At 39.1% G+C, this 137,862-nt stretch overlaps 9 protein-coding genes and 1 long non-coding RNA gene across 11 annotated transcripts; 7 read left to right on the forward strand and 3 right to left on the reverse strand.

Moving 5' to 3' along the window:
* The first annotated feature begins 5,727 nt into the window (after window positions 1-5,727).
* Window positions 5,728-9,636, forward strand: LOC145895175 (uncharacterized). Its single transcript, XR_014401602.1, has 4 exons — window positions 5,728-5,861; window positions 5,997-6,061; window positions 6,880-6,958; window positions 8,787-9,636. It is a non-coding gene; the product is annotated as an uncharacterized LOC145895175 (long non-coding RNA).
* A 469-nt stretch (window positions 9,637-10,105) lies between these two features.
* LOC145894905 (uncharacterized) lies at window positions 10,106-14,019 on the forward strand. The gene is made up of 12 exons (XM_082983573.1): window positions 10,106-10,271; window positions 10,740-10,853; window positions 11,042-11,239; window positions 11,530-11,628; window positions 11,872-11,937; window positions 12,012-12,066; window positions 12,170-12,214; window positions 12,280-12,411; window positions 12,689-12,762; window positions 12,878-12,986; window positions 13,216-13,258; window positions 13,344-14,019. Exons 1-12 carry the CDS (start codon window positions 10,242-10,244, stop codon window positions 13,516-13,518), a joined length of 1,140 nt encoding a protein of 379 aa, XP_082839699.1. The 5' UTR covers window positions 10,106-10,241; the 3' UTR covers window positions 13,519-14,019.
* Window positions 14,020-15,587: 1,568 nt separating this feature from the next.
* On the forward strand, window positions 15,588-20,193 carry LOC145894358 (histone-lysine N-methyltransferase Smyd1-like). The gene is made up of 11 exons (XM_082982918.1): window positions 15,588-15,623; window positions 15,814-16,021; window positions 16,373-16,594; window positions 16,680-16,837; window positions 16,961-17,078; window positions 17,142-17,280; window positions 17,484-17,602; window positions 17,961-18,060; window positions 18,204-18,334; window positions 18,627-18,704; window positions 18,949-20,193. Exons 2-11 carry the CDS (start codon window positions 15,842-15,844, stop codon window positions 19,096-19,098), a joined length of 1,395 nt encoding a protein of 464 aa, XP_082839044.1. The 5' UTR covers window positions 15,588-15,623; window positions 15,814-15,841; the 3' UTR covers window positions 19,099-20,193.
* A 3,831-nt stretch (window positions 20,194-24,024) lies between these two features.
* LOC145895072 (ras-related protein Rap1-like) lies at window positions 24,025-27,273 on the forward strand. The gene is made up of 8 exons (XM_082983822.1): window positions 24,025-24,478; window positions 24,888-24,950; window positions 25,226-25,418; window positions 25,658-25,731; window positions 25,793-25,889; window positions 26,021-26,158; window positions 26,330-26,567; window positions 26,919-27,273. The coding sequence occupies exons 1-8, from the start codon at window positions 24,410-24,412 to the stop codon at window positions 27,073-27,075; spliced, it is 1,029 nt and encodes a 342-aa protein (XP_082839948.1). The 5' UTR covers window positions 24,025-24,409; the 3' UTR covers window positions 27,076-27,273.
* A 1,354-nt stretch (window positions 27,274-28,627) lies between these two features.
* LOC145894854 (atrial natriuretic peptide receptor 3-like) lies at window positions 28,628-32,649 on the forward strand. The gene is made up of 11 exons (XM_082983516.1): window positions 28,628-28,897; window positions 29,711-30,082; window positions 30,249-30,388; window positions 30,471-30,617; window positions 30,676-30,824; window positions 31,207-31,342; window positions 31,397-31,491; window positions 31,716-31,839; window positions 32,019-32,063; window positions 32,122-32,221; window positions 32,501-32,649. The coding sequence occupies exons 1-11, from the start codon at window positions 28,668-28,670 to the stop codon at window positions 32,643-32,645; spliced, it is 1,683 nt and encodes a 560-aa protein (XP_082839642.1). The 5' UTR covers window positions 28,628-28,667; the 3' UTR covers window positions 32,646-32,649.
* Window positions 32,650-32,938: 289 nt separating this feature from the next.
* Window positions 32,939-40,679, reverse strand: LOC145894161 (uncharacterized). 2 transcript variants are annotated; one of them, XM_082982637.1, is made up of 18 exons: window positions 40,517-40,679; window positions 39,704-39,885; window positions 39,486-39,557; window positions 39,187-39,333; window positions 38,377-38,493; window positions 38,014-38,140; window positions 37,755-37,862; window positions 37,582-37,670; window positions 37,378-37,516; window positions 37,144-37,185; window positions 36,904-37,004; window positions 36,025-36,246; window positions 35,878-35,971; window positions 35,415-35,609; window positions 34,790-34,909; window positions 34,462-34,554; window positions 34,029-34,258; window positions 32,939-33,844 (listed from the first exon to the last, which is right to left on the reverse strand). In XM_082982637.1, exons 1-18 carry the CDS (start codon window positions 40,620-40,622, stop codon window positions 33,704-33,706), a joined length of 2,325 nt encoding a protein of 774 aa, XP_082838763.1. In that variant the 5' UTR covers window positions 40,623-40,679; the 3' UTR covers window positions 32,939-33,703. The 2 variants fall into 2 exon arrangements, with proteins under 2 accessions (XP_082838763.1, XP_082838762.1); XM_082982636.1 differs by having other exon boundaries at window positions 35,403-35,609.
* A 142-nt stretch (window positions 40,680-40,821) lies between these two features.
* LOC145895393 (dynein axonemal heavy chain 5-like) lies at window positions 40,822-87,091 on the reverse strand. Its single transcript, XM_082984198.1, has 105 exons — window positions 86,952-87,091; window positions 86,498-86,666; window positions 86,080-86,226; window positions 85,730-85,870; window positions 85,320-85,474; window positions 84,652-84,825; window positions 84,172-84,376; window positions 83,571-83,761; window positions 83,043-83,236; window positions 82,366-82,506; window positions 82,203-82,298; window positions 81,990-82,054; window positions 81,654-81,720; window positions 81,336-81,455; window positions 80,809-80,947; window positions 80,548-80,673; window positions 80,369-80,471; window positions 80,191-80,301; window positions 79,957-80,109; window positions 79,373-79,570; window positions 78,828-78,964; window positions 78,231-78,384; window positions 77,761-77,884; window positions 77,210-77,350; window positions 76,782-76,923; window positions 76,188-76,304; window positions 75,766-75,860; window positions 75,544-75,651; window positions 75,029-75,159; window positions 74,684-74,824; window positions 74,216-74,296; window positions 73,984-74,139; window positions 73,468-73,697; window positions 72,659-72,872; window positions 71,816-71,947; window positions 71,580-71,606; window positions 71,355-71,464; window positions 70,766-70,992; window positions 70,158-70,303; window positions 69,944-70,037; window positions 69,620-69,806; window positions 68,816-68,987; window positions 68,359-68,478; window positions 67,998-68,131; window positions 67,503-67,637; window positions 66,648-66,799; window positions 66,216-66,409; window positions 65,902-66,039; window positions 65,721-65,843; window positions 65,453-65,577; window positions 65,049-65,271; window positions 64,643-64,728; window positions 64,209-64,344; window positions 63,863-64,060; window positions 63,608-63,788; window positions 63,289-63,440; window positions 62,703-62,897; window positions 62,021-62,172; window positions 61,453-61,659; window positions 60,840-60,966; window positions 60,175-60,313; window positions 59,860-59,996; window positions 59,642-59,785; window positions 59,150-59,382; window positions 58,527-58,801; window positions 57,994-58,097; window positions 57,375-57,499; window positions 56,740-56,931; window positions 56,415-56,517; window positions 55,721-55,891; window positions 55,230-55,366; window positions 54,811-54,993; window positions 54,344-54,536; window positions 53,860-53,997; window positions 53,185-53,354; window positions 52,830-52,941; window positions 52,366-52,615; window positions 51,926-52,031; window positions 51,447-51,595; window positions 50,993-51,177; window positions 50,290-50,426; window positions 49,966-50,058; window positions 49,485-49,697; window positions 49,132-49,333; window positions 48,903-49,058; window positions 48,598-48,752; window positions 48,188-48,388; window positions 47,867-48,019; window positions 47,465-47,625; window positions 47,174-47,325; window positions 46,920-47,098; window positions 46,695-46,846; window positions 46,037-46,173; window positions 45,619-45,807; window positions 44,935-45,138; window positions 44,591-44,691; window positions 44,223-44,350; window positions 43,981-44,146; window positions 43,602-43,739; window positions 43,342-43,450; window positions 43,029-43,135; window positions 42,605-42,827; window positions 42,148-42,309; window positions 41,518-41,705; window positions 40,822-41,224 (listed from the first exon to the last, which is right to left on the reverse strand). The coding sequence occupies exons 1-105, from the start codon at window positions 87,017-87,019 to the stop codon at window positions 41,080-41,082; spliced, it is 15,804 nt and encodes a 5,267-aa protein (XP_082840324.1). The 5' UTR covers window positions 87,020-87,091; the 3' UTR covers window positions 40,822-41,079.
* A 1,016-nt stretch (window positions 87,092-88,107) lies between these two features.
* On the forward strand, window positions 88,108-91,455 carry LOC145894316 (general transcription factor IIE subunit 1-like). Its single transcript, XM_082982862.1, has 10 exons — window positions 88,108-88,206; window positions 88,524-88,614; window positions 88,757-88,852; window positions 88,926-89,000; window positions 89,069-89,198; window positions 89,710-89,792; window positions 89,947-90,065; window positions 90,195-90,333; window positions 90,723-90,842; window positions 90,946-91,455. The coding sequence occupies exons 1-10, from the start codon at window positions 88,148-88,150 to the stop codon at window positions 91,216-91,218; spliced, it is 1,185 nt and encodes a 394-aa protein (XP_082838988.1). The 5' UTR covers window positions 88,108-88,147; the 3' UTR covers window positions 91,219-91,455.
* A 4,992-nt stretch (window positions 91,456-96,447) lies between these two features.
* On the reverse strand, window positions 96,448-97,852 carry LOC145894830 (uncharacterized). The gene is made up of 3 exons (XM_082983480.1): window positions 97,327-97,852; window positions 96,914-97,232; window positions 96,448-96,721 (listed from the first exon to the last, which is right to left on the reverse strand). Exons 1-3 carry the CDS (start codon window positions 97,828-97,830, stop codon window positions 96,453-96,455), a joined length of 1,092 nt encoding a protein of 363 aa, XP_082839606.1. The 5' UTR covers window positions 97,831-97,852; the 3' UTR covers window positions 96,448-96,452.
* A 25,282-nt stretch (window positions 97,853-123,134) lies between these two features.
* On the forward strand, window positions 123,135-125,097 carry LOC145895062 (uncharacterized). Its single transcript, XM_082983810.1, has 2 exons — window positions 123,135-124,200; window positions 124,327-125,097. Exons 1-2 carry the CDS (start codon window positions 123,356-123,358, stop codon window positions 124,409-124,411), a joined length of 930 nt encoding a protein of 309 aa, XP_082839936.1. The 5' UTR covers window positions 123,135-123,355; the 3' UTR covers window positions 124,412-125,097.
* The last annotated feature ends 12,765 nt before the right edge of the window (window positions 125,098-137,862 follow it).

A 137,862-nucleotide genomic window follows, 5' to 3' on the forward strand; every position in this document is an offset into this window, starting at 1 on the left:
TTTTTTTGTATACTAAAAAAAAATTTAAAATTTGACTGGAATTGAATAAAACAAAGCACAATTGTTTTTCCAGTTCGATTTTGAGCAGTAAACCAGTATGCCAGACGCAGCTGCAATTTCAAGAAATAGCCAGACCTTAACGACCTGGCAACCGGCTTTTAGAATACCATGCTGAATCATATCCCGTCGCAATGAACTTTCTCAGTCGCTTCGTAAGAACGAGCATTGAGTTTCTCTCAAAATTTTTCATGGTTTGTCATCTGATGCTAATGTTTTCGATTGAACAAACACAGTGCTGACGTACTCCGACAAACTGTGACTTCTATTACACAACATCAAAAACACGAAAGGTCTAAGTTCGTTCCAGCTCCAAACACCAGAACTCGAAGTAGAAACCCTCCACCTCTCCGTTTGGTGCGATTTTTTTTTACTCAAGACTACGTGTAGTTTTCATGAAACAACACAATTGATTTACAAGCAACACACATGACTTTCCGGGTGGTGTGCGATTCGTTCAAGCTGTAGCCTACATGTCGCCCAACAATCGCGCCCCCATATACCCAATTCATCCCTCTGTCTGCGGGATGTTTTTCGATGAGCTTTTGGCGAGAATTACGATCTTCATGATCACGCAGAACCATCGCAACATTTCCCATGACTTTAACTGCAAAAATACAAAAAATTAGAACAAATGTACCCAACATATCGACGTTGACCGGACAGGTACCACAAAGTGGAATCTAGTGTGCCTGCTATAGTGTAAAAGCTAGCACAGTGCCACTGTAACAGCTGCACTGATGAGACCTCACAGGTCGAAACAGTGCGTGTACACACCCTGTCTGCAGCTTACCAATAGAACAAATGTATTTGGCAAGGATTTGTTTTTCACTTTAATTGGCGTAAGTACCCAAATATTTATATCCCATATTGTTTCTCAAACCTATAACTATGCAAGTGTGTATAAGGACGGTTCTTGCGCTAAGACAAATACTAGTCCTTCAGTTTGCCTTGTTTTGACAGACTTAAAGAGCGCAGGCAATGTCTGCACGTGGGTTTTTGGTGGTTTTAAAAGTATTGCCCGCAGCAAGGGCAACCTTTTGTTCGCCGGAAACTCCAAACGCATACCGCCTCATATTGGAATCAGATGGTAAAACCTCATCTGGGCAGAGCATGGATTTTAATCAACTGATTCTTGGTGTTCGACAATTACGGTAAATAGTGTTTGCATTTACGTGTGGGATATGCATACGTGTGTGTTGCTACTTGTGAATTAACTAACAGAACACAATGCCTCTGTGCCCCAACGGAAAAAACACACCATCACTTTACTCGTAATGTCCGGGAAGAGATGTGACTGACAACCCAGTTTGCATTCGATGAGCGGAAAACGGTGTATGGTATGCAAATACGGATATGCGCTCCCGCAATAGGATGTGACAGCCCGCAAGTGTATCTGTATAAAGGGAAGTGTCCACATAATCTATAGTGACTATAAAGTGTACGCTCAGAGTTATACGCGCTCATGCTTTTTCAGATGTTCGTGTTTGTCTACGTTATATAAGCTGTGACCGTTAAATGTGTTTTGTTGGTCAAAAGAGAAATAGCTGAAATTTTGTCCGAGCCATTACGATAGTTTAATTTATTGGTATATAGGATGGTCGCGGTATCAACTAGACGAGCACGCCACAGCGCACACGTGCCAAATTTGTCAAATCTTAAATTTGTAAAGGGACTTGTTTAAAAACGTCTTAAAAATTTCTATACAAATTGCAAGTGCGTTGCGTGCATCGCTATCTCGACATCGCTCCGCTTTCCCATCTTTGAATGATGGCTACACAATTACTGTGGCACGGGACTGGATAGTATGTAACTACTACATGGCACACATAACTGTTTGAGTTGTGCGCCCCTGGACTATACTCTAAGTAAGACATTATATTGTACAGAATGAAGATTGTGTAAGATTTCAGGAGAAGGTTCTTATGTGTATTGTGTTACTGCAGCCCTTCATTAGATCATGCTTTACATAACGTCTATAGATCGTGATATCAAGGTAATTTGGGAAACGATAATGCCGCCGGCATTCCCAAGTCGTGCAAGGTCGATATGAACCGGGTTTAGATATGATTGCCCAAAACATATCAACGCTCCCGTCGGTATTTTGTCTGTTATCGGAAAAAAATGTCACCTTCCCTTCGCAAAAAAAAACAATTCAAAAAAGGGTTGTCTTTAATTTAAATTCTTTCATCATGCTAGCGTGCTTTTGTATGGCGCATTGCTATCTCGTCAATAGCGTTTTTTCGTAAGTTCAGGGTTTCTAAAGGCACAAAAAATTCAATGCCGCATAATGAGTCACATTGGATTGGAATTTAACGGTCGAGTGCAGTTCGGGCTCCTGAGCCCCTTCTGTGCCAAAACAAACGTTACAAATTCCTTTCAAAACTATACCAAAGTGTTGTCACAAATATTTGCTGCACGAATGACGCATAAAAAAAATCCGTTGTTTGGTTTCCGCTTTTTACCTTACTTTACAATACTCCAACTGGCACGCGACTGTTACGCGCTCGTGGCCAGAAACATGTAGTTGTCCGGCGCATCAAAGGCCTTAAAGTAGCCCTCTGGAAAGTAGCAACTTCCTGACATTTTGAGCCACTTTTGCCGCTTTATGAGCCCTCTGATTTTGGTTTAAACCCCACAATTTCAAAAGCGAATGATAATTGGGAAAACGTATTTGCAAAACCTATGGCATCCTTTTAGGCTATCTGGTCATAAATTTTTCAAAACGTTTCCAAACTTATATTGATGCTGATCGAATTTTGTTAAGTTAAAGGGCTAATGACTTGGTTGAATCGAAAGGAAAAAGACACAAGCAAATCTTTTCTGAAACAAATCAAATCAATAAAACCTTGTTAGCTGCGAAAAAAACATTTATCCGAAATTTTAAAAAGTTTTTTACAACAGCTCTTTCAACGCCTCTTGCATCGTTTATATTAAGCATCTGGATTGTACACTTCGCAAGTGATGAAAGTTTAAATTGAGCTTGCACGACCTAGGTTGCTTTCATGTTTACCCATGTGCAGTCATGCGAAGCCGTGCGAATACATTCCTTCAACATAGGAATGTCAGGTTAGGTGGCACGCTACAAATTAAAACGTTCGGTGGTTGTACACTTCCAGTGACAAACAATGGTGCTGATTGTGCGAAAATAATCAAATTTCTGCATCTAAGTAGCAGCTTGCGGTTGCATATCTTATCCAACATACCCGTAATGGGACAGTTTGACAGGGTATTTCCTATACGTGTTGCCAACGCCTTGTGCTATTAAAGGCAGCAAAACTGCATGTTTTTGCGGCGAAGGGCGATTAAAACGACATTATATCGCTTCCGCAACGATTTTGGAAGTTATCAAAGTGAAACACGATAAATTTTCTTTAAAATTTTGCGTTAAATCACCAACGAAACAACTATTCAGGGAGACCTTCTTTTGCTGTTTTGAATTCTCATTCTTAAAGGCAAACGTTTTGTGGAACAATCGAATATACGATATCCATACTCCCCACACAAAACATACTTCAGTTCAGTAAGCGTCAAACGTGTTATCTGGTTAACTGCCTGTCTCAGCAGACGGGAATTTTGTGCTGGCATCCGTGTGGGCGTAAGTAATCACAGATGCCGAGAGGCGAGGCACTACAGGGAGTGGACTTGCGTAGGCCTGCGGGAAGATCGCGATTGGAATTATCTTCCAATGATTTGTTGAGTGGGAACTTTGAAATCCACCCAATAGTGGAGCATTGCAAGTCGTTTTGGTTAACTCTTTAAAAAACGAGAGATTGAAGATAACAAATTCAGACATTTCAACACTTGTTTAACTCTGTTTATGTTTTTATGTCGCACCAAACGTTGGATAAGTTTGTCGACAGATTGCGGTTGTATTGGGACCATAACAGGATCGGGGTTCAACGATTTGAATATAACGCAAAATAAAAGTTTAACGCAACATGTCGTGATCGAATCTCAACGTAACCTCAAGAAATATTTTCCGAACTCTATTTTAGTTTAGCCGGTTCGTGTTCAAAAATTTACGATGCGGTTTTTACCGCCACAAAAATACTTCAGTCTTGTCGCCGCTCGTGATAGTGATTGACTCGCGACAAGCGATGGCAAAAACCGGACGTGGGATTTTTCGTCAAACGCCTCTGATCGCACGTAATCAGGTGGTAATCCGGAATATTGTATTCAAGTTCTACAGAAAATTTTCCTTTGACGGGGTTCCAATTAGAAAAATTAATTCGTGGCCTTTAAAAGACTAAACTAACATTGAACTTTTCGGCCAAGTCGGTCAAATGTTCCTGAAACCGGTCCTGGCAAACTATGGAGAATTTATCAAAATACGAAAGTTTCATCCAAAGGAGATTAATCAAACACTAAGTTCTTACATAACGTAACGCGTTTATATTTATCACAAGCAGAGGGTCTTTCATCGCCATAGCCAGGCAAAAAACACCACTTCTTTCTCCTTGTCCGTTTGAAACTTAAGCTTGCAGTTATTTTCGTGAATGTGTCGTACGAGGCGTGACAAAGTGCGGAGCTGATTACAACCAGACACCACTTGTGGGTTTCTGGAACTTCACATCATCAATCAGTTTATATGTCAAGTTTTGCGTGTTGTTGGCCAGGTATCAGGCAAACGGGAGTGTTTGGTACGAAGCGAATAATGGAGAATTTTGTCGTTTTAATGTACGTTTTTATTGTCTTTTTGAAAACCGAAGATGTTGTAACAGACAATGCCGGAGGGGTCTTTATAGGGAAAGTCGCTTGAAGAGTTGTCTTCGTAAACAAGACTTCTTTTGGTTGCACGCGCGTGTATGTTTTTTATTTCAGGCCTATTTCTATTTGCTAAGTAGAAAATGTTAAGTGAAGATCGCGATGAGTCTGGTGACACTCCCCCGTCAGTGTTTACAAAAATTGGCGGTTCAACCTAAGGAAGCAAACTGCTAGTTTGCTCGAAACTGTCGCACGTGCAACTTAGATTGAAGTAATTTATGCGCTTCCGTAGCCAATATCGTGCCAAAGGCACCACTTATCGTATCGTTGCAATCCGCGTACGTAGGAGGCTCGCAACGCAACACATTGCAATTCCAAACCACCGTCGCGAGTATTATCTGCAATTATGGTCTTTGCTATATGTGTATAAGACGTATCTTGTGCCCACGTCTTTTGGGGAAAATTCTTGAAACGATTTTAATGGGATGAAGAAAGTTATCGAAAAATTTGAAGTTAGTCTCGAACCTGTCCTTTTTCTGTCGGGCTTCGCACGCCTTTATATAAGCTTCGTCATTCGATTTTTTTTCTCGGGCACAAATGCCCGGCAAGTGATGCCGGGCTTCATTTTTTGCCGCCCTTTGGCAGCACATTTGTGCAAAACGATAAGAAAATGGAATAAACAGAACGAGCGTAATAAAGTAAGGTTGGGATTTCGATAATCGACCGAGCACAAATTATAGCATTATGTGGTGGGTCGGATACCTTAACTGCGAGATATTTTCGTGTAGACTACTCCAGTATGAAAAGTTTCAAAGCAGCAGAGACGATGGAGTTTAGTTGAGGTTAACGCACACCTTAAAACATAAGTCGATTAAAAAAAAACGCAGTCGTCTGATTTAAATCAACAACGCTTCAACGATGCGATTTATAAAAAGGTTTTTCCAAACGCTATTTTTTGTGTTTAGGTTGTTTAATATCAAACTGTTTTTGTCGATAAGCTTACAGGCAAGAAAGAAAGTTAGAAATGATGAAGTATCAAATATTGTTCCTTGTTTTGGCTCTTGTCGTGGCAGCAGCAACTGCATCAAGGAGAAGGCGTAAGTTATTTAAACTGTAATTGTTTCAACTGAATACAATGGCGTCCAATCTTTAAATCGTCCTCTCAATGCAAATACGCCGATATTTAGTAGCAATGTATGTAATAACACGTTTCTAATTTTTTTGCTGTATAGATCAGGTGACAAACATATGTCAGAGACTCACTCAAATCACAAGAAAGTCCCAAATATTCCACCTGGTGAGTTTTGATTGACAAAATGGGTTCACGAATGTGGTAGCAGCGTATGGGCAATGTTGGTCCTCATGATTTTGGGTTTCAGACGATACCATAACGGTCCGTCATAGTACATTTTATTCAAAGAATTTAGTTTGACATCAAAACAAACCAGTCCAAATCGGTGTTATGCATATCGCTACATAGCTGACGCGTGCCCTTAGGCTGAAAAAAAATGAAAGTATTGTTGGATTTTCGGGAACATTTAAATATCGTGAGCGATTGTGTCGAGGCCTAAATACCACACAACATTGTTATGATACATTACGTGAACCTTATCTTAAAACCACAAATATGTTATCCGAAAACCCGCGGCTCTCGGTTTGTTTGAAGACACAGGAAAAATAGTATCGCATAATTTATTGGCTGTAAATTTTTAACCCTGCTTTGCTTTTTCTCCGCCTGAGTTTTTACCAATGGAAGAAAAAACATGACGATATTAACAATCGTATTCGTGTGTGTCGGTTCCAAACAAACCCACATATTAATTAGCGACGCAACATGTACACGTGGCGTGGTCGTCGACGCAGCATCGATCATTACCGGCAATTGCCCTAAATTACGTTGACCAACACTTCAATAATTTCACGTTTTGCAAAGGAATTTCCTCAATCAGAAAACCTGATTAAAACTGAGCTGTCATATAGGGCAACTTGAGTAACAGGTTTGTGGAATAATTATCGGCTTTTGGAAAGCATTAACCTCCTATACCGGCAACTCAGACATTAGGTCTTATACTATATATTGCCTTGCTTAACGTCTAGTTTTTCGTGTATTATCAGGGTTGCTCCTGTCATTGCCACGCAAAGCATCACGGCTACGCCTACAAATGCGGAGATGTGAAGTTACCATTCAATCAAAGTAAGGAATCTCTATAATTGGATTAACCGTGCTTAACTACATATGGCTTAATTACCAGCGAACTTTTTTAACAAATTGCCATTTAGCATTTAATTAATGTTGGTTCTGTTCTGAACAACGATTTATTCTCTTATTCACTTGAGTCCATGGATGAATTCCTGTTGTGAAGTTTTGTTTCTCTATGAGTCAGTGCCCTTTCTTTTGCTTGAGCCGCATGCGAGGATAGTGGTCTTTAGTTTTTTTACTTTCTCTTCGCAAATTCGGCCTCTTTTGTATTGTTGTGTGACGCTTCGTCTATAAAACTTTGAACTACTTGGCGAGGTTTTTCATGGTCACCAGAATAAGAGGTATTTCGCCGCGGCGGAACGAAGCACCTTCCCAATATCCTGTTGAGCGATCTCTTCGAGCGAATATGTTCTTTCGTCAAGCGATGGATATTTCGGTCGTCCATTTCGATTATGGTGCAAAGCAGGTCGCATCACAACTAGGGATGCGCCAAAACAGAAAAGATTCGACCAACATGAAGATTTATGACGTCATTGAATATTCGGATTCGGTCCCTATTCGGCCGAATCTTGACCAAATTCGTATATTTAATGACGTCACAAATATCCATATTGGTCGTAAAAAATCACACGCGTCGTTTATATTTTCGGTATGGCAACATAATTTCATTATAATGTCCTTATTTATGCGTTAAACATGCCAGTGTCATCACAAGTTTTTGTCGAAACGTCTTATTTAAACATGACAGTGTTATTAACAATTTGGGCCAGTCTCTTTATACTCAGAATTATGAGAAAATCCGTGAGTTGTGTTCCTATGTCAGTGTTTGTTTCCTATAATCCCATGTTCGTGTATAAATCCCAACGACAACGCGCGATTCGAAATATCGTTGCTTAAATTTGAGTCAAACACAATAAACGTAGGATTCGAAGTCAATATTCGGATTCGTTTGGACACTGAAAAACACCCGCTATTCGGCCAAATCCGAATATTCGGGATTCGGTTCGGCACAGCCTTATATCAAACCATAAGGTCTCAAAACGTGGTCTAAGCTTTCCTTCCCATTTCTGCATTCGTCGCCACAAATTGTGAATTATCTCAAAACTAAGAATTGAAGAAAATTACAAGGTAATTTTCGCTCTTCAACGTCTGGGCCACATAATTGATGCATCAAACATACGTGAAAATATTTGCACGCTTGCTGAGCAACGAATGGCCGTGAAGGTCCTTATAAGGTACAGAGCGCTTTTCGTATATAAACCGCTTGATAGGTTAATGTGAACCTTATACTATAATTAAGGGGCCTTGCAATAAAGGGCCTTTGTGCTCTTTAACGTTTAAGTTCAGATACTGTGTTGATTGGGACATTCCGCGTAAGGTTCAGACACGGACAACTAAACAATTCTATTCTGGTTGTCTAATCGTCGAACTGACGAATAGCAAACCATTTAAAAATAAAAAAGTTGTAGTAGTTGTTTTTGTGTGGCCTGTAGAAGCGCTGCTGCGTGCTGGTAGAGGTTTTTGACCATTCGCTTATAACATGTGCTCTATTTTATGCTGTGATGTGAGCGGAAAAATTGAGCTATATGTGTTGCCTATAAATAAATACCCCTTAATGTAAGCCTACCATTGGACGCAAACAATATTAACTCGACAGAACAACGGAAATTACAACGTTAAAAACAATTAAATTTTGTGTTTATTTATTTATCTTTAATCGGGCTTTATCAAACATTTTGGACGCCTGTAAGTTTTGCTTCACTAGACACATAACTTACAGTTGCCGAGAAACTATATTTAACAATTTACAAATGTTTTTCAGTGATTTGCAAGTTTTGCCGCTACAAGCTCAAGTGCATCGGAGTCAAAACCTTCCTGGGATGAGTTTATTGCAATACCCAATCTTGTAAAATGTTGTATTTTTGTATTTTTGACTTGATGGCTGGATTTTTTGTACACTTTATACTTGTCAAAGTTCATGATTTCGCAAAGTTCCATGATCAAAGCAAGAAGATTATTTAATATGGCTATTGAAGTTTACATTCCCGTACCTTTAGTAAGCAAACACCGTTTTATTAAATAAAGCTTGTGCTTTTATTTAACGTCCAGCCGAATGTGTACCTCAATTTGGAACAGCTCATGAATTAACCCACTAATTTCTCTCTAATGCAAAGAAAAACTTTCGGAGATGCGTGTAGATAAAACCTCATTTAACTATAATCCCTTGCCACTTTTATGTTTTCGTCTTGCTGTAGCCTATATTCCCCGAAATTCCCGTTTTTGCCGAGACATTAATCCGCCTTGAAATAGTCACCATAGGTGGGTTTTTGTAATTTTACCAGTTCAATACAGATGAAGCCATAATATAGAATTACCATATTCAATAAATAACGATTCTTGACCGTTTATGTCAGTTAATTACCTTGTTCAATAATTGGGCACTTTTTGTTTTCATGTGAGGAAATATCTCAACGTTTATATGGTAAACCTGGCGTTATCGGCTGCATAACTCCAAATGTTATATGGATATCAACTGACCAAACACTGTTACTTTTTGTTGAATCTCATATACGAGTATACCAATGGCAAACAGTTTACAAAAGTTCCAGTAAGTTGTGTGTGAAAAAAGTATTGTCAAGTGTTTATTGTGACGCATCTGATTTGTTTAATAAACCGTTGTGAAAAGGTTTTGCGTCAATCTTTCATACTTCAAAGGTTCTCTCAAAGCAACGCTAAAATAATTAAAATAAAGAAATGCAATTCCACATGCTATCGCAGGCCAAGCCTACATGTCACGACAACCAAGCTGGATCAACGCAGCTTTACAATTTTTTACTATGTTCGAAAAAGGTCGCTTCGATGTGCCACCGTAGTTTAAACAAAAAAAAACAACCAACTTCTCAATAGAAAAAAAATACATAAGCCCATAGAAGTCTGGAAGTGTTTTTTCAGTGGGGTGTTTTTTATTTTAATTTTTAATTTTTTTTCCTAATTTGGTTTATAGCTGCTTTCAATTGTTAAAATAAATGTAAAAGCATGCGTATTTATATTTTGGTGACCGAAAGATGTGAAATAACCAGAAAGTCCAATCCAACAAACATTTTTATTGAATAGTTGTGAATATGTTAGTGTGGCATTGTGGGAACATTTCATGGAAGAAAATCCGAGATAAGAAACAGAATATCAATGTTTTTTTATTTTGCTGCTAAACTTATGCCAACAATGAATTAAAAATTCATTGGATAATTTAGCGACATACCAGCGGCCAACGCCCGCCATGTCAAAAATAATCGGGCAATCAACATCGGTAAGTGCTGGTTACGTAGCTTCCATTTCCGTTTCCGATTAAATGCATTTCGAATTCCCCTGCTTCGTTCCCGCTAATCTTGCTAATTAACCTCAATCTTTATTTGTTTTTGTCCGCCTGATATGTATTTTTATGCGTCACCAAACATCGCGAAGTGCTTCTAAATGGAAATTAGGCTAAATGTGTAAATTGCAGACGATTGTTAAACGATTAATTTACATTTTACATGGAACAATATTAATACTGAAAGAGCACCTAAATTTATGCAGATGCATGTTGTTATCAACATACACTCTGTACAACTGTTGCATTTTGATTTATATTAAATATACAAGGAAAATAAACTTCTGCATTAAAGTGTAAATGACAAGGTGTAGCATGCTTTATTTAGTATCTGGAACTTTAATACATGCTGTTTCATCTCAGACCATATTTTGCTTGTAATTATTAAATCAAATACCATTGCAGCAACAAAGTGTTTTGTCGACACTTGGCAAGCATCTGTTAAAAGCTGCTGAGGATGGAGATGACAAGCAAGTGCAATCATTGCTATTGCAAGGAGCCTCTTTTACTGCCAACTGGGTAAAAAAAAAACTTTAATGTTATATTTAAATGTTTTGTCTAAAATTATTTGCTTGATTATTACCCAAAATGTAATGCAACATTTGCTTTTGGTTGTACAGAACACAGTTCTGAAGTTGGCAATATGAAAAGAACATGTTTTATATTTTTATTTAATATGCATAAAATTTGTTTAAAATGTTTTTTAGCTTGGCATGTCCCCATTGCACTATGCATGTATGAATGGCCACCTCGAATGTGCAAGGCTTTTGACTCGTGCTGGGGTATCCTGGGATGGCAGAACTAAAGTTGACAAAACTCCAATGCATTTTGCTGCACAGTTTGGACATCGGGACATAGTTGCAATGCTAATAGATTTTGGTGCAGATGTAAATGCTCGTGACATGGTAAGTCATTTGGTTGTAAGTTCAGTAACGAAATTTGAACAATTAAAATTCCTTAATATCTTCAATAAAGTGTATGCCCCTAGTTTACCTTTCAGAAACTTTGTTTAAGTGGTGTTTAGCTCGTATTATTAAGTACAGAAAATGTGATGTTAAATGCATAGTTCAATCTGTTTAGACAGGATTCTATAAAAGCAGCTGGCCGCCAAAGCTGATTAAATTTATATACAGATCACAAGTTTATAAAGGTTTAGAACCACTGCTCTGTAAAACTAGGTATTTTTGTGCGACAGCTGGATATGACTCCATTACATTGGGCAGTGGTGGAACAAAATCTTGACATGGCAAAACTTCTGATTGACAACAATGCTGAAAGTAGGAGCAAAAATAAGGTGAATCTTACCACCTAAACATTGTTGTTTGAATCGGTGAAAGTAAATAAACGTACAGTTGTGATAACCACTCTTACTTGTCACTGGTTAAATAACTTTATTTACAAACTATAATATTGACCAATGTAAAATGAAAGGACGGTTTGTGTGAAAAAATGTAACTGTACAATGAGGCCAAGTATGTCTTATGGTTCAGCCAACATACTCCTGAACCGTTATATATATATGCTTGTTTATTTCTAGTTTGACAAAAGTCCAATGGAGAGTGCTGAGGATGTTTGCGATTACAGAATGATTGAGTATTTAAAAGTAAGTACATGGCACTGTTACAAAATGGATTTTCATAGAATAAATGTACATTTTAACAAAAAACTGTCGTTTAGGGTTATACAAGCACTGAAGATATTTACAGGGAAAGTGCACCCACCACATCGCAAGGTAAAGTCAGCACAAGAAATTGTAACATTCAAATGCAAATATTATTTTTTTTTTCAACACTAATTGGTTGTCAATGAACAACTAACTATTGCAACATTTTCAGAATCCTCCAGTGAAAATCCTTCATTTCAAACAGCAAACCTAACAGGTAAAACTTATTTTCCTTGAAATTTACGCCCAGTTAGAACATTTGATGGGTACAATATTGTGTAGATCAGCTTACCTGGCTGCAGCAAGAGCTGGCCAACAGTGTACAAGGTGGTACCCCGGTTTTACTAGAAGGAGCTAACACCATCACTTTGTCTGAGGGAGGCAAGCTTGCCTGGGCACAAGTTTTTGAGCAAGGTAAAATGTTGTCAATGTAGGTAAATATAAGCAATAGGGTTACTGTTTTGATCTAATAGGTGTCTGTTGCCATTTATGTTTTGTTGCTATTAATCAGTGGTTTCCAATTGCCTCCCACTGCCCTGGTGCTTTGTTTTCAAGGGTGTGATTTAACAATTGTAACATGACTGCATTGAGCGACATTGCCAATGAAATAAAGTCACACAATATTTTGTCATTTCAAATGTGTGACGCACGTGGAAAAGTTGCCTGTCATACAGTGTGTGTCTTTTTGTAGATCGCTCATCCAAAGAAAATGAAAAGAATTTGGAAATAGTCCTTCCATCTTCTGCACAAGATAATGGGCAAAAGGTATTATTTACAGTGAGGTGTACCAGTGTTTTCTTGGAATAAATCTACCTACTACTTCTGTGTAACGTCAAAGTGCAATTAAATATCAATTGAAGGCAATGTTTTTTTGTAAAAGATTGTATCCCTAAAATTACCTCCCAATGCTTTGACGCCGGCCGCAACCAACATCGGTCTCAATGAACAGGCATTTACGATTCTTTTATCCCCTGGAAAGACCAAACAAAGTAAGTGTTATTTGGCCACTTTTTCTTATTCTTGCAATGGAGCCAATAATCTTCGCTCGGCTGTTTATCTGGATCATTAATAGTGACCAATTTGCCATGATAGGATCCAATAGGTCAAAACGCATGTCACATATATTATTTTTTTTGTGAAAGTCCCACATATTGATGAGGTGTATTGGTAATGTTACCTGTTATTTGTATGTGCTTTCTAACAAAAACATTTTTTCAGTGCGGAAATCGCCACTGACAAAACGACGGAAAACCACTTTAGAGTATGTACACCCATGTGCAATACCGTAGAAAACTTAGTGCAGGAATGTATCAGAACACTTGATTAACAGAACTTCCCCAATCTAGATCACGTGGCCACATCACACCTAACTTGGACGTCACCAAGGAGGACGCCCTTCAGCGCCAACTGGCGGCTGCTCAAACTGAGGTTGAAATCTACCGCCAAAAGCTGCTCCGCAAAGAGCAGGAGGCCAAATTGTGGAAACAGCAGCTTGAACAGCTGCAGCAAGCCAGAAGGTGACGCGCGCAATCAACAAATTACGTCACAAATTTTTGTCCATTGCTCCTTTTGCTTTTATCAGATCCGTATTTTTAATTCCACTTTACCTTGAACTTTTAAACGCTTTATTTTGTTTCTGCTCCTGGTGCTTTAGGGGTGCATATTTGTTACGTTATACATTTTCGTTGTTGTGCCATAGCTACAATATTGTTGTTGACGCTGTTGCTGCAAACCGCGTTTCCGTGTTGCCGAAATCATGATATAGTTGCAAACTTGGTGCTTTATAAGACACCAACAATCTTGTATGATCGTGATGTGTTGTCGTGACTTTCTGTCATCAAAGCAAGCAGGACGAGCGAAGCAAACTCTAGTATTTGTGAACAGGTTTTATTTCTTTATGGACTGCACCAGTGCTGCATGGAAAATTTCTTTGCTATCACGCCTTTATCATAATTAACCGGTACAGATATATTTCGCTCACCAAAAATATGGATGTAAACAATTCGAAGCGAAGAGAACGTTGCCGACGTTTGTGAGAAATAAGCACTTAGTGAGAGCAACCGCTGCCCCACATAGCACTGAAAATACATTCCTATTATATGTGTGGAACAAACCTATTTTCACGAAATTCACTTCTCTTAGAGCAGTTTCTAATGTAATTCTGACGTAATAAACTTACCAAAATTAGGGATTATGGCAGATCTGGCCAAAGCATTTCTATGTTCTGCCAACATTAAAAAAATAATTTGGGTGAGCAGAAATTAGGCGATTTGCTACAAAGTTGTCTGAGTCCCGTTATGTCGAACGTAACTCCATATTGGATGAAGGGTGTTTGTGTTTCAGTAAGTTTTGGTGCGATTCACCCTAACTCAGGTGAAGGACTTGACAAAAGCTGTACCTAGGAAATTTATATCTTCTGTTCAGGAAGTGCCACTGCAGAAAATTATTGAATCCGAATATTTATAATTGTTGCAATCTGTTTACTAAAAGCGTAAAATAAAATTTGATGTAACAAGATGGCTGGTTTCAGGAAATACCTATTTTATTGGTTTAGCAAGTAAATTTTTTGGCGAAAGATATATTGATGTATTGACGAATCAGGATCAGGAAAACACCATGGTAGCCGATGTTAAATGGGTAACAAACAGGGCTCGCATTTTGTAGATTCCATCTGATAACAAAGTTAAACGTCATGTGCAGCGAAACAAACATATTTTTTATTCTCTCCAACAAATTCACCCTCGGTCTGTTTCATTAACCCAGTTAAAAATGTAATCACAGTGGGTTCCTTCAATCGTTCCGGTGAGAATTTTTTACAGTCACCACTGGTTCATGCATATGAAACAATGCACTGATAATAAACCAGTAAACACCCCACATATAATAAAAGTGCTTTTCAAATCACAGACAAAGGTTCACGGTTTGCATTTATGACAAATACGAACAAGTCACCAGAAAATTTATCTAACGTATACAACTCTCCATAGAACCATGTCCCGCATCGTTAGTGTCAGCGTTGCCAGATGCTTAAAACACTTTATTGGCCACCAATTTTTTTCTGTTACGGCCAAACCACGTTTCAATACTGTATGGTCAAAATTCGATCTAACCAACTTACGTTTTTCAGTATAAAACAACCATCTAACCGAAAACGAAAGTGGAAAAATTAGCGTCACGACTTGGACGGAGTGTGTTTTCAAACAAATGATCCCGCTGCACCGATAACATTTCTTTGCACAAAAGCTGTAAATTACCACAAAAATGTGGTGAATTTAGTGCATATAGCAAAAAAATTCTGTTTCGTTTTACTGCCAAACGGTTTCTTTTTACTGCCAAACGGATTTTTCGCGGCCAAACCAATCCCCAAACGGCCAAATTTCTGAAATCTAGCCGTGAAAACGGCCAAATGACAACCCTGGTAAGTGTGCGAATTTCTTCAACCGAAAGTGCAAACCAGTTTGCTATTTTCCACACATCTCCACTCACACAAGGCGAAAGTTCCAGATGCAGCTGTTATCTCTAAGTGTGACGTCACACAGCGCTGGCGTATAAATAGAATGAATGATTCTCAGAAGAGCTGTGCACTCTACCACTATATCTTGGATTGTAATTTGGAAGCAGCAAAGGTAAGTGAGTAATAATCTTTGGTCTCTTCTTTGCGGAAATTGTTCAAATTATAATGTATACGCAGGAGCGATTTGTGATATAGCAACTGCATTTTGATAGTTGTCGCGTTTTTAAGTTGAACTGTGGAGTTTTGGTCCAATTTATAAAGAGTTCGTTATATTCCAAACTTTTGACTATTTTGTGACATAGGCCTACAATCAGCAAAGCAATACTTGCAATGGAGCCATACAATGCCGGCGTGGAAATTATTGAAACGACATGCAAAGGGCGAGGTTTAATCGCTGGCAAGAAATTTGAAACCGGACAGCTGATCATGCGCCAGTTGCCCTATGCATACGTCATCATGGGCGCACATGCGGAAACTGTTTGCCACTTCTGCCTTGCTTGCCCTGGACAGGTGAGAAGCAACCCTTTGGGAATTTGGCATCTGTCATTTTGGACAGGGAGATAAATATTGGTTCTGCGTAAAGTGCCTTAGTTACGGTGGTGCGAATGTGCGAGACTGCCAAAGAAATTTATTTCCTCGTCTAAAACGTTCGAGCATTTGCCCCTTTCAGATATTTGTGGAACATGTTTTGAGTAAAATATATCCGTATGATTCTGGAACAAGGGTATATGGCTATATGTTTTACCAGTATTTTAATTTATTAGTAGAAAGTTACTTGTGTCAGTTGTCGTCAGAAGTGCAGATGCAATGTCTTCTTGATAGGGTCACTCTGTCTAAACTCCGTTTATTATCGCTTTTCAGCCAGACAAACCTGCTATCAAGCAGCTGCTAAAGTGTAGCGGATGCAAGTTTGCTCGATATTGCAACAAGGAATGCCAGAAAAAAGCGTGGAAAGACCACAAACCCGAATGCGCTGCAATCAAGCGGGTTTTTCCGGGGCAGCCGGTCGACCAAACGAGGATGGTTGCTAGGATACTGTGGAAACGCAACCAAACTGCGGATAAGGAAGAATTCAAAGTCGAGGTAAATACGGCTGTTGCTACACGTAAGCAAAATTTCAAAAATTGTGTCGTTTAAAAAAATAATTTCAATGTTGCGTAATAATCAGGAGCTTGTCGACCATCTGAGTAAAAGAACAAAGGAGGAACGCGGAGACCTCGATGAAAAAGTTTACAGCTTCGGTGATTACTTCACGTACGACGCAATGCCTGAGAATGATGACGACATGCTTCATCTGTTTGCAATTATCGACTGTAACGCCGTAGGGTAGGTTGCATTCCTTTATGACCAACATAGAGCTTACGGTTTGGTATGAAATACGTGTTTTGCGACAAAGGGTTACAAGTATTGTCAATTCCTGCATATCTCATTTTCAAATGCTAATTTCAGACTAAACGACCACAAGGGCCTTCAAAGTATCGGAGTGGGGATTTACCCATTGGCGTCGTTGCTCAACCATGACTGCAACCCAAACTGCGTCGCCACGAATAACGGCATAAACCTGGAGGTGAGACAAATTGAATACACACATTATTGGACAACTGGACTAACGTGGCGGTGTCAAACACAGCTGAGAGCAATGCGACCCATAGAAGAGAATGAAGAGTTGTGTATCAGCTACGTGGATTGCATGGAAAAGACGGAGGAGCGCAAGGAAAAACTGGCCTCCCAGTATTACTTTGATTGCCAATGCAATCTATGCTTTAACGGTAACTTGTAATTCTTGTTTAATTCAACAATAGTTTTCCAGAAGTATCCTAACTACAGTGTTACCGTGGACATTGGAATAGGGCATGTAAATACACGATAAAACACTAAAATCATAATCCACTGTTTATGTTGTACGAGTCTGTTTTCAATTTGGATGTTTTAAAAAAATGCAATACTGGTGATAACACGACTGTATCTAAAGGTGGGGAAAGCGAGGATTTGAAACAAGCTCTGGTTTCTGAGGACATTAAAGAGGAAAGTGTTAAGTACATCAACCAGTTCTCTAAGGACATGCTGAAGCGAATCAATAAAAGCAAGGAGGTAACTGAAACCTGAATCATACGCTTTTTTACTAACATGCAAAAAAAATATGTCGCGTGTAGTTGAATCGTTGGTAAAAAACGCTTTGGGTGTAGGATTAGTTTTCGTATGGGCGATGGTCAAATAAACGCTATTGTATTATATTGTACTGTATAGTTTTGAAATAATAACCTTGTTATTATTTGATACTGGATCGAAACTCAAATTTCACCGTATCTTTTTTGACCTTCAAATTTAATTCTGATTAAAATATCAAAGTGCACATCTATCCACTCATTTATCCACCTGGATGAGCTGTTTCAGTTTACAGAACGGTAGGATTCAAATCTTGTAATAAAACTTATCTTCGCTAATGCAGAGACACAACTGGGAACGAATGAGCAACCAAGTTTTGGGAACCCTCGCACAACAGGATTGCGTCATCGCGGACACCAACGTTTTCAAGCTCTCAATTTTAAGTAAGCAAAAATTCATTATTTCAAGCCCAGTCAAGTTCACGTGTGGATATTTTTTATAGCAAATATCTATCGTAAAGTTCTTAAATCGTGTAAAACGGTAGCTAACCAGAGGTGCATCCAGCTTGAATACATATCTTTGACAGATTTGGCTGTGGAAGTGCAGTCCTACCTCAGAAGGCAAGACTCGGCATTGCAATATGCCGAACGGGTTGCCGCCGCTTACGAAAAACTCCTCCCGAAAATCCATCCCACACTTGGCATGTATCTCATGAGGGTAAGTACCTGGGAGAACACCTGTCTAGTATAACAACTGGTTCATAAACCGATCACGTGTGATGGCTAAACCGCCCACACCAAAATTTGCACTGAATAATGTTTTGTAAAGAGTGTACGGAAAATTTCTCAAATCGAATCGTGCGTATTTTGCGTAAAAAAAACAACTACGCAGAATAACAACACATAAATGAAGTAGAATGGCACGAGCACGTTTCAAACCGTAAAGGTTATATAACTTAATACCGGTTTGTTGTTGGTAACGAAACGTTACAGGAAGATCTATCTTGTAGGTGGGAATACTTCAGTGGCAACTGCAGCAGAACGAGACAGCACACCAAACTCTCGGAAGAGCTGCTTCCATCATTTCGGTTAGACTTACGGTTTCTATTTTGACGTCAACGTTTTTTTTTTCGCTTTGGGAAAAAATCCCAAAAATATCTGCGCACTATAGCTTCCAACACACACGCATAATTTTTGCAGTTTGTAAAGGATTCTTATGTGTTTTTTTTTAATTTGTAAAAGTGGGAATTTTTCACGGTAACCAACAACGCTACAACACAACAAAACTGGACGATAAAACAATTAATCAACCAGACGCATTGTTTTGAATAGAAAACATTCGGCGAGGACCACACTATGTTCAAAGAACTACTCGGCCTGATACATCAATGCCGCATGGAGTCGCACATGAGCAAAAATTCTCAGCGCGAAATGAGGATGGCAAAGAAGAGAGCTGGATTGAGACTTCCAGAGGCATTTTGAATGTATGTGACCGTTAAGATGACAAAGGAAGTTAAAAACAATGACCTAATGGGTGATTATGGCGTACAATGTGTGTCTGACTGTGGTGTACATTTTTTACGGTATTGGACTTGGCGATGGTAATCCGTTCACTACGTTTTAGACGCCAGGTATTTTCAACTTATTTAATGTTATGTTGTCGAATTGCGATATAATTGTTGTGTTCTTACTTTTATCTGAAATTTCGTGAATTTTTTTTGGCTAAAACCCGGCTTCTACTCTGTATTTCTTTTCTATCCAACTTCTCTTTTTCTTCTTCTTCTTTTCCTTCTCTTCACTGTTTTTAGGCCTCAATTTCACTTCTTGAATTTACTTTCTATTCCTTTTTCTTCACCTTTTCTTGTTTCTCTTCTGCTCTATGCGTCTTCATTAGAACACTTTCAAAAACTTTTTCTTCAAACAACGTTCTAGCCTTTTCCTATTTTGGATCTCCTTTCCTTTAAATTTCCTTTATTGTTTTTTCTATAAAGCTGCCTTCTTCTATTTTTCTTCCTCTTCTCTCTCTTCTATTTATCGCACTACTTTAAATCACTTTTCATTAAATATCTCTTAAAATTCGATAATATGGTTTTCCCTTTTCTTCTTTTTCTAAAATTTTTCTTATTTCTTTTATCCTTTAAATCTACTTTCTTATTAAAATACCCTAATAAATTGGCACAATTTACGGGATTATTTTGATTTTACCCTTATTTCTGCTCAGTTTAAAATTTTCTCTTTATATTTCGATTTAAAGGTGATTCCCCATTCGGTGCTTCGGCCTCAATTTATTTCTTTTCTCTTTCACTGCAACCAGCTATTTTTCTTTCACACTCTTTCACTTTCTACACGGCGCATTTCTCAGTACTTTTTTTCTCTTTAGTTCTTTTACTTTTTTTTCGTTTCCGTCTCCTCTCGCTTTTTCTTACTTTCCTTCTTATAAACTCTTCTCTTTATTTTCAGATCTTCTCTTTGTGCTGTTGCGCTACTTTTTTTAACTAAACTAAACTTATATTCTCAAAAATATATTTTTACGTGAAAATAACTGGCCTGAAAGGACTTTAATTTCAAATTTTGTTGTGTGGAATTTAAATCCATCATCAACTTGTCATCTTAACTTGCACTTCTCTTTTCAAACTTTTAACTGAAATAATTTTACTGATGCAACACATTTGATGATTATTGAGCTTCAACTTCCCAATTAAATATCATTCTTTATCCTGCATTATTTACCCCTCTCTCTCTTTCATCATGTCTCTCACTCTCTTTCTTTCTTACTCTCTCTTTCATCATGTTTCTCTCACTCTCTTTCTTTCTTTCTCTCTCTTTCATCATGTCTCACTCACTCTCTTTCTTTCTTTCTCTCTCTTTCATCGTGTCTCTCTCACTCTCTTTCTTTCTTTCTCTCTCTTTCATCATGTCTCTCTCTATTTCTTTCGCTTCTTCTTAGCTTTCTTCCCTTTTTCAAATTTACTCAAGTCTTAACTCACTTGCTATCTTTCTTTATTGGATTTTCCTTTCTTATTTTCCAAATTTTCCCTTTAATTCACTCCCGCCTTAATCTTTACAACTTTCTTCTCTTTTTCCATTTTCACCTGTTTTAAAATATACAAGTCTTAAACCACTTTGTTGTTTTTAATAGGAAAACAGCATTCGCTTGAACATTTTCTGTTATGCCAAACTATTTTGTGACTGTGCTGTTTCTTTTTTCAATTGTATTCGGACACTTTGGTGTACTTCATGTTACCGAGAAATCTCCTTGAAATAAAATGTTTTCATAAAAACAAATCAAATTAAATTTCCCTTTATTTTGCAATCTACCACGAGAAACTTCTTTATTTTTTGTGACGTGTTTGGCGTCTAATCACTCCTTCTATCTACTTTGCTGTTTCTTTTCTTCAACTTTTTGTGAACTATTCACATGTGTCGTCTTATATCGTAACGTTACAAGTATTACAAACACTCTGCAATTTCCTAATTTGTTGCTGAATAAACCATCTCCAATTTTACCCAAACTTGCATTTGTCTCAGTAATTAGATTCCAAACTAACCAATAATATGCAGGTTTATCTACCATAAAGAGTCAGAAAACAGGTTTTACTCCAACCACCATGATAGTTATTTTGCAACGATACGCAAGGAAAAGTAAAAAGAGTCCATTTGTTGAATCCCCACTTCTTCAGTAGATAAGACTATAGCTCTTCAATTCCAACAAAAACTGTCTTTGATCTTCAGTAAAAGTAAATGTTTTGGGCCACGTCCAGAACTGGGTTCGTTGCCAGCTTCACATGATACACAGGGTCTCGTATCTTTACCAATTTGCGCATAAAATGATTCGCACACGAGGACGAATGCTGCTAAATATCGGCCAATAATATCATATCCACCAGGTGTCACTGGAGTACGTAAATGTTGTACAAGTCTAAAATTTGTTAAATTACAGCAATAAGCTGCCAACTGTTTCTGCTCCGTTCACAAAATTCCGAACATGTTTGGCAAAATTCTGACGTCTGGCAACCTTAACATAAGTTTGTGTGACTATAAGACGACTTTGCTGACCAAACGGCCACAATTCATATTATTGGCTCCACATTGCTCAACATAAGATTGCTATACCTTACTCATTTTCACGAGCCGGGTCCTGACAAAATAGAAGTGTGCATATTTCTGTAAAAAGGTGACGATGTTGGACTTTCGTGCATCTAAACGTGCATTTTGTTTATTTAATACAGATTATGAGTGTTATGGCTCGGTGGTGGACGATTTTGGTCGGATCAGTGTGGCTAATAGGGAGGGGGTATTGATATAACGCAGCTCTTGAACAGCTTAAAAAAAAACCACAAGGCCGGGAAAAATTTGCTTCCAGAAATGTTTAGTGCAGCTTTTTAAACTAAATTGAATAAATACAGGTTTTTCATGTGGTACTGAATGTTTTATTTCTTGCAAAAAAACACTTTTTGAGTATTAGAAAAACATAATTTGCCAAACGTTGGCACGGGAATATGTTATAAGATAAAAATTAGCACGCCAGCGTGTTTGAGTTGAACAGTTTTAACAGAAACCATTAATTTTCTATAAATTTTCGCATAAGGTCATGGCGCGTTAAATTTCAAAAGGTAAACAACAAATTGGCTTCAAGAACGAAGACTATCCAATTACTTATGCGCTAATGATAATCGAAATGCGATAATTGCTGTCAAACGTTCCCTTCACTGCCGGCGTTGACGTAATGACGTAATTATATTGCAGCAGTTTTGCAACCCTTTGTTTTTAGCTTATTGTATTTGTCTTCTTTTTATCTATGTTTATTGATTGTGACGTTCCAGCCCACCCACCAAGTGCGACTGGCTGCGATTCCATAGGATATACGACAGACGGAGATTCCCTGGGAGAAAATCACCTTCACATGAGCTACTGTTAAAAAAACCTCATGGTTTTGTCGTTGCCCACATGCCATTTTATATATCACGTCTATGCTATTCATGTGCGCAGTAACTTGTGTGCAAAAAGTGCAAAAGTGATTTGATTATACCTTGCGTGGAAATGTCGGCTGCGCCTGAAGGTAATGTAGTACCAGGAAGTGGGACATTCGTGTGTCCTGTCCGAAAAGTTAACAGGGAGACATAATAGAGAATTACTCGCGTCTGGGGTGCTAAACTGAGAGCAAGACCATAGTGGCACCGATGTTTTCCACACATTTTCCAAGCTTGACTTTCCTGGTTATAGCGAAACTTGCCTGTAGCATAATGAGGCGATTGAATTTGCCTGTTAAGGCCAATGTTATTGTGGTAAAAAGGTTTTTTAAACTGGACGTAATAACGATGGAGAAATGGTTGAACCGAACAAGGTACCTCATAACAAATGTATTGATGGTGACAATAACCGGAACAGACAAGTACTTAACTCGGATGAAATCACGACGACACAGGGGAATATTCATCAACAGACTTTACTCCAGCTTGGTGCTAATGGCGCCAACCTCCACGACGTCTGACCGAGAGGTGTTGGGAGAAAAGATCACTAGATCTCTAAGGACCGGCTAAGTGTGGATAGGAATAGACTGTGATCCACATATTGCAGATGTTGGCGTCGTGCGCTCATGTGCTTTTGCTCGTAATGTCTGATATCAGAGCTGATAATAAGATATTGCAACCACTGGGTTTTTCTTTTATGTCACGCTACACTTTAATTGCTCCTATATGACAGATGGCGCGGCACAGAATTTTCTGCAACCATAATACGACAAAGCATTTTACGTATTGAGGTACGAATTGGGGCGGTGTTATAGAACAGTGCAAAAAACTACGTTGCTACGCGTTAATGCTGAACCCTTCTTATCCCTCCACTGGAAATGATCAATGGAGGAACATTATTTTCCCCTTAAAATTTGTTTTTGCACTGATTCATGCCACAGCGTCATTAACTCGGTTTGTTGAGGAAACCGCAAAAGCCAGCAATCCGATACATGCGTTATATTAAGATCGACAGATCACTAAGATATTGTGAACAAAACGGGGCATGTTGTGGAGGGGGTTTGTCTGACAAACAGATAGTTGGGAGAATAGGCTGAGATGTGTGCAGTTGCGTGTCTAATCCTCAATGGCCCTAGGGATAGGGACACCCTTATAAAAAGGAAAGAAGCTACTCTTCAAATCAGTTCAGACAAAAGTCGGCTAGGTTTTGATCTAACTGAACAAATCTTTTACCCAAAAGCCATTGGTTGGAAAAAGTAGCCCTGGCTATCGAAGACGTACGCCAGTTTTTTTGCTCTTGTAGCTTAAACCTGGTTTTCCAAGGACGGGCCTTTCCGTTGTGACTTCGATGTTTATTTAATTCGGCGTTGCACATGGGTCATCGACCGCTTCTATATGCAAAGGCCTTAGCTTATCAAATGTTAATGGGAAACTAGCAGATCGATACTTAATGAGCCTAAAATTCCACTGGGCCCTCGTGTTTCGGAAAACTGATCCATATTTGTCAAAATTCTGTGCGTTTATATTAAAAACGACCCGGCTTCAAACCGTTATCAGCAAAATCTCGTGTAACCGTTTAATCTGAAGTGAAATTTTCTTGCGTTTTTGCAAAAGAAGCATCAGGTTGCATGTCAAGGAATTATAATTGTTGAGACATCCTTGCCCGCCTTCATACACAGGGCGTCCTTTTGTCGTGCTCTGGTCCACGTCATGTCATTGATTTCTATATTTTAATAGAATTGAATACAGTTCTTCATTACTGCTAAAGACTTGAGAATCGACTTTGTGTGTACTTTTCTTGAAGAATCGAAGCTCTGTGGAAAATGTCGCCAGTAATTAATTCACCATCGGGATTTCCGTCGACGCAAGCCTGCATTGATAAGTTTTACCGGGTAAGTCGGGTCTGCGTATTGTCGATCGCGATATTTATGTTTTGACGGGTACAAGTGTGGGCGTGCTGGGAGGCTGTCACCTATTTATGATAAGGGCTGTCATAAGTTGCAGTAGAACTGCCATAAGGCTGTTATGAATGAACGACAGTTAATTAGGTTCGTGGAAGGCGTTGCTCACTAATTAGTTGTTTACTGTACGTGAGATGTGGAGCGTTCGTATATTTGTGCTGGTTTCCATTTGCGTGTAGCAGATACCTAAATGAAAGGCCGATAAACGTTTACGGAAACGGCAAAAGGGCTATTTTGTTAGCAAGAATCACACTAAGAAAGTAAAAAACATTTGATAGCTCCTGAAATTAGTAAATACATTTTTGTGACAAATGTAAAACTCTTTCGATCCAAACCACAGGAGGAAAAAAAGCCGCATCGACAACAAATCCCGGATTTCCGAAGATTTTCCAGCAATTCAGACGTAAGACAGACTTTTTACTACCGTGAACAATAAAGCCTTTATTCCGTTGTTTGTAAAAGCAGCCACCGAATTTTTGAAATGTGCACAAATAAAATTGTCTTTTTTGGTTGCATAGTCTGTATAAAATCAGCGGAACCTGAGGCTTTTTCGATATATTCCATTAGATTTCACTCAAACGGCAAAGAACAATTTTAACACTTTCCCCCAAAAAATTTATATGAGATTTGACCAGTCCCCGTATTATACAACCGTATTAACTAATTTTTTGTGTTTAGTTTTTCCCTTTGACATCGAATATGCTCGCAAGAACCTTCTCTGTCGTGATACTGGGTGAATTCAGCGTTGGAAAGTCAGCTTTGTGCAAAAGTTTTTTTCACTACGGTGCGTCCGACTCCAATGACTGCGTTTACGATGACCAACTATCCTGCGGTGATTATTTTGGGAATGGCAACGGACAAACATTAAACCGTAAGTGGAGATATATAAGAAAGCTTAAAACTTTGAATGGGGGAACAAAACCTAATATAAAGTGTCGGGAATCTTGACGTAATGTTTGGCTAACTGCAACAAATAACTTTTAGTTTTCATCAAAGGCAGAATTGTACTTGTAAACCCAATATATATTGTAGCTGATAAATGTGTATTACCGCGTGGTAATATTCCACTAGTTGAAGGTGTTCCCTAATACACTCGTTTTTTACTCACAGATCACGTATACGAACGTTCTGTGTTGGCGAAAGGAGAGCCATGTAATCTAAGAATTCTAGACGTCAACACAGAGGTAAGGAAAAATTAATTGTGACGTCACAATCAGACAGTAACCAATGCCTTACTCGCCGCAGAAACACCTTGTGGACAGCGGTGAGGACAACGTCGCCTCAAGTTTGCATAATTTTATGGTCAACGGGGAAGCTTGTATCGTGGCATACGCGATAACAGGTAAATTACTAACTTACATGCATAACGTTAGACCACAATCCTGATCTACGCTGATACCGGATCTGACTTGGTGTGAAACTATTTTGACGAAGTTTTACAACTGAAGAAAACGAATTCTTGTTGTCACACAGACAAAGGAACTTACACCACTGCAAAGGAAATCTTAAGCTTTCTCTTAAGCGACGGTGAAGCGATCATGCACGACAAACCAATCATACTCGTCGGCAACAAGTGCGACCTCGTGCGGAAGCGACAGGTCACAACAAATGGTAAACCACCATACTTATTGTTGGATGATTTAATAAGTGGTAATGTTGAAAATAATTGTGTAAAATCTTAAAATTTAATATTTGTGGTAAAAGCACCAGACTGCATTTTATTGACTCTGTTGCAAGCAAGGGAATTCGTGACGTCATTTTACAACGTAACTAATCGTGCAGAGGGACTGAAACTCGCTAAACTCCACAACGTAAAGTTTGTTGAAACGTCGGCGACACTCAACCAGAACGTGGAGGAGCTTTTTTGCGGGGTCATCAGCCAAATTCGCTTGAGAGATTCAGCGGAAAAACGACGAATGACAATAGCAGATCTGCAACAGACTCCGAAGTTGCCTGGCAAGCGACCGCCTTTGATAAAACGCGTGAGCTCCACGCTCCTCAGTCCATTCAACAACGCCAGGTAATTGCTTGGGTCTCCAAATAGTTTGTATGGTTTTCAAAGCGTTTTATTGCGTTATAAGAATAAGATATCAACACTAAGGGATGTTCCAATACAGAAAAAATTCGAATTTGTTAGTTAAAATAACACTCATTTGTTATTTTTTTTTGTAGTGGCGTTATTCTATATTACTATCGTTGCGAGATCACAAAATTCCGAAATCCCTATTAACACCAATCATATATATTCATACAGTCCCCTTTTCCAAAATTTGCAGACCATATAGCCTTAGTTCGGAAGTCAAGAAAGCCTTAAAAGACAAAACAAAATATTTCATGACAAGTTTCTGTGATCAAAAATTTGTTGCTGCAGAAATCGTAGGGTTGCCGACCAGCAGGAAAATGGCGTAAAATGGGAGGTAACTGATGGATCAAAAGTTAAAGGAAAGAGGAGACTTTTAAAAACAAGGCGAAGCAGAACAGCGGAAATTCACTCGAATAATGAATGCCAGAATCTTTCAATAATTTGACCATGTCAGGTCTAAGGTCCTATTGGTTGTTTGTGACATCACCATTGAACATTGTGAGATATTAATTTTTTGTTGTCGCTGTTGTAAATTATTATTTGCGCCACTTTCTGTTTATTGCGAAAAATATGAAGTTTTTAATCGTTTTGCGAAAAGTGTTTTCTGTCACTGCTTGTTTGTGCATTTGTTCTACAAAATAGAAGGGCTGACGTTTTTCAATAAACCTCAGTGAAAAATGCATTGTCTGTAGCCTATTTTTAATTAGGCAAAGTCAAGGTCCCGTGGTTTAGTAACTTGGGCAAAGCCTTGTCAAACATCATATAACAGTTTGCACAGCCCGGTTTTGTTTACAAACGAGCCTAACGGGTTATTTGTTTGTTACGCAACAAACCAGAACAATGGACTACCCGCAGACGAGCACGAGTTCATTATTTTACTTCGCCGCTGCCCTTGTTCGGCAATAACTGCCTTTGTCACAATTATTGTGCGTCATAAAAGGCGCCCCGTCGCGCGAGTTTTGGCAGCTCCCGGCCCTCGTAAATTTTTGCCACCGTGGCCGATAAGTTTGCCGCAAGTTCGAAGAAAAAAACAGCAGTTTTGGCGACGAATTTGGACAGAGCGAAACATTCCTTTGTCAGTATTTTCTGTGTGCAAATGCGCACCAAGTAAAAACTCGCACTGTTTTGTCGGTGGAACCATGAGCTGGGCAGTTTAAGTTGTTGTCGTAAACGCTAGTGTCAGATAGCTTGGGGCAATGCAAATGCTAGCGCAGACATATGTTTTTTGCATCAAGGGGAATGCGAAGCTTTGCAGTGGTTTAAATCGGTTAGAAATTGCAGTGTTACTACAGTGGAGTATCAAACATTTTTAATTCAACATTTGAAACAAATAACTCGCCTTTTTCGATTTTACTAAATTTCTTTGTGAAATAATCCGTTGCTAAGTTACAACCGTTGTTCTGAGACCTCAGGGCTGTGCGGTTTAAACTCTTTTGTTCTGCGACCCCATTAACAAACTTCCTATGCGATCCCTTAGTTTGTACACATTAATAATAATAAAACAAGAGTAATTATTGTTTTGCGACTCCAATATTACATTGGGAAGTTTGAGAACGATTAGCAAAAATATTGAAACGGCTATCACGTGTTCAAATTTCGCTGAGACCACACGCGCGTGCGGTCATCTCTCCAACATCAGTAGCCGTCAAGTAAACACAACAAAATCAATTCTCAATTCTCTGACTCACCAACACTGTCCGTCACTGTGCATTGTGAATAATGACTCACGAAATCCCAAAACTAAACTCATATCGAACTCGAGTACAGAAATTGTAAGAAATTTGGATCGTGGTTCACTCAGTTTTGTCTGCAAAAGTAAAATAGTTTTTATTTGTTTCATAAGGAGAGGTGTTAGAGACAGAAATGTCATTTATAATATGTGTCGTGGTAATAATTTAATGTATTCAAGTTTGTTCAATCCTTGTCTCACAATATTGAGATATGGACTTTATCAACTGCCGGATGGCGGAACGGTTTATTTTTAACATTTCAGGATGTTTGTTGAGATATAACCAGAGTACAAAATCTACAGCCAATATGAACTTTGTATTATTAAACCTGTTTCTGTGCCTCTACATCCAAACGGTATCGACCAATAAAAACACCAGCACGAGGTCACGTGTCAATATACTGGTCCTGGTTCCGTTCAACGACTCGTACCTTTTCAGCAGAAACAAGATGCAACCGGCTATCGAATACGCACTGGCGTCACTGAGGCGTCGTGGGCCACCTTTGGTGCGTGACATGGAATTCGTCGTGACGTACAGGTTGGTTATTATATGCTGTGGTGTTTGTAAAACAAACAATCAAAATTAGGTAGTTCATTTATTTGAATAAGAATACAAACTACGTTTCAATACAAATGACACGCAACTAAGTTATTTTCGTACTCGAAAAAGACTGTCATTCACCGAACAACAGCTAGAAACCTGATTTAAAGCTGCGCTGCAGGATGTTTTTGTTTGTGCAGGCAACGAGCAAGTAACCCTATATTGTGCCGAGCGCATTTTTTTGGAGGCATGACAAAAACAAACCGCGTGGCTTCCAAATCACCGTTATTACCAACCCCTAGAGTATCCGCGAGAGCTTTATTACAACATAAACGCTCACGTAACCATCGTGGGACGGGGCTGGCGGAGACGTGAAGAGCCACACAATCCTTATACGCACCCTCAGTGGCTCAGCGGTTGATTAGAGTGGATATTTATACACTAGCTGAAGCCTTCCGATATCCATTAGTGTTTAGAGGGTGTTGATTGACAGTACTGTCTCGTCGAAGTATTGGAAGTCGCCTTATGGGCGGTATAGCTACGTATGAACAGATATAGCATATATGCTTGCAACAAAACAGTTCAATTATCTCGCAAAGAAATATTGTTTTGTCACTGCTTTGTTTGTTTAAAATAGCAAACACAACCGTCTAACGGCATTGGCGTTTATTAAACCGTTTTTGTAAGGGTACAAAAAAATGGCTTGTCCCTTTTCATAGCACATTTGAAAAGACTCACCACTTTCAAAATTGCAGTATGCAACGTTCGCAACGACAACAAGATATTCACCCAAAAATTACCTTTCCACAGAAACAGTTCATGCGGTTACAGTGCCGGCGTCCAAGCGGTCCAGTACTACTACGACCATACACATGTCAATAACGGCACCGAACAACGCGCGATGACGTCACCGATGCTGCTTCTGGGTCCGGTTTGCAATGCGCCAACCGCGGTCGTGTCCACTTTTGCGGCGGCGTGGGACGTCCCATTAATATCCCCGGGATCACCGGCGGCCTGGGTCAAAATGGGCGGGGATTACCCGACTCTCACCCAGGTCACCCCGTCTTACGTGGACCTGGCTTATTTTGTGAAGAGGGTCATACAAACTTCAAACTGGGGTCAAAAAAATAAGCCTGTCCACCTCATCTATGAGGAAAATTTATTTGGCAAGTCAACTGAAAGGTTGGTGTTTACTCTGTCATCAGCATTTTTTCATACTTGCATTATTCAACGAAAACCTCATCAGGACTGAGCGCCAAAGAATAAAACAAAATTTTGATGTTACTGACCCATATAGTTCTCGCCTTGTGTTTCGTTTGCAATCGTGACGATAAATTGCGGTTTTCAGGGAATGTCATAACCTGATGCAATCGGTATACGCCGTTTTCCACGAACACAAAATCCTTGACGTCATCGGACCTTTCCCTGTGCAAGCCATGCCGACGTCAGAGCATCGTCAGCTAATTGAAGATCTGCAGGACCCACGAGGCGAGTTACAAGAAAACAGTAGTTTTCTGCTATTGTAATCAATGTAAACAGAATCATAAACGTGGCCACAAAACCTGTTTAGTTGTGCTCATGTGCGCCTCTAGCGACGCGGTGAGGAATCTCATGATAGCGGCCTACCAAGCAAACGTGGCAACAAGGGGGCGTAACGCATGGTACGTGGTCGATCTTCACAACGGTTCGCACTACGAGGAGCACCCTTGGATGAGGGGTACGACTTCCGCCGGAGGATTTTAATTATTAGTTAAATTTTAAATAACTTCAAACAGGTGACTACTTGGACAGTGCGGCGAAAGCGGCTTATCAAGCTTTGGAGGTCTTTACGCTCAAAGTCTCAAACTCCAGCAAGTTTCAGAAGTTCGCGAGAAACTTGGGCAAGCAGTATCGATTGCGGGGAATGTCGGTCAGGGAAAGTAAGGTGACGTCACTGCTTTTTTTTCGAAAGTAGCTCGAGAATAATTGAATACTACAACGAACAGTGATTTGTCCTTTTTTTACCACATTGGAATTTGAACCCAGGCTATTCTGGTTAGGAATCGCGATCAGCTTTTCTTCTTGTAGTATATATGGGTCGTGCGCTTGACTGATGTAGCCAATCGCCCGCCCAATTCGTTGTTTTTTTGTTAACCGCGATTGGGTACGAATCCCGATCATTTTTTTGACTTCAACGGGGTTTGAACCCAAGATCCTGGGCATCATAGGCACGAAACCCGATCAGGTTTCGTTCTAGGCATATTGGTTCGGCACTTTACCTATTTTGTCCGCGCTGCAAATAATGAGCTCTTGGGTGACACCTACAGGTCAACGGATACGCTGAAAACTTCCACGATGCGGTGATGTTGTACGCGCATGCAATCAACAAAACCCTCACAGAGGGCGGGTCACTTTTCGACGGACGACGCATCACGAATCACATGAAAAACGTCACAATCACAGGTGAGAAAACTTGTAGACTGTTCGTATGGTAAAACAAGATGTTGTGCGAATTAGGAATTGCTGGAAAGGTCTCCCTCGACTTGTACGGTTTTCGACATGGCGATTACAGCCTCCTCTACATGACTGACACGAAATCTGGAAAGTTTAGAGTGAGTTTTCGGCAATAGAAAAGAATCCACCGGTGGTAACACCTCTCTGTAAAACAAATTTGCTTCATGCGACGTGGTGTGGAGTCAATGACTATAGCGAGCGATGTATCATTTGTGAAAATGGTGAATTTAAAACAGTTTGCTTTCTTCGCCTAAAGTTACGTAATTTGTGACGTTGTGATGATATGTCACGACATAAAACAATTGTAATTGATTTAAATCAGAACAAAGTGAATTTGTTCGGAAAACAAGCTCCACCTCCAGAAGATTTTAGCACCAGTTTACAACGCCTTCTTCGAGAGCACGGAAACTTCACCGATGAATATCTGAAGCAAATAGGCCTACTTGGTAAACCCTTTACAACTCTCTAATAAATCATCTGAATGATTTCAATGAGGGGTTATTTTAGTAATTATTTTAATCTCCCCTTTTTGCAACCAAACTTTAATATGTGCATATCCCTCGATATGGTTAACTTGGACGCCAGCTGACACCGAAATTTGATACAAATTGTTTTGTATTTGTAGATCTAGAAAACAAGCTTTACGGCGACAAATCCTCAAAAGGCAAAGGTTAGGTTCATTTTTTACTGGGCCAAACACAGACTATATGTTAACGGTTGTTTTGCAGTACGTGAATCTGGGATGTATAAGGTCATCACTGCAGCACTTGGAACACTTGCGGGCATTGTAATGTGCTGTATCCTCATAATAGCACCAATCTGCTACAGGCAAGTAATCGTTTGGAAATCTTTGACACAAATGGTTAAACTGTGTTGTTAACAAAGCACCGAATAGTCTTGTTTTATCACTAATTTCTACAACTACTAATGTATGTCTTATTTTTGCAAACACAGCATTGCTTTGCTTCGTTCGGTTGTACTGCATAGGTTATGACAAAACGTTTCATATAGTTTTTTTTGTATTCGCTTTTTAAAACAAGCAAACTGCAGTAGGGTCTTTGGTGGACAGAAACCAATACGTTTTTTTTTCTTTACGTTCCGTTGCAGGCAAAAGTGCAGTCGATCTCGCAACGGAAGCGTTCCATATCTCAACAATAACCATAATCAAAACGAGGCGGTTCACATGCCCCTTCGTGAGGAGGGGTCAGTGGCGACATGCATGACTGCGCTTGATGACGAAATGAGATGTTAATAAAAAAGCGTATATTTTTGTACCATTCTTTGTCCTTCATCTTGTGCAGAAAGCTGCCTAACTACTCGGCATTAGTGAGAAAGTGACTTACTGAATGGTTTCTTATCAAGCAAATAAAGTCACCTGTTACATTGACACCCTCACAAAGGCATCACGGCCTACGTCGCTTTGTTGTTGAAACAGTAAAATTTCATCGTAATGCAAATTGACTGGTACCGTTTCAGTACTAATCCTACCCAAATAGAGTAAACTTTGCTTTACAGGCTCTCAAGGATTTGTTGCTCATTCAGCTTATTACAACGTTTACTGCAGGCAAATACCACTGTGACGTAACAATAAGGATGACGATGATTGAGCAATTCGCAACAGTAGCGGATGGGCGATATTTACAGGACGCACAAAAAACACGACTCAAAAAGTACAACAGAAACATGATTACAAACGGCAAAGTGATGAATGGCAATTCTTAAGCGACGAGTCATTGTGACGTCACAGAATGAGCAGATTCAAACAATAATAAATAAAACAATTTGGAGAAAGTCAACGGGACAGTGAAAATAAGATGGTAAAACAATTGATGGGGTAAAGAAAATAGGTTATTTTGATTTTTTGCGCTTGCGACCGCACATACGTCATTTACAGTCTATGGTAGTCGCGTTATTATGGACGTGTTTTAGTTAGAAATAAAAGCTCAAGTTGAACACTGATTTGAGATTTGAAGATTTTCGTCATCTGCGAAAGCACATCACAAACTTTATAGGGAGCATCATTTTTTAGTGAACGTTAAATGTGAGGCAAATAATAATTGTTAGGTACATTTGCGCGTTCCATTATTCACGTTTCCGCTGGCATTGAAAATATACAATCACGAAAGTACATCTACCAATGGAAAAACCCCACATTCAGCAGCTTTGAAAACACCTAAAAAATAGGTTAACTAGCAAAAAAAAACTTTTTACTGTCCGGAATTCACAGTGAGTACGAGACAAACAAAAGGACAAAATTCCAGGTTGTTGTGATAGGATGTTAAATTCTCCACTATAGGACACCTTGGGGGTTTATTTTTTTCGCTTGCGTGAAATAGCAGCTTTCAGTTCTTCAACAAGGGTGCAAAGCTTTAGGGCGGGACCAAGTTTGAGTGACATATACTTGACCACGTTGTTGCTGTTCAAAAGCAGAAAGGCGGCTCCGTCGATCTCCTGGTACAAACAGTAAAATTAATGCGATTTGATGGATTTTGTTGCATGGCATTTACAAGCATTTACATACACTTTGTCTATATTTGGTTAAAACATTAATGGAATAGGTTTATTTGCGGGCACAATCCTCTTCCAGCAAGTAACCTATTACCAGCTTCATATAGAAAAAAAAACCTGCACTTACATGCTTCTGAAACAAATGCAGGTAAGAATGTAATGCCGGTTCTTTTTCGCCAACATACACGATTACGTCACTGATGCTCCACTTTGACGGATTACGAGAACGCCGTTTGCCACGTGGCAGTGTTGACGTCACAAGCTCTGATGACGTCACTTTTGACGCGCGGGCTTCCAGTGCCTCTTTCGGGGGAGGGGTTGCCAAAGGGGGCGGGGGGTTGGTAGTGGATGACACAGCTGTGACGACATAAACGACGACGTCATGAACTTTATTTTTAATGGGTGAAATATAAGTTTAGTGCAATAGCTTGCCAGTAACCTCTCGTTAACGTCAAAACAGGTTACGTCAGCAGTATAACTTTTTCAGTATCCCAATGTAACGCCAATATTATTGCTTAAAATTCGTTCAATTATTATGTTGTTTTTTTATGATATTTTACCATTACTGTCTTCGGAGTTGATTGGTTGTGAAGCTGAGTTTGCAAGTTGACTTGTACTGCTTACAGAAGGAGGAGGCGTGACTCTCTTTTCTTCTGTAAGGTTGAAGAAGCTACAGTTAAGCAGAGACTTAACTTCATAAAAAATGTGTTGAAATACAGTGACATAAAACGCAACGCCAATTTTTTCAACAAAAGTTGTCTGAACAAATTTCTTTACTGTTCAAATACAACAACCAGTATTTGGAATTATGATGCCTTCTTAGAAAAGGTCCCAATAGTTTTACTTTATGTTGACAATACTTGCGTATGTGCGAGACAAACACAGTACCCAAATCGTCTTGTTCTCGCTTGAAAGATTGGTCGGCATCGCTGGTCGTCGTGGAAACGCACTGCGCCATGGTAACGGGGTCACGTAATAACTTAACGGGACTGGAAGGCTGGTCAGACGCTGTAAAAAATTCGCTGTGTTACTTTTAGTGACTGACATCATATGGGCGTGATAGGTAGGTATTTTTTAGGGGGTGTAAATTCCATAATACATGGAATTTATGGAAACGATTGTTTTCTTGCTTCAAAGGGAATGTTTCCAACATAAAACTAACATTAATACTCCTCGAAATATACTCTGTGTTGCTGACGATACCTCAATGGGTGAAATGCATTTATCACATAACAAGTTATTGTTAAACGGCTTTAGGTTAGGGTGCTTACAATTGAGCGACTACTCAAAATGTTGAAGCTCACTGGTCATTATTGACTCATTTGATTCTGCACAGATTACCAATTAAATGAAGACACGAAATTTTATTTATTTATTTTTTTAACAACGCGCTGATGAGCTTGATGAGCAATACGTCGCTACCTTGTCGCGTTGGACAACAGACCAGACGACGTGATTATACAGCAAGTGCGGTTACGCAACGCAAATTTGGGCCACGCACCTGGAGACTTACTGAAGAATGTGGAGAAGGAAGTGTCAAAACGTCCAAGCTTGTTGTCGCTTGTGACCACCGATCCCATCTGTAGGCGTGCGGGCCAACCCTCAGTGGCACTTCTCACTATCTGCGACTTGCTGTTGCCGAACAGGGAGGTGGGGGTGGACGAGAGAGCATCCAGGAACGACGGGGAGGTCGGGGACTTTCCCGTTGCTGAGAAAAACATTTTTGGTTTCAAGTGGTCGGTAAAATGATTTTTAGCAGTTTGCAGACATATGCAGGCCTTGGATCGCAATGTTTTGTTCTTTTTAAGCATGAAGTAGGTTGCAGACAGTGTGCATGGTTTCGACCTATCCGATGTCACCTGTGCAGCTGATGACCGGAGCTTATTTAAATTTTACTTTTGGCATAGACGTTCGGGGAATAGTCAAGCTCATATTATATTCGATTTGTACAATCTCGAAATCACAGGATTACTTACTTGCTGCAGGCGTGACGTCACCCTTGATTCCGAACCCTTCCATTCTCGTGTAACTTGCCTCGCAAACTCGTTTCTTTTTCTTCTTCTTTTTTAACTAAAAAAAAACTTTTCATAAAAATGCTCGTTACCAAGGAAACATTCTCCTACTTTGAAACATTCTCCTTCGAGATGACGTTTCCGTTGCGATGACGTCAACATGGCGATTTGTTCAGGGGTGAAGTTGACCCCCACGCCTCCTTCCCCCAGAACTCTTAGTTCTCCCTCCTCAACCAAACGACCCGCCCTCTTCAGAGCTTTCGCCAATCTCCGCTGCTTTTTTTTCTGTTTCCACAATTTTCTTTCGCGTCGTCGGCGTTCCTCATCTGGCAACTGTAAAAAATGGCGACTGGAGGTCTGAAGGCGGATTCAGTGGGGCCAAAATGAAGCTTTTGCCTTCGCAGGTTTGGGTGATTCTTTAATATGTGTTCGGGACTACGTTTAGTTCAGCAATATTCTGCATAATAAATCTTGAGTCGCGCGTTTACGTTTATTCACAACAACTATTAATAGTTGGATACTTGCCTTGCTGTCTACAGCATTGTAAGATATTGGTAATTTATGTAGCGTAACGGTAAAACAGGTATTGGCTACTAAATACTGCCCTTCTGGCAAACTTTATTTTATTGACGTTTCTCAACGTTTCGGCTGTTATGCAACAGCCTTCATCAGGAGGTAAGAAATGTAAGTACAACAAAGTGGACACAGTTAAGGCACATGTGTCCACTTACCTCCTGATGAAGGCTGTTGCATAACAGCCGAAACGTTGAGAAACGTCAATAAAAAAAGTTTGCCAGAAGGGCAGTATTCAGAAGTAAATATGCCTGGCAGCATCAGTAACAACTTATTTAAACAGGTATTGACTATTTGGGTATATATACCCGAAGGATGTGGTTAAATTTGACCGCATACCAAATCGAATTTATTTCTGGGATTTTGGAGGATCTGAGTTCAAGATCTTTTGTCTGTCAAACAAGTAAATATATGGACCTGCAGGGATGAGTAGTCTGATTTGATTTGAATCGCTTCATCTTCAATTTCCATTTTCACTGCGCCAGAATTTTCTGTTGGACGGAGTGTTGCGTTGACTTCTGCAAACAATACAACAACTGGGTTACAAGAAGCAGCAGATGGTTGAGGCTTACATTTCTTGTATTAAAGGTAAAGTTATTTGCGCAGCCACCAATAGCAAATAATGTTGAACGTGTATGAATGCAAGTACATATTTACCTTCTTGGCCCTTTTCAACAGTGGAATCTTTGTTGTTTTCATCTGTGAAAATGGTTGATATAAGTCAAATAGAATATATTACAGTGTCAAATACTGCTATGTACTATTTATACTGAATAACAGAAGATACTTGCATGACTTGTGTGTAAGAATTTCTATTTTAGACAATTATATCATTTCCATTCACAAATTCACAATTCAAGAGGAAAAGATTCCAGATTTTTTCTAAGTTACCTCTGTTTTTGGGCTCATCACTCTCCTGTGATGTATCGGAGTCATCTGATGATATTGACCAATCAGAATTCGTGTTCGTTGATGTGGAACCTTTACCAGTTAGTTGCGGTGATGGAGATTTCCGCTCTTTTGCGTGTTTCTATCAAACAAATTATGTTGTCATTAAAATAAATACAACAGCATGAGGGGAGCTTGTGGGTTTACTTTTTCGTCTCTTCCTTGCTTTGCTCGAGTAAGTTTTTCAAGAGTTCGACGCTTGGCCGGTTTTTCAATGGATGGTGGAGCAGCTTCAGCTGTAATAAAATCATTTTAGTGCGTTGCATTTAGGACTATGCCATAAGGAAATGCAGTACTAGTGAAACTGAGAGTATAGATACCTTTGGAGACGTTTCCTTTCACATCAGGGTGATTTTTGACACTTCTTGTTTGTCTTTTGCTGTCCTCCACAACAGCCTTTATCTTATCGGCCACCATCGGATTGTCACCTATACAGTAAATATTATCAAAAAGTGGTTTGGAAAATACATTAAAACTATTATGACAAATAGAAACAACATTGGCTGACAGCTAAATAACTAATGACAACCAGACAGAACTGTTTTTGTGACATGGGGTTATTTTAGCTTGCTTTCCAACCTTTTTTTCCGGGTGACTGTATAGGATGATTGTTTATATGACACCAGCCGCAAGGAAAAATATCTCGCGAGTCAAAGTTGCACCAGTAATCGAATGCACCTCTCCAACCATCAAACGAAACAAAGATCTGTAAACATTTGCTGCATAGTAAAACATGAAAGTGGTGAAACCACTCAAACATGGGCGCTTAGAGAACAAATAATTTTAATAACCAGTGTTGAACAAAACACAACCTATTTTTCAGATTATTTATATACATCTGACTCAGACAACATACAGCAGTATTTATACACAACCACTAGCTTTAAAAAAGGGGTAATATAGTTTGCATGTTCAATTAACTGGCTCTTGACAAACTTTTACCTGTTCGCCGTCAACTTCACCGATAGTGGCAGGACAAATAAGTTGGGGATTCTTTAAATCAACTGCTTCCAGTTTCATCCCAACTTTGAATAAGTTGGACTTTGGACCTTCAGGTTCCTGAAAATATTAATGTGAAAACAGACCAGACCACTTGAAACACCTCATTGTATAACTGTCAAATACATAAATAAGACAAAGGAATATTTTTTTGCTGGTGATACTCATAACCCATTTCCTAAATCTGCCAGCAATGTACAGTCTGGCAATAACACTTTGATTAGACCATGCATTGGTCATTAGGGACAATTTGGCATTTCCTTTTCCTTAAATCCACACCCTTCTCATGTTACTGACAGACATGCATTGTTTTAACCCTGTACGTGAATATTATTGCCAATATTTGTCTGATCATTGATTGTACTAAATTGGACTGCAACATGCCTGTATATACAAAGAGCAAACAAAACTTATTGACAATCTTGTTGGATACACCAACACTAAATTTCATACATCTCACACATGTTTGCAGCAAAGCAGTTTTGTTTCGGTATGACAAACATGTCTTTGGTTTGGCAGTATTACAAAACCACTACATAGGTTAAATCATTTATGTATATGAACATATATTATATACCATGTTGATCATATGACTTATAAATCTAGGCCCATTTATGTAGCACAAAACAACAGGTGAATTTCACAGCTTAATTAATGTGAAACTTCATATAATTATGAACGAAAGAAACAGGTCAACTTTTTTGTCAACACTTGGTAAACAACAGCACCACATAAAAACAACAAGTAACTCACCGGCAGGAAGGAATCTGCATTCGCGTGGCTTCCTCCTTGAAGAGTTCTCTGAAGAAAAGCTGGCCAAGTGGATACATTTCTTGTAAAGCCAAGAGGAGGCTGTAGTAATCCCCCATGAGCCTCACATGTCCCCATGGGAAATATATCCTGGAAAAGTAGGTTGTGCTTAGAAATATAACATCCCTTGTAGAAATGTGGAGGGTAATAGTTTTATAATTAGGAAGTGTCAAACACCAACCAACAAAATATCGATGCTATATGTGTTATCACAGAATAAGGCAGGTCATGGTCACACTTACTTTGGAGTTAACCAGCCTCCAAAAATCATTGCATGTGTCTGTTCCATCCAATCGAAGACAGAGACGAGGACCCTGATACAAAACACACAGTGGCCAAAATAAATTAATGACTAAGAAAAAAGATGTAGTGATATTACATTACAACAAAATACAGCAGCTCTGTGTTTTAATCAAGTTTTCCAATACCAAACTATTTTAAATGCATTCAGACACTTTACCTCTATTGTGACAATAGTTGCAACGCTGATGGCAGATGGATTTCTGGCATCTTTAGCTTCCAATTTTTGAAAAATCTCAAATGTGTTTTCCAGCGGTTCATCTATTGGATCATGTTTGAAACAGTCTTGTGGCGCCGCTCGCATACCAGTCTGCTGTAAGTATTTGTCCCACAAAAACTCCCCTGTCAACGCAAGCACAAGATTACACAACAAAGTTAACTAGTTTTAGCTGCACATTGTCAGCAGAACCAGTACTATTTCTTTTAACAACAAAATATATACAAGAGTAAAATAAAAAAACTTCTCCTATGAAACTATTTGACACTTATATACATAAAAGGAATGGAAGCATCAAAACTATTTTATAATTTTAGCAATTATTATGTTGGAATAGTAGTGATGGTATTTTTTGCTCCATTTAGTTCAGTGTAAGGTGCTGCCATAGCACTAGTCATTCATGTTTTGTACAGAACGTTTGAGCTACAAATAGAGTTTGGAAGCAACATTTATGTCCCAGGTTATTTGAACAACTTACTACATCAGAAGTACACAGAAATGAAAAATTAAACCACAGCACATTGCTTCACATACAACACAGACTGTGAAGATGGCGCGCAGACAAGCAACGTTTTGTGTATGGATAATGCATTAGTTTATTTTTTGTCACATAGCCTATGTCCGCCGGGAAATTTGACCTGTTTTTCCAATCTGGCATATAAACTACAGCAAGCATTTTGAAATGGGCCTATAAAACAAATATTAAAATATGCAAATAGCCTTTAGGTTTCATCTTTGAACAAAAGTTAGCTTTACCGGCAGAATAATCATTCTTTCCAGCCTTCCCAGGCTTTTTGCTGCTGGCAGGATTTCCATAACTTGAGCCCGACTTCGTGCTTTCATTGCTTGTTCGCCGGGACATCGTTTCCGCGGTTTTGCAAACAACTTTCAAACACTTTTCTCAACTATTTTCCTTTTCAGAAAGGGTCTTTAGCCCAATTAAAAGCAAAGTACTTTAACGGAACATTCGTAGTACCCACGTGACCAAAATAAGTCGCACAATAACACATTTTCAATTTCGACTTTACTGATCATATTTTCTAAACAATTCACTCTTTTCATCGGCAAAAATTTATTTTCAAAGGTAACATGATGGCACCATACTGTAAACTAAGGAGTAAATATGACGGAATAAAACACACCACAGTGACATTTCTACATGGATTGAAATGGAAAATAATCAGGCAAAAAAATCACAATCACAGTTAAACCAGGTAAAACCTATCAAAATGCATTCAAAAGAAAGTTTTAGATTCTTACAATAAGCACACAAACAACGATCTGAAAATGATCTTGAAAAAAGTTTTGATGCTTTAACTCTAAAAATTCCGGATGGTTGCAGTGAGACCACGCAAAGACCATCTGGACGAAGGGATGGAATCCCTGTTCACATCTAGTTCAAACACTGGTACTTTGGGACTAGTTCTTGTCACAAACACAGGACAAGAGTATATGTCCACAGGCCTAAAAATATGGAATATGTTTTAGTTAAAGTAGTATATTTTAAAAAAATCCAAGAAAATATAATTCAGCGCAACAAGCTTCAAATCACAAAAACAGCAATATTGTAATGCAGCTTGTAGAAAGGGACCAACAATTATAGGCCTACATGGTACGCATGGTAGTGACACGCAAAGGCATCCATTTTAAACTGGCACACTATAGATTCGAATGGTTGCTGATTCCTACTTTGGTGGTGACGCACATACTCAACTTTACATACTTGGTACGAAATGCTTTGTTAAAATTCAAATCACCTCGTTACATCATTTCCCGTTCCGTATTTTGCTGTCTCAGTGGTAAAAGTCACGTGAATGACTGGAAGCGGAGTAATCGGTCCCGCTTTTGGTGGGAGATCCAACATTTCCCCACTAGTCTTGTCCCAAGCGCAACCCCACATGTATACGCCGTGCAGAAAGAAGCCTTCGGCGGGAGGGTCGCGAAGCTGTTGAAAAACGTGTTTCAACCAAGTGTTCAACCGCTAGATATAACCAACGGTTCGGAATCGTGAGGAAGATCATATAGAAAAATACAATTGCTTAAAGTTTTCCCCGAACACGCCTGTAGGACTGATAAATAAGCAAAGACATTTATAATTTTCTTCCAGAAATCAACCTTTTTCCAATATCACTTGTTGTGTGTGACACAGGTGAAAACTTTACAAATTACAATGTAGAATAACCTCGTGTTGAAACGTAGTTTTATTTTAAGGAAACGAAACATGTTTACTTATATTATACTTTTAATAAACAAGCGGGCAGCATCACAACAACCTAAATTTCAAACGCCCGACAATAAGATATAAAATTATATTTCTTATACAACATCGTTCCTCAGCCTAAATTATACGGTTGATGCATTTCATCCAATAACGTCACAATACTCACGTGATCCTTATCCCTTTGCGTCACTTCCGTGTGGAAGACGATGTTGTCGACATTTCCGGATTTCTCAATGTGGGATTTTATTGCCTCTTGCTTCAAAACTGCAATAAGGGCCCGTGGTCTAAAAAAGGCTCCGAGCCAGTAGGCGGCCATCTTGTCTTTGCCCTGAACAAAATCACTCGTAAGCGAAGTGTTTGCTGGACTGAATCGAGATTGCAGATAGAATGCGCATGGTTAAGGTTGTAGAAATCATACAATCGAAAAAGGAAAAATACGAAAAAGTATATGAGAGAGTTTAACTTTCGCCGTTTTCCTGAATTTTTCAGTTCAACGTAAAAAGCATGACCAACGTAAAAAGGCCGTGCAAAAAATCACACTTACCCTTATTAATAGAAATTAAATTGAATTAACTTGAGCCGTTAAAGTGACAATTATTCACTAGCGCCTTTTCTTCACTAACCACAGCCAATATTCTCTCGAAATGTGCCACTCTTGCCGATATGTCGCCAAGCCATTGGGACAGTGGGGTAGTGTTCGGTGGCGCTGTTTCGCCCGCTAGTGCCATCCACTGGGCGGGAATGCGGGAGCGACATAACTCGTTGGCGATCATGACGTCATTGGGACACAGGCGGTCGCCAAACTGGTCGAGGCTCTCTACTGCCCCCTTGATGGCCATAAGGCATCTATCAATTAAAGTAAATTTTAAGTAAAAATTGATAACACGACTTTAATTTTCATGCTTATTGACTCGAAATTATATTGTAAATGTTATTCTTGTATTTCCCGTTTCGAAAGTGCTTCACGGCGTTTAGGAGAAAAAACAACTCTGTTTTTATAGTAAAGCCATTTTTAGAAACCCCCCAAAACAGACAAGCTTTTATCACCGTTTAATTTCAGCCAGGAGCTTCTGCAGTTTTGCGAGTTCCTTTTGCAGAAACAAATTGAACGGTGTCTGGCCTCCTATCTTCCGAATACGTTCGCTAACATATTCCTGAAAAAAAAATAACGCCGTTCGGTTTGACTTAGTATACCTGGATACAGCAATAACCAACACAACAATAGGCGTAATAAATGCGGCAACAACTATTCCTGTTTACGTCACTTTAACCAATGACGTCATCTATTTTTAGCAAACGTAATAAACATGTCCCGCAAACCAGCAGAAAATCATATTGTTCATTGGACACGCGTACTCACTTTGCTCCACGCCTTGGGTAGTTTGGGAAGAGCGTTGTAACAAACTTCCCACAATTCCACCTCCTTCTTGCTCTTTAACAAGTGGTGGCTGTGGGTGGCGAACACTCCCCTGTAACGTGACATACAATGCAAATATGACGCAACAAAACGTTATATGACGCAATAAAAACGTTATACATACAGGAGATAAGACCGAGCTTCTATGAACCTTAGTTATAAAAATGACCAATTACGTCACACAAAACAAAAAGGGGTTTTACCTCGATATAACCCATGGGTGGGAACTGGTGTTGCTGATGGACGTCTGTGGGGGTACGTCTAGCGCCGTTGGTGGACGGGGGTACAGTTTATGACTCAGTGAAGATGTTTCGGGGAGGAAATCGTAGATGGTATTCAGTCTAAAAATATCAAGAAGTAAAAAACGGCAAAAAATTACATAAATCGTTTAGCGTAAAGAATCGTCATTACTTTCAAAATCGTACTTTTTCAAAATGCATTTAAAGAAAATTAAAGGAAATTTTAACGTCTGGTGCAATAGTACGCGGGTATTGTAAAAAAAGTAAACACAATTAACCGCAAACTATTTGGGTCTCAAAAGCAACGGACCGTGGGGTGAAAATATACGTTGAAAAACCGCACCTTGTGAAAATGTACTGGTCGTCGCCAATCACGGCCTCGGTGCTTGGGTGAAGGTTGCACGCTTCGGCGACATCTAGCGAGTGCTGCGGCATGGTGTCGAACGACTGCACGATGGCGCCCTGCTTCACGCTTTGTGCAAACAAGATGGACGGCAAACGGTATTTAACTGCAAACAGATAAACGTCAAAACGTGACAGACATAGTAGATGGTCATAATATTTTATGATTTTGACATGGTTTACTTCTTGGCAATTCAAATTCCTTCTTCACTGAGCTCCCAGCTAACCAGTAATCCACCAATGTGTTGAGTGCTTGTTGGTCGTAGGTATTGGTCAGGTGGCAACCGTAAATAAACTCCGCTATCTGTGATCTAAAACGAGAGATAATATTTAAAAGTCGCAGACTTTAAACGAACACTTTGACAGAACGTTTTTTTTTAATACATTGACATAGAACCAACAACATTGTAATTTGCACAAGGGTTTGATTGAATTTGCAGAAATGAAAGCTTGAATAAAGTTGATTTAACTAGGGTTTAACATACGGTACATCATGTCAGGAAGACAAAGGGCGTTTTCTATAGTTAAAAAGAGTAGTCATCACGGCATACCTCAGACTGGACCAAGATATATTCCTCAGCATGATATTGGCTCCGGCGTCCGAACCAGATTGAATGTCAATGAATTCTTTTGTTACGGCAGCGAAAGAAGCCTGCAACGGATTAAACATGTATAATACTGAAGACCCAGACACACCGAAAATGTGTAAACGTGTGTACTTCTAATATCACATGAAATTATTATTTTTTCATTTAGAATAAGCAAGCTCTTTATAGCATGATGGTTTGACTACGTGTCAGTCAGTGTGTATGTAAGATAACAGAAAAAACTGACAGAGATTTGCCCACTAGGAAAGACAAAACAACCATAAAAGTCTGTGCAAACTTCTAGTCACCTTAAGCTGCTCATAATTAACATCGCTGAAAGCATCTGGTTGCTGCCAACCAACACTAGATGGCAGCCTTCCTCTCAGTTGTATGGCTCCGTGAAGCAAACACACGTTGTGCAGACATGGCAACCACTCGGGTCGCGATGACGCGTTGATGACGTCACTATTCACGTGGGTCGTGGCAAAGCGCAATAAGTTGTCCTTCATTCCCTGCATAACGTAAGAACGAGAATAACAAAGTGGGTATTGTTTGATCCCAACTCGGAGGTATCAAGCGTCTTGCAGGTGCAAAATACAAGCAAGCGGACTTTTCCGTGTGCTTGTTTTAAAAACATGTTATTGGCCAAAAAAGAAGCACAGATTCTTAAAAACTAGTGCTGGATAAAATATATTTTTTGCTATTGGTGGTGGCAAGTTTTAAGGTATATTGTTTTGAGACGCAACATCAATCCAAATTTTTAAACAACTGGCAGGTTATGAAAACAACGATATGTGTTCTGTTAAGTCCTCTAATAAGTGATGCTCTGTGAGCAGTCACGGGCTGGAATCGAATGTAGTTTTAACCAGCGGCCAAACTTAGCACATCCGCATTCGAAAATGAAGTAAAAGATCAGAAAGTGACGACAAAAGCTCATATCAACGCTTTTAAGCCATATATAGACCGTTCTGTTAAAAAAAACGCCATTTCACCTTCGGAGCTTCGACGACAATCTTCAACGACGCGTGGAGTACTGTAGTAGGGACTTTCCCCGCGTCGGCCTCGCACGATATCCACAATTGAAAACTGGGTGTGACGTCACTGGCCTCGTTCAGTTTGGAGAAGAGCGACTGGATGAGCAAGGGGTTTGTGTGCGCGTTGTGGATGAGCAGAAGGCTCCCCTGATAACAATGGTGCAAATTAAGGCACAAAATAGGAACATTTTCGCGTATTTTTGGAAAATAGATAGTGGCTACTGATGACTGCAGACAGCAACGAAAGCTTTTATGAGAAAGCAAGGTTTACAGCCTATAATCGGTTTCTAGGTAAATACAAAGAACAAAAATGTTACCGAAAAGTAAGGTTTCCCATCCTTCACGCATTTGCTGCTCATCAAAACTAGTTACTTACCGTTTGCATGGCTTGTGTGAGGACTGACTCGGCTCTTCTAGACTCCCTGTTCCCACATCCGCTCAATGTAATCACTTGGTGAGGCGTTTCGACTTGACTGGCAAATTGATCGAAGAGATTCACAGCTTGGTTGTTTTCTGTTGTCAAGTAAATGGTATTACATACACTATCTGACATTACACGTGGCCGGCAGGTTTATTTCACTCCGTTGGCAAAATGAACAGTGGGCACACATCGAATTGCGACGCAGGGATGGGATACATTTTAAATTTTAAACCTTTATAATCTTTGGGAATTGGATGGACAGCAAAGGCCCATAGCAGAGGTGCTAAATATAAGCGATTAATTAACACCAACCGAATTATCAAGATATGGTTTAGATAACTGTAACCAAAGGTTTTATTCGTTTTACATTCGTACGAATTTAAAACCAAAACAGTATTTTTAACATTATAGCTTCTACATATGTAACGTTAATAAAGTTGGATGATTCCATACCAACACGCAGTGTAAAAACTAAACCAAGATAATACATTACTCCCCCTATATTGCGTGCTTTAGGACTTCGGCGCTACAATGCAAATACAAAATCTTTTGTTACAAAAAGTTTGATGATAAAAAAGTTGGTTATTACAAAATTAGGTAAAAAAACTCTCACCATTTACAAACAGCAAGAGAATGGGGGTTTTCGGTCCTGCTTGTTTCGAAGCTCCCATGAGGTCCGGACCTTCGTCGCGGAGGTATTTTTTGCCTAATACTCTGTATATAAACTCGGTACTCGCTTGTATGAGTCGCTCTCCCCTCAAGGCCCTGAATCATAGTTTGTACAGTTTGCCTTTGCGCACATGGACGGTTCAGAAAAATATATATAGGTCCCTCTTACCTGACAATGAGGAGTCTCTGTAGCGCCGTAAAGTGTTCGTCCGCGTTGTCGGGAAGACGACACTTGGTGACGCTCTCGGGTATATCTCCCTCGCACAACATTCGCCACTGCATCTCCCGCCCGTCCTTTGGCATCTTATCGAAGATCTCGTGAACCCAGTCGTGATACGTGGCCAGAATCTATTCATATGAGCAGATTTTTCACGTGATCGACCCTTGTGATAATGAAATTTAAAACTGGAACTAATACCATACCTGTAGGTTGTGGAATGGCTCTTCTCCCATCCAATCGAAAGGCTTCTTGGCTTGAGCACGTGATTCAGAGGCGTGACGACCTATTGCAGCCATCAGAGCGTGACCATAATCGGGAGAAATTAGAAATTCTCTTTCTCCAACATTCACATTTCCTGTACGAAAAGATATATTACTCTTTGTCGAAAAAAAAACCCCTTTTTAAGCACATCTGTAAAACTGACCTATAGATGGCAGTGGCAGTCCGATGTGATTAATTTAAATAACAAAAGAAAAAATAGAATGTTATCAAACCAAGTGAGTCTTCGATCTCTATTGCCATTAAGAGGGCGAGCAGATATCGGTCACGCTCCAGCAGTCCTTGACAGACCGTGAAGAACATGCTGAAGGTCATATCGTTGCAAATCGCTTTGAGGGCTGAACGTTCTGACTGGTGAATGCTTTTGTCGTACAATCTACAATAATACAAAAAATAGAAAACCGAATAGAAAAAATGCAAAGGTTGTCTGTAAAAGGGTTAACTCATCCAAAAAGGGACAAACAAATTTGCTTGACAATAATATCAATTGTAATGTGTAATAACTGTTGCCTAAATCAGTTTGTCTGCACTGAACTATATTTTGATATACCGAAGGTTCTTGTATAACCGATTGATGACTGTTGAAATTAAATTTTTTAAACAGTTTCCAACTTTACCTGATAAAATGATCCCAGCTCAGATGATACAACGGATTCACCACGCACATGACGCGCGTGATGTCAAAGAGAACGGAGCCACGTAGCGCCACCTCGCGGAAGCCTTCTTTGGCACGTTCGATCGCAAGCTCAGCTGTGTCAATGCGACTGTGGCTGCAATACAACCGAACTAGTCAATTATTTCCAATGTTACAAGTTGGACTTACATAGATATACATAGACACATAGATATAAAAAAATATCTATTTAAGAATTCATAACGGAAAGTTCTGTCAACTCTATAAAAAAACGTATAAATAAAAAATTGTTTCTTTCACTCACGTCTCCGTCGTTTCATCGTAGTGTTTCTTGATCTCGGCTAGCTTCTTCGTTATAGCGAGATCGTTGAGGAGCCGAAAGTCGCCCGCGAGAATCCCCTTAAGTTGTTCCTCCAACTCCTCGAGAATTTTCATGTTACGCGATTTTTCGCGCTGTGTGTTCGACCACTCGTCGCGCAATCTTGGTTTTTCAAGTCGCATGAACCTGGTTTTAATTCATCACAACGTTCATATTCAATTGCGTTTATATCACGTTTCTTAAGTGACTAAAATAGTCAAATTTTGTATGCCTGGAAATAACATTAAATTGAGAAAACAAAAGTTCCACACCACTGAAACGGGGCAAAGGGCTGTCACAGGCACATTCACATCTTGCACGAATAACATGGGTGGTAAACTCTTATATATGCAAACCTGTCAAGTAATTCTGCTTGGACACCCTCTCTAGTCGACTGGATGTACACGAGTGTTGTGTAAGCTGCTATCTCTGGTGGGACATCTTGCGGCGGTGTTGCAGTGTGCAAGTACAGCCGGAAGTTGGGGTTGCATTCTACCTCGTGGTCGCCGACCTTTGCGCCATAAACAATGTGTTAAAAACCGAAAAAAGCAAGTTTATTTGACCATAGAAAACATAAGCTAAAAGAAAAGGCTTGAGGCGATGTGCACTGGTTCCTCTTTCTCGACTATACGTGCGCGATTTGTGTTAGATATTTCCTAACCATTATTTTGAACGGCGCTTTGCTTGTGTGGAACTCTTTCCTGTGCCGCAACACCTCGCGAAACCGATAGTCGTTTGACAGCTCTGTGACGTCACAATAGGTGATGAGAAGGGTATTTCCCTCGCTAAGGCAAGTTTCAAACTGTGCTCGCAAATCCTGTTTGAAACAAAGAGATACAAATGAGGAACAATATAAGAAGGGACAACTTTTACATGACGACTTTATTTACGTTGTACTGAATGATAACGAGGTTGCTGGTGACGTAATTGTTCAACCAGTCGACAATTTTGGCGACCGGGTCGCAGACCAGACACCAGGTGGCGTGTTGGGCGGTGAGAAGGCAAGCCTGATCCAGTGTGAAAAGATCCACGGGTAGTTTTTTCGACACGAGATGTTGGATGTCAATCGGTGTGAAAAGAAACTCGTGCAATCTGATAAACACAATAAACACAAAAACTTGATATTGTATAAGCTTTTGCAGTACGTATAATCGAAACTAACAATATTTTCATTTGTGGCTTGTTCAATTTGGATATATGATTTCAAAAGAATGTAAGTAGGAAAGAGACAAAAAAATCGCACCTGTAGTTTCTAAACAGCATACGGCTTGGTATGGGCAGCTCGTAGTGTTCACACACATGCGTGTAGAATGACGTCATCCTCTGACGCGCATCTGACGTCATTCCGCCGCAGTAGGTGAGGTACGCGGCGGCCAGAATGCAGTTGGTTACGAGTTCTTCGCTGCTAATTGTATCGGCCAGCTCGTTTGACCAGCTTTGTTCCAGAGGTTTGAGACTGTGTGCATCAAGGTTTGATTAATGGATGAAGTTTCAACGTTTCCATGCAAAAGGATGTCATATTTAGTTTAATAGATGTTGTTATTGTTTAGAGTAGATGAATGCGTCAATTGCGTTGTTTATGCTGAAACTTACGCCAAAACACCACTTACTCCATGCTCTTACCACTTACCAGCGAGACAGCAAAACATAATTTTGCAATACGAAATGTTAAAAATTAAGACAACCTGAGTGGCAGCAATGTAGGTAAATAGACAACGTTTCACCTTTCCAGGGTGTTCAACGCAGATCGCAATCTTTCCTGCGAAGTGTGAAGTTCGTCGTTCAGTCTGTGCTTTTTCACTACCGCCTCGTCGTACCTGGAAACAGTGAAACACCGTTGCAACTCCATCCCTACCCACGTTACTTGACCAATGAGAAAGGTCTTCTAACTCAATTCACATTCCAATTTAATTAAAAAATCGAAATGTAAACTTATATCTGCACAATTTTATATTGGATAGTTAGTCAAACTTCCAGGAAAATGCACAGGAATATCAAAAGACCGCGCATAATTTCATTTTCTACCATTATAAGGGTGAGATTTTTACCTCTGCTGCATTGCATTGACACTTCCTTGCAGATTCTGTATGTCGTCCTTCGTGAGGCCTTCGATCGACGTCGTAGATCCGACCTCGTCCTCATCCGCACTTTGGTCTGCTTCGCTCTCATCCACTTTCACTGATGGCTGAGTAAAGGTTTTTTTCGTTCGAAGTTGCATCGTTTGGAGTTAGAAAAAATCAATTGTAGTTTTGTTGGTCAATTGTGTACCATAACTGGCGTTAGTTTGCAAAAGAAATGACAAGTGCTCCACAAATATAGGAAGGAACAATCGGTTTGCTGAGGCAATTAGACGGTTTACTATAACAAAAATTAATAGGATTATTTACCACACTCGCAACTGCGAAATTCAGGCAGCCCTGACGAAAAGAAAATGTGACATACACTAAGGACGAGTGACACGTGGCAATCTGCTACATGACAATCGAGCTAACGAAGTATTTCAAGTGATGCAAAGCAAATTAAATGAAGCGGAAAATTGTGAGGTGATTTTGGTGGTGAAACTACCCTTACTTTCTTTCTGCGAAAGCAGTAGCGAGAACGACGAAGTAACGTCTAAATACAGAGAAATACGGCTAAACTAAAAGCTAACCAAAGCTGTGTTAATGATTTCTAAGTTAACCAAAGGAAAACGGTCGACTTTTTCAGAAATTCCCTCGCTTTGCAAACAGTTTCGGGCGAATATCCACCGACCTTTTGTTCTTCGATCTCGGCTTGTTGGATTTTCACCCTTTCAGCCTCCAGCTGCTGCAGATGATCCATGGCGTGCTTCAGAGGACCACAAAGGCGCGTGTATTCAACAATAGATATCACATACTCGACCAACACGGCAGCATCCTCACTGCTGTAACGAGCCGCTGATATTGTGATTCCCGTGTCTAAAAGCATATATGTCAAGGTTTTCTTGCCAAGGGATCAAAACAACTCTTCCGAAAGTTTCCAAGGGGAGGTACAAATAATCATGCTCCCGGTGAGGTTTGAACTCACGACCTTGGACACACGAGGCCGCTGTCCTACCGCCTGAGCTACGCGAGCTCACCGGTTGGAGTGGTCGCAAGTCATGATCTAGTTACACTGGTGCGCAAAGGTAAGGTTTTGTTCACGGAAATGTAGTGAAAACCTATCTGTTCGATGTGGAGTAACTTACTAGTAGCCTTCCTCTGTTGAATGACGGTTTGTGATTCCTGCAGGAGGGAGCCCTCACCGGTAACTCCCTCCTGTCCTTCCCTGCCCTTCACCAGATATGACTCAACATCTTGTAAGATCGACTCGTTTAAACCGTTCTCCCAGCATACGCTGTACATAGACTTTACATTAAATGGCAGGTTTGCAAACGCTACACAAGCCCAATCCAGCAGTTCTTACCGTTTTACATTTTTTTACGACTCGTTTAAACCGTTCTCCCAGCATACGCTGTACATAGACTTTACATTAAATGGCAGGTTTGCAAACGCTACACAAGCCCAATCCAGCAGTTCTTACCGTTTTACATTTTTTTACAAACGTATAACACGAGGTGGCAATAGCTACATGCTTAGGTACTTAAACAAAAAATTGTATTTTTATATTAATTTTTATTATATTTTTACACATGATTAGTTTTTTATAATAAATCGGGCAAGTCACCTGTGTATCATTTCGACAAATCGCACGGTGTCATTCATAAAGTTCTGCATGCTTTTCCACTTGTTGCGATCCACTGAACCGTCACCTTGCATCCCGGACGCCATTCCTTTGAAAATATATTAAGTTGAACTTCTTACTCTAAACTAAAATAAGGATTATAAAAAGTGTAGGATCCAAAAATAGTTTCCAAAACAGCGAAAACATCTAGCTGTCAAAGTGCAGAGACCGCCCTTAAATAACAAACACTAGGGCTTGGTAGACCAATGTTTACTACTTCTTGGACACACCGACGGTAGTACTTTGTCTAACAGTGGATTTGGTGTGTTGGCCGGTGTGTGAGTCAATCACAAGCCCATTTCACCATTATATCATTATATTCAAGAATCACGTTCAGTGTATACGACCTTTCGGTACTAAAACGTCACCAAAAAGCTGCTTACCGAATGAGCTCGCTGTTCTTGTGACTTGTCGCGTCAGGCGTGATTGCTTTGGTCCTTTACGGGGCCCGGTTTTGAGGGTGCTACCTGAAGATACGCGCGACGATTTCTCATCCGAACCATCGATGTGATCGATCGCTCTTTTCGCGGTCCTGGGCGTCTTCGTTTCCGGCCGACCTTGCGATTGTGGGTCGGCCTTTGTTCCACTGATCCACGGCCGGGCGTCCACCAGAACCATTACCATTTCAAGAACCTTTTTAAATCACCATGAACGTGAATTATTTCTACTTCACATGCGAAGACAAGGCGATATCTTGTTTATGAGCAAGTATTGTTGTACATTGAAAAGCATCGCAGTAACTTAAATGAGAACATTGCCACACAACACGTACTTCAGGGTAAAAGCGTTACTATCAAAGCCTCAAGGGAGTCGCAGGCTATTTTACTATTTGTGACGCAACAGTTACCTGGGCAACTAGAATGGGAGGGTTGGTGAAGCCTTTCAGACGCTCGATGCAACCTCGGTCAACTTTGTTCTTCCATAATTCCACTTGATTTTTTGCAGTTACAAGACTTGATCTTAAATTAAACAACAGTCTTATAATGCTCTAATATACTCTTTCTGGTTTTTGATAATGTTTTGGCTGCCAGATAACAAACGAAAGAATTTTCCACGTTGGAGTTAATAAGCCAAATATGCATTAGTCTATAATATATAGAAAAAGTAAGGCAAAATATTCCTCGATAAAAAAATCACGTTCCCTAAAATCCCACGTTATCACAAAAAAAATATAAGTCACGAATCATATGATGTCGTGATACCTCGCCTCTTCCAGTTCCCTCCTCGCAATATCGATTTCCTCCTCGATCTGAACTCTCTTCGATTTTAGGTTCTCCTCCCTCATTTGCTCAAACTGGAGGTCGTACTCGTCGTTTTCCTCGTAACGCAGGAGAATATCCTCCTCGTAATCCGAGTCCTCTTCCTTCCTCAACTGGAATGACGTAATCGGTTACGTCAGTGGTTCTCGCGTGCGACGCAATTGGAAAGATTCACAGCACTTGCCATGCACTTATTATTAATTTATCAGGACTGTTTGTTCCTAGGTTTACAATTTAGGGTCGCTGAAGGCAGACTTGAGTCGCCATTTGCCTCCAGTTTTCCCAAAATTCAATAATTTTGTGTATGTAATTGTTACGCGACGTTTCTGGAAACTGAAAATGACGCACCAGGATTACGCGCTGAAGAGTTTGAGAACCCCTAGGTTAGGGCGAGTCACAGAATACAATAGGTTTAAAACCAGTTTCAAGTGGTTTCAAATTTCTAAATTTAACATCTTTCTGTAAAAAATGGTTAGCTGTACTTTTAGACCTAATAGCAACATTTAATGTTTACGTACAAATTTTATGCTTAGGAACTTCTAAATTTTCCTGTAATTAAATCGTTTTTCAAGTTCGAATTGAAACAGTGGTGAAAGTTTAGTTTTTAGGAAGCTGAACCTGTAGGAATGCGTGCAGGGATCCGCCCCCAGTTCCGTAATGGGCTTTCAGCTTTTCCAGTCTCGTCGCTTCAGTGGTAAGATGCTTGAACAGTTCGCTAACTTTCATTTGTGCTGTGTTGTACTGCGCGCGCAGAACCTTCAGGAACATAACTTTGTAAACAAGGGGATTAAATAGTCAACGACAAAATGTTGCTTTAACATTTAAAAACATAGCCACAAGGGGAAATTGTTTAGCTGTCACAAAAGAGAATTGATGCACTCCTCAGTCAATTGGCCGATTATTCGTTTACAAATTAAAGCAAATGATTCGACAAATATAGCATACACAACAGAAAGAGTAAGTGGTAGCAAAGGACCTAAATTACATGTGCTGATGATTTCATATAAATATCAAACCGAAGTTTGCACCATAATAGGCGACTTTCGCAACTTCATCAAATTAGTTTTGTATAATATACACTGAAGGTGCCATGTTCACCCACCGTGATTGCCTTCTTCATGGTCTTGGCGTCACTGCGCGTCTCCTCAAGCGTTTCAAGCGCCCTCTTCAGTTTCAGGGTCTCTTCCTTAAGAACCTTGCTGTGTTTTTCGTACAGCAGGTGCAGACACTGCATGAACTTACGGTAGGTGTAAGGACCCACGAATACCTCGATTGGAGACCTCTTGCTGTGATCTCTGTGGACGGAAATTGTGTAAAACAAATAACCAACATATTTAAACGTAACTTTTTTACCGACGGAAATGCTTGAGAATTTGACCTTTTCCGTTGCAAAAACTATGTTGTGACTGTTGTCTTGTAAATATAAAGATTATAGAATACCATAAAAAGCAACTACGACTCTGATTACGAACCTTTTCTTCACGACATCATGACGAATAAACACCAAACAGAAATAACGTTACAGAACTCTGCAAACAGACTGAAAGAAAACGGTAGTAAAATCCTCACTTGTTCATCAGCTTAATTCTTTCCAGGATGATGCTTTTGGAGTAAGGTAGGTTCGGCATTTCCATCTTTTCGACCTTGATCGATTCCTTGTCCTTCTTCGTTTGTAAACTGGTGCCGGTCACAGTAACAGTGGGGTTTGTGTCACCAGCCCAAGAAGTTTGCTTGCAGTCGCGCAGCGTGATGCTGGAAACATACAACTCATTACACTCTATGGAAACATTACTTGTAATGAATTGGCAATTGTTTTCGGAGAGAAAAACATGCAAAAAAACGCGTTAAAAAAACTCTTTTACAACAGTCACGGGTGACAAGCATAAATATACTTCCGAAACTAGGATATTTAAAACCGTTATCAGCTTCAGTTTCGAAACATAACAATCCCTATTGTTGTGTCCATAAACGAAGGATGGACCACTCACTTATGCATGTTGGCGACGGCCATCGCAAGGGCCTCGCGCGCTTTCAGTGACGTGTCTTGCGCCACCCTGTGGTGGTTTATGAAGTATTCGGCCTGTTGAATGAGAACCTCCTGCGGCCAGTCTCGTATCCAAATCACCTGAAATTTGAAAACAAATGTTGGGAGTACGGAAATATCCGGGAGTTTCAACCTTGAGGCTAATTATCAGACAATCAGCACATCATTTTTGTAATATTTGAGAGCATTTATTGGGGCCGCAGCAATTTAGAAAAAATTCTTTTTAAATTTTATTTTAATTTTTAATAAATTTGACGAAAATTACATACCGATGATTTTTTTCAAGAACAAGGCATGACGTTGTGATACATGAAAATATTTAACTTTTTTTTAATTTTTTTTCATGTTTGGAAGCACGGAAATAAGGACAATGATATCACGTTTTCTTGGTGGAAATAACAGAAAGAAACAAAATAAATAAAAACCCAAATCTACCTGACATTCTGATACGATTCCCGGGTAGGAAGCGAGCGCCACCTTGAGGAGGTTATGTTGAGGAGGCAAGATGAGGATGATGTGGAGGTTGCACTTTACCCTGGACACGAAAAACTTCATCGGATCGCTCATCATATTCGGGTAGTGTCGTCTCAGAGTGGGGGTTAACACCTAAGGACATTGCACAAGTTGTGAGTTGTTAGTTAAAGATTATCATCTTGCTGGGACGTATTAAGTGGGTTAGTTATGCTCTGAGCGCAGGGCTTCTTAAACTGTACGTTGCAAAATGTGATTCCGAATTTTTTTCCAATGGGATCGCATCGAAATTTTTCCTTGAAACGAGTTCTCAGAAAAGAGCACGCGATTTCCTGTTCAAGTGCATTATAGTGTAAGTTGGTCATTGCGATCGGCGGTCTTCTTTATTACAGTTGGTGCAACAAAGGCCCGGAAGATTTAGGGTCGTGAGTTCAAACCTCACCTGAAGCGCGAGTTTTCAATTATCATCTCAACTTGGCTTTGTATGGAAATGCCAACAGTTACGATTGCAATATACAGGATCAGATTTGGGGGCAAATGGTATTCAGCCTATATAGTGCAACACTAAAGTCATGATCTTCGGCAAAACAGCAGGCTTGCAAGAGCGATATCTTTTATAAATCACGTCCAATGGGCCAGGACAATTTAAACCACAAACCTGCAGTAATCCTTCAAGTTCATCGTTGGAAAAGAGATGCGGGTATTCCCCAGCCACGAGAAGACTGTTGATGGCGTCCAAAAATGAAGGATCTTGCAACTCCCTGCGGTGGTCAAAACATAACAGATTTCAGGAAACATCACATTACGAAAAGTTATATGTTCACAATATTAGAAAAAATTGGACAGGATAATGTTGAAAAAATCCGAAAGAATATTGCGTTTGCGCAATACCAAGTGCACAAACACGCTTGAGCTTTCAGGTATCAAGAAAACACAAATCAACACACATAATTATTGCGGTTAATATCAAAGTAAGAACTAACCTGGCAGATAATACAACCGACACTGGATGTCCGTCTGTACCCGCCACGCGAACGGCTGTCCTGAGACTATCGAAGAAGGCGGTGGGGCGTGACGAGTCGATGGAAGAAGGCCGAAGGTCGGCGACGTGTAATGCAAGACGTGTAAGTTGTGTCAGGTGACTTCCAACGGCACCCACGATAACCATGCTCCCTCTACAAGAAAATAACTATGTGGCCAGATGCTGGCATATGTTGTATTTAGTTTATAGTAAAACGTACACGAAGCGTAACAAAGTAATTTCAGCAGTTTGCCAGATTTGGAGTAAATAGTCTTTTATAAAAAGCAACTTTTTATCTTTTATGTCTTTTTAAGTTTAACTATCTATTCTGTTTTAAGTTTTGTTGAGATACAAAACTAGGCCAACCACTATATGCACTGATGATGTATTACTTTTCTGCCGAAACAAACAAGTTGTCTGCACTGCGAGTCCGATAACTTGTTAGACGGAAAATTTATTTTTAATATGTCCCTGGTGTAAAACATAGAAACATAGTAAAATAAATATAAAGAATTAGTCAAAGCAATTCACGCACTTATTTATTGAATTAGTTGCTATAAGTGGTTCAAACAAGTACAAGTCAAATATTGCTCATACCCGTGGTGATAGGAAAGAACGCGGTGCATACGAATCAGGTGACAGAGGACATCGTCACTGAATATAATACTGTCCAGCGCATCGTGGCTCTGCTGTTGGTCCTCGTTGTAGTGTGCCAGATGTGCCTGAGGTGGATAAAATATTAATTTATTAATACTATACACTAAACATGCTTCAAATTTGGCATCAATTCATGTTGATTCAGAGTATATTTTCTCCGAAATTTACAAAGTTCTGTGTGTACTTTGTATAAGCTGCAGACAGATGGCCACTGTTTCGACCTAAAAGGTCTCATCAGTGCAGTCTTTGCTTGGTCGTTTGGTCAGCAAAGTCGTCTGTAAGTCACACCAGCTGCACTGATGAGACCTTTTAGGTCGAAACAGTGGCCATCTGTCTGCAGCTTATACACAATTCATATTATTGGCTCCACATTGCCTATCATTCTGTGTGTACAATTAGGAATATATTGGCCAATCAGGACGCACACCAAGACAATTTGATAAAGCTTCTATTACTTTCTTTTGAATAGGAATGGGCATAACAAAATGTAAATAACTTTTCAAAACCATTTAAAAGTTCGTGTTAAGCAGAAAACTGTTGAAACCAGAGAAAAACACACCTTAAGACAGTCCAGTGTATCCCGTGGATCTTTAATTGTGTGAAGTTTGATTCGAATCGATCTTTGGGAACTTGCAATCGGACGATGATGAAGTTTTGTTTCAACTATAACGACAAAATGTTGTTGTTAATGGTTGATATACCACAATACATCAGTAAATTTAAATAAACAAACTCCTAAACATTTTGTTTATTCGTACTATATCAACAGTACCCAAATTGGCAGTATTTTTTTCAAAATCATGTAACGAAAATTCACGCAACCCTACAGTTATGCAGAGAGTTTGACGTAACAAAAAACTACCAAAACATCGCTGCATAAAAAATAGTAATTGTTCGTTCCAGGTGGCCCAATTTTGTGTCGTGACCCACAGGTTGGAAAACAGACTGTTCCATATAACGCAACCAAATCAAAACGTGATGTTTTAAAAAGCTGACCAACACATTAACTTTTTGTTGAAATTGTGTGGCAGAATTCAAGTCCGGTATATTTTATAAACAAGCACTTTTTCGGTCAGCAAATTTCCAACCAACCCGGAAAGGTAACGAAGTGTTTCGTCAGTTCCTTTTCCTGTTCGAAACAGTGTGAAAACACTTCCGCCGTGATTTTCTTCAAGTTTTCGTCGAACCAACTGACGTCAGCAGTGCGACACAGTTGGTCGCCGATCAAGCGCTCCATTTCGTGACTCCACAGCGACACCACGCGAAGCTCGTTAGCCCGGTCTTCCTCCGCCAAGCGGCGCATGCACTGGCACATCTTGGTGAGCTGGCGCAGACTGAATGCGTAGTGATGGCGGCCAGGCATAGGACTGCGGTTGCAAAAACATAAAAATTTGGATTACTTTTATGACGGATCCTAAAATGAATATACTTGTATAAAAGGTCAACGCTATAAGGTTCATCAACCTTAGTGGCCTGGATACACTTCTGTAAAAATTTAAAAATGTGTTATAAATAATATGTAGATCACCCCCGATATACTCAAATGTTTCAAAGCGAATAAGGTAAAACTATCTGATTTCAAAAGAAAAATTTTTGAAAATAGTAGTATTTGTAAAAACACATTATCGTCAAAATCATCATAAGCTCAAGCAATGACGTTGTTGCTCTGGGGGAGAGCTCGTTTTCTTTGGATTTCTATAACTTGAAAGACTTACCAAGGTCTCAGAACATCCTTTACAAGTTCGATTAACTTGCTGGAAGCGGTCGCGATGCATTCGTGCAACTCTTGGTTCAGAGGTTTATCGGACAGATTGGCTTCCAGCACCGAGTAAACGACGTTCCGCAGGTCGCTGCTAGATGGCGCACGCAAGCGCAAGACAGCGAAATGACGTAACAACCGTGGGTCAAGATTGAACTCAGACGAATCCGTGGACATTGTGGCAAGCACCTGTAAATAGCGATATGTATTTTTACACTTGAACAGAGAGAAAAATGCGCGTTTCACGTTTAAATTATGCACAAAAAGTGTATGTTACTTAACACACATATTAACATTGTTCATGTTGGCAAGTTTTAATGAAATATGACCAAAATACGCAAATCCACTTGAAAAATGTACGGATTTCTTGGTACGGTACGTTCGTTTTTTTAAATGTATATTGTGTTTGGTAGTATGTCCCGTTACCAAAACTTCAATTAAAACTTACCTCCAAGCCTTCAACCGTCCTCCATTCAAACGGTTTGCTCAGATTGCAAATAGAGTGATCGTCCATCAACGTTCGAAGCAACTCGTTGCAACGCTGCACGCCGTGAGCGTCACGTGACGGCAAACTGACGTCATCGATAAACGCCTACGAAAAAATATCCAATGAAAATCGTCCCCTCAACGACTTACTGTGTTCGAAAAACACGTTAGGGTAATCACCTCAAGGTACTTTCCATCCTTGGCTCCGTAGACGAATCCCTGTCGATGTTGGATGTTGTGGTGGATGAAGCTGTGAAGCTGAGAGGAGCTGGAAGAGTGACTGAACACTAGGCGGCGCAAAACGCTCGACTGTTTATCTGTAAAAACAAAAAGCGAGTGATTGGCAACATCGGTTAAGCCCCCGACCCATATACCAAAAAGAAAACCTGACCAGGATTAGTGGCCAGTACAGGAACGCCATTATACTGAGGCTAGGATACGTATATCAACGTTTAAACTTCAGAGATTCTGAAAATGTTTTCCGTAATTCTTCACCTTGTGTGTCAAGAAAGTCATTCATGAGAGCAGTTTTTCCGATCCCGGAGTCTCCGATGATCAGCGTGTGTTTTCTGGCTGTGTGGGTGAATTCAAGCAAACTACGAACCCGGATGGTGTCAACCGTGTCAACGAACACCTGAAATTTAATACAATGCCTTAGCATTTCCGTCGGCCATGAGCGAATTGTCATGTCAAGTACACATTTGGTGCAAAGCAATTGCTGGGGGGCAAAAAGGCACTCAAGGTGTCAGCAAATAAAGGCCGACAGAATTTCACTACCAAGACCAGTTCTTTTTCAAAAAGGGCCAAAACAGGGTGCCTTTTCAAATTGGACCCCGTAATTTGTACAACAATCTTTTCCACTATGGCACTAGTCTGATATTTATATTCAGGTGTTGGTTGTGAGCTATTAATTGCACACTCAACATAGACAAGGCAGTTAAATTGTTTGAAATAAAATGTTTGAGATGGAAGACAGCTAGTTTACCACAAACAATAGAAAATCGATTCCCCTACATAAGCATCATCAGTTTTTGCAAATATAAAAATACAATTAAACACAGAAAGCTGTTTGGATGAGGCAAAATTGTAAGGTTCAAGAGCAGCATTTACTGCAGTCGAACAGTGAGGTTATTGCAAACAATCAATAAGCGTAGTTTCACCTCTCCAAGTATGTCGGTTGTGCCGGTGTAAGTAGCTTCTGGAACCCTGGCAGCCCAACCGTCCCATTCGCCTGACTCGTCAACGTAATAATCAAATACTGATATCTCGTGGTCGTAATCCGGTAAACTGTTGATAAAATAAAATGTTGCAGATGGTTTAGACCAAGGGCGGGCAGATTTCTCTACCGAAAGGCCCCAAAATACCAAAAATTTGCTCGCAGGTCTGGTATAGACGCATGCTTTAGTGAAACGTTTGTAGTATGGAATTTAATATTATTTTGACAGTCTTATGAAACATACGAATTTGTTCTTTTGTATGTCATAGTAGAAATGTATAACAGTAAACTAATCGATTGGACGTGATTTCCAGTAGCTTGATTTAATTTTCACTTCAAACACAAACCAAAAGCATTTCGTTCCAGGTTTTTGAAGTAAGTTTATATGTTTTAATATTTAAACAAAAGCTTACATTACCCGAAAAATCGGAATCGAAATACAACTCTACCCAAAACCGAATCGATACAGATATTCGATTACACTATCCACCGGCTCCAAACGACGTCGTCGGCACCAGTCTTTAGTAAACCAACAAAATGAAAAAGACAAAACTTACGCAGAAGAAAGAGTTTTCAAGAGGTCGCTGAACCCCTTGATGGCGGTTCCTTCCAACAAGCCTCCGTATGCCCACACCAAACAGAACAAGAACAGACGTTCTATGTGCAAGTCACCACCGATGTGCTGCTGGTGTTCGTTCAACATTTCGCCGAGCAGAGTGAGGCAGGTGGAGAAAAGACCTATCTCCGTAACCGGGATTTTCATCCTGGAGTTAACACAGAATTATAAAATCGATAAGTTTTGGAATTGTCCACTCCTTCAGAAACTTTAGTTTCAGGCTGAAATCTGTCAGTCATGGTAAGTTAGACACATATATACCCATGAGGTTTAATAAATAAAATACACATGTTAAGAGAATATACATATGCGAAAAAGAAATATTAAGACCCACAAAAGTGTGCCCCAAATGACCTCATCAAAAACGTATTGGTGTCGATGCATATACCATGTTATTGTTTTGTGATACGACCTGAGTAACATTTATATCTCAGAAGAGTATTAACATGCTATAAAAATGCTGTCAGTTTCACACAAAATCTCGATATTACAAAAGTTGGATAAAACACCTTGATTCCTGGAACACAAAGGAAGAAACAGGATCCAAAGTCTTGTTGAAAGATTTCTGCAACACGTTTACTTCGTCCTTGGTACGAGTGTCAAGCCAGGCTTTGGCAAGCGGACGCCAACCCAACACATTCTTGTCCACGTAAACAAGACCCTGGATGCAGAAAAAGGCGTAACTACAAAGCTCTGCTATCGCATTTATTGTAGTTTTTTTTATGCGTATGATTTTTTATGAAAAATTGGGTAATTTGACGGAATCGCTTTAAACGAAAATGCAAAACAGACAAACGCACGTTTTTAAACATCTTTGGAAAGAGAACTGATAATATAGGAAAATACTACTGCACCGGGTCACAAAGTTTTTTCTACACCTCATCCACATATAAGTTTGTGTAAAACATAAATTTGTGCGAATTTTAATGATTAGGCGTGAACAGGGCCACCGCCTGTTCTTTGTGTTTATAAATTTAACTTGAAATACTACACGAAATCGTAGCGTTAATATTCGCACAGATTTCTGTGTTACATAGGCTTATATGAGGATCAAGTTTGGAAAAAACTTGGTGACTCGGTGTAAAAATATCTTCCGATAATATAAGTCAAATCTTTAAGAAATGACAAAGTTGATAACAGATTTACGCAAAACTACGTTCAAATTATTAGGGTAATAACCCTGTTACTCACTGTTCTTGAGAGCAATGAAGGCGATGCATTTTTCAGTTCAGTTGTCTCAAACACCAATCTCATGTTGTTCGTTAGAAGCAAGCGTTCTCCGTTGCTCAGTGGCAACACCTTGTGGCCGTCCAGTACACTGTTGAGTCGGTCGGCCCAGCACGTGACCAGTGGCCCATCCAAGCATAACCACGTGGTGCTTTGGTTCTACGTATAGAAGGTAACTTTAGATTGAAATTGCATTGAGTACATGAGGACAGTCGAAAATTTTTTTTTTTTAAATTATCAAATAGAAACGGAACTTGCTATTAATTCAGTTTCCACCCAACAATAGTTTAACAAACTCGTCACGGTTTTCACAGTATTTTGTAAAGTTGTCAATTACAATTATACTGTAGGAAAATGCCACCTCAATTATTGAAGTAAACAAGTAATTTTCCTCTTAAACAACTTAAGTAGAAAAATATTTTTCGTAAAACACAGGTTTGGTGCATATTTGCACGTGAGCCATATAAGCAAAATTTGGCAATTTAAACAACACATTTAAAAATGGTTGTGCACTTATTACAATGACAACAATATATCAAATACCACTTACTCTGTTGGCCTTACGCCAAGCATGAGTCAGGATTCCGTCCACCCATTCGTTGGAATGGTTTACAGCACCAAACATGAGAGACAAATCGTCTACTGTCATCGGATTTAACCGTTGCAATTTGTGACTCGACAAAGCGGGACTTGAAGCACGCCCTATGACGTCACAATAACAGTTAGCCCTTATACTAAAAACTTGTAAAATTAGAAATACAGCTTATACCTTATTTGCTTATACATATTATGTATAATTTTAAGGGCCCAAAAAAGAGCCCAATACAAAAGTACACGGACAACAGGCCGTCAAGTTCAAAAAGGCCAACCTGATCCGTGATTGTGAGGTAACAAGCAAAGAGCGTCGACCAAAACGGAAATCATGCTTGATTTTCCAGTACCGGTTGGACCAGCGACCACAACGCCTTGTCGCAGTTGCGCCATCTGGTGGAGCTGCAGCACTTTGCCGACCCAGTTGCCATGGGCAACAAGACCCTTCTCCTGGGCCACCTAAATAAAAAAACATTTCGTAGTAATTTAGAGGAATAACTTAACCATTCGTTCGTTTGGCAAAAAGGACAAACCTGTGTGATTGCAGTTTCCATGTCGTGGTTTCGAGCAGCTTGCGAATGCAGCTGGGAACTACCGTTCGGGGAAGTACCGCTCATTGACGTCAATACGTCGCGGACGAACTGAATGCCGCTAAAGACGTCACGCACTATGTTGTTGAACACCATGTTGTCTGGAGAAACAAGGCCAGGGGAAATCGTCTCAAGAAGCGCCTGAAGAAAGTAAATGGGCAAGATAAGCAAAGTGTAACCAATAATATGAGACCTTACAGATCGAAACAGTGGCCATCTGCATGTAACTTACACAATAAAATTAGTAAATTGGCCGTTTTTCGAAATACAACTTTTACAAATCTTATACCTGGGCAACGAATCCGTGGTCGATCTTTGCTTGACTTGTCAGGGTATTGGGACTGGATGAGGTCTTCTTCATCAGTTTGTCGCCTCCTAGTGTCCGAGCGACGGTAGGCGAAGGGCTCACTTGTGGAAGCGGTTGCCTGCAAATGAAAAAAATACAATCGAGTTTCGTCATATTCCAAAACCCTGTTTCCTTTACCACATCTTGTACACCAAACATTAAAAGAAGCTAAAGCAGGATTCGTAGCGAATACTGTATTTCATTTTAGTTAAAACTTACTGGTCAGTATACTATATTGAACAAATACTTAAAACGGTACAGCCGTCGGAACACGCACAAACTAGGTTTTTTGATTAAGCCAACAAACCACGGATATTCTAATCGAAAGCTTGTGGGTATAATTTCGATAATTTCTCGTGTACGGAACTTGTCTTTACCTTACGGAGGTTTGACTGTTTGACCTTGAAAGCTTGAGTTCATCCGCACCACGTGACTGGTCGGTCCGTGAGTCTGTTCGTTCTTCCTGTTCAAACAATAACATGACAGATTCAAAATTATTCAACTGTCCAACAAAGTGACACAAATGGAATCTATCGTTTGATATTTCGAATTTATTCAATACATTTTGTTTGACTCTTTTGCTCATGTTGATGATAAACTAACAGAAGCATATCAACCGGTTGGGTAGACTAACATATTATAAGTTTGGTATAAGTTTATTTTTTGCAATGGAAACGTACAACATCCCCTGTTGTTGCACAAAGCACGCAAGCTGTGCATTAAATTCATCATAGCAAATAACTTTATTTTTAAGAAATTTTTGTATTTTCAACAATATTTTACTTTGGATCTTCTTTTCTGAGCGGCCAAGTTCAGCGCAATCAGCACAGACGGCAGATTGGTCGCGTGGTGGCGCTCGGGAGGCAGCTGTTGTTGAGCTAGTTCAAGGAGGGTTTTAAGCCGGTCGGCGAGCAACCTTGGAGCTCGCAACGCAAGCGCTGTGCAGTGCGCTTTGAGAATGGCGCTCAAATCCGGTTTGATGAGATGCGTTGTACGAAAGTACGACCTGGAGTAGACGAGAGAACAAAGGTAAAAATGCGTCACAATACCTCACGACTATAACTTTGTGGTCTTATGCGAGTTGGGTTTCAAAATGCTTTAACATATGTCAACCCACGTGACACGGCCAACGCTAACGTGGGTTTTGATTTGGGGTTTGGAAAACAAAAAAAGGAACGTGAGTTCACCTGAAGGCGGAGGAGAGTCGTTTTTGTGCGAATGTGGTTTGGTTAAATGTGAGGAAGAGGCCGAGATCTCGATGCACCGATATAAGTTGACCTTCCTCTCCCAAACTCGTCACAAACGTTTGATTCTGACGGAACAATAACGTATAGTAATGGACAAGAAAACCGCGTAGTTCTACACCGCCCATAAAGCGACGATCACCCAATACACTTTTTCTGTTATGCTTCACTGCAATCAACCTCACAGATAATTTAACTACACTGATTTTACCTCTGTCCGCATCTTGAGGGCACCGCATAAAGCTGCGGTGAATTCGAGCACCACGCTCAATCCAGTGTCCGATAACAGGTGAATATCGTCAAGACATCCCCACGATCCGTCCGTGGCCAATCCCTTCAAAGCACATCAAGTTACTCACACTCAGAAATGTTTTTTTAACTTTTATCCCAACCTGCATGACTCTTGCCAAGGATGAGGGCTCAGTCGCCTCACTGCAGTGGATGAGACAAAGGTATCTTCCGAGCAATGCGGCCAGTCCTTGAACGGTTTCAGTCTTTCCAGTACAAGTGCCTCCCATAATTGCGGAACCCTGCAAACAGATAATTAGTGCTATTGTATGTTTGTTCAAGAACAAAAATGGCCCCATAATTCATGGCTGCCACTGGCAAGGCGATATTTTACTTTTTCGTATGTGCAAATAACTTCGTGCTTAAAATGAAACCGGTAAAACGTACAAATATCGCATATAAGAAATTCTCTTATCACCTTCGCCTCCTGCATTCCGATTGAGAGAGAAACAAAAGCCTTCTCTGTTGCTGGCGTCATAACGAAGTTGGAGGTGACCCCCAAGAACTCAAGGCCGTATTTGTAACTTGCGTCTAATATGTGAAGATTATGCTGCTGAATTCCACCAGAAGTCCCACTGTAGAACCTCACGCTTCTCTTCCATTCAAAGTCAGCTAGGAGAAATAGATACAAAATATGTGCTATGTTTTCAGCAAGAGTCTTTTTGATAGGGACAACAATTTCTTGTACATATAATTAACACATAAGTGATTTTATTACCTTAGAATTAGCTTGGAAAGAATATGTCAACGCTTTAAATTGCAATGACCCTTTAACCAGGTAAAATTGAGTGGTTTAGTGACATACTTTCTTAAATTAATCTTAAGCATTAACTTTTATTCCCATCAATACTTGTTTCTCTAATTTTGCGTGCAGTCATTCCGTCCATGCAATCTCTCAGATATACGCAGTACATAATCATATTCTCCAATCTCAGTTTATGAATGGGAAGCACGGGTTCCTCTGTGCCCTTCCATGTGCTCCGGTTTAAGACGGCGGGAAGCCTGTAGAGGTTAACAACCAATGAAAATCCGCAGAACTATCACGTGGCCACGAAACAGGTGGGTGAGTCAGCATCAGCATATTGGTCGCCCCAATTGCGGGGAATTGCTTTTTGTATAACGGCCATGGTTTAAATTCAGTGCAAATATAAGTGTTTTTTTTAAATGGTAATTTCCGAAATTAAAAGTCAAGTCTGTAATTGATGGACGACGTGAATCGTTTGCTGATAGCAATAATATATGTGCGTTTATTTTGCAGACAAATTGATGCACATGAAATTTTACATATTCCAGGGATGCAGGCTGTAAACAGACAAACAACACGTTGAACTGCCGATAAAAGAACCGTGAAATTGCATGTCAAAGTAGGATATGAAGATTGCGTGCAATAGCATGCTTAGCAAATAGTATAAACAAAGGGTGCAAAATTAAAGGCGTGGGCAGTGTTTTGTGCTTCTACTCACCGAGATAAACCTGACGTCATCATAGTACTGAATCCTGTTTCATAAATAACGTAAATAGATTCTGTTTGAATAAATACCGAAATCTATGATATTTCATAATAAAAGATCGCCAATCGTCAATCACTCTTTGCGAGTAATTTTGTATCATAAATAACGTTATAGTCGTACTTGAAGTACCAACCGTGTATGCAACACCACGTGGTGATACAATTGTTAGCATAACGGTTGGGGTTGGGATATACCTGCTAAAGACGTTGGCAAACTTCTTGCTGGCGTTTTGAACCGACTTTCGATCCCACTTGAGTTCGGAAATGGCGGTCTCGCATTCCTTGGTCCAGTAATGCAGAAGACCCAGCCTGGTAACCTGTCCGGGGTATCTATCACAACGGTGTTTTTTTACAAATTTGAAATGCTGTTGATTTCAGCAATTGATTTTTGCACTTGGAGAATTACACTATAAAGTGCATGATAATGTTCCAAGTAATGGTTTTGGATAAACCGTCACTTAACTGTCGCTGCATTATTTCCCTCAACTAACTTGACTTAGAGTTACCGAAAAGAAGAGAGATTCATCCAAATGCAGCCAAATCTCTTTTTTTATCATAAAATAGTTTCTCTGGCGATATACCGCTAATTTAACCATTGCAAAGAATTTTGTCAACATAACAATATTTTCGTGTTAACTACACTACAGAAACTGAGGAGTTTCAGTAATATAAGTGATGATCAATGCGTACCTGTAAGCGAGGTCTTCTATAGGGGTGTTGTTGTCGATGTCTTCAACCACTTTGCATATACATACGTGAAGTGTGCGTCGGACCGATTCCTGCAAGTTCTGCAACCACAGTTCCACGCCTTCGTACAAACTAACCTGGAAAAGGGAAAAAAATCCATTAAAACTCACTTCTAAATTCCTTGAAAATTCACTGTTAAATTTCATGAAAATTCACTGCCAATATCGCACTGCTATATCGCCTAAGTTGCACAATACAATTTACTTGATGGGATCGCTACAAATTCTTCGCATGTAACTGACAGAAGAGTTTTGGTCAATTAACTGAGTTAAAGGTTGCAAATCGCATTTTCAACAACATTTACCTCTTCGTCGAGGACCAGGCACTCCTTGTCGGTTGCCATGACAGCGGTTGCCTGGTAAACGTCGGCCACTTCGTCAGCTATGCTGGTGGAAAAATGCGGACTATCCGTTGATTTCAAGCCCTGTAGCAATGAAATACGATGATAGCCATTTTCACCTCCTCTCTGTCATTCGACACAATTCTAATTCTAATAACACACTGCTGTAAACACAGAGCACAGTCTCTTAAAATAGCACATACGTTGTTGTTGGTACAGGAATATGTAACACTTTAAGGAAAAATATAGAAATATTAATATATATAATATAAATCTGCCACTGACAACTTCGCCTGGCCTTGGTCTTGGGACCGTGACACCAAAAGTCTCGCAAAAAATAATTACTATAGGACTAACCTAGATTACTGCACAAGCATAATCCAGGTCAGTCCTTGTAATCACTGTTGAAAAAACTACGTACCGATCTAAATCTGATTCCAGATGATTTGGGGTAAGAATCGTCACCCAGGTTGAACTTTCGATCTGGGGGTATCGGTGTAGGGGTGTTCTGGGTCGATTTCATGGAACTTACCGTGTCCGACCACGCACTTGATTTCTCGATACGAATATCGGATATACTGCTGAATATGGATCTGAAACATGGTGTGGTTTGTTTATTAAGTGGAAGAAAAAGACGCGTTACAAATTTCACTACAGGTACAACTCTTGTGATAATTACTTAATATTAAACGCATTTATATTTTGTGTGAAGGCTGCAGAATGTCTGTAGAAATACAACTTCCTCAAGCACTTATCCTGCGGGTGATGGCCACACAAAAAAGGTTTATATCAGCTGGGTATGAAACATACGCAGATGTAATTCAATTAGCAGCAGGTTTAGCATATATTAATGGAATGGCTTCTTTTCGACGTTTTTTTGGTGCAAGTTAATGGAGCACAGGGTTTGGTAACATTAAACATGCATTCTCCTTTGCGTTTGGAGATAATTTCGGCTCTGATTTAGGAGATTTAGTTCGAAAAGTTTGAGAAAAACGTTCATTAAGAATAATAAACGTCTTTGACGTAAACGGGACGAAACACAGATTAACAGCCCTCTTATGTACAAGCTCAAATTGGCTGATGGAACAAGCATTTTCCGCAACGTTACAAATAAAATCACCTCTCTGAGTTTCACACTATGACCTATGTATTTCTATTAGCCGCTTTTAAGAAGACCCACTCATGACGTCTACATTTAAATACCATTATATTGAAATAACCTTACCGCAGATGGGGACGAATTGAGTCAAGCTCGTTGGGCCTGGACAACAGGGCGAGTAGGGAGGGATCGGTGAGAAAGTAGAAGCGCGGACAAACCGAGCGCTTCTTGTCCAAATACTGAGTCAAGCACTTGAAGCAAATCTCGAGCTCTTCCTGCATGTGACGTAACACTACGCCTTTCGGTACTTCCCCTGAATGAAGAATAAAATTTTGTTAGCGTGAGTTTCAAGTTCCTTTGGTCTGACGAAATCCCATTTGAAGGAGTAATTTTGGAGAAAGTATTTGCGTGGCGTTTATAATGTTGATGGTGCCCAGTAAGAAAACTTACCGCCGTAGCAACACTGAAGGATATTCTTCGTGTCAAAAGCTCTTCTCACGAGACGCACGTAACTCTTGTCCACCATCGCAAAACGCTTGGCTTCCTACAGAAATGTTGATAAAGATAGTAACGCGTCACCAAAATCTCCCCAAAAATTCGTGTGAATGGTAGCCTTAATGTATTAAAACCCAAAGTGTTAACTGTGGATGTACACATTAGGTACCTGCGGCAGTTCTTTCGCGTTGCCGTGATCAGAGAAAACAGCTTCCAAGTCCAGCCAGAGGTCTTGCGTCTCAAGCCAAAGGTCAAGAACTTCGCCGACTCCCTTCAGTTTCTCTGCCCACGACGCAGCTTCCTCTCTCAATGGACCTGGAATATGTGGTATGGGTATTTTAGTTGCAAACACAATTTAATGTGTCCACAATGTTATTTTATGGTCGAGTACTACAATGTAAGGGGTAATAATGTTACATATTTTTATCGTGATCTCCATACCGCCTCTAGCTTTCGCTAATATGTTATCTATGACCGCTTCTGGGCGTGGTGACCTGAGACTATGCATTAGTAGCAGTAACGCGAGCACTCGTTGTGTGAACTATTTGTTGGTGTATTTTACGCTTTTATTGAAGGCATATATACCCTACTGGTTTTAAGCAGGTCCTACAAGCCTTAAACGTTACAATATTTTTTACAGAATTTCCTTCTTTCCACGGCAAATAGCATTTGTCATTCTAACAAGATTGTTCAGTTTATTGCACAATTTTGCAGCACGTCCATGTTAAGTGCTTTGGAAACTTTACAGATTCTCTACAATACAAAACTTGTGAGTACCAATGTGTTTCGACGTGAGCATGTTGGCAAGAAGAGCTTGGGCGTCCTCCAGTTGCTCCAGGAGTCGTTCCGAGTCCTCCTTCACCAAGAGGACGGGTCCTCTCCTCTTGTAGTTGTCGAAGGTGAGGACTTGCTCCGTCCACTCCTCTTCCACTCCTCGCATCTTCACTTCAAGCTCCAGCTCCTTGCTCGCAGCAATCGCGATATCCCTGATCTCATTTTTGTGCCTGGAGGAAATTCGGTTGTTAATTTATGGCAGAAGTCTTCTGTAGGTTAAGGTTGATAATACGCTACTAATAATGATCATCATACATGACGATTCTTACTGATTCAAAAGTATATAAAAAATTTGTAAGCCAAGCGTTGTTGACGTTAGTAGACACTATAATTAGGGTTACAGTTGCGATTTTAAACTACATCACATCAAAATTAATAAGAACTCTTATTGTACGGTTAAGAAATCAGCATACGAAACACGATAAAGCGATAATAAGGATGCACCTATAGGCAAATCCTTTTACAAAGTAACGGTGAAGGCGTAAGCTAAAGCACACTCAGTTGGGAAATATTTACATACAAAACAACGTACTTAAGCAAACCAATGTCAAGTAGATGTCCGATTTTAAAAAGATTTGCTTCAAGCTGAAACTTGCTATTGGTGACCGCCATCACTTGCAACCAGTGACGGTTTCGGATTTCCTGCAGAAAATCGTTCAATGGAATTAATGGATGTGTCGCGCTTTTATAGAAAAAGACACAACTTCAAAGAAGCTTTGAAGCACGTAAATTGTTTTGTTGGACCGTGCGCACTCACCGGAATTGTGATGTCCTTGAACTTGCCCTGTAACAGAAATAAGATATGTCAAGATAACAAAATAATATATGTTTGCACTATCAAGCAGACATTCATACTGAGGTATGGGATATTTGCTGAAAAGAAAAAAAATACATATGATCCATTGTGTAATACGAAGCCATGGCTTACAAATAAATTTCCTGCGTACATTGGTAGATAACACTGATGATTAACACACAAGTATAAGTTCTTACCTTCCTCGCCAACCTGTGGAGCAATGGCAGAACATCCAGGTAAGTGTTAATCGACTGCTTCATTTCAGTGTAGGCGTCCCACTCTTTCAGCTTGCTGGGAAGGTTTAAACATTCCTCCCAATATTCTTGCACCTTTATGCAACAGATTGCGTTTTTTTGTGTAATATTATTGCATCTCGTTTTAAAACAAGACTCTCTGACTGGCATTCCACGTCCACGTTAACCAAGCGAATACAATTGAGGCACATTCAACATTATTTACAGAGCGGCATTTACCCGTATCAGCCATTGGGTCGTACAAGAAAAGAAATTTTAGGTAACTGAATTTGAGAAACGCCAGCAATTCAAAAGTAAAATTCTTATTTAGGTATTGAAATATAGACACGTTAATATTAACAGCAGGCTATGTTAAGCGTCACAAAATTTTAACCTGAAAACATCCATTTAAACTTGTTAGGGTTAGTTCAATAAACCAAAAAAACGATCACAATCGTTTTTGATACGTACTGTTAATTCCTCGAATAAATTTGCGTGGGTTAATTAATAGTGCAAATTTAATTCGAAGTTAGTAGGTTGCGTTACCTGATTTGAACAAACGTACGAGAAATCAATGCCTTCAATGACAAAATGAGTGGTTAATAATATGATGATTGTAATTTCCACGTCACAAAATCAAACCAACAAAGGAATACAATAATTTTGACAGAGATTGAACACAACAGGAAAAACTTTTAGGTTAATTCATTCAACCTTGTGCTTTGAAAGAATGTTAACACAAGTAGGTTGCTTTCCACACAAACACATTTTCTCGTCACAGAAAACCTGCCACAAAATACCACAAACCTCCGCAGTGGCTGTATGCAAGTCCACGCCTTCCCAAAGGGTGTCGCGAAGTTTGCGGTCGAACGCGATGAACTTCTGGAATAAACCGTACAACATGCCGAGGAGCTTGAGTTCTTCGCCGGTTTTGTCCAATTCAAGAAACGGCTTCGCTGGGATGCCGAAAAGTCTCTGCACGGAGTCGAGTGTCCTCCGCTTCGCGTCGTAGAGCGTGTACCTTCAAAATTGTGTCTTTTGTGTAAAAAACGGTTTCATTTAGCATCATCTTCATGTTGTTATGAATGGTGAGATAAACAGAGCTGTGAACTATAGCTTCTTAATCGTGATAGATTTAGGTTTTATGGGTGAATGTGACACGTTTGCTACCTTTCGCACACGTTTGAGTTTTCGAGCAAATTTCTTCCGTGATTACGTGGATATTGAAGTGATTTTAATTAGTATATTTTTAAATGATTGTGAATGTCTGCACAAAAAGTGAAAGCCAAAACTAGTATTTCAAACATTTCTGTTGTCACCGTAATCCCATTGTCTAAACCAGAGGTTCTTAAACTTCTACACAGTCATCAATCCTTTGAACCACCAACAATGTTCACCACCTTTCTAATACAGATGTAATGCAGAATATTATATCAACAAACCCAAAGATTCGAACTCCCCGCCCCTCCTAGGAAAAGGTTGAGAATCACTGGTGTAGGCGAACAACTATAACACTAAAACCGATACAACCTAACACAACTAATCAACGTACGATTTACCACTTTACAAACTTTCAGAGTTGATTTCTATCCGGTGTGTTTATGCAAATAATTAACCTGTTCTGAAAGTCATGAAGCCTCTGAACAGCCTCCGCAGGTCTGACACCAGGCACTGCCGGCCCCTGGGCGTCAAACGCGTTCCGGAATTGGATCACTTCAACCACGAATGTCTTCAGTTGTTTGTCAAGTTCTTGTTCAAATGAAGTTCGTCTTTCCTTCACTAAAGTTTGACCAAGTTCGTCAGCAAACCTCACCAACTCCGCCCAGTTTTGTCTCAAACTTTCCACCTGAAGGTAACAGAATAATTGCTTGCTATAGAGGAAATAAATGCTTTATTCAATCTTGGTTCTGGTGTCGTATTATGAGTTTGGAAAACACTTTTGTTAAAAACAGTGTGGTATTCGACATATCGTAGTTGAGACTAGATTATTTACTGGGCGATTTCTTAAGCTTCAAGCTGTTAATGTGAGTAATTAATCGCCAAATCGAATGAATGAGTTTTACAATCTTTTTTATTTGTAGTCAAAAACATAATTGTCTTACGAATCACAATTTAAAAATTTCCAAGCTTACTTGTTGTAATTCGGCTCTGGCCAATCTGAGATCGTACGATCGGAGTTTTTCGTACATGTTCTCTATGGGCAGATATACGCTGTCTATTTTATTCTCCATATCGTGTATCTCCTCCAGCAGGCCAAGGGTGCCGTTCAGCTGGTCTAGGGTAGTCACCTGAAAGGTTGCGTTAACGCACATATCCAGTCATGCAAGCCAACAGTCAGTTTACGATAAGATGTCAATAGCATACCGGTGCATCCAGTCTGCTTTGCACGTTGAATCTGTACTGGTAAACTGCATCGAGTTTCTTCTTGGCGTCCTCGTGCAGCACCTTTTGGTAAAACAGAAAGAGTTACAAGACAAGAGTTTTTTTTACAAAGTTTGACAACGGGTAAAATAGGGTATGCTTTTCTGTGTACACGCTAACGACAAGAGCTGTTTGTTGACACGATTGTTATCATGCATAAGGTATTGTTTCGCAAAAAGAATCGTATTATAGACCTTATATTAGTATCACGCAATTTATGTGTTGTAGTTACGTGACTTTGATGTTTGACCTGAAATTAGCTTGGTTTACTGAAGATGGAATATTCGCCACTTTAGTGTTTTAATTTTTATCGCCAACTAATATGTATCATACCAACACCTAAAGTATCTTTTCCTTCTCGTTTGGCTAAAACCTTACAGACACGCCAAAAGAAAAATAAGCGAAGTGTACCATAGCATATTGAGTTTTCCAAGCTGCGGCGAGACCCTGTAGGGCGTCTCTTGTTGGAGTCGGCTTCAGGATAACTGAACCTGCAGCAAGTTCACTCGGTATCGAAGATATCTTCTTTTCAACATCGAGCAAGTACTCCACCTTGGCAAAAAATGAGAAAATTTCAAACCGTCCAATTGTTGTATATAATTAGAATCGATACGACGTATTTAAAACAGTTCGGGCTCAAAATAGCGTGACAGATATCAAACGTCATTTAAAACAAAATACCGGACTTTCAAATAATGTTTAAATCCAAAACAAGCTAAAAAAGGCACATACGGTCAATTAGGTAACTTTACATACCTCTTTTCTTATAGCGGGCATATCGGGGTCGGTAGCCATGAAGTTGGTGTAACATCTTTGCATGTCGTCTCGCCACAAGAAATTGTACTGAGAAAGGCGATGGATATATTGACGCACGCTCGCCTTTAAACCTGTCAATAGCCGAAAAATTATGTTTGCATTCAGGATTTGGGAATGCAAATCATGTGTTTAATTCCGATTCTAGGCTATGTAAGCCATACAATGCACAGTTATTTAACCAAAATCGGATATACATAAAACTTTTCTGTGCCAAGCAACTCGAAAATATATGTTTTTTAAACAATTCTTTAAAAACACTTGTGCAAGTTTGGTTTACTGAACTAGTTGAAAGTCTTTGTTAGTTGTAAAGTGGAAATCGATTCTAGCGGTTAAAAACCGACCCGGATAAAATTACATTGATGAGAAAGTAAATTGAAAAGTGACCAAACTTCGTTGTTGTGTCACAATCGCATTATTTCAAAAGATACTTATTATCACTTCTTCGTCACACGAACCTTTTGTTGCCGAAGCGAGTGCTGCCCGATGATTAGCGACGACCTCATCCATCAAGATACTGGACTCGAAACTGCGATTTTTGTAGGACCCTCCCCACCAGACAAGCCCTGGAAAGAACAAAACAATAAAAATGCTTTAGGAATACTGGAAAATTCGCACACAAAATTTCTGCTTTCGAAATAAGCGATTTATTGTGTTTTTAGCATTGACCGAACACAAACCTTTGGTTGCCATAGTGATTGACTCCACCATCTCGTCGACGGTTTGCTGAACCTCCGAGAGAGGAGGATCGAGAACAATATCAGGGATTCGGAATCTGGTGAAAAGATAAATAGTGACACAAAACCTTTTCGAATGTTAAGCGAACAACTTCGGTTTACAGACATGCAAAATTCGACCCAAGCATTCGTCCTAGTGTTTATAAAGTGATGGATGGGGACACAGGTATTTCGTGGATGTTCATCAGATTAATTTTAGGCTCACATACAAATGTTTCGTGGATACGTTATTGTCATACCAGCAGAAACACATTGGATATAACCGTTACCACTTATAATTCAAGAACGGAAAATCTCGGCATCAAGAATATATGCCGTAAAGTAAGACTCTAAATTATTTACAAGGAAAATTATTAGCTGCGTACTTGATTTTGACGTAGAACTTAAGGCTCCCTTCTTGGTTAGTGTCGACAGACGAATCTTCCCACCAGGAGGCGGTAGAGATGAATGAGAGTGACGAATCGGTTCGCACTACATCAGAGCTGGTGCGAAAGAAACATTAGATAACAACGTATTTCAGCAACGAATACAAGCAATTGTGGTGTATTCGACATCAGATAGACTTTATTGCGTGAGTCTAAACAAGCTCCAAATTTTTTTAGACGTTGACGATACTTTGAAGCGAAACCTATTTCTTTTCTGGAAAGCCGACAAAATATAAGGGGTAAATCGCCACAGCTATTGCAATAAAATAGGGAATCAATTCCAGAATCAATTGACAAGACCGGTGCATTCTCGCTTTTTTGTATTATTTAGTGCCCCAATGACCGACTATTTGGGTTGTCATGCAATACCAGGTCAAAAAACGACCATAATATCCATGTGTGATATGTATACCAAGGGTCAAGCGGTACAAGTCCAATCCTTAAGTGTAGTTCCTCTTTTGCTAAGGTACCAATACACAGTTCTCCTAGTTACGTTTTTGCTTTCACGGATAACAGCGTTTTTTTATTATTTACCTGGACAGGGAGCTTCCTGGCCTCGAGTAATTGTAATCCACGTGTTGCTCCCCCAACTTTACTTCCATCGCTGTTGTGAGTGACGCAAGTGACTGAGATACGCTGTGTAGGACGCTCTTGTAAGTTAGCTTGCTGTAGTGGTCTGTAAAAAGAAACGCAGCTTAAAATGACAACGCTTCGATAACATACTAATTTAGTCGACAAACAGACGACTGAAGTGCTATGTTGAGAATACGTACGCTCGTAAAGCAAAATACTTGATCAAGTAATACCAAAGAATCTAAATAAGGGTTGAAAACTGCTGAAACTTTCTATGCAATTTATCTCGCATTTCTCACAGATCAGGCAAACAACGCTATGGAAATTTTCAAGGGTGGATTTAAACCCAAACTGAATTAGATATTATTAGTTATATCGTTATTACTCACCCAATATCTTTTCCACGAATTCTTCCTCAGCTTGAAATAACTGCTTAGACGACTCCGTGCTGCCTCCAGTGGACGTCGATCCGCTTCCCGCTCTTGCGTTCCTGCGCCCCTTCTTTACATTGGAACCCTTCGCCGCGGTGACTGTATAACAGGAAATACTGGTTAGAATAATAATAATGGTGCTTTTGCTTTTGTGTATCAGTAAATAGCACCTGTAATTGTACTGTGACTTGTGCATTAAAGTTCATGTGTACAGCGTGTGTCCTCTTAATATGGTGCCAATGTCATTTCAAAGGTAAGGTAATACACGTCTGCTTGCTGGCCATTAGTGCAACACGGAATTTAATATGACCATAATGCACTTGCCACGTGGAAACTGTAGTAACATTTTATAACTACTATATGCACTCACATTAGACACTTCAAGCGTTTATATACGTTGCAATTCAAATCATATAAGAAGCACATTAATGGGTAATTCCGTAAAATAATACAACGTATGTTTGGAATTATATCAATTTCAAAGCAAAACCTAACGTTAGGTTACGTACAATGCTCTGCACTGTTTACTCTGCTGCTGGAGAGGATCATAATGATGTCTTGGATCGCTCCTTCGATCAGCGAAACACTCTCTTGTAGCTGTAGCCCTCTCTCCGAAACACACCTGTTCATTTCCTAAAGCAAAACGGCTTGTGAACTTTACCGGCAATTTTGTCAAACATTTTTTGAAGAACATGTTTTTTTGCGCAGGGGTGTTGAACAATGTTATAAATATAACAACCTTTACTTACCACCATCATAATTTTAAATCTAAAGGTTGAACATTATGTTCATTCAAATCTTTTACAATTATTGATATATTAAAAGGATTTATTTCAAAATATTGACCAGCAAATACAGCATAAGATGCTGCCAATTTACGATATTTCTGTGCAACTGAGAAGCATCATAGAATGACATATAACCTTCTTGACACTAAAGAATTTATTTTGACGAATTTTTTTCTATATGTACTCTATACCTGAAGCAATGCAGATATTTCCCACGTCCTCCCGAGAATAAAATCGTCATCAAATAACATCAAGTCGTGGATAGAGTTGATTTCTTGGTCTATCTTTTTCTCCACGACCTCGCTTACCTTGGTCACGATTCCTTGCAGACGTTGGGTGCTCGACCTGGCGCAGAAATTTAACCACGATTGTTAAAAATTGTCGGACACAACATCGATAATTTTTTTTGTGGGCGTTATCGTAAAATATAAAATGTACTATATTTTTATTAATCGCAGAAGACAATTAAACTTTAGCCAAAATCCTCCGAAAAAGTAAGGAGAAACACAACACAGTAAAGCAAACCTGCAACTGGCTGCGATCCCAGCACGGCAGACGGTAATTTTCCGCCAGATCACTTGGTTGCCTGACTTGGTAACCGTTATGGTTTTATCGGTGCCAATGCAATTTTTTGCATATTTATTGTCTATGCGCACATTTATTGTGCATACAAGTATTTTTGTGCAAAAGAACATTGAATTGAATTTTTTTCAACGGCATTTTAGCAGGACCAAAAAACTACAACAATGAAAGATTGTAAACCATTGCGTGTATTTATATTCAATTACCTTGCTTTGTGAAGGAACGCGTCGATGTTCATGCTGTCCCAAGTAATCGTGCTCAAACCGACCTGCAGGCATTTTACTACCGAGTCTGTGTGGGGCTTAAACAATGACACGAACGCCGCAGGAATCCCGCTCCGAACCTAAAACGCAAAAATTAATCCCCACATGTTACTAAAAACCAAACGATTTGGTTTTATTTGTTTATTTTGTACTGCGCTAAAGGCTCTGAGCTTAGGCCAGTTACAATTAAAAAGTATGTGCTATGACCTAAAATCGTACGAATGAAATCACGTTATAACGTTTGTACTTTCAATTGTCTTTTAGTAAAATGTCTTTCTAAGAATACTACATGTTTTTGCAGAAAGTGTTAAAAATTCTTAAAACATAGAAAAACTGTCTTGTTCCTTAAAAACACACCAAAAAAACTGTCTTGTTCCTTAAAAACACAAAAAAAACTGTCTTGTTCCTTAAAAACACACAAAAAAACTGTCTTGTTTCTTAAAAACACACAAAAAACTGTCTTGTTCCTTAAAAACACTGCCTTGTACCATTTTGTATTCCTGCAAACATTGCTCGAGGTGTATTAGATACTGCTTGAACTGCTTCTCCTTGCTCAAAATCGCCTTCGCCGCCTCCGGGATGTCCAGCTTCAACCGCAGCATCCACTTCGCTTCGTGGATCTGTCTGGGAATCTGAGGATCCACATTTACCACCAATTCTCCTCTTTCCTGACGCAGAAGAGGAGCCTGGTGGAGAATGAAAAAATATGTTGAAATTGAAGAAGGGGAAACTATTGATTAAATGGGACAAGTGCAGTTACTGAGACAGGAAGTTACAGTGGCAGTCATATGTATGTGGTTTTCATTTCGAATATGATTGAACAAATTAGTCTTCATCATAGGATACTGTACTTAGTAGTCTAAATATATTAATTTTAAAAAATATTTTTCCTAAATCCTGAACATTTACAACTGCATATTCTCAAAACACCACTAAATCGTTAAAAACAAAAAAAAGCAGCATCTATGTTTTGAATTCAACACGAACAAACATCTCAACGTAAATAGTCCATGGTATTACAAACAGCGCACTAGTCACTACTAAAATGTATTGTAATGACGTAATGTATTACCCTCATTCCGTTCATAACGTGGTCAACCGATTTGCACCACTGCTGATACCAGAGTGTTTCGAAGGTGACAAGAGCCGTCGCCAACCGGTTGTAGAACTTCACAGTGCGATGATATTCTTTGTTTTGCGTCAACGATTTATTCTCGTGGAATGCCTGCAAAATTGAAATTGAAAATCAACTACTTATATGCGCCCACGTGGCAATGACAGTATTTTACCAAGAAAATCAATTTACCTTCATCGGTTCCTCAATGTGCGACAGGAGTTGACGTGACCAGTAGATGGCGCCGGCAGCTGGTGGTGCGTCACGTGGTACGATGGGGTCGTGCTTGTTTTTTTCGTACATCTGAATGTAAGCAATGAAACGGAATATGATTTTTTGAACGTGTTGTTATGTAAAAGCGTTAACAAACCTCCTGAATCGATTCCAATTCTTTGGCGTAGGTGGCGTATACCGCGCTGTAATGCTCACTAATAATGTCCTTAAGGTTATACCGTTGACTCACGGCGTTAAACCTACAGGGAAAAAAACAATAGTTTTTTTTACAGAAGGTTTTCAGATGTAGGAACTGGTCTGAAAATTGTTGCTTACTTTGACAAAACTTGGAGTCCTTGTCTGGTTTTCATCCGTTTGGAGAAAATCGCTTCGAGATAAACGAGGATGAGTTGATCGAGGTTTTGGGACAGGGTTGCGAAATAATGGAACGCGTCTTCGAACCTAAAATCACGCAAATAACAGATCAATAAATGATCTCCTGACATATGTAAAAATATTTTCAATAATTTATTTGGTTAAGTTTCAGTTAGCGTTAAAAACAATTTTGCGTTGTTAATTTAAAACAATATAACAGACTTGTCTTTCTGCCGTCGCTGAAGGTCCAACAGCATCGACGAATTGATTTTTGATCCCATGGACCTCACCATAGAAGAAACGTTATCTGCGATTACAGAAGAAATGCTCGGGCCTTCCTCGCCGCTGCTGTACAATTGCCCTATTCGAAACAGTGGATAGAATTTTAGTAACAAATTTACCATTATGTCGGTCACCTTTCTTCATTTTAGTAATCACGAACGACTTTTTATCTATTTAGGAGCGGTTTATGCTACCTTCACGAGAAAGCAATGTTGGTGGGGTCCTTTGTAAAAATAAATATGTATATATCACTTTACGCTAAAATAACTTGGTTGCGTTTGAACCTTGATTAAAGTTTGCACAAGTAGACAGCACTGTTTTTTTTTACATAAATGAATGGTAAAATTATTGGGATATTTACAAAATAGTGAGGTGTATAACAAAAATATCTTATCCGTATATTAACGTACACATACAATGCGTAAATAACTCATTTATTTAATCAGCAAAACTTGATTTTAAATTACTTAGAAAGGCGGCGGCATTGTACTGGGACTGGGAGGGAGATGCAGATCCGCCCGACACGTTCGATACATTGTCGTCATCTGAATCACTATCCGGTAACCTAAAGGACTTCTGCTGAATTCCTTAACATAAAGCAACAAGCATTTAAAACTCGTTTAACTTGTGAAACTGCAACAGGAATCTGCGTATTTCAATATTATATGCTTAACAAATCCGCAAACAGCATTTGCAGTGAATTTTTTTACTGTCGAAAAATTATCATTGATTGACTTTAAACCTCGTTTTTTTATGAATGGTTTCGTTGAAAAAAAAATACCAACCTGAACTTAAATCATCGTCAAGCTCCTCGTCTTCTTCAGGCACTGTAACCATTCCCTGCTGTCCTCTCTGAGAGGGAAGAAACGTCAGTGAAGTCCAATATAATTATTTTAACGTTACCAGGAAATACAACCAATCGAGCTTAAAAATAATTTGCTCTTTACGATATTTCCATTTCGTTTACTTCAGCCCCTCTAATCAAATACCATTGAAAGATTATGTTTAAAAATGTGTATTTAACGCGAAACAACTTATTTGCAATCTGGAGATCCTCAATGTAGTAAGCGTTACATAACAACGCTAGGTTACCAAACTGAACAAGTGTGTAGTAAACTTACATTGTGATAGGTGTAGGTTTGAGCTTTCTGAACAAACTCCACTTCCTGAGGGGAGGACGCTCGGTCTACGTAGAAACAAAATTATACAAACTTAGTCGTGTTCAGTTACGGGTATTCCCCTACAATTAACGGTGTTTTTAATGTATGTTTTTGTGTATGTGAACAGATCAAAAACCGTCACAGACTGTTACACAATCTTCCATATAAACCCACTGGCAACAGAGACATCGTCCTGCGCGGATTCGGTAGGTGGTTGGGCGAGTGGAATTTCCTCTGGTCTGGGACGCGGCAAGCCTGCAGCTTCTTTGGCTGAAACGCACAGTGTTTTTTTTCAAAACGCCCATATTGAAATCATCAACGCATCCAAACGAGTTACCTAGTTTATTAAATTGCCTTAGTGACGACACAATGTCAAGCAACTGTCTCATCCGTCCGCAAATCAAATCAAGGTTGGCGAGAATTGTTTCCTCGTCAAACAGGGGAATCCCGTAACTGAAACTCCCGTAGTCTTTTCCATCTGTTTTCAAATGTAAACAACATGAAGCTAGCGGTTTGTTACTAAGGCACTTCGCTAACGTAATATCGCTACACTATAAGTTGTAAGAAAAAACATTAATGGGGATGTGAGGACTTAATCCAAATAACTTCGGCCGAACACGAATATGGACACCGAATCCTAATTTCAATTTAACGAACGCGTTTGCAATTGTGCGTTGCTGTGAAAATTTATGCTGCGAAAATGGTACAGCATTATTTTGATGACAAAATTAATTAAACGAGTGTTAAATGGTTTTATTCTCATTACATGTACGTATCATACTTAGTTGGAACTGGGAACTCCCTATAGTTCTATAATAATTTTGACATTATACTTGGTGTTTAGACGTAATAAGGCGGAACAAACCTATCAAAGTATCAAAACCCCAACTGGGTTGTGTTGTTGCACTGATCATACTTCTATATAGTGCCAATACAAAATGCTAATATTATTAAATAACTAACATATTCCTCAAACGTAGCCCTGTTGTGAATGCAATTGCAAACAACTTTTACCTGATCCTGACACCACAGAACCGGTTGCGGCGAACTTTGTTTTCTTCGCGACTTTCGATCGGCTAGTCGACATATCAAGCGAGCTCACAGACTGGTTCAAACTGTGCGGGGCTGTGGTTGTCGAACCCAAACCGTCTCGAAGGGATTTCACTTGCTCACGAAAGAAGGCTTGCAACGCTAGGCACGCTCTTAGTCTGCGGACATGTTTGAAATGTGAACAATTACAAAGAATGCTGGACCTAACAAGAAAGTGTTTAAAATTTCTCCTAGCAAGTAACTTAGCACTAAATTGCAAAATATTAGAACAGAAAAGCAAAAATGCTTCCAGCCAAAAGAGTTTACGCAAAATCGGCGGACATGTTTTAATCAAATAACATACCCATCAATACAAATTCGTAATATAAAATTTATGTCCTTTTACATGACAATATTCCAACAGCGCACACGCCAATAAAACCAATCAAACGTTGTCAGTTTTCCAAACCGCTACATTTTCTACAACTTAATTTCCTTTTGAGACAAACAAACCTCCCAGTAAGCGTCTTGTCGTCGTCGTGTATTATTTCCTTTTTCTTGCTTCCCTTCTTTGAGACTTTAAAGGACGGAGGAGGCAAATCTTCCTGGTCGATTTCTTCGCGAATAATCTTCCATAAATCCCCATCACGCGAGAAGATCTCAGATGTGTAATCCCGACACATAGTGGCCAGCTGGTTGCCAATCTGCAATACAAAACGTTGATTGGCGGTTTCCATGCCAATAGTGTTACCAAAAAAACTACAGGAAAACAACAACTCATAATTCTGAGAATAAAAAGACTGCCCCAAACTGTTATTAACACTGTCATGTTTAAAAAATGCTTCGGCAAGAATTTGGTGTAGCTCGCGTCATTCAAACTGATGATGGCATAAGTTCTTGCCGAAACGTTTTAAACATGACAATGTTAATAACAGTATGGGGCAGTCTTTTTATTCTCACAACAACTCAGATCTAAAAAAAATGGCTACCTACAAAAAATAAGTCTGAAGCTATTGTAATTGAAGACACTGCAATGAAAACGTCACAGCAAATTCACAATCACAAGCAGTCGTTAGTACGCAAACAATTAATGTGTTACCACTAACGGCATTACCTTCATGCATAGCAGCCCTAGATAACCAGTCCTTGCATAAAACTTGGAGATAGAATCCATTTGTCGGATGGCACCAATCAGTGTGGGCATTATAATGTTGATGGCAGACACTGGGTTTATTTCATGATGTAGTTGTTCGAGGTGACGTCGCAAAGCCTCAAGATACTTCACTTTGTCTTTGGTCTCGTTTTGCGCGTCAGTGATCCTTTGATTAAACAGTAAAAATGTGTGATATGAGATGTTCATGTAAATTTTCCGACTGAAAATGGCATTTGTAAAATGTACAAAGAATCATTTCAAGCCCCATAGTATTTGAAAAAAAAGATCAATCCGACAATGGGTCCGAAAAAACGCATTACAAAACAATGAATGCAAAACTAAGTCTGCAACAGCAGTGAGTCTCTCAGCTAATCATTGATTCATTTTCCACAGTATATTACATGGTCATCAGTTTTAAAAGACCTCAAAACAATGACATACGAAGTATCCACGGTTCTCCATGCTCTCAAAGTCCGCGACTTGACCTGAATGAGGATCCCAATCACATTTTTGCACTCCTTGCTCTTTAGTTGTTCTGTGATTCCAGCCAGAACCCTCTGCCTCCTTTTCCATCTTTCAAATTCAGTGAGTGGCCCAGAATGAATGTCAAGCAGTCTGGAAAATGTGTTAAATCTTCAAACAAATCCAGCATTGGCTTTTTTTAATGTGCGTGTACAGATACAGGTCATTTTTCACAATGTTTAACATCAAAAGTTTTTAACTGAATGTTACTTTTGTATAGATATTTTTCTCTAGACTCAACTTTGGTCACTTGTTTTGTTTTATTTTAGGATTATTCAGTGGAAGTTGTGAGAACACTTTGTAAAAATATGGAAACTAGGGTTCAAAGATGTCAGTTTTCTGTTAAATCTAAGAAAGCGTTATTGTTTTTCTACCAGTTCCTAAATCCTAATCAAGGTTGATACAAACTACATAGAACAAACTAAATACCATAACAGGCTGAGCAAATACATAACATTACTGATACCTATACCAACACCAACAAGTGATTCAACTATATATTCAGTTAAAATATTAAACTTTGCTTGAACACAGTGTGAAAAAAATTATCCATTTTTCGGGCATAAAGAACTTATTCTGTACCCTACCTGTCATCCGCTCCTTCAGATAAAACCCCTTCGATGGTCTGCATCCATTCGTGCAACACTTCTTCATATGACTGAATGACAGCCGGGTCAAACTGGCTGCTTATGCGATGCTGTGAGAAATCACGACTGACCAGCTGAGTTGGAAGACGAAGAATCTGATGATGTAATTGTCAAACACATTAATATAGTATACCTTATTTGCAGTTTTACTCTTAAATTGCAATCACCGGCAATTTGATACATGTAGTGATAACCAGCAAGAATAACCACAATTTACTTTATATTAGAAACAGTAATATTAACTGACAAGATTGTTGTGAGTAACACCATTGCTACACTGATGAGACCTATTAGGTCAGAATGATGGCAGCTCATTATAAAAAGGTATATTAGCAGTACAAACACACTACCTGTTGGTTTATTGCTCCGCTTTTGCTTGTTGCATTCACTAACACATTAACGTACTTCTCAACAGAGTGAACGAATTGTTGTTTATGTTCTTCAGAGCAGCGCCCCCAATCTTCCTGACCCTTCACCATCGGAAGAAATACCTTTGATGCAATTGTACTATTATAATAATGGAATTTGCATTTACTCTATAAGAAACAATATATGCAGTGAAAACTATTGCACTAAGGTTTAAACAGATTTTTGTTATAAGTTATAAACATACATCAGGCCAAAAATTTAAATTTCTATTATGTGCAGCTGTTCCAATGACACTTTATTAAAAGTTATGAAGATGTAAGTGTTGACATACCTGAGAAAGCACAGTAGAAAGCTGGTGAAGAGGATTGTTTTTTATTTCGCCACAGAAAATTTGTTTGTGCATTTGTGATTGGTCGATTTCGCGAGCAGTGGAAGGACGGAGAAGGTAAACACAAACAAGCTCATTTAATGCAATGCCCTATAAAACAATCATTTCATAGGCAAAAAAATTGAGATTTTCTTTTTAATATAAATCAAAACAGTTACATCAACATGAGCAAAACAGTAAATGTCTCCTGTAAAATGAAAACCATGAAACATCATTTTTGGTGAGTGTATTTGATGGAGCATAAATTGTAATTGCCTTCAAGTGAACACCAAAACTTGTGCCATTTCTTTAATTTGCATTTAATTTAGCATTAATTAATTTATATGTGAAGAAAATGAAAAAAGGGATCTGTGTTTGGTACCTTTAAATTAACAAGACTTGACACCATGGTAAGATCATCAGAGAACCATGACCGACCTTCCGGCCGTTTGCCATAAACAAACAACTTGCTCAATCCATCGGCTGCTAGAAATTGACTTAACAACTCAAAGTTGCCTGCATCCAAGAGAAAATGTTCCAGTGCAGTTGGACTGAAAAACAAGATTAATGATCCACAGCCTAATTGATATATTGTTGGTTGGGCTATGTGGATTATTAGGATTTAGTGCAAAAAGCAGTATGGATTAATGGATAGGCTGTTAAAATAAAATGTTTATATACAAATATTTTTCACCGACAATATTGCCAAAAATTTACTGCACAACACCGATTAAAGGTCACCAACAAACACACTTTCCAACCAAAAACGAACAAAATTCGAAACAATTAGGCTATAGAACCAGTATTGACAATTGGCGCGATTAATTGGGGCTTACCTGTCGGTTTCATCAACCTGAAAGGTCTCTTGTATTTTGGTGGCTATCCACCAGTGACGTTCGTCCATTCTTTCTTAGATTTGCAGCATAGCCTCAAAAATATCAAAAACACTTGTTGCACGCTGCTGCTCGAGCGTCAGTTGGGTAGTCATGGGAACAATAGCGCGATCTGGTGTGCATCTGTACTTATTCAGATTTTGGATTGTCACAAAATATCGGCAAAACTAATTACTAAGGGAAAATATGAGATTAGATGGATTACACTCAGATCCGATCATAATGCACTCTGCATAAGTTATAGTTTTGTGAAAATAAACTAAACAATTTTCTCTTTTTATTTCTATATCTTTGTAAAAAAATTACTACAGATTTCAAAATTTTGGCAATATTCTACTGCAAACTATACTTTAATAAATAAATGGGAGGTACAAATATCATATGTTTGCATAGGATATGAAATTGATCAGATTAGCAGTTATTTCTATAGTTTATCGGTGATTCCCCATGTTTACGCAAATTGTACTTTAACGAAATATTTGGAAGTCCGTTCATGACTAAAGATATAAAAATACATAAAACAGTAGGAATGCAACGAAAGTTCGGTTTGCCGAATTTATTCGGCCGAAACTAAGGTCTTTATAATTAATCAGTTTCGGCCGAATATTTTTCCAATTTCTGCAGAAACCGAAACTTTTTTACTGCATTCAACGACAATAAAAGTTTAGTATAGATCATTGTTCATCCTATACGATTGTGTTCGTTTTATTTGTTTGTTGTCACTGAAATGATGAAAATCAATTTGAGCAGTTGGTACAGCAGTCGAGGTTATTCTTCAAGTGCCAATAAAAAGCTGTATGGTATAGGATGAGATCCAATCCAGCACGTGTTTTGTTTAAATATATTACGTTTAAAGAGATGGATACTAAAATTAGTTTCGGTTTATTCGGTTTTTGCCGAACAAAAAAAATGCTGTTTCGGTGCATCACTATAAAAAAGGTTAAATGTTGGTCGAATGAATGGTAAAGAACTATGAAACCACGATGAAACTGTTTACACACTTTTGTGTTTAAGTTCATGTGAGAATTTTTTGTCGGTTGTGTGCGTTTAAGTGGTAAATTCGCGTATGATGCATTTGTGTATTTTTCTTTCCAGTGCGCATAAAATTAGTTTTCAGTCTAGTAAAAAGTGTGTCAATCATGGATGACGACCCAGACGTTTTACGAGAAGTGCCTGACGCTTTGCAAAGGCTTGTTCGGTAAATACTATATCTACTTTACCTATTCATGATTCCTTTTCAACAATAGGCCTGACGTCACTATGCTGCAGGTAAAGATTGACTGAAAGTGCATTGGTTTAAATTATCAAACTTAGTTGTTACTTGTACACATTTTTCCTGCAAATGGATTTACCACTGTGCTACACATGTTTTATTAAGAAAACATTTAAGTCAATGCATTTTCAGTGAATTTGTACTCGAAGCATTGTGACATCAGACCAATTGATGACGTGAAGTTGGAACCTGAATATCCTTGATAGTTGGTATGTACTAAGACCTTGATGTTTTACATACAGATGCACAGTTCGAGGTTTCTATGGCATTGAACATGCACTGACTATAGATGTTCTGGTTAGAAATGCATGTGTTAAAGAAGAAGACATTCAGGTATGTGAGTGAAATTCAAAAAATGATTTAACTGTACAATAACTTTTAACACAGTAATGCAAAATTATAACTCTACTTAACAAACTAGATTTCAAATAACCAGAGTTCTGAGTGATATTTGAATGACAGTGTTATTTTTAAGGAGTTGCTGAAGTTTGATAAGAAGCAACTAAGAAGTGTGATTAATCAACTCAAGAATGATAAATTCCTCAAATCAAGGGCCTATGTAGAAACCCAGGTAAGAAAATATCAGTTTAATCCATAATGTTTGAGAAAAATTTTATATAAATGTGCAATCATTATATTTTCAGGATGATGGCAAAGTTACAAGACATTATTATTACTACATCAATTACAGAAGCATTGCCAATGTGATTAAATACAAGGTTAGGTCAAGTCAAGCAAAATGTTACCTGAATAAACTCGTAAGTGATTGTGAATCATTTTTCAACAGCTACATCATATGCACAAGCGTATTGAAACAATGGAACGCGACACAACCAACCGACCTTCCTTCAAATGCCCAACTTGCCACAACACCTATAGCGACCTTGAGATTAACCAACTTGTTGACCCTATGTTTGGTAATATGAATATAGAACTGCAGTTTCAGGCAACTCATTTTAGTCTATGGTGTTTGCTATACAATGTCCAACATGTTTTAACAAATTCACCACACCATTGTCACTTAATAAAGCAGAACTTCTCCACTCATTTAGGGCTGTGGAACACTGGGCCTAATTTAATAAACTCTGTCGACACCAAGAGACCACAACATTACTCGTGAAAAAATCAGCAGCAAAAATAATATTGTTTGGGAAAATTTAGTAGCCTTCCACATGTGAAACCTGGTGTAAACAAATATAGGATTATGATGCAATAAGACCACAATTCTTTGGATATGGAATACTAGTCTTTTTTAGGAAACTTTAATTGCTTCTTAAAATTGTATCTGTCAGATTTGTATATTTTCAGCATCAACAAAACAACGTGCCATATGGATGTGGTTTTATCATAGCAACCATCTAGATGCCTTTTAATTTTGTTGGAAGTTATGTTGTAAATGTGAACAAACCATGTGTATTTTATAAACAGGGACTTTAAACTGCACATTCTGCAGAACTGAAGTTGTTGAAGATAAGGAAGCACATCAAGAACAAGAACTAAGGGTGTCACAGGTAAGGGCTCAAAGAAATCGAGTTGGAAAGTTCATTTTGGAAATGGTTTGTCAAATATGATAAATTAATGTCTTGTTTCTTTCTTTCAACCAATTTTTTTGCTTGAGCCTCAATTAAAAATTACATGGATGTTTTGCTTGAATTCTTTTTCTAGGCAAAATTTAATGAGCAAATGGAGCCTGTGTACAAACTTCTGCGTGAAGTGGAAAATATCACCTTGTCCGAAGATGTCCTCGAACCTAAACCCACCCACATACCTCACTTACATCCAAAGTAAGTTTTTTTTATTGTGGTTTATCGTAACAAACAACATGCACATTCTGTTTAGTGGAAGTATATAACTGTTCAATGCGAAAGTGTTCCGTAAACAGTAAAACGAAAAAATTTTTTTTGTTATTCCAGTGGTCCTAGAGTAAGTAAAGGCGGCAAGTCTAAAGATGGCGACCACTGGTCGACCGGGAGGGCCGCTGTGGATTTTGGTCATGAACAGGAGGTGGTGATTAACATGGGCGAGAAAAAGGAGGAGCATGTGGTAAAAGAGGTGAGATCAATTAAATGCTTCTCATTTTTAGGACTTGCTTTATAGCTGTAGAGGGATCTAGCCCTCGGTTAGGCATTGTTTATTTATCTGCGACAGCAAATTATTTTAGTTCGGGAATATAATGAAGCAACAAACCTCGGATTTACGTCAGCAGATTTTGTTGTGAAAATTCGATTTCCTTATCTAAGTTGCCTTAAGCATCGTCAGGTTCTTATTCAATAGAATAATAAGAAACTGACGATGCTTATGGCAGTTTAGATAAGCGAAATCAAATTTTCACAATAAAATCTGCTGACGTAATTCCAAGGCTTGCTGCTTCTCATTTTAGCGATACGCTGCAAAGCAATTTTGCTCAAAATACTAACTTACGGAGTAAAACTTTCCTTCAGGTTCCATTGTGGTTGTCTGAAAGTACGGTTACAAGTGCGGTGACGTCATCAAAAGAAGGCCTAATGTCTCCTGAGAAAACGGGCCCGTCCGACCACAAGCTTAACGACGAAGTCATGCAGGTTTGTGACGTCATATTAACGTCTTGAAGCCAATCTTTCTGTTATTGTATGCGTGTTGGTGACTGATTACAAAGTAACTATTTGATCCCTTAATTTCCGTCAGACGCTTCTAGTACAAGAAGGGTCCTCCCAACCTTCTCGAAAGCCACACCACGCTCATCCATCCCACAGGGCCGCCGGAGGAGCGGAAAGCGAAGGTTCGGACGACGAGTTTGAAGACGTCGACGACGAAGCAATGGTGACGGTTGCTGGGCAACCATACACCTACGAAGAGGTGGAAGAACGTGGCAATGAACTTATCAGCCTTATGACGCCTCAGGAAAAACAGCAGTACATTGAAATTGGACAAAGGCGATATGAGGACATGCATGACTGAATAAGCGCTTAATACTGATTGGTTGCTACTCACACATGAAAGAAATGGATTTTCCTGGTTGGAGTCGAGCGGTCCGTGTCATAGCTGTTTTGCACTGGAAGATTTTGCCTTGCTTTTACTTTCGTCCGGTATAAACAAACATTTGAATATGTTTTTTTTGCGTGTGTTAATTAGAGAAGTTACATCGCATCTTTTGTTACTACCAGGGTAATAGGAATTTACCCCCGCTAAGGTCACATGTTCCACCAAATAACCACTAAAAACTGCACTGATGAGACCTTGTAGGTCTAGAGTTAGACAGTGGCCATCTGTATGCAGCTTATACACAATTCATATTATTGACTCCACTTTGCTTATTATATTTATAATTATCGATTGAAACCGGTTTGCACAGGATTTGTAATATGAGCTGAACGTGACGTCGAGTTGGCATATTGCGCAATACTGACAAGGGTACACAAAAAAGAACCATTGCCATCAGCACTTTTCACAAAATATGCGCATTATGTAAAATAGAATCAGGTTAGGGTTTAATAATGACCTGGAAAATGCTTTTTGTGCATTTGTTGAAATTTTAAGTCCAAATGATACAAAAAGGCTTCATAGTGTAGACGTATAGCTTAAAAATTGTGCAGAATCAATAGAATATTGTTTTAGTGTTTAAAAAGGAAGTTATTTGCTCAAATATCTGATTTACGGCATATATGTTTTTCAGGATTTTATTCAACAAATTAAAAGTTTGTTTGTTAACTTGACTGATGTCAAACAACACTACGATGACTGAGCAAACCACTGAAGTTCGAGACAAACTTAACATCGTCATCGAATGGCTGATTGCAGGATCCTTGCTTGTGATTCTATCGTATCTTTCCTTGGCTTCTTTTATCTACCAAATATACACCAGACAAAATTGTTTAAAGTTGAACAACCGTCTTTGCACCGCATCGTGCATACTTCTTTTGGCCGCGGTTTTCCCCATGAGCCTGATTCTGACTTTAAGGCCCATGAGCGACACTCTTTGCACATGGCTCGCAAACACTGCAATTATTTGCATCGCAACCTCAGTTTATGTCATTTATCTATCTCTTTTAGTTCGACTTAATACAACGTACACTAACGTTAGATCGGCAGCGACGTGGGTCAAAAGGGCAAAGGTTTGCAGCAGAATCATTTTCTGGGGACTGACTCTGTTCCTTCTCATCCAAATCATTGGAACTCTTCTGTCTCGATCTATATTTGTACAAAAAGACCTGTGTGTGACGGATGATAATGTTATGGTACTTGGGATTGTCTTTACTGCGGGGATGTATATTTTCCAGTTTGGGTTGGTCATTCTTCTTTTTCTGCCATTAATCAAATACTTTGGACATTTGAGTGGGATCGACGAAGTTTACAAGCGTTGTGTACGTTTTGCTACGTTTTGTTTTGTACTTGACATTTGTAAAGTTATGGTATTGCTATATCTAAAGCCTAAAGTTGCGGAATGGGATTGGTTGTCGGAAGCGGTTTTCGCAGGCATTATTCAACTTTGTACAGTGGGAAACATTCTGACTCTGCTCTTTTCGTTTCCGGATTACAAGAAACGTCTTTTTCCCTTTGCAATGATCGAATTCAAAAGCAGATCGAAGGTCGCCTGCATTACGTCTGATGCAAGTCAAAGAGATGTTGCCACGAAACCAAACGATACAGCCAACCGTCAGAATGTGGAATTGAGTGAGTTGAATGTTAATCAAATCTCTCAAAACAGTCAACAAAACTTTTCCGCCAACTCGTAATTCTGAAGAAAGTGAAATGGACAAACATGGCAGAAAACAATACATCTAATATGCTTAGTGATTGATGTATTTTTAGGAATTATGAAAACACTTTTGTTTTATTGGCATTGTATACGTTGCAAAATGTTGTCATAATTGTACTTTTTGGAAACTAAGGCGTGAAAATAAAAATGTTGTGTATATTAGCAGTCCAATTATGTCATGTTAAAGTAATAATTAGCAAGCTTAGCATACATTAAACAAGAGGTACAAGCTAATTGAGTTGAACAGAGTGAGCAGAATAATTTAAACGCAATATCACGTTGCATTTCACAGACCAGATGTGTACCCAATGAAATTACTTTTATCCTGACGATTGCTATTGTGATTATAGAATGTTACCTTACGAGTACGATATCAGGTTCGATCTTTCTATAATTGTATTCGTGTTGACGTTGAAGCCATGGTGATGGTTACTGGGCAACCATACACATAGGAAGAGATGGAAGAGTATGGCAATGAATTTGTTCTCAGGAAGAACAGCAGTACATTGAAATTGGACAAAGGCGATAGGAGGACATGCATGACTGAATAAGCGCTTAATGCTGATTGGTTGTTGCTCACACGTGATAGAAATGGACTTTCCTGGTTGGAGTCAAGCGGTCCGTGTCATGGCTGTTTTGCCTTGCTTTTAATTTCGTCCGGAATAAACATACGTTTGAATGTGCTTATGGCGTGTGTTTATTTAATTATGTGAGAAAAGTTACATCGCATATTTTGTTACCAGAGTAATAGGGTTCTACCCTTGCCATGGCCACAGGATACACCAAATAACCACCAAAAATCAAAGAAGCCTTTGTGTTTTTGTGCAAAGAAGCCGATACAAGCGACATGAAAAGCACAACACAGCAATAAACATAAATGAAGCGGAATCCTTTGAATACCGCGATACACCAGTGCCGCCAGTGCCCAGAGTGAAGGCCTGTATATAATGGCTATATGGCTGCAACCGACAATCCGCAAGTTGTTTCGAAGTGAGACCAGTGCTTTAGGATTCCTGCTGTTTGTGGTTCTGCTTTTGTTAACACCATGTTAGTCACAGCTAAAGAGGCACTGAGGGTATTTGTGTACTGCGGTATTTACAGAGCATGGGCCAGTGCAAGTAAATATGACAATGCAAATGAAACAAACTCTTAATTACATGCAATGACTTGTTCTAATCTGCTCAAGCAGTCATCCAGGTTTGCAGTGAGATCCTTCGGTATTGTGGACCGAACTTTAAGTGCTTTTTCGCACTGAACTTTGCTTGCAGCGGCACGATCAGATTCATTCCCGCTCAACACTGCCCTCGCGTGGTTGTAACAAGCCCATGGGAACCACCTAAATGCGTCGGCTGAGCTTTTAATCGCCGCGGGCTGCATAGCTTCTTCAAAGGAATCCAATGCTCTCACATATTGCTTTGTTGAAGCCCAGTACTTTCCACACCAAACCATACACTCGATTGAACGGCCCCATTCCACGTTGGCGTTGGATTCGTCATGTAGTTCCTGACAAATATCGTCTGCCTTATGCGCTTGGGCATCATCTATTGCATGGAGAGCCACGAGCCTGGTGTTTATGCGAACAATGGCGCATTTGTGTTTTATGGCGTCAAATTTTTCCGCATCCACGCGCATTGAAATTCCATGTTCGTAAAACAACGTGTCGTATGAATCTTTGATCAAGAGTTTCTCTTCGACAAATCTCTTAGATTCCATGAGAATGTCGCGTCTTTGAGTGCAGTTAAAATTTTTGAGACCTTTCATCCTCAAATGGGCGGAAGCACCAGCAGTGAGGTGCAAAAATAAAGGTGATATTTTGAATTTTTCACGAACTTTTTCACATATTGTGAAAGAGATTGTTGAAAACCAAAGAAATCTTGTTCTTCTCTCGGATGTAATCTTGCCGTCGTGGTGGAACAGCAAACCACTCATCGTGTGCAATATCGATGCAACTCTTTCAGCCAGATAAGTTTCGTGAAGTTTTTCTTCACAGAGGAAAAGCGACGATTCCTTCCTGCGAATCTTTCGAAGTTCCTTTGCCTCAACTGGGACTTGGTTTTTGACATATTTGTTCAAGTAGGAGACAACGTTTGTGTTCGATTGAGGGTGTAAGACAACGGAAATGAATGTTTCAATATCGAAGTGGGTGCCAAACAAGCATTTTCCGGCGTTTGCTAGTCTCTCGACTATAAGACTTGCCCTTTCTTTTGCAATTTCAGTAGAATCTGTTGGTTTGATTACATCATCAATGGTTATAATGTCAGGAGTGGAACTTGACACAACGCTAAGCCATGCTTCTAGCGCATTAATTAAGTTGATCTCAGCATCTGAAACTTCGTCGTCTGGATTTTGCATAAAGCCAAGCATCACACCAATTACTTCGTGAAGGTGGGCGCGACACAACTGGAATAATATGTCGGGTTGTTGTGGCACTTTTCGGTTAAGAACGGACAGTATATGAGGCATTGTTCCCTTCATAAACATGGCGTCCTCTTTTTTTCTGAGATCCTTTCTTACAACACTGGCTAAGGCTATTGTTGCCAAGCGATCAGCGTTTTCAAAATCCGTCTTTTGTCCCAACCGCACAGCCGTGAAAATCACTTCGTGAAAAGTCAATGTTGTTTTGTCGTCGGAAGTTTTGCACATGCCGTAGTTCTCATACGTTGTTATGAAATCTTTCGACTCCTCCGTATTGAGTAAAGCGCACTTGTCAACGTTGCTGTCGTTGGTTCTCATGTAGTGCATAACTCTGCTTACGAATATTCTAGGAATGTTTCCGTGATGGTATAAAGAAATGCAACGCACGGCATTCCATCTTCTCATTACCATTTCGCTTTCTCTGTTACTTGGCCGTAGCAAAAACAGGATAGATTCATACAAGTGCCTTAGACGTGGATTGATGTCTTTAAGTTTTTCAGTTTCCTTCTCAAAAATAGTTTTAAGAAGTGACTCATTTTCACGCGCTCCAAATATACTTGATAACTGTCTGGTTGTGTAGCTTTCACTGCCAACAAACCCAACGGAGATCCATTTATTCTTGCAATCACCTGAATTGCTGCCTCTTTTTCATCTTGATCAGCAGATGCCTGCAATCCAAGAAAGCGCAGGCCTTCGTCGATCTCAAAGCCTCGGATTTCTTGGACAGAAAAGCGGTCAGACTCGTTGACACAACATGTGTTTTTGGAATGCGAAGTTACATAAACGTGAAGTTTGACATTTCGCTCTCCGACTTCGCTCACAAAAGATAAGAAATTATTTAGCATTTCTCTATCATCTGTCTTGGGATCTTCAATGATAATTAGAATTGGAAACTCACACGTTGCCAGTATACTAACGAACTGCTGACATCTGCTGTCCATAAGCCCCTCTAAGGCAGTATCAATGATACTTTCGTAAACTAGCAACAAAAAGTTTTCTACCATAGACTCCAACAGCTTTTTCAATTGTACCTTAATGTCGTGTTTCTTATCACTACATTCGATGTGCATTTTGCTACAGGGCCATCTGAGCCATAAGGAAATTCCCTGCCCAACTTCTGAACTATTTCGGACTTTCCCGAACCTGGCATCCCCTGTAGGTGAAGCACCGAAATTGTCCTTTCTTTTTGCTGCTGCTTGGCATGGGAATAAGATGTACTTTCGATGAACTTAGACGTTACTCGGCCCACGTTATCGACTGACGTTGCTTTAGATACCCTCGGAGTGGAACCTATAAAGTGCAATAATAATATTGGACTTTCGTTTTACCGCAGAATATGTTGCCCACATCTAGTCGACGTAACTTTTTAGCGAAAAAAATTTTCCTCATTGTTTTTTCTCACATTTTTGCAAAAGCTATACGGTGACCATATCAGTTTAAAATTATTAGTCAACAAAATATAATTTTTTATGTACGTCCAACCTGCAGAAGCAGAAAAATCAGTTGCAGCACTGTTAGATGGATGAATTAGTTGTGAAGGAACCGTACATTGTATAGGAACCGCTGGTGTCTGGGAGAGGACAGGTAATGTTGGTTGTGTGCTGTGTGGTCGGGTTTGTTCACAAGCTGATATTGAGTGAGGTGATTGCCATGAACAATGAGGCTGTTGGGGTACTTGTTGAACAATTAGTTGCCGGTGTTGATGAACATGTATTTCAACAGGTGCGTTATACACTGGTCCCGTTGTGTGAATATTTGTATCTCCAAAGTTAGGTGCTTGCTCACCAGCTGAGGGTAAAACCTGAGCAGGATAAAAAGTTTGTGTACAAATATAAACAGGTCTCATTAATTCCTCATTAATATCAGCAGTTTTTAGAAATAAAAAAAATTCTTACCACTTCAAAATGTCTCTCTTCAAGAGGCCCTGATGTAGGGCGATGTTCAATATCACTGACACCCCGGGTTAAACTTCCTTGTGCGAAATTTCCAAGTTCATGAGTAAAGTTTGGATGGGGTACAACTCCACCCTGACTCTGGGTTTGACTTGGTTGTGTTGCTACATAGCCTAAATTTGCTTGGGGTACATCTGCATTCAGTCCATGTGCTAAACTTGGCTGATGAGATACAACATTTGCAAGCTCTGGAGATAAATTTGGATGTGGTTCAACTTCACCCAGTACTGTTGAATTGGATTGAGATGCCACGGCTACGTTATCCAGGTCTTGGGATAAACTTGACTCTCCAACATCATTTTGTAGTCGTGTTTCTTCGTCACTGACGTTATGCAAACCTTTAGCCGAACCAACGGGCCGTTCAATATCATCCAGGCCATCAGAGGACTGTGCCGTCTTTAATCGTTTAACAACACTTGCGTTAGGTTTTAAATGTTTCTTACCCATTTTCGCAGCTAGGGCGATGTAGTTCGCCAAGTTTTTGCAGCAATGATGTAAGACTTTGCCTAAATTTTTATTCTACAGTAAACAAAAAGTAAATGCTGTAATCGCCAGTTAAAGCTTCATTTACATAATGTCTGTCTCAGTACATTTGCAAGTCCTTTGTCATTGTACACATTCGATCCTATACATAACGGTTCACATGCCTGAACTAAGCTCTGTTTGCATCATATTCTCATTAGCTTTCTGGTTATAAAATATACAACTACTCCTGATCTATACAGCTAGCAATACAGAACTATAGGCATTGAAAGAGAATTGCAACCAAGAATTTTTCACGGAAGTTCTATGCAAACATTCTGGACAGTGTATGAATCAACGCAGAAATTCAAAGAATAAATGCACCAGCACATACAAATACTGGATCTACAACAAAGTCAATATTGTTGTATTTAAATACAATAATATTGACTTTGTTGGGTAGAGTCAGTTACAAATACAATCTTCGTCTGGTTGCAATCAGTCGCAGCCTCGAGAGGGTTTGCCCATGGCTACTGATGAGTTACTAAACCAATAATCAAGCTGAACACCCAGCACTCATTCACCACTGCATTAGAAGGGCGTTATATGCTGTCATACGTTTCTATTATTGTATGTCTCTTAATGCGTAGGTAATTTATTTATCACAACATATTTGTTCAATGACAAAAGCTGTACACTGAACCTCTAAATCAACTGTTCAAGCAAGCATTTAAGCTTACTTTGTCAAAGGCCCTGAAGTGTGGAATGAAGCGTTCCGGTTCATGCTCATTCGTCTGTGGTTGACTCAACCAAGTGAAGCCAAATAATTATGGTACAATGGCTTTTGGTGGCGTTCATAAATGAAGGATAAATTAACCGGAATGCTATCAGAATACAAAATGTATGCTAAGAGAACATACTATAGTGTAGCTCCATCAGACAATAGGCACAATATAGGAAAAAATTAACAATATAAGAAGTTATTTTTTTAACCACAATTAAAATCAACGGTAGTCAGCACTTTCTCTGCAGCATCGTCACATAGCAAACATGTGTTTGAATGAATGTTGCTTTCTGCCTTAACAAATGTGGTCAGTTTAGCTATTCGTAAGATTGTCCAAATAAAACTATGATTCCAAAACTTTACCAAATCTTTCCGGCTATACAGAGAAACTATTACCGACCGCTTGTACATTTCCCTTTACTGTACGACCGCAGGTATTTACATGGGTCAAATATCAGTTCACCTGAACGACATGGGATAGGATACGCTTGTCTGCGGAACACAAAAGTGTTTTGCTATCGTAGAGGTATTGTTCTTCGTATGCTAGTGACCGTGTTCATTAGTTCCCCATTTCCAACCCTCTAACAGCAGGGGTATCCTATTTTAAGTCATGTACCAGCATATTATCTGCTGGAACGTAGTTTACCCTCATTATTCTATATTACAAAACAAGACTTGCATAGTGTGAGGAAAATAAAAAAGATTTATTGATGCCGACAAACACAACATTCGTCACCCTCTTACGTCAGTGTTTCCCAATCGGTGGTATGCGACGACATTCCACGTGGTACGCGAGCACCTTTCCGTAATTTGCGCATGCAATTCGAATTAAACAAATTGTAAGTGATCTCAAAATGTTTGTTACTTCATCCCCTAGGTTACTTTGTAACACTCAACTAGGTGGTACGCGTCGAAATTGTTTTACCTCCAAGTGGTACGCAACCACAAAAAGGTTGGGAATCACTGTCTTATGTCATTTGCTTCACATCAATGCTTTAAATCGAGCATTCGCCCTGCACTACACAACAAACAAATTTCTTTTTTGAGCTGCATATAGATGACAACTGTTTCGATCTTTAGTTCTCATTAGTGCAGCTCAGTGTGACTATGGACAATCTTTCGTGGTTGGTTATTGCTTCACCCTTTTATTAAACCAAGATTGCGTCACAAGATGATCGCTCCAAACATCAGAATGTTTATGCCAAAGAAAAGCATTGGTGTTGGTGTGGTTTCCTTGCAACCAAAATAAAAGAAACAATTCAGATGCAGAATGAAGGTTCAGGTCCAATGCAGTTTCGTGTTTGTGACTCACTTGCCGTTTTATTCTTTTCCAGCTTTGGAGCGATAAAATGAAATGCAGCTACAAACGAAGCCTACAAAATATCGTTTTAACAGATATACAAAAACTGAGGACAAGAGTTTTGTGCTTGAGGGTGCATATTATTTCTTACTGTGTCAATATGTTCCGCCGTATATGCAGCAATTATATAATCAGTTAATATTTAGGAGTTTATGTAAACCGTAGTTCAACACAGAATAGGTGCAAAACCACATTTACTTAGGGAAAGAAGTAGCATTCCGTAAATTACAAATGTCATGGTTATTCTATAAATCCGCAAATCACCAACCAACGAATCAAATATTTATGATTTAGTTTCAAGTAGGCAACATGCACAACCTCATTATTTGCAAAAATGTTCGAGGACATCAGACTAGGTGTAATCCGCCACATCTGCTGAGTGGAGTTAAAATACGGTCATCGAACAGGCATTCAAACTAAGTACCCTCAACAGGCATCTCGTTGAAATTGTGACGTTTTCGACGAATTCAATTGCGACCTTTGTGATACGAATCTGCAGCACCAAAAATCTTTGGATGTTGTCGAGGTTTTTCAGCCTCGATTGATCGGTGTTTCTGATTTGAAAGATACTAATTCTGGACATTGCCATGAAGTTTTGCCAGTTAATTTCTGCTTCATTTGGGACCACCACAGAACAGTTTAGGCATTCGAAACTTTATTGCGGTTGTCGAGCAATACCTCACTATATACGTCAAAATCACTTCGTACAGCTGGACGTCGAAAAACTCCAGCATTCCGATACCACAAGTCAATCGACACCTATCGCACAGATTGTGGTACAAATATTAGAGTGTTACGGGACGTGGCAAAAATGGAAAAATACTGTGTCTTGCGAAAATTAATATAGTTCAAGGGTAATCGAAGTTAAAATTGTATGCGAAAAATCGGCAAAAGAAAATAGATAATACAGTGCGTTGTAACTACGAATACAATCAAAGATAACAAACCAAAGCAAAGGTGTTTTTTTTACGTGGTTTAGTGGATGCACAGTCGAGTTGCTGCGTGCTTTTGTCTTCACACGCACAAGTGCAGAAAAGTCACTTTTACACAAATGAGTTGTCGAAAATAAAAGAGGATTAGATACTGTGTATATATATAAAAAGAGTAAAGAACAAATTTCGCGAATCATCACTGCTCTAATTTACACGAACCATCACTGCTCTAAACATCGACAAATAGAGTACTGATTGGTCGCTAGACAGGTATTCTGAAAATTTCCGCCGCCTGACCTACCTTTCACGCCCCGCTGAGGGGCGCGCCCCCATTTTAAGATACCCTGGTTTAGAATCAAGGCAATAAGATTCCTTTTCAACCAAGGTTACCTGGAATATACCACAAAAAGGGTATTGACTTATTGGGTCGATGCAAGTGAACGAAGCATTTTGAGAAAAACTGTCGATCGAGTTAGTGGATAATGTTTTCCAGCCGGCTCACACATTGGTCCAGTTTAGCAACAAGTTCCTTGGGGATCGATGCACGCAGTTTGAGTGCGTTTTGGCAGTGATCTTTACTTATAGCTGCACGACCAGTGGCATTTCCTCTCAACACTGCCCTCGCGTGGTTGTAACAAGCCCAGGGGTACCACCTAAATGCGTCCGCTGAACTTTTAATTGTCGCTTGTTGCATGATCTCTTCAAAGGAATCCAAAGCTTTCACGAACTGCTTTTTCGAAGCCCAGTACTTTCCACACCAAACCATACACTCGATTGAACGGCCCCATTCCAGGTTGGCGTTGGCTTCGTCATGTAGTTCCTGACAAATTTCGTCTGCCTTATGCGCTTGGGCATCATCTATTGCATCGAGAGCCATTAGCTTCGTGTTGATGCGTAAGATGGCGCACTTGTGTTTAAGCGAGTCGATTTTGTCTGTGTCCACGCGCATTGAAATTCCATGTTCGTAAAACAACGTGTCGTATGAATCTTTGTTCAAGAGTTTCTCTTCGACAAATCTCTTAGATTCCAGAAGAATGTCGCGTCTTTGAGTGCAGTTAAAATTTTTGAGGCCTTTCAACCGCAAATGGACCGAACCACCAGCAATTAAGCGCAAAAATAATGGTGATATTTGGAATTTGTCACGAACTTTTTCACATATTGTGAAAGAGATTGTTGAAAACCAAAGAAATCTTGTTCTTCTCTCCGATGTAATCTTACCGTCGTGGTAGAAGAGCAAACCACTCATCGTGTGCAATATCGATGCAACTCTTTCAGCCAGATATGTTTCGTGAAGTTTTTCTTCACAGAGGAAAAGCGACGATTCCTTCCTGCGAATCTTTCGAAGTTCCTTTGCCTCAACTGGGACTTGATTTTTGACATATTTGTTCAGGGAGGAGACAACGTTTGGGTTCGATTGAGGGTGTAAAACAACGGAAATGAATGTTTCAATATCGAAGTGGGTGCCAAACAAGCATTTTCCGGCGTTTGCAAGTCTCTCGACTACAAGATTTGCCCTTCTGTTTGCGCTTTCAGTAGAATCTGTTGGTTTGATTACATCATCAATCGTTAAAATGCCAACATTGGAATTTGACGCCACCTCAAGCCATATTTCTAGGGCATTTCTTAAGTATAGTTCAGCTTCTGAGACCTCGTCGTCTGGATTTTGTATAAAGCCAAGCAACACGCCAGTTACTTCGTAGAGGTGGGCGCGACACAACTGGAACAATATGTCGGGTTGTTGTGGTACTTGCCAGGTGAGAATGGACAGTGTATGAGTCAATGTTCCCTTCATAAACTGAGCGTCTTCTTTCCTCCTCACATCTTTGCACACAACGCTCGCCAAGGCTATTGTTGCCAAGCGATGAGACTCTTTAAGTTCTGCTTGTTGCCCCAGTCGTAATGCTGTGAAAACCACTTCGTGAAAAGTCAATGTCGTTTTGTTCTCGGAAGTTTTGCACATGCCGTAGTTCTCGTACGTTGTTATGAAATCTTTCGACTCCTCCGCATTGAGTAAAGCGCAAATGTCAACGTTTCTGTCGTTGGTTCTCATGTAATGCATAACTCTGCTTACCAATATTCTAGGAATGTTACCGTGGTGGTATAAAGAAATGCAACGCACTGCATTCCATCTTCTCATTACCATTTCGCCTTCTCTGTTACTTGGCCGTAGCAAAAACAGGATAGATTCATACAAGTGCCTTTGACGTGGATTGATGTCTTTCAGTTTTTCAGTTTCCATCTCAAAAATAGTTTTAAGAAGTGAATCGTTTTTAACACGCTCTAAATATACTTGGTAACTGTCCGGTTGTGTAGCTTTCACTGCCAACAAACCTAAAGGAGATCCATTTAATCTTGCAATCACCTGAATTGCTGCCTCTTTCTCATCTTGATCAGCAGATGCCTGCAATCCAAGAAAGCGCAGGCCTTCGTCGATCTCAAAGCCTCGGATTTCTTTAACAGAAAAACGATCAAACTCGTTGACACAACATGTGTTTTTGGAATGCGAGGTCACATAAACGTGAAGTTTGACATTTCGCTCTTCGACTTCGGTCACAAAAGATAGGAAATTATTCAGCATTTCTCTATCTTCCGTCCTGGGATCTTCAATGATAATGAGAATTGGAAACTCACACGTTGCCAGTATGGTGACAAACTGTTGGCATCTGCTCTGCTTTAGTCCTTCGAAAGCTGTGTGCATAACTCCTTGATGGACGTCCAACAAAAAGTTTTTGACCATTGACTCCAGCATCTTTTGTAACTGTGCTTTAATGTCATGTTTGTTATTACTGCACTCAATATGCCATTTTGCTACAGGGTTTCCAGAGGCATAAGGAAATTCCCTCCCCAACTTTCGAACGATTTCGGACTTTCCCGATCCGGGCATCCCGTGTAGGTGAAGCACCGCAACTCGTTTTCTTTCTTGTTGCTGCTTTACTTGCAAATACGATAGACTTTCGACGAACTTGGGAGTTACTCGGCCTACGTTATCGATTGTCGTGGTTTTTGTGCCAACACTTGAAGTGGAACCTGGCGCAACAAAAGCATATACTGTACATCAAAAATATCAAATTGGAATTTTCCAACCTTCACAATAATTAGGCGGAAAGCTTTGGTTTCGTTTGACTCTAGTGCAGCACAAGTTGGTATGGAATGCACGAGTAGCACGACACTCTAATATACCGACGTACAACGGTTGTTCAAAACAAACGATTTGCAAATGTTTGCAGTTAACGTGCAGACAAGTTTGAAATGTTTAGCCATGAAATTGCAATTTTGTAATTCCACATGCTACTGTACAAACAAACCTGCAGCAAAATGTGTAGTTGTTGCGATGTGTTGTGAGGGTCCTACTGGTATCTGGGCTTCAGTTTGTCCAAAGGCTGATATTGAGTGAGGTGATTGCCATGAACCCTGAAGCTGTTGCGGCATTTGTTGAACAATCAGTTGCCGGTGTTGGTGAACATGTACTTCAACAGGTGCGTTATACACTGGTCCCGTTGTGTGAATGTTTGTGTCTCCGAAATGTGGGGCTTGCTCACCAGCTGAAGGTAAAACCTGAGCGGAATACAAACTCAACGATTTTACTCAGTGTCGATTACACAAAGCAGAATCCTAAACAATTCTCACCACTTCAAAGTTTCTTTCTTCAATTGGTCCTGATATAGACCGGTGTACGACATCACCAACTCTGTTTAAATTATGTTGGGGTACAACTTCACCCGATCTTGGGGTTACAGTTTGTTGGGGTACAACTTCACCCAATCCTGGGGTTACAGTTTGTTGGGGTACAACTTCACCCAATCTTGGGGTTACAGTTTGTTGGGGGAAGAATTCACCCAATCCTAGGGTTACAGTTTGTTGGGGTACAACTTCACCCAATCCTGGGATTACAGTTTGTTGGGGGAAGAATTCACCCAATCCTAGGGTTACAGTTTGTTGGGGTACAACTTCACCCAATCCTGGGGTTACAGTTTGTTGGGGTACAACTTCACCCAATCTTGGGGTTACAGTTTGTTGGGGGAAGAATTCACCCAATCCTAGGGTTACAGTTTGTTGGGGTACAACTTCACCCAATCCTGGGATTACAGTTTGTTGGGGGAAGAATTCACCCAATCCTAGGGTTACAGTTTGTTGGGGTACAACTTCACCCGATCTTGGGGTTACAGTTTGTTGGGATACAACTTCACCCAATCCTAGGGTTACACTTTGTTGGGGCTCAACTTCACCCGATCCTAGGGTTACACTTTGTTGGGGTTGAACTTCACCCGATCTTGGGGTTACAGTTTGTTGGGGTTGAACTTCACCCGATCTTGGGGTTACAGTTTGTTGGGGTACAACTTCACCCAATCCTAGGGTTACAATTTGTTGGGGTTCAACTTCACCCAATCCTGGGGTTACAGTTTGTTGGAGTTCAACATCACGTTGCCTTTCAGTTAATGTTGGTTGTGGTGTTGCTTTGCCGAAACATGGCAAAGAGACGGTTTCATTTTGGTCTTCGGTTGAACTAGATTGAGATGCAGCATTATCCAGTCCTTCAGATGACGTATGTGTTGTTTTTTGTCGTTTGGTACAGGTTGCGTTAGGTTTTAGACGTTGCTTAGGCATTGTGAGATATTTTAAGTCACCAACAGATCAATCGAGCCTGAAATCGTTTTCTGCTGCAAACAGATACATCTCACGTTATTTCACTAAAAAAATAAAAACGTCAACGCAAGTACGTCGTTCATCATATGGTTAGATTACTATATAGCTATTGTAACAGCTGTGGCAAATTTATTATGCTGTTTTAGCCTGATAGAAGTCAATAAACTTCTGTTATCAGCCCAATAAAAGTAAAAAACTTCGGTGAATTATTTACCTGTTGGTACACAGACATAAAAAAGGCTTCTAAAGGTCTAAAAAAAGATTTTTGAAAACCTTTTGATAAAAAGACTTTCCAACTTCGCAAAATGAACACTGTTTTCAACCCAGTAAAACCAAAATGTTCGATCAATAATTTACCAATCGCTCGATTTTTTATCGTGGTACTTGGCGCCAGTGATCAAATTTATATAGCTTTTATGGCGATTAGGTTTCAGCTTGTTTGCGAAACTTATGCGGAATATTTTGTTTTAAACGGTTTGCGTTGCTATTAGCATATACTACTACACTGAAATTTAATTCGCACTTCATTACTAAACCTCAACGCCCACCATTACTTTTCAATTACGGTAGTAGTGCAAGCTATTACGTCAAATTTATATGCAACTAAATTTTAGACGTTAGTGATAATTTGCAAATGTTCGTCAGTAGATAAAGCTAGCCGGCTAAACATCCGTGAGACAGCCACGCGAATGAAACAACTCAATATCGCTGCGAACGTTGGCCGCGGAACAGAAATCAAAATGTAAGCCTCGATGCAAATTCCCAAGCTTTGTTTGAGTTCTACTTTCCTGATCAGCTAAGTTAAACCTAAAGCTACAGACAATTATTTGCGAGTTGGTAAACACGCCGCTACCGGTAGCGCTGCCAGCCCGAACTTTGGGCAGACGGTAGAGCAGTTTTTGGTTTAAAACATCACTTCACAAAGCAAAAAACTAAAAATCTTGCATAGAGGTCAATTATGTCAATATAAGTTAGGCCTCATTTTTAAACTTCAAGAAAACCCAAAATTTACGAAGATTTAAGCTTTTAGTAAGGGCCATTAGCACCTCCCCGACTACGCCAATGGCTCCAACAAGCAAAATGATAATATTTGATGAAAACCTTTTGCTGGTTGTTATCTCCTGTGTATCTCCGAATTTTAAACCCACTAACCAGCAGACAGACAGCAAAGCCGACTTTCATTACATAGCCCACTAATATTGACACAGCAAGGCGTAATTTCCCAGACTGCACGAGAAAGGTGCTGACAGAGCTACCGAGCAAACACTTCCTGTTTGAATCAAACACCTTATCTTTGTCGTACTTTTTTTTGGGATGTCGTAAGAAATGTCCAATACCGAGTGTTACTCTAAAAAGGCAAGTGCTAGCGGAACTGTTACAGACCGATGACTGTACTTTTATGACGACACATTTCGCAATACAGTAAGAACAACGTAATTTACATATGCTGGGAGCCCAGATCTATTAAATATCATGACATAGATTGCTAATGTTAAACTCCATCCCTTGCACCTTTCCTCGACGGCAGCACTTATGAAAATTGTCACAAAATTCCTGTATTGTGTAAATAACATTATTTAGTAGCAGTTCCGCAGCATCTTCATGCGGTTGGTATTTGGAAAAACCTTAGTCAACAGATGGCGTAAACGCGTACAGTATTATGAAGCACGTTATCTATTGCCTTTATCTGCGCGAACAATAAATCTTTCCACCTAGCGTCGATATGTTTATGTAATTGCGTGACAAGAGAGGTTCGCCCTGTTGCGTAGGTCCCTACTTGGCAATCACAGCAATTGCATCAAGATCATTGGGTTCACTGGCATCGCAGCCAAGGCACTTCAGGCTAGCTGGATCAACTATTCTTCCTCTACTCATGACAATTAAGGTTTGAACTTACCACCCTGGGCTAACCAAGCTCAACTCTCTACCGACTAAGCTACCGAGTTGGCATTTGCGTTTCGATGGGTTTTGCTTGGGCCAGCACTTTTTGTCACATGCAGCTTGTCGCAACCTATCACGATCCTACGACAGGAAATTCTTCGTGAGGAAATCACCTTTACATGGGCGCCTGACTCGATAACCTTTATGGTTTTATCGGTTCCCATGCCATTTCATTTCCTTGTATATTGTTCTTTGCGTAGTTGCTTTTTCGCAAAATAAACATGATTTGATTTGATTTTAAGCTACGAAAGCTCAGCGGTTTCACGGGGCATATTGTGGTCAAAATTCATTGGTGCGCAAGGGCACTACTTGCCAGGTACGTTCACATATACGTAGAGGATCTCTACCATCGTAATCAAATAGTTGAAAAAATTACCTCTTACGCAATAAGGTTTGTAGGCCCAGTAAAGTGTAACATAAAGCTCGATATTCCTGCACCTACTCACCTACTGTATATCGGTATTGTAGGGCAGTAATCATTAGAAGAATTACCCCAGTATATATAACAATACCACTCTAAGTTGACTTTTTCCCCTTTTATTGAACCGCCAACAACAGCAAAGGCAAATATATCCCGATGCAGTTTGAATAGGTAGAAGTCATAGTTTTCGACTTTGCAAACCGTTTCGCCCATTTCCTGACTTGGAGCGATGAAATGAAATGCAGCTGCATATGAAGCCTGTAAAAACAAATTTACTGTAGATCCGCAGGTAAGGGAATGTGTATAATGCTCGCTCAAGTATATTGTTCTGAGACATATCATATTGGAATTCAGAATTTCAACAGTTTATTGAAGAAAATAAATAAGAGCCCCAAAACCAAATCTCCCAAAACGTGTGGCACTACTGACCATTTTAATGCTGGTAGTAATACCAAGGCACAGCAGCTAAATAATAACCAATGTTTATTTCCGTACGAACCGGTTGCAAATCCTCCCAAAGCGCCCCGAGTTCTTGTGAATGGGGGATCCTAGTCGCATATATTTTAAACAAATACAAAATCGATTTCTCATCAAACAAAGTTGATTTCGTTTACTTTAAACATTATTTCTTGACCCAACACAAATACATAAGACAAGACACTTACTTATGACTATAAGAAGCGTTCCAAACATCAAAATCGTCATGCTTTGTCGTCAACTATGTAAACTTCCAGCTACAAACACAACGATATACACAACCTTTGTCGTGAGCAGGGCTAAACGAGTTTATAAGTCCAGTTTGGCTATAAACAGGCGCAATGGGTGCTTATAGGGTAGGCAATTGATGATGCGTAATAATTCAATGTTGTCACCTCATTGCCTGCATAAGCATGCTAACTGCCTGATGCAGTCATATAAATAGTTACGATCGATGTGATCAGATCCTGTTGTTTTCAGAGAAATGTAAGCAAATTTAGTCTGCCTTAACGGCGTTGGTTTTATGACTCGCCGGGTCTGTGTAGTTTTTAATTGTGCGTCTATCCGAGTAAATGCTGCTCTGTTCAAAACTTACTTGCTGGATATGGTGCGTGCATAACTGTTAGTTACTCTATACTTCTTCTCTTGATACTTGCACACAAATAATTTATGTGATTGTAATTTATGATTAGGTTCCCAAGCCACCTTATTCCACAAAGCGCCTATAATTTCTTAAAGTCTTACCCCGAGTCCCAACGGAGCGTTATAATAACGCAAAGTATAAGTAGCCGATAAAGCACCCGATTATAGTTTGTGCTGTTATATGAAGGTAAATATATTGAAGTAATATGATTGGGTAAACATCTGGACTGTGACATGCAACGTGATATTGCGTTTAAATTATTCTACTGCTCACTGTGTTAAACTCAATTAGCTTGTACCTCTTGTTTAATACATGCTCGGCTTTCTAAGTATTTACTCCGACATGACATAATTGGACTGTTAGTATACACAAAATATTTATTTCCACGCCTTAATTTTCCAGAAAATACAATTATGACAACATTGTGTAACGCATACAATGCCAATAAGGTTGATTATTATGACTCTCAATGATTATTATGGCTTTTTTTGCACATAGAAAAACAACGTGTTTTTATAATTCTATAAAATACATCAATCACTAAACCATAGATAAGCATTAAGAAATTGTGATAAAATATGATTTCAATTATTTCCTCAAACAGTATAGATAAAAAGTCATTGTAAAATCACAATATACTTGTATATACAGAGAAGCAAGTTGTTTTAAGTCGGCTTATATATATATTTTTTTAAATTAGCTAATATAATGTATATTTACACATCGGGATAAGTGGCTGATCCAGCTTGGCTGCAATGCCTTCGCTGCGAAGGCTGTGAACCTTATTTACATAGCATATATATTGATTTCCGCCATGTTTGTTAATTTAACTTTCTTCAGAATCACGGGTTGGCGGAAAAATTTTGTTAACTGGTTTGAGGGATTCGATTAACTTTCATTCCAACATTCTGACGGTTGGCTGTATCGTTTGGTTTCGTGGTAAAATTTCTTTTGCTTGCATCGAACGTAATGCAAGCGACCTTCGATCTTCTTGTGAATTCGATCATTGCAAAGGGAAAAAGGCGTTTCTTGTAATCCGGAAACGAAAAGAGCAGAGTCAGAATGTTTCCCACTGTACAAAGTTGATAAATGCCTGCGAAAATCGGTTCAGACAACCAATCCCATTCCGCAACTTTAGGCTTTAGATATAGCAATACCATAACTTTACAAATGTCAAGTACAAAACAAAACGTAGCAAAACGTACACAACGCTTGTAAACTTCGTCGATCCCACTCAAATGTCCAAAGTATTTGATTAATGGCAGGAAATAGAGAATGACCAACCCAAGCTGGAAAATATACATCCCCGCAGTAAAGACAGTCGCAAGTAGCATAAGATTATCTTCCGTCACACACAGATCTTTTTGTACAAATACTGATCGAGACAGAAGAGTTGCAACGATTTGGAAAAAGAGGAACAGCGTCAACTCCCAGAAAATGATGTTGCTGCAAAACTTTGCCCTTTTAATCCACGTCGCTGCCGATCTAACGTTAGTGTACGTTGTATTAAGTCGAACCAACAGAGATAGATAAATGACGTAAACTGAGGTTGCGATACAAATAATTGCAGTGTTTGCGAACCATGTGCAAAGAGTGTCGTTCAGTGGCTTTACCGTTAGGATCAGCAGCATGGGAAAAACCGCGGCCAAAAGAAGTAGGCACGATGCGGTGCAAAAGCGGTTGTTCAACTTTAAACCATTTTGTCGGGTGTATATTTGGTAGATAAATGAAGCCAAGGAGAGATACGATAGAATCACGAGCAAGGATCCTGCAATCAGCCACTCGATGACGATGTTAAGTTTGTCTCGAACTTCAGTGGTTTGCTCAGCCATTGTGGTGTTTTTGACATTAGTCAAGTTAACAAACTAACTTAAACAAACCTTTGCTTTGCTAAAATAAAATCCTGAAAAAGGTAATTCCGTTAATCAAACATTTTAGCAAATAACTTCCTATAAAAGCACTAATATATTATTCTATTTATACTAAACTATTTTTTAGCCTCATCTGCACTATGAAAGCCTTTTTCCTTGCCCAATTTTACATGTTTTTGCAGTATTAGAAAACCACGCAATGTGAAAAAAGGCAATTTAATAGCACACCCAGGTGACCAGTCATATTCCGAGTGCTTTGCCATTGCACGCAAACACACATTGTCGCTCGTCAATCATTTTAAATTGCAGTGAGCGGTTGCAATCGATAAGCTGTCCGTCGGTAATGCTTAAAAGAATACAGTTAATAATGCCGCACTTATTGACCTGTGAAATGTGTTTCGCCTTCCGACGTTAATTGCAAAAAAGTCGAACATATTCCTATTTGTTATCTTAAGCCGTTTCTTGTATTCTTGGGTTATAAAAACAGGTTTTGCAATATGCGTTTTGCTGACCCTTCTTGTGCGGCCCTTGAGATACTTCGCGAGTTTTGAAATGACCTTTTTTGAGAAATTTTGATATTGAGATAATATGCTATCTATTTTTATCAAACGTTTTTGTAGAAAACATTCAATGACGTGGTAAAATTAACGTATCGGCCTCACACCGCATGTTTTTGACGAATGGACACTGGTTGATTCCATGAAGCTTTTTCTGTTTAGAAAACATCGCTAGAATTAATTACTTTTATACTCACTAAACAAGAATGGATCTTGGTTGTCGGTTTGGCTTTTGCTATGTTTAATTTATGTGTTGTAGTACTGATACGATTTCATCCTATTATTTTGTGAGAGTCGTTATGACAATAATCATATAATCATATTTGCAGCAGTGACCGACAAAATAATTAAAGGGAAAATTGACAGCTGGAAATGAAGAAAATTAGCTAAATTAATCAACTCCTTTAAAAGGAATATCTGCTGTATCATAAGATGTTTTATGTTTTGCAAACTGTGGTCGCGTCCTTCGTAGTTCGCTACTGACCGCACGACAAAATACCCCTCATTGTCATTCCTCACATATTCTGTGGCAGGGCACTTGCAGCAAAACGAGATTAAATTAGAAAAAAAGCGCCAGAATAAACCAACATGAGTTTATGTTGCCTACAGACCAATCTGCTGAAATTTGTTGGTTTGCCTGATTTTTGTCCTCCAAAAAGTTTGTCCTTGATGAAAATCTTATCAGGTTTTTCAGTCTTCCCTATGTTGGAATAGATCACGTGACAGCAACTCAGCTTCCATTCAAGGGAGTTTCCCATTGTCAAAACTTTCATCCTACAGTGGAATGTGATTTTTAGCATACGTGAGCATAACTGAACGATGAAACTGGTACCAGGTGGAGTTTCATCGTTAACCCCCTTAACACTGTGCCGAACTTTTGCGCTCGACTGATGCATCCCTTGCAACAACACAACATTGCTTTATGACCATGTTGTGTTGATGACTGTTTGCTCTAGATGAAATTAAGGCTTTTAGCAAATACATAATGTATATTTAGTACGTCACACGGTGAAGCAAGAATTGTACGATTGGGACAAAGGGCGATGCATGCTTTGACATCGGCTTTGATCAGGTTAACATTACCTGTTCAGTATAGTTGTTTAAAATTTATTTCAATCCCCTTATGTGAGTTGAAGGTGCTTCAGTGACAGGCAAAAACAAATTATGTTTATTGTTGTATATTTTCAAGTTAAATGTTACAGTGAAATTAACATTTGGAGGTTATTGACAGAAATAATTGAGCACAGTTTTTTTTAACCGCGTCACATACAACTGGGAAGCCAAAACTTTTAACCACAGAAGTCGGATTGTTCAAAAAATTCATTTTTGTCCCACAAACAAAATCAAATGGAAAAAGGTAAATTTCAGGGCTTCAGTGAAAAGTAGCTGTTTGCTCAAGAGTGAATCGTTTTCTTGTTGCATTAATAATACCATTACAGTTTAAAGCAGCCCAACTAACGCGTAACTTACCTGTCTACTGGCATCACAAATTTTTCAGTAAATACCGTGGTTAGAGTTTCCAACACTCGATTTCGGAAGTACGAAACCAACTTTTCCGGGTAGCAATCACACTAATTTTGTATGTCAACATGGATGTTGAAGAAATCTCTTTTGATGAACTGTTGTCGGAACTCAGTATTAACATTGCAATTAAACTTGCTGATGGATGTTTGATAAATATTCAAGAAATCAGTGATTTTGAAAGTGAATTTCGCTGTGAAATTGAAAAAAGGTTGAATAAATGGGCACGTATAGTGCAGAAGGAACAAAAACTACTTCAACTCAAGCGTTTCACCTATTTTAAAGTTGACATGGACCATTTAAACGGAAAGCAATTTTTACGTGTCCTCATATGGATTCTAAGGGGCACCAACTTAATGAAAGATGGAAATTGTTTTGTGTTTTTCGTAAACAACCAACCAGACACGGCGTTGACAATATTGCGTCATAACAGTTGGATTGAGTTGCGCAGTTACAGTGAAAAGGTGGTAATTGATAAAGGAATGTGGACCAAAGCATTCGATGACAAGATCCTGAACAAACAAAGAGTAGATGAAAGGTTTTTGGGGGTTGATAAAAAAAATGTACAGAAATTTCGTTCAAATCTCGCAACTCAGTTTGAAAAATTCATGCAAAATGTAATAATTGACACAGAAGCAAGATACCGCCATATATTCTGTGGAATTATTTGGGAAATCGCAAAAGGTCACATTGAAAGCTGGAGGGTTCACAAATATCTAAAAGATTTTCCAACTTCAGCTTTGATCAAACTGGCGATAGACAACGGATTAAGTGGAAAATTACAGCCAGTTTTTAACGACCACGGATTGGGACATGATGTTCCAAATGACGATAACGTTGACGCGAAATGGGACCAATACTACGCACCTAAAGCTGAACTACGTAAAAAGGGAGCTAAAGAAATCATTGATCAGTAAGTAGTATGTGTTAGCTAAACAATGTAAATACGAATAAAGTTACTAATATATAACCATAAAATGCGATTCCAATGTTCAATTGTGGCGTAATTATTTTAGAGTTTTCACTGCAAGCGCTGATGGCAAGTACAACATAAACGATGTAAAGAAAGTAGCTGAAGATATCAAGAAGTTTTATCTGTGAAGGAATCGATAATCATGGTGCAAAATATTCGCACCGTAAGCATCAGATGATCCAAGTAGAATTTAATTATTTTGCAACGTGCAAAATTGTCTTTTACCACAATATATACAAAATTTTTCAATTGTTGGCATATTTTCCATTTGTTGGTATTGGTCAGCGATCCCATATTCGTAAAATTCTCAGCAACATCACGGGTTTACAAGACTTTTGCCAGATCTGTATTACGTTTTTGTATAGTTGTACCTTTGTGTTTATCATAACAAGTATATTTGTCATTGTGAATTGTTCCCGAAGCCGGAGTTATAAAGAACGATACTACGTTTGAATTTAAATCCTATTCATTAATCACTGCGTTTGTATAAACCAATAAATGTACAATAAACTTAAAAGCATTAAATTTGTAGTGCATGGTAAAAAAATATGTTGAAACGTCCAAGCATGGTATAATACTCCTGCGCTGAAACATCCATTTAGGATTTTTTTAATTCCGAAGTTAATATTCCCGTTTCCCTTTGTATGATGATTAGCTTACTCCCTGAGCAATACGTTAGTATCTTTGTATGACCGAACGCAGAACGCGTTACCACGCAGGATGTGGTTGTAAATGTTCATTACCGATCGTGCCGAACATTTACGATTGACTATATCAATAACAAGAGTGTAACATTTGCTTTAGGACCCTGTTATCTGAGTGACTATTTGCTTTCGATAAAACATTCTAGCAAACAACTAAACTATATGTAATACGTCACACGGTAAACTTAGAGGTAAGTTTAGGTTTTGTGGTGCAAGGTTTGCGACACCATACACATTTCTAGTTGAAGTAGAAGCGAGAAAACGTGAATCATAATAAACCTTTACGACGAGACCACACGTGCTATTGTATTGGTTTAAGTTGTGATCATTCTGCATCGCCTTATACAGTGATAAGCGAGACGTTTAATGACCATGTTAATAAATACTTTATATTTGACCAGAATCGTACGATTACAAACCTTGAAAGGCTTAATAATCACGTGACAGTAACATAGCTTCCACTCACGGGACTTTCCTCTTGTCAAAACTTTGTTTTCGGAAAAGCCTGCTGGTAGAGAATGTCGTGATAGCAACCTAGCCTCCATCCATGGGGATTTTCCAGGTTTACAATGTTGACTCTTTTCTGTTGCCTGGTGTGGTCGCCTATTAACCTCCGGGACAACATCGTTATATGACGCATTGTTTTGAGACCATTTGCTTTGTACTATATCGTGGTCAATTTTTCATGTTCTGTGACTTAAACAAAAGCACAAGACCTGCGCAAAAGAAATGTTATCAATGAAGGAGGTTATTAAGCTGCATAATTTCAGCATCGAACCAACTCAATGAATTTTACTGAACGTGTTCAAGGTTTGCCAAATTTTAAGGTTGAGTTTTGAGGCAAGTTTCAAAGACGAGTTGACCGTTTTACAGCTTGTAAAAGGATTTTGAGATTGTCAAATATACCCCAAGGTGGAAATTGGTGATCCTAACGGGAAACAAGTTTTTAGTTTGCTTACATGGATTACCAACATCAGCCACTTCATGAAAGATGGAAATTGCTTTGTGTTTCATGTACACGACCTACTGGAAATAGCATTAATTGTGTATTCTAACATATACGTTGAACTTCCTGGCAGGCTAATACACGTCAACATTTACGTGCGTGACGAAATTTATTTGTTTGCTTAATAGTTCATTGATTCAAATACGCCGTCATTAATTGAAGTGTCATTAACTTTTGAGTAAATGTGCAACAAAATTGTACCATCTTGTTCCAGATCCGCCACCGATATATGTAAATGTAAAAGGCTAGTTGTGAGGTTTTGTTAGTAGCGTAAATTTCCCTTCAAATTGGAATGAAACCGTCGTATCGAATGTATATGAAAGTATTTCTCCGCCAAGCGTTCTCAGTAGTCTGTAAGGTTTGTATATACACGCACTTCGAGATTGATTTACAAAATCTATTTTCGCGTTTTTAGAATAGCATTAATTCTACATTATCCGCGTGATTGCGACAATTCACAAAAGGAATCCATCGAATATCTCTTGTATTGAATATCGAATTGCTCACAACATTTTTACACCTGTATGATAATAATTCAATTTTGTGGTAAGGAAAGCTGAAATGTTTTCATGGTGAAAACTGAAGTTTCGCCCACGCTTCAAGCTTCGTTACTTAATACCCTCCCGCTTTGTTGTGAGGCATCTCTAAAATACGCGAACCACGCGAACCAGGCGAACCAGGCGAACCAGGCGAACCAGGCGAACCACGCGAACCACGCGAACCACGCGAACCACGCGAACCACACACATATTGTATGAATTAAGAATGTCGTGCACAGTTCATGAAACAAGTGTGGAAACGTTTAGGAATTAGTTTAATTCCAAAGGAGATCTTTTCCATATCACTTCATACGAAGAAAGTTACACCCAGCACTGGGTAAACGTTAGTATCTTTTTCTAAGCAAGCGCAGAACTCGTTCCCAGGCATTGTGATGGTGCTACCTGGGAAATACGATTGTAAATGCTACATGGCCGAGCGTGCCCAACATTTATGAGCGCCTAACATTTGACTTTTGGAGTCCGTTATCTCAGTAACTATGTACTTTTGACAAAATATTTGGGCTCTGCAAACAAATATGTCACTCTGTTAACGCAGAAATGTTTTTGGTAGGAGAGCCCCACTGCGCAGGTCCTTAGTCTGTAAACCTAATGGTCCTGACATAGGGGTAAGTTTATGAGGTGAAATTTTTACGACACCATTCACAACTTTAGTTTCGTGTAAGGGTTGGCCTGACGTATAAAAAGAGTTGAAGCAACGAAGTTAGTGGAAATAGGTTTGGTTTTGTATACCGTAAAAACTGAGTTGAGACCTTAACCAAAAGTCATTTTTGTGCTTCACCAGATTAATTTCTTCAAGCAATAAAGCTGAGGATAAAACTACTTTCAGCGTTAAATGAGGGGAAACAATTAAAGCCTCTCTTTATTAACAATAAGTAACATTTTTCTGTCGAGATTGACTGCCGATTTTGTGTCACGACTTGTGATTATGAATACTAACGCACATTTAAATATTACAGAGTTGTGAAATAATTCCACTTTTGCGATAAGTCATAGCAAATGTCTTGTGACTATGATTTAGGATTACTTATCCATGTAAAGTGTTATGATTTCACACCAGGTAAACTGTATAACACATAGCAATAGCTATAAACTGTTCTTATATTTGCACGAGATTTTGGCATTACAATTACACACCTGTATGGTAATTCACTTTGGTAAAGAAGGCTGAAATGCTTTCATGATGAAAACTGAAGTTTCGCACTTCGTAGTTCGGTCGCGCTGTTTTTGCGGTCAAGCTTTGTTATTTAGGCTGCAATGACGGTTGTGTGCTGTCATGTACAGTATAAAAACACTGAGTTTAGGGATCAACAAGTAAACCAATTTTTGGCATTAAGCCTGATTTTGTGTCACGCGTTATTATCATGAACTCCAATGTTTTCAAGCGTTCGGATTGGTGGAACAAATCACGTGAGAGAAACTCAGCTTACACTTACGGGTCTATCCCTTCGTCAAAATTAACTTTGACATTATTAGGTTGACTTTAAGTTGAAATTACTAAAATCTTACGATCTGAAAATGTACTTATTACTAAAAAACTTACGAATAACGCAACAAATTGCCTTTATGTACATTTTTTTTACTGCAGTTAAACGTCGGCATGGATGTTAAGCAAATATCATTTGATGACGTGTTGTTAAAGCTTACTATTGAACATGAAGTTACAAATGCTGAGGACAGTGAATATGCAGTGGAAAAAATCGATGATTTTCAAGGTGAATTCCGAGTTAACATTGAAAGTAGGTTACGTTACTTTCGCCAGGAACAATTGAAAAAGGGAAAACAACTAAATTTGGAAGATTTTGACTATTTCAAAGTAGAAGTTGACAAATTTAATGGAAAGCAATTTTTACGTCTCGTCATGTGGATTACAAACAGCACCAACCTAATGAAAGATGGAAATTGTTTTGTGTTTTTCGTAAGTAACAAAGCAGACACAGCCTTGACTGTGTTGTACAATCGATGTTGGATTGAGTTGAGCTGTTACGGCGAAAAGAAGGCAATTGAAAAAGGAATGTGGGCCAAAGCATTCGACGACAAGACCCTGGAAAAACGTATAAATGATGAGAAGTTTGTAGGAGTGAATAAAAAATTTGTGCAAGAGTTTCGTTCTGGTTTGAAAATCCAGTTCAAAAAGTTCATGCAAAATGAAATAATTGAGACAGAGGCAAAATACCGGCATTTGTTTTGTGGAATTATTTGGGAAATCGCAAAAGGCCACATTGAAAGCTGGAGGGTTCACAAATATCTAAAAGATTTTCCAACTTCAGCTTTGATCAAACTGGCGATAGACAACGGATTAAGTGGAAAATTACAGCCAGTTTTTAACGACCACGGATTGGGACATGATGTTCCAAACGACGATGACGCGAAATGGGACCAATACTACGCACCTAAAGCTGAACTACGTAAAAAGGGAGCTAAAGTAATCATTGATCAGTAAGTGGTATCTGATAGCTAAACAATGTAACTACGTTGCCAACATATAACCGCTATTTTTGTGGTTCCAAAATCATTGCAAAATTCTGTTGCAAGATTTTATGCTGGTTTTGTGTTTTTAGAGTTTTCCCACCGACACAAGACGGAAAATACAATAGGTCTGCTATAAAGAAAATGGCGAAAGACACCCAGGAATTTTATTTGTGATATGTTAAATAATGTTTGTCTAATTTTAGTGCTTTTAGTCGTTTACAATTTTTGTCTTGCTCAAAAATAATCAAAAGATTTTGTTTCAATGCCTGGACGTGTGGCAGGTCGAATATTTTTGTGAATATGCGTAACCGAAGATGAGCTCGCATCCTTGTTCTTACATAGACAACACATTCATATTTACTAGATGACACTGTGTGCTACGTATTGACCCACTTCATGCATTTTACATTGACATTGATCTGTGTATGTGTGCGTGGGTGGCGCCGGAGAGACTTTATCTTTCGCAAGTTAGTTACTGGTCTGATGTGTATATCATGCAGAGATATCCTGTAAGTTCGACATGATTGCTTGGAACTGAACCCAATGCCATTTCTTGTTTTATGAAACGCGTTTGGTATGTGAACTTTTCCCACGAGCACCAACTTGAACTTGAACCTGCTGGGCTACCAAGCAATGGCAGCAGTTTTTTTATTATGCTATCGTCTGCTTTTGTCGTATAAGTAGTTTCCAAGCGCCTGCTGATTCTTGTTGTGTGTTTTGTGCTACGGTACGATAGCTTTATTCCTTTTGTGTAGATTTCTAATAATGCCCTGCCCAATTGAACGAGAGACAGATGGAGTTTTTATTCAATTTTATAATCAAAAGTAACTACTTAATCGCCTCGTTTGTCATTGTAAATATTAATTTGTGAAAGTTTGAATGCCCGATAACGTGTGATGTGTAGCGAATTAACCTATACTCCGATGCACTGTAAATAAATGCGATGTTACAAGATATGTTGTGACCGTGTAGCCTATAAACGGAAAGCCTTAGTTAGCTTACTGTTGCAGAAAGTTAGCTTACTATTTGGCAAACCAAGCAAGTATACAAATGCACATGTGTCATATGATTCGTTACCACTTGGCTACCCAAAAGATGGACGGTTATCCAGAATGGACCACAAAGTGGACATATGTGTCTACCGCTGGTCCAATGTCACAGTCACCAGCTGCACTGATGGGTCCTTTTAGGTCGTCACAGTGTACACTTGCTTGCAGTTTCCACGTTACACTTAGGCCTGTTTACATAAAATGGTTCATGAAAGAGCTTTCGCCGTTGAATCCTCAAGATGTAGCGAACTTCGACCATAGCGAGCGAATTTCGAGCCTCAATTTACAGGCGATGATGTTTATGAGAAATGCACAAAATGGGTATTATAGTGACGATCTAGTTGCAAAAAGTGTATACTTTTGTTAGATCCTAGTCTAAAATTTTATCGTAACTTTTTTTGCATTCATTTGTCTTCATGTTATTCAATTCAAATGCCCAATACACAGTGCTTTTTGGAATGCCCTACAACGTGTGTGTAGCGAAATAAACTAATCTGGGGCATTGTAAATAAATGCGATGTTACAAGATTCGTTGTGATCGTGTCCTATCAACGAAGAGCTTTAATTAACGTTCAGAAAAAAAAAGTTAGCTTACTGTTTGGCAATACAAATGCACAAGTCTCATATAATTCGTCCCCACTTGTTGCTCCTATAGTCCTATAACAAACAGACGAAATAATGCACTTGCCGAGAAAATAACTGTCCCGGAATTATTTCGGCAACCCAACGCTGCCTCCCTACTTCAGAAAAGACCCGGATCCTGCATTAACGGCTCACCAGTAAAGCGAAAATACCTCACACTGGTTTCATCAAATGGGCGTCTGGATTTTTTAAACGAACCACTGATAAAAACGAAGACAAAACGTACATACAATACCAGTAAACGCCAATAAACGCTTCAATACAACTACTTGTTTGACAACACTAAAAACAACCGTACAGCGCGACGCCCATCTCAAGACTAACCGATCATACACACAGCACTCCTTGCACCGGCCATTCAACCAAACAACGACTTACACGTGAACCAGTGAAGCGTTACGGGATGTGGCAAACATGCAAAAATACTATAGTGCGGAAATAAACCCATAGGGGAGTTTGATAAAACATGAGTGCAAGAAACAGATAAAAACAAAAGAAGGGGGCGATATGTTGTGCGCATCTTATGTAATAAGGAGTGTTTTAAATAAACAACACAAATGATCAAAGAAAGCATAAAGAAGAGGTGCCATGTGTCATTTTCACCACACAACTTTCAACAATCTTTCATTTTTATATATTTTTTGCCGCACCGGAATTCGTACCCCGGTTATCCTGGCCCAAAATCCTATTTAGGTGTTCTATATGGGTCGGGCGCCTAGACCAATTCACTATGGTTTTCTCTAAGCAGCTCTCGGGTTCAAGAAAGCGGTAAGTACTCTGCAACTTGGATTCCGCATGGTGGCGTGATGGGTATTGATCGTAACAGCAAAAGTGTTTACCTCCACATAACCCACATGGATAGATTTATTAGGTAAGTCGATACACTCACCAAACCTATTGCACAGGTTATAAACCACGTACAAAGCGTTTCATTGAGGGGAGTCCATATAAGTAATAACAGCATAAACATGGTTGACGCCAAAAGGAAGAAGCACGCCGCAGTGCAAATGCGGTTGTTTAACTTCAAACCAAGTTCTTTGCAGTATATTTGGTAAATCAATGCAGCTAAAGAACGATAGGAAATATTAACAACCAATATTCCGAAGATAATCCATTCAGTGTTGATACTAACTGTGTCCCGAACTCCTGTTAATCTTGTTTATCAACGCAGTTCCAAAACAACTTGCAATTTCGATTGCAAATTTCGCACAACTAAACCTAAAATGAATTCCTTGATGTTATTTAAATGTCTTTGTGATGTTTTTAATTTTTAAGTTGTTATTTTCCTTTCCTTTTAATTGACAGGAAACCGTCTTATCGAATGTACCTAAGTATTTCTGCACCGCCAAGCGTTGTCAATAGGCGGATACGATTGTTTACGCGCAGAGACTGTGTCGATGATCCGACAACGACGAATTGCTCTAATACTTGCACTCCATGTAAACACCTGAATTGCAATTCACTTGGGTAGCGAAGGATGAAATGTTTTGATGGTGAAAACTGAAGTTTCGCGCTTCATGGTTCCGTGGCGGTCACGCTTTGTTTTTTTAGCTTCAATGAAAGATACCAACCCTTTGTTATGCCCCGTTCGTCTGAGGCCTGCCTGTAGCGTGGTGTGGCTGCCCAATAACCTCCAGGACAACATTGTTGTATGACACACTTGTCTTGTGACTATTGCTTTATATTTATTGGGGAAAATTTTGTATGTTTTTTGAGTTATACAAGAAATATACAAGAGAAATGTTATCAATTAAGAAGGTTATTAAGGCGCTTAATTTCACCATTGAGTCGATTAAAATGAGTTTTGCTCAACATGTTCAGGAATTTTATGGGAGAGTTTCGAGACAAGCTTAAAAAAGAGTTGGCCGTTTTACAACTAGCCACTTCATGAAAGTTGGAAATTGCTTTGTGTTTTATGTACACGACGTACCAGAAATAGCATTAATTGTGCTTTCCAACATATACGTTGAACTTCCTGACAGGTTACACGTCAATATTTACTCTCGATAGTGCGTGACGAAATTTATTTATTTGCTTAATTTTTCGTTGATTCAAATACGCCATCTTTAATTGAAGTTTAGTCAGTACCATTACCTTCCCTTCAAATTGGCAGGAAACCGTCGTATCGAATGTATATGAAAGTATTTCTCCACCAAGCGTTCTCAGTAGGCGGTAACGTTTGTATACACCCACTAAGAGATTGATTTACAGAATCTGTTTTCGTGTTTTAAGAATAGGATTAATTCTACATTTATCCGTGTGAATTGCGACAATTCACAAAAGGAATTCTTCGAATTGCTCTAGTATTGAATATCGAATTGCTCACAACATTTTTACATCTGTATGGTTATAATTCAATTTAGTGGTAAGGAAAGCTGAAATGTTTTCATGGTGAAAACTGAAGTTTCGCCCACGCTTCAAGCTTCGTAACTTAAAACCCCCCTTTGTTGTGTCCCGTTCGTGTAATGTTGGCCAGTCGTTTCAAACGAGTTGATGTTAGTGGAAATAGGTGGTGTTATGTACCGCGAAGGATTGAGTTTAGATCTAAACCAAATACCATTTTTGTGTTCTACCAGATATTTTCCAGCATTATCCCAATTATTAATATCACTACTATCAGCGTGAAATATGGATAATAATTTTGAGCTGCACTTCATTAGAGATATGTAACATTTATTTGTCAAGATTGACTAAAGATTTTGTGTTTATTATTATTATTACCTATTACAGGATTGTTGAATAACTTAAAACAAATCTAGTGTTAGGATTGGTGAAGCAAATCACTTGACAGAAACCCAGCTTGCACTCACGGGAATTTCCCTTTGTCAACACTAACTTCGACATTGTTAGGTGGACTTCGTGTTTTAATACTGGAAGCTTCAGATCTGAGAGCAGTACTTACTCGTGAAAAACCTGAATTGCAAATTTCATATATTTACTGCAGTTAAACTACGACATGGATGTTGAAAAAATCTCGTTTGATGATGTGTTATCAATGCTTACTATTGAACGTGATGTTGGACATACTGAGGACAGTGAATATTCAATTGAAGAAATCTGTGATTTTCAAGGTGATTTCCGTGTTAAGATGGAAGGAAGGTTAAATCGCCTTCATTTGGGAAACGAGAAAAAAGGAAAGCACCTAAATTTTGAACGTTTTACATATTTCAAAGTAGAAGTTGACAAATTTAATGGAAAGCAATTTCTTCGTCTCCTCATGTGGATTACTAACAGCACCAACTTAATGAAAGATGGAAATTGTTTTGTGTTTTTCGTAAACAACCAACCAGACACTGTGTTGGCAGTGTTGCGCGGTTACTGCTGGATTGAGTTGCGCAGTTACGGCGAAAAGCCTGTAATGGAAAAAGGAATGTGGCCTAAAGCATTCTATGACGAGATGCTGGAAGAACAAAGAGAAAATGAAACGTTTTTGGGGGTAGATAAAGAAACTGTCCAGAAATTTCGTTCCAATCTCGCCCCTCAGTTTGAAAAATTTATGCAAAATGCGATAATTGAGACAGAGGCAATCTTCCGCCATTTGTTTTGTGGAATTATTTCCGAAATCGCAAAATGTCACATTGAAAGCTGGAGGGTTCACAAATATCTGAAAGATTTTCCAACTTCAGCTTTGATCAAACTGGCGATAGACAACGGATTAAGTGGAAAATTACAACCAGTTTTTAAGCGTTACGGATTGGGACATAATGCTCCAAACGACGATGACGTTGACGCAAAATGGAATGATTACTACGCAGGGAAAGCTAAAGATCGTGAAGATGGAGCAAAAGAAATCATTGATCAGTAAGTAGTACGTGATCGTAAAACAATGTGAATACGAAGAAGTTACCAACATATAACCGTAAAATGTGATTCCAAAATCATTGCAAAATTCTTTTGCAAGATTTTATGCTGGTTGTCTGTTTTTAGGGTTTTCCCACCGACCTCCGACGAAAAATACAATAGGGCTGATATAAAGAAAATGGCTGAAGACATTGCGAAATTTTATTTGTGATATGTTAAATGATGTTTGTCTGATTTGAGTGCTTGTAGGCGTTTACTATTTTTGTCTAACTCAAAAATAATCAAAAGATTTTGTTCCAACGCCTTGACTTGTGGCATGTGAAGTGTTTTTGTGAATATTTGTTACTGAACAAACGCTTGTATCCTTGTTCTTACCTAGTAAACATATTCATATTTACTCGATAACACTGTTTGCTACGTTTTGACTCACTTTATGCACTGTACATTGACATTCCACTGTATATGTGTGCGCGAGTGACAGCAGAGACTTAATCTTTCGCAAGTTAGTTACTGGGCTTACAGACACATCATGCAAGTTCGACACGTTCGCTTGTAAGTGAACGCAATGCGGTTTTAAAACTTTTCCCTCAAGCACGAACTTGAACCTTATTGGCTAGCAATTAATAACAGCTGTATTTTGATTACGCTGTCGTTTGTTTTTTTGTTATATCAGTAGTTTCGGAGCACCTGCTGATTCTTGTTGTGTTTTGTGTGCTACGGTACGATAGCTTTATTCCTTTTGTGTAGATTTATAATAATGCCCTGCCCAATTGAGCGAGAGGCAGATGGGGATCCAATTTTATAATCAAAAGTAACTACTTAATCGCCTCGTTGCTCATTGTAAATATTAATTTGTGAAAGTTTGAATGCCCTATAACGTGTGTGTAGCGAATTAACCTATACTCCGAGGCATTGTAAATAAATGCGATGTTGCAAGATATGTTGTGACCGTGTATCCTATAAACGAAAAGTCTTAGTTAGTTTACTGTTGCAGAAAGTTAGCTTACTACTTGGCAAACCAAGCAAGTATACAAATGCTCAAGTCTCATATGATTCGTTACCGCTTGGCTACACAAAAGATGGACGATTAACCAGAAGGTACCATAAAGTGGACATATGTGGCTACCGCTAGTCCAATGTCACAGTCACCAGCTGCACTGATGGGTCCTTATAGGTCGAAACAGTGTACACGTGCCTGCAGCTTCCACGTTACACTTAGGCCTGTTTACATAAAATGGTTCGTGAAAGAGCTTTCGCCGTTGAATCATCAAGATGTAACAGACCATAGCGAGCGAACTTAGAGTCTCAATTTACAGGCGATGATGTTTATGAGAAAAACTAACCTGGGGCATTGTAAAAAATTGCGATGTTACAAGATTCGTTGTGACCGTGTCCTACCAACGAAGAGCCTTAATTAACGTTCCGAAAAATAAAGTTGGCTTACTGTTGGGCAATACAAATGCACAAGTCGCATATAATTCGTTACCACTTGGCTTTGAAACAGAAGGCACAGCAAAGTGGAAATATGTGTGCCTGCTATAGTCTAAACGCTAGCCCAGTCTCACAGTCACCAGCTGCATTAATAAAACCTTACAGGTCGAAACAGTGTGCACCTGCTTGCAGCTCCCATGTTGCACCAGCACTGTTCACATTAAATTGATCTTTGGTTTTTTACAACTTACTGCAAAACTTATTGCTCTACAAGTGGGGTATTGTCACGTTTATTTTTCCAAATTAGCTGGTTTTTAGACAGCAGGTAACGACGAAATGTCTACTGCTTCGGCATGTTTAATCAAATTAAAAAGATCATCTCCTATAGTTATATAACAAACACACGAAATAATGCACTTGCCGAGAAAATAACTGTCCCGGAATTATTTCGGCAATCAACGCTGCCTCCCTACTTCAGAAAAGACCCGGATCCTGCATTAACGGCTCACCAGTAAAGCGAAAATACCTCACACTGGTTTCACCAAATGGGCGTCTGGATTTTTTAAACGAACCACTGATAAAAACGAAGATAAAACATAAAATACCAGTAAACGCCAATAAACGCTTCAATAAAAACTACTTGTTTGACAACAATAAAAACAACCGTACATCGCGACACCCATCTCAAGACTAACCGATCATACACACAGCACTCCTTGCACCGGCCAATTAACCAAACAACGACTTACACGTGAACCAGTGAAGCGTTACGGGATGTGGCAAACATGCAAAAATACTATAGTGCGGAAATAAACCCATAGGGGAGTTTGATAAAACGTGAGTGCAAGAAACAGATAAAAACAAAAGAAGGGTGCGATATGTTGTGCGCATCTTATGTAATAATTAGTGTTTTAAACAAAAACACAGATGATCAAAGAAAGCATAAAGAAGAGCATTAGTGCCATGTGTCATTTTCACCACACAACTTTCAACAATCTTTCATTTTTATATATTTTTTACCGCACCGGAATTCGGACCCCGGTTATTCTGCCCCAAAATCCTATTCAGGTGTTTTCTATGGGTCGGGCGCCTAGACCAATTTACTATGGTTTTCTCTACGCAGCTCTCGGGTTCAAGAAAGCGGTAAGTACTCTGCAACTTGGATTCCGTATGGTGGCGTAATGGGTATTGATCGTATCAGCAAAAGCGTTTACCTCCACATAACCCACATGGATAGATTAATTAGACAAGTCGATACACTCACCAAACCTATTGCAATGTTTATAAACCACGTACAAAGAGTGTCATTGAGGGGAGTCCATATAAGTAGTAACAGCATAAACACGGTTGACGCCAAAAGGAAGAAGCACGCCGCAGTGCAAATGCGGTTGTTTAACTTCAAACCAAGTTCTTTGCAGTATATTTGGTAAATCAATGCAGCTAAAGAAAGATAGGAAATAGAGATATGTAACATTTATTTGGCGAGATGGACTAAAGATTTTATGTTACGCGTTATTATTATAAATTTACCTATTACAGGGTTGTGGAATAACCTCAAGCAAATCTAGCGTTAGGATTGGTGGAGCAAATCACGTGACAAAAACCCAACTTACAGTCACGGGAATTTCCCTTTGTCAACACTAACTTCGACATTGTTAGGTTGACTTCGTGTTTTAATACTGGAAGCTTCAGATCTGAGCGCAGTACTTGCTCGTGGAAAATTTAATTGCATATTCTATTATTTTACTGCAGTTAAACTACGACATGGATGTTGAAAAAATCTCGTTTGATGACGTGTTATCAGTGCTTAGCAGTGCGGTTAGAAATGTTGATGACTGTAACTATATAGTTAAAGAAATCAGTGATTTTCAAGGTGAATTCCGTGTTAATATGGAAGTAAGGTTAAATTACTTTCGTTTGGGAAACGAGAAAAAAGGAAAGCATCTAAATTTTGAACGTTTTGCATATTTCAAAGTAGAAGTTGACAAGTTTAATGGAAAGCAATTTCTTCGTCTCCTCATGTGGATTACTAACAGCACCAACTTAATGAAAGATGGAAGTTTTTTTTCTGTTTTTCGTAAACAACCAACCAGACACTGTGTTGGCAGTGTTGCGCGGTTACTGCTGGATTGAGTTGCGCAGTTACGGCGAATAGCCTGTAATGGAAAAAGGAATGTGGCCTAAAGCATTTGATGACAAGGAAAGAGCAGATGAAACGTTTTTGGGGGTAGATACAGAAACTGTCAAGAAAATTCATGCCAATCTCGCAACTCAGTTTGAAAAATTCATGCAAAATGCAATAATTGAGACAGAGGCAGTATACCGCCATTTGTTTTGTGGAAATATTTCCGAAATCGCAAAATGTCACATTGAAAGCTGGAGGGTTCACAAATATCTGAAAGATTTTCCAACTGCAGCTTTGATCAAACTGGCGATAGACAACGGATTAAGTGGAAAATTACAGCCAGTTTTTAACGATTACAGATTGGGACAATTTTATCAAACGTTTTTGTAGAAAACATTCAATGACGTGTTAAAAATAACGTATCGGCCTCACACCGTTTTTTTTGACGAATGGACACTGGTTGATTCCACGAAACCGCTGTTTCTATTTCTAAATCATCGCTAGAATTAATTACCCTTGTACTCACTACACAAGAATGGATCTTGGTTGTAAAGGTGTCGGTTTGGCTTTTGCTATGTTTAACTTATTAAGTGTTGTAATACTGATACGATTTTATCCTATTTTGTGGGAGTCGTTATGACAATAATCATATTTGCTGCTGTGACAAAACAGTAAAAGGTAAAATTGATAGCTGGAAGTGAAGAAAATTAGCTAAATTGATCAAATCTTTTGAGGAATATCCGCTGTATTATAAATGTTTAAAGATGTGCAAACTGTAGTCAAGTCCTTCGCAGTTCGCTTCCGACCAGCACACGACATAGTACCTCTCATTATCATTCCTCACATATGCTTTGGCATGTCACTTGCAGCGAAACCAAATTAAACTAGAGAATAAAGCGCCAGATTAAACCAATATGAGATCTTATCAGGTTTTTCGGTCTTCCCTATGTTGGAACAGATCACGTGACAGCAACCCAGCTTCCATCCAAGGGAGTTCCCCATTGTCAAAACTTTCATCCTACGGTGGAATATGATTTTTAGCATACGTGAGCATAACTGAACGGTGAAACTGGTACCAGGTGGAATTTCATCGTTAATGCCCCCTAACACTGTGCCGAACTTTTACGCTCGTCCGATGCATCCCTCTCAACAACACAACTTTGCTTTATGCCCTTGTTGTGTTGATGACTGTTTGCTCTGGATGAGAAAAGCTTTTAGCAAACTTATAACGTATATTTAGTGCGTCACACGGTAAAGCAAGCATCATACTATTTGGACAAAAGGGCAATTGCCATTCATTAATGAATGCTTCGATATCGGCTTTGAATAATTAGCAGTTGAAACGTTTCAGAGGAACTCAGCTTTTTCATGATTTTTATGTTTTTGGTTGTAAGTTTGAATTTTACAGTGAAATTACCAACTGGGGATCATTGAAAGGAATGAGCATTTACTATAACCGTGTTGCGTATAACAACTAAAACTTTGAAACACAAAAGTCGGATTGTCAGATAAGAGCTTCTAGTACTCAGCATTGGAAATTCGATCACACATATTTAAGATTGTCAATTTTTGCCTGGTGTGGTCGCCTATTAACCTCCGGGACAACATCGTTATATGACGCACAGGTCTTGAGACCATTTGCTTTGTACTATAACGTGGTCAATTTCTCATGTTCTGTTACTTAAGCAAAAGCACAAGGCCTGCACAAAAGAAATGTTATCAATGAAGGAGGTTATTAAGCTGCATAATTTCAGCATCGAACCAACTCAATGAATTTTACTGAACGTGTTCAAGGTTTGCCAAATTTTAAGGGTGAGTTTTAAGGCAAGTTTCAAAGACGAGTTGACCGTTTTACAGCTTGTAAAAGGATGTTTGAGATTGTCAAATATACCCCAAGGTGGAAATTGGTGATCCTAACGGGAAACAAGTTTTTAGTTTGCTTCCATGGATTACCAACACCAGCCACTTGATGAAAGTTGGAAATTGCTTTGTGTTTGATGTACACGACCTACTGGAAATAGCATTGATTGTGTATTCTAACATATACGTTGAACTTCCTGGCAGGCTAATACACGTCAACATTTACGTGCGTGACGAAATTTATTTGTTTGCTTAATAGTTCATTGATTCAAATACGCCATCATTAATTGAAGTGTCATTAACTTTTGAGTAAATGTGCAACAAAATTTGTATCATCTTGTTCCAGATCCGCCGCCGATATATGTAAATGTAAAAGGCTAGTTGTGAGGTTTTGTTAGTACCGTAAATTTCCCTTCAAATTGGCATGAAGCCGTCGTATCGAATGTAGTAAAGTATTTCTCCGCCAAGCGTTCTCAGTAGTCGGTAAGGTTTGTATACACGCACTTCGAGATTGATTTACAGAATCTATTTTCGCGTTTAGAATAGTGTGAGTTCAACTTACTTGGTTAGCGTGGGTAATTTAGTTACAATACCAAGAGAGGTTCGCGTATTTTAGAGAAAACTTGGTTAGCGTCGAACGCGAACCACGCGAACAACACGTTAACAAAAACCAACAAATTATATCATTGTTAAATTTCAGTTTCAGTACAGGTGCCATGGTGCAATATAATAAAACACACAAACCTCGTATTGAAGGTACAGTAACAAATTAATAAAAGTTCTGCAATGTCTCTTGCACAAATTATTAGTGTTTCGTTGCTTCAGAAGAAGTGGCCTTTCTGTTGTAATCAAGTTACCCACGCTAACCAAATAAGTTGAACTCACAATTAATTTGCTATGTATTCGTTACTGTACCTTGGGTCGGTGGTGTTTGCTTCTTTTTAAATTTGTGTTAATTAACGAAAATAATTTGTTGGTTTTCGTTATTGTGTCGTTCGCGTGGTTCGCGTATTTTAGAGAAGAGAAGTCCTTTATTGTGCCCCGTTCGTGTAGGTGTTGGTCTGCCGTTTTAAACGAGTTGAAGTTATGAAGTTATGAAAATAAGTGGTGTTATGTACCGTAAAGAACTGAGTTTGGATCTAAACCAAAAGCCATTTTGGTGTTCTACCAGATATTTTCTGGCATTAAACCTGGGATAAGTATTAATATCACTACTATCAGCCTTAAAAATGGATGATAATTTTGAGCTGCTCTTTATTAGAGATATATAACATTTATTTGCCGAGACGGACTAAAGGTTTTATGTTACGCGTTGTTATTATAACCTCTAACGCACATTTACCTGTCACAAGGTTATAGATTAAGTCAAGCATTTGGACTGATTGATCAAATCACGTGACAGAAACCTAGTTTGCACTTACGGGACTTTCCCTCTGTCAAAACTAACTTCGACATTGTTAGGATGACTTTGCGTTTTAATTACTGAAAGCTTCCGATCACGGAGGAGTACTTGCTCGTAAAAAACTTCAATAGCGCAACAACTATATTACATATCTTTTACTGCAGTTAAACTTCGACATGGATGTTGTCTCATTTGGTGATGTGTTATTAATGCTTACTGTTGAACGTGATGTTACAAAAGCCGAGGACAGTGAATATTCAGTTAAAAAAATCGATGATTTTCAAGGTGAATTCCGGGTTAACATAGAACGTAGGTTAAATTACTTTCGCCAAGAACACGAGAATAAAGGAAAACGACTAAATTTGGAAGGTTTTAAATATTTCAAAGTAGAAGTTGAAGAATTTGTTGGAAAGCATTTTCTTCGCCTCCTCATATGGATTACAAACAGCACCACCTTCATGAAAACAGGAAATTGTTTTGTATTTTTCGTAAACAACGAGCCAGACACAGCGCTGACAGTTTTGGACAATCGTTGTTGGATTGAGTTTCGCAGTGACGGCGAAAAGGCGGCAAATGAAAGAGGAACGTGGGCCAAAGCATTCGATGACAAGACCTTGGACAAACAAAGAAATTACAAGAAGTTTGTGGGAAGGGATAAAAAATCTGTGCAAGAGTTTCGTTCTGGCTTACGAATTCAGTTTAAAAAATTTATGCAAAATGCAATAATTGAAACAGAGCCTGTCTACCGCCATTTGTTTTGTGGAATTATTTGGGAAATCGCAAAATGTCACATTAAAACCTGGAGGGTTCACCAATATCTAAAAGATTTTCCAACTTCAGCTTTGATCAAACTGGCGATAGACAACGGATTAAGTGGAAAATTACAACCAGTTTTTAACGACCACGGATTGGGACATGAAGTTCCGAATGACGATGACGATGACGTTGACGCAAGTTGGAATCAGTTCTACGCACCTAAAGCTGACCTACGTAAAAAGGGAGCAAAGGAAATCATTGATCAGTAAGTAGTATGTGATCGTAAAACAATGTAAACACGAATAAAGTTATCAACATATTACCGTCATATAAATTTATGTGGTTCCAAAAACAATGCAAATTTCTGTTGCAAGGTTAATGCTGGTTGTCTGTGTTTAGAGTTTTCCCTCCGACACCAGACGGAAAATACAATAAGGCTGATATAAAGAAAATCGCTGAAGACACCCAGGAATTTTATTTGTGATATGTTAAATTATGTTTGTCTGATTTGAGTGCTTGTAGGCGTTTACTAATTTTGTCTAACTCAAAAATAATCAAAAGATTTTGTTCCAACACCTTGACTTGTGGCATGTGAAGTGTTTTTGTGAATATTTGTTATCGAACAGACGCTTGCATCCTTGTTCTTACCTAGTAAACATATTCATATTTACTCGATAACACTGTTTGCTACGTATTGACTCACTTTATGCACTTTACATTGACATTCGACTGTATATGTGTGCGCGGGTGGCGGCAGAGACTTAATATTTCGCAAGTTAGTTACTGGGCTTACAGATACATCATGCAAGTTCGACACGTTCGCTAGTAAGTGAACGCAATGCGGTTTCTTGTTTTATGAAACGCGATTGGTATTAAAAATTTTTCCTCAAGCACGAACTTGAACCTTATTGGCTAGCAATTAATAACAGCTGTATTTTGATTAAGCTGTAGTTTTTTTTGTTATATCAGTAGTTTCCAAGCACCTGCTGATTCTTGTTGTGTTTTGTGTGCTATGGTACGATAGTTTCTAATAATGTCGTGCCCAATTGAGCGAGAGGCAGATGGGGATCCAATTTTCTAATCAAAAGTAACTACTTAATCGCCTCGTTGATCATTGTAAATATTAATTTTTGAAAGTTTGAATGCCCTATAACGTGTGTGTAGCGACCTAACCTATACTCCGAGGCATTGTAAATAAATGCGATGTTACAAGATATGTTGTGACCGTGTATCCTATAAACGAAAGGCCTTAGTTAGCTTACTGTTGCAGAAAGTTAGCTTACTATTTGGCAAACCAAGCAAGTATACAAATGCTCAAGTCTCATATGATTCGTTACCGCTTGTCTACACAAAAGATGGACGATTAACCAGAAGGTATACCATAAAGTGGACATATGTGGCTACCGCTAGTCCAGTGTCACAGTCACCAGCTGCACTGATGGGTCCTTATAGGTCGAAACAGTGTGCACGTGCCTGCAGCTTCCACGTTACACTTAGGCCTGTTTACATAAAATGGTTCGTGAAAGAGCTTTCGCCGTTAAATCATTAAGAACTAACAGACCATAGCGAGCGAACTTAGATTCTCAATTTACAGGCGATGATGTTTATGAGAAAAACTAACCTGGGGCATTGTAAAAAATTGCGATGTTACAAGATTCGTTGTGCCCGTGTCCTACCAACGAAGAGCCTTAATTAACGTTCAGAAAAATAAAGTTAGCTTACTGTTTGGAAATACAAATGCACAAGTCGCATATAATTCGTTACCACTTGGCTTTGAAACAGAAGGCACCCCAAAGTGGAAATATATGAGCCTGCTAGTCTAAACGCTAGCCCAGTCTCACAGTCACCAGCTGCATTAATAAAACCTTACAGGTCGAAACAGTGTGCACCTGCTTGCAGCTTCCATGTTGCACCAGCACTGTTCACATAAAACTGATCTTTGCTTTTTTACAACTTACTGCAAAACTTATTGCTCTACAAGTGGGGTATTGTTACGTCTATTTTTCCAAATTAGCTGGTTTTTAGACAGCAGGTAACGACGAAATGTCTATTGCTTCGGCGTTTTTAATCAAATTAAAAAATCATTTCCTATAGTCATATAACAAACACACGAAATAATGAAATTGCCGAGAAAATAACTGTCCCGGAATTATTTCGGCAACCCAACGCTGCCTCCCTAATTCAGAAAAGGCCCGGACCCTGCATTAACGGCTCACCAGTAAAGCGAAAATACCCCACACTGGTTTCACCAAATGGGCGTCTGGATTTTTTAAACGAACCACTGATAAAAACGAAGATAAAACATAAAATACCAGTAAACGCCAATAAACGCTTCAATAAAAACTACTTATTTGACAACACTAAAAACAACCGTACAGCGCGACGCCCATCTCAAGACTAACCGATCATACACACAGCACTCCTTGCACCGGCCAATTAACCAAACAACGACTTACACGTGAACCAGTGAAGCGTTACGGGATGTGGCAAACATGCAAAAATACTATAGTGCGGAAATAAACCCATAGGGGAGTTTGATAAAACATGAGTGCAAGAAACAGATAAAAACAAAAGAAGGGGGCGATATGTTGTGCGCATCTTATGTAATAAGGAGTGTTTTAAATAAACAACACAAATGATCAAAGAAAGCATAAAGAAGAGGTGCCATGTGTCATTTTCACCACACAACTTTCAACAATCTTTCATTTTTATATATTTTTTACCGCACCGGAATTCGGACCCCGGTTATTCTGCCCCAAAATCCTATTCAGGTGTTTTCTATGGGTCGGGCGCCTAGACCAATTTACTATGGTTTTCTCTACGCAGCTCTCGGGTTCAAGAAAGCGGTAAGTACTCTGCAACTTGGATTCCGTATGGTGGCGTAATGGGTATTGATCGTATCAGCAAAAGCGTTTACCTCCACATAACCCACATGGATAGATTAATTAGACAAGTCGATACACTCACCAAACCTATTGCAATGTTTATAAACCACGTACAAAGAGTGTCATTGAGGGGAGTCCATATAAGTAGTAACAGCATAAACACGGTTGACGCCAAAAGGAAGAAGCACGCCGCAGTGCAAATGCGGTTGTTTAACTTCAAACCAAGTTCTTTGCAGTATATTTGGTAAATCAATGCAGCTAAAGAAAGATAGGAAATAGAGATATGTAACATTTATTTGCCGAGATGGACTAAAGATTTTATGTTAGGCGTTATTATTATAAATTTACCTATTACAGGATTGTGGAATAACCTCAAGCAAATCTAGCGTTAGGATTGGTGGAGCAAATCACGTGACAGAAACCCAGCTTACAGTCACGGGAATTTCCCTTTGTCAACACTAACTTCGACATTGTTAGGTTGACTTCGTGTTTTAACACTGGAAGCTTCAGATCTGAGCGCAGTACTTGCACGAAACCGCTGTTTCTATTTATAAATCATCGCTAGAATTAATTACCCTTGTACTCACTACACAAGAATGGATCTTGGTTGTAAAGGTGTCGGTTTGGCTTTTGCTATGTTTAACTAATTAAGTGTTGTAATACTGATACGATTTTATCCTATTTTGTGGGAGTCGTTATGACAATAATCATATAATCATATTTGCTGCTGTGACAGACAAAACAGTAAAAGGTAAAATTGATAGCTGGAAGTGAAGAAAATTAGCTAAATTGATCAAATCTTTTAAGGAATATCCGCTGTATTATAAATGTTTAAAGATGTGCAAACTGTAGTCAAGTCCTTCGCAGTTCGCTTCCGACCAGCACACGACATAGTACCTCTCATTATCATTCCTCACATATGCTTTGGCATGTCACTTGCAGCGAAACCAAATCAAACTAGAGAATAAAGCGCCAGATTAAACCAATATGAGATCTTATCAGGTTTTACGGTCTTCCCTATGTTGGAACAGATCACGTGACAGCAACCCAGCTTCCATCCAAGGGAGTTTCCCATTGTCAAAACTTTCATCCTACAGTGGAATATGATTTTTAGCATACGTGAGCATAACTGAACGGTGAAACTGGTGCCAGGTGGAATTTCATCGTTAATGCCCCCTAACACTGTGCCGAACTTTTACGCTCGTCCGATGCATCCCTCTCAACAACACAACTTTGCTTTATGCCCTTGTTGTGTTGATGACTGTATGCTCTGGATGAGAAAAGCTTTTAGCAAACTTATAACGTATATTTAGTGCGTCACACGGTAAAGCAAGCATCATACTATTTGGACAAAAGGGCAATTGCCATTCATTAATGAATGCTTCGATATCGGCTTTGAATAATTAGCAGTTGAAACGTTTCAGAGGAACTCAGCTTTTTCATGATTTTTATGTTTTTGGTTGTAAGTTTGAATTTTACAGTGAAATTACCAACTGGGGATCATTGAAAGGAATGAGCATTTACTATAACCGTGTTGCATATAACAACTAAAACTTTGAAACACAAAAGTCGGATTGTCAGATAAGAGCTTCTAGTACTCAGCATTGGAAATTCGATCACACATATTTAAGATTGTCAATTTTTGCCTGGTGTGGTCGCCTATTAACCTCCGGGACAACATCGTTATATGACGCACAGGTCTTGAGACCATTTGCTTTGTACTATAACGTGGTCAATTTTTCATGTTCTGTTACTTAAGCAAAAGCACAAGGCCTGCACAAAAGAAATGTTATCAATGAAGGAGGTTATTAAGCTGCATAATTTCAGCATCGAACCAACTCAATGAATTTTACTGAACGTGTTCAAGGTTTGCCAAATTTTAAGGGTGAGTTTTAAGGCAAGTTTCAAAGACGAGTTGACCGTTTTACATCTTGTAAAAGGATATTTGAGATTGTCAAATATACCCCAAGGTGGAAATTGGTGATCCTAACGGGAAACAAGTTTTTAGTTTGCTTCCATGGATTACCAACACCAGCCACTTTACGAAAGTTGGAAATTGCTTTGTGTTTGATGTACACGACCTACTGGAAATAGCATTGATTGTGTATTCTAACATATACGTTGAACTTCCTGGCAGGCTAATACACGTCAACATTTACGTGCGTGACGAAATTTATTTGTTTGCTTAATAGTTCATTGATTCAAATACGCCATCATTAATTGAAGTGTCATTAACTTTTGAGTAAATGTGCAACAAAATTTGTATCATCTTGTTCCAGATCCGCCACCGATATATGTAAATGTAAAAGGCTAGTTGTGAGGTTTTGTTAGTACCGTAAATTTCCCTTCAAATTGGCATGAAGCCGTCGTATCGAATGTAGTAAAGTATTTCTCCGCCAAGCGTTCTCAGTAGTCGGTAAGGTTTGTATACACGCACTTCGAGATTGATTTACAGAATCTATTTTCGCGTTTAGAATAGTGTGAGTTCAACTTACTTGGTTAGCGTGGGTAATTTAGTTACAATACCAAGAGAGGTTCGCGTATTTTAGAGAAAACTTGGTTAGCGTCGAACGCGAACCACGCGAACAACTCGCTAACAAAAACCAACAAATTATATAATTGTTAAATTTCAGTTTCAGTACAGGTGCCATGGTGCAATATAATAAAACACACAAACCTCGTATTGAAGGTACAGTAACAAATTAATAAAAGTTCTGCAATGTCTCTTGCACAAATTATTAGTGTTTCGTTGCTTCAGAAGAAGTGGCCTTTCTGTTGTAATCAAGTTACCCACGCTAACCAAATAAGTTGAACTCACAATTAATTTGCTATGTATTCGTTACTGTACCTTGGGTCGGTGGTGTTTGCTTCTTTTTAAATTTGTGTTAATTAACGAAAATAATTTTTTGGTTTTCGTTATTGTGTCGTTCGCGTGGTTCGCGTGGTTCGCGTATTTTAGAGAAGAGAAGTCCTTTATTGTGCCCCGTTCGTGTAGGTGTTGGTCTGCCGTTTCAAACGAGTTGAAGTTATGAAGTTATGAAAATAAGTGGTGTGATGTACCGTAAAGAACTGAGTTTGGATCTAAACCAAAAGCCATTTTGGTGTTCTACCAGATATTTTCTGGCATTAAACCTAGGATAAGTATTAATATCACTACTATCAGCCTTAAAAATGGATAATAATTTTGAGCTGCTCTTTATTAG

Source organism: Ascidia mentula, chromosome 3, assembly GCF_947561715.1.
Source record: "Ascidia mentula chromosome 3, kaAscMent1.1, whole genome shotgun sequence".
Taxonomy (NCBI): Eukaryota; Metazoa; Chordata; class Ascidiacea; order Phlebobranchia; family Ascidiidae; genus Ascidia; species Ascidia mentula.

What these genes read in the sequence shown, in the direction of transcription:
- LOC145895393 (XM_082984198.1), bottom strand. Translation starts at nt 87,019, where the DNA reads ATGGACGAACGTCACTGGTGGATAGCCACCAAAATACAAGAGACCTTT. An exon ending in AATTGGAATCGATTCAGGAG is followed by an intron (nt 80,302 to 80,368) that starts GTTTGTTAACGC and finishes GCTTACATTCAG; the next exon opens with ATGTACGAAAAAAACAAGCA. An exon ending in TTTGTGTTCCAGGAATCAAG is followed by an intron (nt 61,660 to 62,020) that starts GTGTTTTATCCA and finishes TGTTAACTCCAG; the next exon opens with GATGAAAATCCCGGTTACGG.
- LOC145894854 (XM_082983516.1), top strand. Translation starts at nt 28,668, where the DNA reads ATGAACTTTGTATTATTAAACCTGTTTCTGTGCCTCTACATCCAAACG. An exon ending in CGAAATCTGGAAAGTTTAGA is followed by an intron (nt 31,492 to 31,715) that starts GTGAGTTTTCGG and finishes GATTTAAATCAG; the next exon opens with AACAAAGTGAATTTGTTCGG. An exon ending in CAAATCCTCAAAAGGCAAAG is followed by an intron (nt 32,064 to 32,121) that starts GTTAGGTTCATT and finishes GTTGTTTTGCAG; the next exon opens with TACGTGAATCTGGGATGTAT.
- LOC145894161 (XM_082982636.1), bottom strand. Translation starts at nt 40,622, where the DNA reads ATGTCCCGGCGAACAAGCAATGAAAGCACGAAGTCGGGCTCAAGTTAT. An exon ending in ACAGTCACCCGGAAAAAAAG is followed by an intron (nt 37,863 to 38,013) that starts GTTGGAAAGCAA and finishes TTTACTGTATAG; the next exon opens with GTGACAATCCGATGGTGGCC. An exon ending in GAAAGGAAACGTCTCCAAAG is followed by an intron (nt 37,671 to 37,754) that starts GTATCTATACTC and finishes ATTTTATTACAG; the next exon opens with CTGAAGCTGCTCCACCATCC.
- LOC145894316 (XM_082982862.1), top strand. Translation starts at nt 88,148, where the DNA reads ATGGATGACGACCCAGACGTTTTACGAGAAGTGCCTGACGCTTTGCAA. An exon ending in AAGAACTAAGGGTGTCACAG is followed by an intron (nt 89,793 to 89,946) that starts GTAAGGGCTCAA and finishes TTCTTTTTCTAG; the next exon opens with GCAAAATTTAATGAGCAAAT. An exon ending in AGGAGCATGTGGTAAAAGAG is followed by an intron (nt 90,334 to 90,722) that starts GTGAGATCAATT and finishes ACTTTCCTTCAG; the next exon opens with GTTCCATTGTGGTTGTCTGA.
- LOC145895062 (XM_082983810.1), top strand. Translation starts at nt 123,356, where the DNA reads ATGGATGTTGAAAAAATCTCGTTTGATGATGTGTTATCAATGCTTACT. An exon ending in GCAAAAGAAATCATTGATCA is followed by an intron (nt 124,201 to 124,326) that starts GTAAGTAGTACG and finishes GTCTGTTTTTAG; the next exon opens with GGTTTTCCCACCGACCTCCG.
- LOC145895072 (XM_082983822.1), top strand. Translation starts at nt 24,410, where the DNA reads ATGTCGCCAGTAATTAATTCACCATCGGGATTTCCGTCGACGCAAGCC. An exon ending in GCATTGATAAGTTTTACCGG is followed by an intron (nt 24,479 to 24,887) that starts GTAAGTCGGGTC and finishes TCCAAACCACAG; the next exon opens with GAGGAAAAAAAGCCGCATCG. An exon ending in GATTTTCCAGCAATTCAGAC is followed by an intron (nt 24,951 to 25,225) that starts GTAAGACAGACT and finishes TTTTGTGTTTAG; the next exon opens with TTTTTCCCTTTGACATCGAA.
- LOC145894905 (XM_082983573.1), top strand. Translation starts at nt 10,242, where the DNA reads ATGTCAAAAATAATCGGGCAATCAACATCG. An exon ending in CCTCTTTTACTGCCAACTGG is followed by an intron (nt 10,854 to 11,041) that starts GTAAAAAAAAAA and finishes AATGTTTTTTAG; the next exon opens with CTTGGCATGTCCCCATTGCA. An exon ending in ATGTAAATGCTCGTGACATG is followed by an intron (nt 11,240 to 11,529) that starts GTAAGTCATTTG and finishes TTTGTGCGACAG; the next exon opens with CTGGATATGACTCCATTACA.
- LOC145894830 (XM_082983480.1), bottom strand. Translation starts at nt 97,830, where the DNA reads ATGGGTAAGAAACATTTAAAACCTAACGCAAGTGTTGTTAAACGATTA. An exon ending in AAGAGAGACATTTTGAAGTG is followed by an intron (nt 97,233 to 97,326) that starts GTAAGAATTTTT and finishes TATCCTGCTCAG; the next exon opens with GTTTTACCCTCAGCTGGTGA. An exon ending in TGATTTTTCTGCTTCTGCAG is followed by an intron (nt 96,722 to 96,913) that starts GTTGGACGTACA and finishes TGCACTTTATAG; the next exon opens with GTTCCACTCCGAGGGTATCT.
- LOC145894358 (XM_082982918.1), top strand. Translation starts at nt 15,842, where the DNA reads ATGGAGCCATACAATGCCGGCGTGGAAATTATTGAAACGACATGCAAA. An exon ending in ATCGACTGTAACGCCGTAGG is followed by an intron (nt 16,838 to 16,960) that starts GTAGGTTGCATT and finishes TGCTAATTTCAG; the next exon opens with ACTAAACGACCACAAGGGCC. An exon ending in ATAACGGCATAAACCTGGAG is followed by an intron (nt 17,079 to 17,141) that starts GTGAGACAAATT and finishes TGTCAAACACAG; the next exon opens with CTGAGAGCAATGCGACCCAT.